General features: G+C 45.0%; 1 protein-coding gene and 1 long non-coding RNA gene across 5 annotated transcripts; one reads left to right on the top strand and one right to left on the bottom strand.

Annotated features, from left to right (window-relative positions):
- Positions 1 to 26033: 26033 nt before the first annotated feature.
- CAT (catalase) lies at positions 26034 to 69349 on the bottom strand. The gene is made up of 13 exons (XM_006259972.4): positions 69179 to 69349; positions 53989 to 54160; positions 51045 to 51155; positions 47777 to 47907; positions 46578 to 46682; positions 45670 to 45795; positions 40697 to 40888; positions 37483 to 37635; positions 32388 to 32526; positions 31195 to 31325; positions 28341 to 28448; positions 27617 to 27703; positions 26034 to 26875 (listed from the first exon to the last, which is right to left on the bottom strand). Exons 1-13 carry the CDS (start codon positions 69242 to 69244, stop codon positions 26810 to 26812), a joined length of 1587 nt encoding a protein of 528 aa, XP_006260034.1. The 5' UTR covers positions 69245 to 69349; the 3' UTR covers positions 26034 to 26809.
- Positions 69350 to 69351: 2 nt separating this feature from the next.
- Positions 69352 to 107326, top strand: LOC106739461 (uncharacterized). 4 transcript variants are annotated; one of them, XR_002086879.2, is made up of 4 exons: positions 69352 to 69439; positions 85338 to 85447; positions 99360 to 99485; positions 103232 to 107326. It is a non-coding gene; the product is annotated as an uncharacterized LOC106739461 (long non-coding RNA). The 4 variants fall into 4 exon arrangements; XR_002086880.2 differs by having other exon boundaries at positions 69376 to 69439; positions 85320 to 85438; XR_002086878.2 differs by having other exon boundaries at positions 69376 to 69439; positions 85320 to 85447.
- Positions 107327 to 113723: the final 6397 nt, after the last annotated feature.

The raw sequence follows: 113723 nt of genomic DNA, 5'->3' as shown, positions 1-113723 counted from the left end.
TGTACACACAGGAGCTGTATAGGCAACAGAGCTGGGGCGACAGGGGGCTCTGGGTTGTGAGTAAGGGGCACTGGCAGGGCTGTGGGACAGAGTGCTGCAGGTCAGAAGTGAGGGGCACTGCCAGGACTTGGGGGGCAGGACTGCAGGTCGGGAGTGAAGGGCACAGGCAGGGCTGGGGGGGCAGGGGGCTTAGGAGTGAGGGGCAGAGGCAGGGCACAGGCATATCACTGCCCCCCGTAATCATATACCCCTCCCCTTCTCCACACCCTACCCCCCCCCACCACCACCACCACCGGCTCCCTGCTCCTTCTCCCCAGCAGGTGTCCTCTTTTTTTTTTTTATCTTGGAAATATGGTAACCCTAGGAGGGGAAGGGAAGGGAGCCTGACAGGGCCATTCACACTGCTGCCACGGAGGGAAGGACCGGGCCCCCCCACAGCTCAGGGCCCTAGGCATGTGCCTAGTTTGCCTATGCATTAATCTAGCCCTGCCCCTGGAGCACGTCATAAGGGCCTTGTTACACGGTAATTTGTTATGGTTCCTGGAGCTCTTAACCCCCGGATTGTCTGCACATTGACACCTAAAACTAGTTTTAACCACTCGTTAGCTGATGCAAAGTTATGCCACTCCAGGCAGGGATTATCTCTGATCCCTGTTACCCAGCTCATCCTACATTGAGTTGTAGCCACTCTAGGCTACACCTTGGTGTAAATACTCCACCTGCCTCCCTTCCCCCACTAACCCAGATCAGGCTCACTGCTGCTCCCACCCTCCCCAGCACCCCAGACCCTTGCTCATGGCTCCCTTGCCTCCCCTTACCCCCCATGCTTCCTTGTGCATGCCCCACTGTCTGTCCTGGGGGAGCAGGCAGGGAGCGGTTAACCTGCCTGCCTGGCCATTGCCTCTGCTGCTGTCTGGGTTGAGCTCAGCCAGGAGAAGAGCAGCAGCCCAGCAGCAGTGGCAGTGGGGGCTGGGCAGGCAGGTTAACCTTTTCCTGCCTGCTCCCCTGGGACAGACAGCACAGGCAGCCACAATAAGTGGGGGGTGGGGACCAGGGAAGCCCCAGGGGTGAGGGGGAGGAATGGGGGGAACCCAAGGGGCAGAGGGGAACCCTGATGGACAGGGGGAGAGCCCCAGGAGTGGGGAAGATCTGGGGGAGCCCCAAGGGACAGGGGCAGGGGGGAAGCCTAGAATGGGAGGGTGGGGGGAATTCGTACCTTTTCAGTCCTCCAGGCCCCTGCTGGCCTGAAGAAGTGACTGCTTCAGACTGGAGTCAGCACTAACAAAAGTCATTTCTGCAACTCAGTATAATGTGTAACAAGGCCTTCACTCATTGATTCTTAACCAGAGGTTGCAGCACCCTGGGGTGCAAGGAGATCCTTTTAAGGGTGCTGTGTGGTGGCACATCATATTAGCACTGAAGTATGCAAGCACCTCGACATGGTTCACAAGAAAACCCCAGAGAATTCAAATGGGAATCTACAGTGTCAAAAACATTCTGACTCATTGTGGTCTGTCTTTCTTTGCAATTGAAAAATTGTTCTTTTATTTTTCTGTAGTCAAAATATGAATGAAAGCCAAGTGTTAGCACTTTCCGAGGAGTGCTTTGAGTCTAAGGAGGGGTGGCTTGAATCTAAAACGTTTGAGAACCACTGGTATAACTTGAGGCACCCTGCCATCTAGTGGAAGTCTTATCCAGGCTCCCCATTCAATGTATTGTAATGTACTGTGTAAGTTAATTGTGATATACATGTGTGACAGCAGGGGGCACTCCTCTCTGCTGTCTGAATAGCTAATGGCATGAACCTATAGCTCCCAAACATCCTGGGAGCTGAGAGACAAGGCTGAAAGCAGTATTTAAGAGACTGAAGGAGGCCGATTTTAAAAATTAAACCTGCCAAATGTCAGCTTTTCACAAGTGCTCCTGAAAGGTTCAGCCTCTCACAATGATATATATCATCCAAGTAAACCAGACAGGATGTCCCTTGTAGATCTGCTAATACGATATCCATCAGTCTCTGAAATGTACTAGGGGCATTCATAGGCCGAACAGCATAACGTTAAACTCAAAAAGTCCCTTCTTAATGCAAAAGGTAATCTTGGCTCTGGGTTCACTTCTACCTGCCAGTATCCACTAGCCAGATCAAAAGTGGAGAACTACTGGGCTTTGGCCAGGAGGTTGAGCATGTCATTAATCCATGCTGTTAGCAGTTCACATTCAGCCAGCAGAGAGTAGTGCTGTCACACTTGTATACTACAAGTAACTTACACAGCACATTACAATATGGAGAGAGCTAGACCCTTAAGAGTGGGATTCCCAATAGGTAGGGATCTCCAGAATTCACTCCGGAAGTGTGTGGTATGGAGGCTTTTTTAGTCTTGGAGTTTCCCCCATCCACTCCCTCCCGTTGATTGTTGGAGGGGCCCCATCACTTGCTGCTCACCGCCTGTGCTTGCTGCTCGTGCCTGGAACTGCAGCTGTGGTTTTTGCCTCCCAGCCATCAGGTGCAGGCAGTGAGCAGTGAGTGACAGGGCCCCTCCACTAATTAGTAGAATTGGGGCAGGCAAGGGAAACTCCAAAATTAAAGAAGCTGCCACACCATGCATTTCCGGCACGAATTCTGGAAATCCCTACCAATAGGCAGTAAGTTGATAGGACCTACCACAGTCTTTGGCTAGAAACTAGGTTCCCTAGTCTTAAGGAAAATTAGGTACCTAACTCCAGGCCAGACGAAGGCAACATCTTTTCTTGAAACCTCAGATATAAGAGTTCTTCTGGAATTAAACACATCAGTCTGCTATTTCTCTCTATTTGAGTACACTGATCTGGGATATCTGGGTTCAAGGCTGCATTCTGACTAATTTGGAAGATAGCCTATCTACCTCCCAGGAGAATGCCCTGACCACCACATTTGATACTTTATGGAGAGCCTTTCTCAGTATCTCCAGTTAAAGTGGTTCCACTTTACATAACTAAATATATGTTCACAAGGACTTGGACCTGAATCTCCTACATGCTTAACCACTGACTGCAGTGTCTCTCTCTCTTTTTCTGTTTTCCGTCTCCTCCTCTCTCTGGCCCAGCAGAAATGTAGGTATCTATAAGGTTAATTTCTGAGGCTCTCAGTGTGACACCCAAATATCCAACTTGGGCACCTATCCATAACGTGGCAGTTAGAGGCCTAAGGCTACAAACAGATGGTGCATTTGTCTCAGAATAAACCATTTTATCCTGGAACAAAGTGCAGTAATTCAGATGTCTATGTTCATTGTCCCAGGATAAATCCTAAAAACTTATTAACCTACATTTCTGCTGGGCCAGAGAGAGGAGGAGACGGAAAACAAAAAAAGAGAGAGATCTTCAAGGAATCCATTCCTAAGCACTTGAAGGAGAAGGTGGTGATTAGAAACAGTCAGCATGGATTCAGCAAGGGCAAGTCATGCCTGACCAACCTGATTGCCGTCTATGATGAGATGACTTGCTCTGTAGATTCAGGGAGACCAGTGGATGTGATATACAATAATAGCTCTGTTAACCAGCATCCCTTGGGAATGGGGGATGCCAGATAACAAAATATGCCGGTTAATTGAGCGGCCCAAACAGGAGTCCTTACTTATTCTGGCAGCTGCTTCTCCCGCTGCATCCGGGGCATCGCTGCCCCTCCTGCAGGCCCCATGAGACAGGAAGGCGGGCCCTGCACAGCCTGCTATGCCCCAAACCATGGGGGCTCAGAGAAACCGGAAGTGCCATGGTGGGCACTTCCGGTTTCACTTTACCTTACAAGCCAGCAAGCCGGTTAATATGTAGAAAACCCCCCAGTTTTTCCTTCATTTTTTTTTGTATTTAAAATGCATTCCCTCCCCTTCCCCAACCATTTCTGACCTTTTCTCTCCCTCTCTATTCCCTATAGATAAGTATAAGTAAGCTAAGATGTAGGAGAAGCTTTAAACATTTTTATTTTGGTAGCAAGTTTTTTGGTTTTGGATATCCACTGTTTTATATTGTATTATTATTAGGCTTGTATTGATTCTTACTGTTGTATATTGTATTATTATAATTTTCGTATTGACTTTTATTGTTTCATATGGATATTGTATGGTTTAGGCCTGTGTTTGTAAGTGAACCAAAGTCATGTCAAGTTTCCATTTTATATGTCAAGCCTCAATCTTCTGTCCTCTGCCTGGGCATCCCATGTTGCAACTGTATGAGTCACATACCCCTCCCATGTAAATTGGTTCCCGGATGAATGAGAATGATTAGGAATGATTGAAATACAATGGTAGCAGGCCTCTACTAAATGGCCTGTAATTACTGGGCCATCACCTCACATTGATTCATCCAGGAACCACGAACCTCACCCAGGAACAGAGACAAGACAAGCATTTGAAAGACAAAAGACCCTGTAGGAACAGCAACTCTCACCATTACAGACACCTGAAACTACACACCCCTGCATAGAGCACACATACCCAGTATGCCAGGGGCTGACCCTTGCCTGGGCATGCCTCCTGTCACTAGGGTCACACAAGGTCTGCCCCTATAAAAAGGGGCAGTGAAGACAGACCCAGTGAGATGCCCTCTCCATCTGGACCAGCACCATGCCACACCACCTATCTACCTAGAGGCCCTGCCGGTGACCCCCCTCTGGACAATATCTACTGGACAAGGACCCCCTTTCCAGCCTGGATAGGTAGATATTACCTACACACCTCCTCCTACAATTTGGACTCTCTCTCTCTCCTCCTGGACTTCAGTGGACTTCAACCCCTGCACCAAGCCTCTCTAATCCCTGCCTCCATTGTGTGGGTGGGTGGGTGCAAGGGAACCAATAAGACATTGTGTCACCATCTCCCCTGTTCAATAAAATCACTGTCATTTGCAACCCTGAGTTGGGTCATGTTTTACTGAATCCCAGCCCCTTCCCTATCTTGAATTCCAGCCTCATTTTCTCTCTCTCTCTCTCTCTCTCTTTCAGCTCCAGTCCCCACCCTCTCCACTAGTTTCCTGATCTCCTCCCAATTCCATCTCCCCTTTCCTGCCGCCTCTCAGCCTCCCCTGCTTCTACTGCCTTTTCCCTGTAACTTTCTGCTGCCTTTCTCTGCTTTCCTGCTGCCCTGCCGCCTGCTGCTTTTCCTGTGATTTTCTGCTGTCCGTCTTTCTGTTTTCAGGCTTCCCCTGCACCTTCTGTAATCCTCTTCCCACCCCCCCCCCCGCAGCTTCCCAGCTCCTCTTAGCTGTCCTGCAGTTTTCTCCAGCTTCCAGCACCTACTGCTGCTCCCTGCAATTTCTCAGAGCCATTCTCTGGCTCCCCACACCCAGAGCCCCTCTTTAACACCCACATTTTCCCTTAGTCCCATTTTCCCCTCTCCCCACCTACCTTTTCAGCTCCACTGTAGCTCTTGCTCCAGTCCCAGCTTCAGTTCTTCAGCCCAGGCCCGTGTAGTCTACCGGTTCTAATCCTGGTCCTGGTAACTTTAACTCCCTACACTTTTACTTTCTTACCTTAACCCTTCCCCAGGTATCCCAAGTATACCAAGCACATACATACATACATACACATTACAACACCCAACTTAGGAACTCACTTGTGTGTATGTGTAGGTGGGTGGTATGTGCGTGAATTACTGAATACACATATATAAATATCATTGTGTGTGTGGTATATAAATTAGTAATCCATGTATGTGTATTGTATGTGCAGGTATTGGTAACTGATTCTGTCTAAATTTGGTGTGTGTAGCGTGTTTGGGCTTAAACTGGTGATAGGTGTGCATGAACCTAGACTAGTTATTTTGAACATGTGTGTATCTGAGTTGCTTTTGTGTGTGTGTGTGTGTGTGTGTATAGACACACGTGCATACATACATATATATGGCATTGTGTGCATGATATACGAATTAGTGATCTGTGTCTAATTTTGGAGGTGTATAGTATATGTGCCTGAATTGGTAATAGGTATGCATGTGCCTATGCTGGTTTGAATGTGTTTGTGCCTGAGCTGGTAGTGTACGTGTGTATGCACCTAATTGGTTTGTGTGTTTGTATATGTGCAACTGTCTTATGCCCTCCTGTCTAACAGAGCAATATTGAGATCCTGAGAGTTGCCCTGAACCCTCAGGGCAACAAATACAGCATGCCCGCTTGTAAGGTGCCAGTTAACAGAGCTTTTACTGTACCTTGATTTTTGCAAGGCTTTTGATATGGTCTCTACAACTTTCTTGCAAGCAAGCTAGGGAAGTATGAGTTGGATGAATGGGCTGCAAGGTAGATAAAAAAAACTGGCTGAATCATCAGGCTCAGAGGGTAGCAGTCAATGGCTCAATGTTTGGTTGGCAGCCAGCATCAAGTGAAGTGCCCCAGGGGTCAGTCCTGTGGCCAGTTTTTCAATATTTTCATCAATGATCTGGAAGATGGGATACAGTGTACCCTCAACAAGTTTGCAGAAGGAAGTAGTAGGTATGCTGGAGGGCAGGGCTAGGATTCAGAGAGGCCTTGACAAATTGGCAGATTGGACCAAAAGCAATCTTATGAGGTTTGTAACAGGAGGGACGGCTGGGTCGCCGTGCTAGCCCTTGCCACCTCCTCTACTGTGCCAAGTTTCGGACTTGCACCCTCCTATTCTCGCCCGCCACGACTTTGCTGATAGGTGTTTTTGTAGGGAGGCTACCTCTCCTCCACTTGGCCACAGTTCTCCTGCTCCGGGTGTCCAGCGTGTCTAGGCCTTGCGAGCCTTCTCTATACGCCACCTTTCTCACTAGGGCCTTCTCTGTACGACTGCCCTTCTCACCGGGCTCTTCCCTCTGCAAGGCTGCCCTTCTCACCGGGCTCCTCCCTGCAGTGCTGCCCTCTCACTGGGCTCTTCTTTGGGGCTGGGGTCTGTACCACCGAACTCCGTGCCCTCCCTGGGGCTGGGGTCCTCAGTCTACCGTGAGTCCCCTATGAGGCCTCCTCCATCCCCTTATAGCCTCACCCAAACCGCCGGTGTAACATCAACACAAACTCAGTGTAATACATAACAACACAAACTCGAGCCTCCTGGCTATAACTCAAACATACGCCCTCTAGCTATAACAACATTGCTCCACTCAGGTCAAGCTGTACTTGCTATTAGGCTTCTCCTTGCATCCTAACTCTAGGAGCTCCTGCCCCTCTGGCTGCTGGCAGGGAACTGCCTCTCATCTCAGCTCTCCCCCTTCCTAAGAGCCAGGCCTTGCCCCTTATAGCCAGCTGATCGCTGGCAGGTGTGGGTCATTTGCTGCCTCCTGTTGCCCTGGCAACCCGCACCTGATGAGCTTTCCTGGCTCTCATAGTAGCAGGCACCTTAGTGTCCTGCTACAAGGTTCAATAAGGACAAGTTCAAAGTCCTGCACTTAGGACAGAACAGTCCCATGCACAGGTACAGCCTGGGGACCTACTGCCTAAGCAGCAGCTCTGCAGAAAAGGACCTGGAGGGTTTCAGTGGACAGTAAGCTGAATAACCAACAGTGTGCCCTTTTTTGCAAAGAAGGCTAATGGCATACTGAGCTGCATTAGTAGGAGTGTTGCCAGCAGATCAAGGGAAGTGATTATTTCCCTCTGTTCAGCACTGGTGAGGTAGCATCTGGAGTACTGTGTCTAGTTTTGGGCCCCCCACTACAGAAAGGATGCGGACAAATTGGAGAGAGCACAGTGGAGAGCAACAAAAATGGTGAGGAGGCTAGGGCACATGACTTATGAAGAGAGACTGAGGGAACTGGGCTTATTTAGTCTAGAGAAGAGAAGACTGAGAGGGGGTTTAATAGCAGCTTTTAACTACCGGAAGGGTGGCTTAAAAGAGGATGGAGCTAGACTGTTCTCAGTGGTGGCAGATGACAGAACAAGGAGCAATGGTCTCAAGTTGCAGCAAGGGAAGTTTAGATGAGATATTAGAAAGAACTTTCTCTCTAGGAGGGTCGTAAAACACTAGAACAGGAGGTTTTTAAGACCTGGCTACACAAAGCCTTGGCTGGGATGATCTAGTTGGGGATGGTCCTGCTTTGAGCGGGGGGTTCTCAACCCTAATTTTCTATGATATGTGTACACATAAATCCTGGGATATTTCTGTTCTAAGACAAACACAGGCTCAACTTGTCCAGGGACAGATACCATATCTGTTCCTAGCCTTAGTTTTTTTCTTGTTATAAGACTGGGTTATTAGACTGAATTACATTTTATCACAAATGTAAACATAGACATTCTGTATTATTCCACCAAGCCTCAAGGATATTTATAATCAGATGTCTCTGCAGACATCTAATTCATTCATTCATTCACCTTACCAGTTGGGTGGATGGCAAGTTCATGGAATGATTGATCTCCAATAGCACAGTTAAAAAGTTAGATTTTTCTTCTTTGCAAACATAAAATGTAGATCGTTGGTACATTCTATACACAATTGGAGATTAGAGGCAATTTTCTGACTATGAAAGGAACAGGCCAATTAGAGAGTTTGTGAAATCTCCATCCTCAAAATTTTCAAGAGCAGGTTATGCTTGACTGTGATAATTTAGTCAGGGATGTTCCTGCCTTGAGCAGGGATTGCATTAGATGATCTCCTAAAATTCCTTCTAGCCACACTTCCCTATTATCCCCCTACTCTCCCACTTCTCCAAATCAAACATCTGTTCAGTTCAGCTGCTCAAGTAACAGGAATAGAGGATATTTTCAGTCTCCACCTTTTATTCAGTCATGCAAAGCACTAGGCTGACCAGAATTTGCCCAGGTGTTTTCTATCAGGGCAGCAGGTGAAGTGGATGACAGTGCCACTACTGGTATGTATTTGCTTCAGACTTCAGTATAGCATAGAGAGATACTTGCACTAACTTGAAGCAGGTTAGTTCCTCATTAGGAACATTAGTCCATACTGAGTTCTGCATTGTTATAGCTAAACTGCATTTGCTACCCAGTAATATATCTTATTGAAAGCTAACCCTGATATCTCTGTTACCTCACAGTGGACATGTCTATATTAGATGCTATATTGCTATAGTGATGAGCTACGGTGACATAGCATCAGCAGGCACAAACCATGACACCCATGCTACTGCACAGTAGCAACGAGCTTGGTACTACTGTGCAGTAGAGTCAGAAATAACCCGTGTGCTACCAGGACTCTGCAGTAATGGTAGTTAACAGCTAAAGTAAGTACTAAATGACTATGCAGTAGCAACTGCACAGTTGGGGGCATGTGTAGATGTGCCCAGTCTGTAGTCATACCCTACAGCTTCTACCTAAGCTACAGTAGCATCCACACTGTCTATGCAGGCTATCTTTCAGGGCTTCTGGCCAGGGGCACTTGTCTATACAGACCCAGTGGGCGCACAACCACAATTTCCTCTTGGTGAAGCACCAGAAGTGCCAAACACCGGTCAACATCATGCAAAAAAAAATTATCTTCACACTCTTCATAGTTATGACTTAAAGCAGAAAAAAAGATCTGCTTCTCAGGCCTTTCACAAGCCCCGGTATTTGGTTCTAATACACTGTGGAATATATGGAAAAAATAGTTCTAGCTACACAAACCCCAAGTATTTTAACTCTATAACAACTATATTTTACAAGCTACAAAGCACAATTCCCTTGCTAAATTTCTTCCAGTAATAAAGGACTGATGTAACTGATGACACAGCATTAGGTCAACTTTGGAATTCTCCTCTGCATATATTTTAAATGATTAGAATATCCATGTTATGAGTTGTTTTACATTGTATTCATGACCTTTAAAAAAAAAAAAGAAACAAACAAACCACAGGCTCCAAAAACAGAGTTTTGGACCTTTTCCCATTTTCACAATGCTATAGCCGTTAACAAATTTGTTGATCACCTACAATACTGAAATCTGCCAGCAGGGGGTAGATGTGAGCTAATACAAAAAGATTCTGCTTACCAGCTCTCCTCTCAATGAAAAGATAATAACAGAAAGCTGAGTATTTTAGTTCAATGAGTCGGAATTCTTAGTGAAAACCTTTATTAAGGAAGAGCTTTTCTATATCACTTTCTGACTTATTTAAAGGTCACCAATTATAAGAAGATGTGAACAGAGTGGAATGTCAATTAAACCTAATCTGATTCTGTTCTGAAATTAGTTAAATTGATCTTCAAGTGTAGGGGGGGGGGAAATCTTCATATTTACATTCTGCGAGGAGGCATTTACATTATATTCAGAAGCATTTTTAGAGACATCTTGCTTTTCAGAGGTGCACATGAATCCCTGATAGTTGCTCACTGAAGCGATAATTCACAGGAATTGGTAGATAATCAGTTCTTAGATGAAACTGGCAGACATTAGCATATGAAAAGTTTATACAGTGCCTAATTCAAGCAGATCTTAATCCATGATAAAGACCCCCTCAGCTCTAGAACTAGTATATGGTTATATTAAAATTAAAATCATATCTATTTAACATTTTTAACCTTCCTATAAAGCATATTTTAATTTCAATCATGTAAAAAATTATGGCATTTATTAATGTCTAATCTCAACATGTGAGGATGTTTCAAAAACTTCACAGCAAAATGGCTGCCCACTCTGTATGTCAGCGACAAAGTGCAAAAGGACACGGCAGCTGGGAATGCTGATGGGTGGCACTGTCGAATGCGCCCATCTTTTCATGCTGAACACAGGTGTCTTGCTGGTGAACATGTAGACAACATGGTCACTCAGCTACCAGCTGTCTATGAATGGGTGGAGAAGTTAAAAAATGGTTGCACATCCATGAACCTCAGGCAGGATCCACCAGTGACAGCCAGGCAGCTTGTGATGTATGAGTGGCTGTCACAGTAACAAATAAGCTTCTTTGAGGACAATGTCAAGAAAGTTGTGACTTGCTTTGCAATACAGGTATTCTGGCAGGGCACTAATGTAGAGAAGTGATGTGGTCCAGTAAATGATCATCACACAATAAATGGTTCTATTTTGAAATTGGTGTTAGTTTCTGAAAACCTCATAGATAAAATATTCCAATAGCCCAGATAGTCTAAACTTTGTGCTCTCAGTCCTTACCATGCTCATACCTCTCTCCACTTCTCATGCTTCCACATTGACCCTGGAACAACTACGATCAAAATTTTCAAATAAAGGTACTTGAAGTTAGGCTTCCAGATCTATTTAGGCTTATCAATAAAAGCAGCTCTAAATTAATTACTTTAACAGGAGTACAGTATTTTTGAATACCTAATAACGAATTTAAGGGTCTAGTTTTTTAGCTCATGTTTTTTCCAGACAGTCTTTTGAAATGGTCTTTTCTTTGAAGCAGTAAAGAAAATGGCATCTTGGAAACTGGGAACCAAGTCTGCTATCACAAGTGTGAGAGAAAAGTTGAAGTGAAGAGGTTAAAAAGTCAAGACCCCATCAAAAAAAAAAAAAAAAAAGGATATATGCCCTGCCCAGTCTAGGCACAGGGGACAGCCTGTGCCATGGCACTTGGGGCCAGAACCACTGCCCCCATGTGGCCTGCTGTGCCTAGCTGTGGCTGCCATTGTCTCTGCTGCTGCTGCCAGACCTGGCTCCACTACCCGGGCACACGGGCCCATCCACCTCAGGGGCACTGGACGGAGCTGGTGGGTGAACAGAATCTCCATGAAGACTGGCCTGGGACCCCTGTGGGCAAGGCATGTTAGGCCGGGAAGATGGGATGGGGACAAGGGCAGGCAGGGAGCAGTGTTCGGGAGCAGTGTCCGGGAGCGGGATGGGTTGGCAGGCCAGGGCCAGGATCATGAAGAAGTGACAGAGTTGGGCCAGTACAGAGCTGTAATCTGCTCCCCAAACATCTCTGCAACAACTGCTAATTCCACAGGCAGCAGCCATCCCTGGCCTGTCCACAGAACCAGCTCCCATCACAGGAACATGCAGGGAGCCGATCACAGCTCTGCCCTGGACCCACCCCTTGCAGCCCTGCACTGCACCTGGTTCGCATTGGCTGCTCACAGCCTGGCAGCACAGGCCAGCCCCAACAGATCATAACTGGCCTGACCTGGGATGGAGGCAAAGCAGGTTAATAGAAGAGGGTGTGAATCCAGCCCTGTGAGAAGGAAAATGGGCGTGGGTGCAATACCCAGCATTGTTGTAGCTCTAATGTTTGCCAGAGAGTAGCCACCATAATGTCCCTGCCACTTCAGCTCAACAGATAAAGAGGTCATATGGACCTCCGAGCATTTAGAAGGTCAGGCTATGCTTCATTAGTGAAGACTTATTAAAGAGAGGAATCATAAATGCAAGGAGGTGTTTGATCATAGGTGCACTGTAGTCTGTGATATTTGAGGAACACAAATATTTGCCCGCGATATTTCACAGAATGAATGGGAGCTAAACTAAAGCAGATAGGACATGACCTAGAAGCTGGGGCAGCTGCTGTATTTTGTACTGTACAATGCAAGTGAAAGAAAAATATTTTCATGGCCAAAAGGTTGGTAGCCTGGGTTTCTGTCTTCTTTCTTTCTCATCCCTCTTCTCACCTCTAGTGCCTTCTTCCACAGTGGGGTCCTTCTCAAATTCCCCTGCTTGTGCTCCCACTCACTGACACTGGATCCCAAAGAAAAATGAGGTATTAATTCCCACATAAATCCAGTTCATCTCTTTTGTAGTGCATTTCTTTACTAAACCTGAGGCAGCTCTACACGTGCAATTAATGCACATGAATAAACCATTCCTGGGCATAGCATCTACACATGCCCCTAGGACAGGAGCAAATTGAGCCAGGGAGGAGCAGTTTAGGCCAAGGATGCTCCTGCTCTCCTCTGCCCCCCTGCACTAGCCAGGGGGAGCTCCAGGCTCTGGTCACAACTGTCTGGGTGCTAGCCCCAACGTGTAGAAGGCTGCCTTGTCTTTAGCCTCTGGCCACATGCTTCTGGGGCCACAAGCAGTCTGCAGCCTGCTGACAGCCTCCCAGGATGTTGTCTCAGGAGTTTTTCCCCCATGTGCCATGGACTCTCCTTGCCCTCCCTGCAGCCAGGGCACCATGCCTGCAAGGTGCTCACTGACCACCTCCTTCTCCTCTACCCCCCACAGTAGGGTGCCTGGGTGGCCATCCACAAACCCAGGGCCCACAGTGCAAGCCCAAGAACATGCACACTGCAGGCAGTTTGCAACAGACCCCTTCCTTCCCTACCTCCCAACAACAGACCCCCCACCTCAACCTCAAAACACACCACCAACAAAGCACCCTCATACCCATGAAATTATGGACAGTGTCTACTGATAAGTGTCAGGGAGGTGTGGGGGAACAGTGGGGAGGAGGTGCCTATGGCACAGGGCCCAGAGGAAGGTACCCAGCACCTGATTGCACTGGTTCCCCAGGTGCAGCTGAGAACCTGGTGCATGGCCCTAAGCTTCAATGGAGCTCCAAGCAAGCCTGAACTTCCCTGCAACATACCCCTCCAGGTGACAGTGTATCTCTGCCTACACAAGGAGTGCCTGGCCCTTGCAGCCAAGGAGATCACTGCTGCCATTGATGAGTTTCTTCACATGAGATGGGGTCCTGGCTGCCTAGCTGGGAGCCCACTGGGTACTCAATAAAGTCTTGAACCGCTTCCCACCTCCCTTCATGTTGACAGGGCAAGGTATATCTGTGAAGTTGTTTCTCTCAACTACAAAGTGAAACTGTATCATCTGTGAAATGGATCTAATTAGAGTGTCCCGGGAGAGAGTGGGAGGAAGGACCCCAAACCAAAAGGGAAGGTCCCTGAGAACAGAATACCCAGAAAAGAGAGGAAATAAACACAAAGTTAAAGCAAAGAAACTACTTACCGACAGCAGGAGCTGTGGAGCAGCTAGAACAGAGAAAGAAATCCGCACGGCTCATCAGCCGCGTCTTTATCCAGCTGAAGCCAGCTGATGACGTCACCGGCAATCACCGGCCAGCGGGGATAAAACCAGCTGCCGGTGGAAACAAGGGAGGAGGAGGAGCAGACCCGAGTAGGACACAACCACAGGGTGTCCCTCGGGAGGCTCTTGGAGAGGAAGGGCAACAGCCCGAAGAGTCAGAGGAGGCTCCAGGCACTGACCCTAGCAGCGGCTGTGAGGAACAGCTCGACAGAGAGAGAGACGAGTCAGAAGCAGCCTCTGCAGCCAACAAAGGTAGCAAAGGCAGAGGGAACAGAAAGGTGGATGCAGCAACTCACACCACAACAGGTGGGAATATCGGGGCCAGTGGGGAGGTGGAGGAATCCCCCGCTTTAGGAGAGTCCCAGCAGGAGCAGCATGAAGGGCTGCAAAGAGGCAGGATACCTATCCTGATTACAGGGAGTGACCAGGCGTACACAAAGGGGCCACAAGGCACCCGAATAGTGACGCCACAGGAGGGAGAGAAGAGGAGAAGGACTGTACGCCAGGAAGAGGCGGATAAAGCAGGAGAGATGACCCAAACAGGAGGACATGGGCATTTGGCCCTGCGTAGGGGTCCCCTCATAGAAAGGACTTAGGGAGCGAGGCACCTGGCACCCTGACGTAAGGGGCCAGGAAAGGGGCCACGCAGATTCCCCACAATAGAACAGAGTATTATTTTGTGTTTCTCTTTGGCATGTCCCCGTTTGAAGGTGTTGAGGGTCAGGGGAGATGATATGGTTAAGGTATCCGGTACAGGACCCGTAGGGGCAACCCATTTGGTTTAGGACCCTAGCGAAGTATCTTAAGCTAGAGGGTGCAGGCTTCACGACTGAGAACACCAACTGCAAACAAGCTGGGGCGGGTTGAGTGAAGCGGCTTTGAGAACTGGTACCAAAGATGAGGAGGGATTCGGAAGGCCTCCACAACCATGCAAGAGTGAGGGTGTTGCCAGGAAAACCCAGTGATCCATCAAGGTGGCGTGAGGTTGGGGTGTAGGGATAGCGGAGCCCCACAAGTGACCATTGGGCAGACCTCATGCCGCAGGAGGACCCCAAGTAGTCGCCCCATCACTGAGAAACATTCAAAGTCATGGCAGGCGAGATTGGGGAAGACCACTCAAGAAGCAAACATCTGCTCGGCGGTACTGGAGTCAGTAAGGCGTACACCACCAACTACTTGAACCAAAGCTGCACGTGACTGGGCATTCGAGGCCTGATGGTCACATATAGACTGACAAATATTACCCCGTATCATGTTGCATCTGAAGGTGTAACAGGGGGCCTTCTTGGGGCCCATCTACCAATGGCCCTGCCCACCTGTTCTGGGCCAACCGCCTGCCTTCTTTCCTGCCATGCCTTGTTGTTAATTAATTAACTATCTTAATTGGGCAGGAGGCTGCCCATTTTCTTGCCCCGATGCCAGGGGGTGCTATCTGCGGCTCCGTACCTTCCCTACACCGCAGCCCATGCCTCACAGATGGCATCCACAGTTGTTAACATCACCGGCCCCACTCTGGGCCCCGGAATCCTCCCAATCAGACCCCGTTTAGATTCCTCTCCTCAGGCAGCCTACTCCACCTTCATTTGGGGCTGCCTAGCTCCCTGATCTGTTCCCCATTACGGGTGTGGTCCCCCTGGGACCTTTGGCCACACTGGCCCTGGCCTCACCTCCAAGCCAGTCAGAACCCCAGGCCCTCAGCTCTGGGCATCCCTTCTGGTGGGCCGCTGGCACTTTGACCCTTCTGGTTCTGGCCCCAGCATTGACCAGTTGAGGGATTTCAAGTCAGGCTTATGAGTCTACAGTCCTCTGTCTCTTGGGTCTGCCTTTCTGACCCTTCTATGGGGTAACCCACCCAGTTGTGGGAGCTAGGGTTATTAAGGCACCTTGACCCACCTTTCACCAGGGTAGTAACTGGCCTGGCATTTCCTGGGGGCTCCTGTGCCACTGAAAGCCCCACCAGGCCACCCACTCCCAGCAGGGTGCAGTTTTAGGTCATGCCCAGGAGCCTCCTAGCCATCCCCTACACGACCTCCGTTACCTCCAGGGTGTTCCATGAAGCCTTGCAGCCAGGCAAAGTTGCTGCCTCCTCTGCCAGCAGCAAAATGCCCTGCTTATATAGGCAGCCCTGAATCTAAAATGGCTGCTGCAATCAGGCACCTGCTGGCTGTTTGGCTTAGGTCTTAAAGTGGAAGGCACAAACAGTGGCCTGCCACAGAAGGCTTCCTTCAGCTAATCACCCAGCAGTGGTTTTGTTTGTTTTCTTTTGTTTTTTGATCTGCAACATATATTTGCTTTACTGTACATTAACTATATGTGAGTGTATTGGGGCACACCAAGTTTCAGTATTTCAGTTGAAATAATTTTCAACACACATCTTAAGTACTTGCTTACATCTCAAATACAAACAAGTCAGGTTACCCAGATTCATTAAGGTTGAAACTTGTCACTTGGATGGGACATAATTATGTTACAACTGGGATAAAGTCCAAGGCTTTAACAATATTGCTGAATCATATGCACACCACACATTTATCCAGACTGCAGAAAGTTCTCCTATGTGTTGCTCTTGCAAATTAGCAAAGTCTTGTTTCCCATCCTTTGTTACAATTTTTGTATTGTTGTCTCATTACTTATTACACAGATAGTATTCTCAATCTATGAGCTTTTGTTGACTTATTTTTTTATAAACATCAAAATTATTTTTTTCCAATGCATCTCCTCCCTTGGTATGCACAGCTCTCTGGGGAAACATTTCTCGGTCCAAGTGAGCTATATCATCAGTGAAAGTAATGTCCTGAACAAGAAGAAAGCCCCTGAGTCTCACTGTCATGTTGTTGGGATTCCAAATGAAAAGAAGCTTAACTTACAGGGCCAACTACCAGGCTTCACAATGCAAACTGGTTGTGGGGCAGAGGAAACCAAAGGGCTGCAGCAGTAGAAATAATGAAACTTCTATATGCTGGTGATTAGCCATGCAATATAGCTTACTGAAAGCACATCCTATATCAGGGACAAAAATCACACAAGACATATACCAGTTATACACATTCTTGGACATCAATGATTGTGAAAACCAGCATTCAGTAAGAGACTAAAGAATAAGTCATAATTCAAGTGTTTGGCATCATCAGATTTTGAATATTTAAAGGATGAAATGTTCAGTTATGTTTGAACTTTCCAAAGGAGGTTGAGGAAAGTATTTAATTGGTTTTGAATCTCTTTGACTTCAGCTAAAGCAGTCATTGAAGTCAGCTGTTATCTTGTGCATGGACACCTTGTGGAAGCGTGACATGTGCTTTGCCAATAGGATACACAAATATTTGTGAAAGAGCTGTAGATATTTGCTTTTTGAATTCTATTCCTGGGTTGGGGAGCTGAGTGCTGATCTACCAGTTGCTGACAGACTAGCCAGAGATTTGGCAGTCGCTCTAAAGCAAAAAAAAATATTGTGGATTAGATTTCAAGATGCTGCATCTTCCCAGTTCTGCAGAAAGAAACTTCTGCAGCCTTTTTAGTTAGTGTATCTGTAAAAAGGGGAAGAGAGCTGCCTGATGTCTGAGACATTAGTCTGGAATAATTACTGTGATGAATGCAGACATATTAACAATACCCAGTAGAAGAAGCAAGCTCAGTTCCATGTTATCTGGGCTTCAGGTCCAGTGTTGATTCCCTTAAAAAAACAAAACAAAACCCCACACAAAACAAAACAAAAAAAAACCCCACACATTTTTGGGGGAAGGGGGAAAGCATCTCTCGTCCTTCAATTCCATGATATTCTAGCATGGATCTGGCAGGCGACAGGGATATAATGAGTCACTGTAATGCCAGGGGCATGAATCTTGGAAGATCTAAAAAATGAAACACCTATCTTACAAAGCATGATTACAATTTCTATCAGAATCTGCATGAAGCACAGGACTGGGGGAACGTACGGTAGTAGTCGATCTACAGCCACAAGACATCAGGCTGTGGAGCAATCCAGATCTAGAGCTGAATTTCAATGATTTTCCTACATGGAGTAAATAATATCAACCATGGTAATTGATTAATTTTCCTATTTTTGTCTGTCTACTTTGTATATTTTACAATACTTTGGGCTTAATCGTTTTCACAACTGCTTCTCTCTAGTCATCTTTTACTCTGGTTGAAGAAAAGGATATATAAATAAAATATATCCAAAAATGCTACTTCAAGAAAACCCTCAGAAACTAGATTTTTTTTTTTTTGACACATTAAAATTCAATTGGAAATGTTCAAGTCTTAAATGCAACACCTTCACCTTATATAGAAAAGTACTGACTTTTCCTGATGTGAATGGGAGTTAATCTGCCATTTTGGCTTGGATCACCAAAAGTCTACAGTAAACAAGAAGCATAGTTCAAGGGACTTTGGCCTTTAGACCGGATTACAGTTGCTTTAGACAAACAGAGATATGAAGTTACATAGCTCTAAGAACTGTGTTTAATTTTAAACAGAGCACTAGATTATGTGGTGCGTGTCTGTGTCCCACTGAATCTGTTATAGCCCTTCAGTTCTTTAAGACTGAGCGCTAGAGTTGAAACTTAGACTACACCTACCAGGTTGAAAACTTGAGAGAGAAAAACTTGCAGGGATGAGAAACCAACTAAAGTATCAACATAAAACAGAAACTCCCTAACCATACCCCAGTCCACCCAAATAGGAAAGTCTTACAGCACTTCTGAAAGATGTCCAGACTTGGGCTTCAGTGGGTCTCAGAAGAGAAGGAATTCCAGAGCTGGGAGCAATGCTGAGACCTTCCACATATTTTTGCCATATGCACGTGATGCACTGACAGTACTTGCAGGAGGTTGCTACAGTTGGCTGACATTAGGGATCCTGATGGGGCATAAGGGAAAAAGTATCTTATAGAAGTAGGGCCCTCATCATTTAGGGCTTTTAAGGTCAAAACCAGCACCTTGAATTTTGCCTGGAAAGCTATTGGGGCCAGTGCAGTCTCTGAAACACCAGAGCTGTGTTTCTGGTGATCCACACCAATCAGAAGTCAGGCCACTGTGTTCTGCATCAGCTGCAACTAGACAGTCTTCAAGGGCAGCCCCACGTAGAGTGCACTGCAACAGTCTAGCCTTCTGATTAAGAAGGCACAGATGATGGCAGCAAGATCTGAATCTGAAAGAGTTGCAGCCTTCACACCAAAGGGATTTGGTGAAAGGCACTCCAAGCCACCACTGCCACCTGAAGATCCAGGTGCAGCAAAGGATCAAGGACCCCAAGGCTGTGAATCTGAGAGACAAGGAGAAGATGAACCCCAGTGACATGAGCCTGCCCCACCCCACAAACCCCACAAGTCAAGTGGTCTGCCCACCACCCTCACCTCTGCTTTGTCTGGATTATGTTAAACTGGTAACATTTCAAAACAGAGGAATTAAAAAAAATCAAAATTGATACCCAAGTCAGTGGTTCTCCATTCTGGTTCCTCACTTTATAATCATTAACAAGTGTTTCCTTATTTAAAAACAAGGTTTTATAAACTTGTTAGCACTTTGACACTTGTTTTTTAAATAAAAGCTGTTAAGTTTGCATTGTAAAATCCCCTCTCCCATGCATCTACAAGCATGTTCAGACTTCCATTGTAATCTGTCATATACCTCAACTACAATTACTACTTTTTAATTTGGGATTACCCAATAGTACAAAAGAGATACGTGAAGCTTCCCTATCTTGCTCAGCTATGTGAGGATTCAAGGTACACATTGAGCTTGGGAATTGGACAGAAGATAAACAATTCAACCAAATGCTTGGTTCTTTATCAATGGCAAAAACAAGTGTTTTATTACCAGGGCTGAGACTTGAATTTATCATTTGTAGGCCAACAGTGAATGAGTAGAAGGACGTGTAGAAGAGCTTGCAAATAGGTGATTGTTTTTCCTTATGCAACCTCTCTGTTCATTTATAAGTTGATGATTAATACTGGCAACCAACTCCTACAACTCTTTTAACAGATGCTATGAATCTTGGCTGGGAAGCACACGACCAAGACCTTAGAATACATGGACTTTACTATGAATCAGAAGCAAATCTCCACACACTCTTGTCATGACTAGAACAGGGATATTTTTTAAAAACGTAGTAAACAATTTATTTATCAAAAAGGAAAGTTTCACAGGGAAACAAACTAGTCACATATTTGGGTTAACTTAAGTAAATAGTCTTGGAGAAAAAAAATAAAGACATTTTCAGAAGTCAAGATGCTTTGCTTTGATACTTTCTAAATCAGATTTTCCATTATTTTGTTTCAAAATTTAAAAACAAACTGCAAAATGCAGGTAAAGGGTTAAGAATTCTTGTAAAAAATGTTTCTCAATCCAAAATTAAATTTCTATTTTTCTTTTGTTTTATTTTTCTGAGAAAACATTCCTGTTTTAATTATGGAACATTTAAATTGAAGTTTGCATTTTTTCAGTTTGCACATGGAAAAAAAGAAAATTAAAATATATGCAAGTCTAATAACAGATCTGCTCAAACCTGCACTACTGGACACTAACCAGACTTCTGAGAGACTCCAAATACCAAATCCCTTAGGCCCTGCACGTGCTGGGACTTGGCAAAATTTCAGACTCTCAAGCCTCCACTTTAATTCTGCTACCTGAGTTCAGTGACATTCCCCAAGCCTTCCCAACAGATATTGCATATTCCCCCAGGCATGAGCCTTCTAGTTTACTTGTTCGCCCTTTACGAATGCATGCTAACAAAAATCGAATAGGCGTAGGCTTGGCAAAAGGCATCTAATGCAATTATTCTTTACTTAAGAGAAAATAGACAGTACAATTGATTTGGAAAACAAAATGCCCAGAACACTACAACCCTTCACATTAGTTCACTCATCTGAGTCCAGGTAGGCAGGCTCCCCTCACCACATCAGGTTTGGTCTGGGAAAAATGACCAAGCCCATAGTAGAGAAAGTCCTGTACTATTGCTTTTGGTTTGGTTTGAAGTTTTCCAGTCTCCTGTGTTATGTGCTTGATTTAATCAGCCACAAGAGGCTACCATACACCAGGGTGGACTGATTTAAACTAATCAACCAAATTAATTTAAACCAGCAAACTAGAAACCCAATTTAAATAATTGATTTTTATTAACTTTCCCATTGTATATTTTTCATTCATTGATATAATAATTAGAATATATTGATTTACAATGAAATACCATTTTTACAGGAGATATGGTACACGTTTCCTAGGTACAAAGCTAGATTCTTTTATTTTATGTTATATATAACAAACTAAATAATATACTAGATGTTATGCATCACATAAGCTAATTAATATATGATTCCTAAGTACTATGGTATAGTGTAAATAGATATAATGTTTATATATTATAGTATTAATAGCATATATAGATATCATAAGCTTGTAATACAATATATAAGTTATATAGTATCTATAGCTTAATATATTTGGATTGTTAGAAACCCTAGATTTTAGTATGCTATAAAAAGATGAAATATGTATCTTATTCACATAGATTAACCTTTTGCTCATATTTGTAATCAAGCTGCATTAAGAGCAACTTGCATGTAATTAAACACAGAAAACACTTTAATGTGCACTTTAAATTTATTAAAATATTTTCATACAGAAATTTTTTTAAAATCAAAGTGCACATTTTCAACTATCTAATTTATTAGACACTGGTATTAACCACTATCGAATTAGAAGTCTGAACAGTGGTTAGCAAATTAAATCAGTTATTTCAGATCACCCTGGGGAAAATTTCCTAAAATGCCTAGGTGAACATCATTTGAGCTTACTTACCTAATTCTCCTTAAAATGAGACCATGATTTTTTTTTGAAATTTTTGAAATTTTCAGGCCGTTTGCCTGAAAATAGGTTGTTTTGAAATTTTTTACTTCGTTTCTTTCAAGCTTTAGAACTCATGAATGTCATCCTCCTCCCCCATTTTATTCATAGATTGGAAAAGTAAAAAATAAGCTTTCCTGCTTTTTTAACTCCCAATCAATTTCTCAGCTTTGAATAAACCAGTCCAAATGAAGAAAATACTTTTACTGCACCTGCAGAAGAGGCTACTGATGGTAAAAACTGGTCCACTTGGTACCTCGAGGGACGTAGAAAAAACATTCAAAGTTGTGTCTATGACCGAATCGCTGATTCTCCAAGTCAGCATCGAATCTTCAGATTTGGATTCGGCCGAATTGAATCAGGACAGTGATCTGAATCAACGAATAGAATCACTGTCCCCCGATTCAGGCCAAATCCAAATCTGAATCAAATATGGCCCGTTTTGCACACCACTAATATCTTCTACATTTCTCTTTAGTCCAATATTGACTACTCTAAGTGTAAAGTTCCATCAATTTTGTCATGATTTTCTTCACAGATGGTTGTCAGAATAGGTCAGCTCTTAGTATAATAGCTCAAAGCAGTCAACTGCTGAATTCCATCATACACCTTGCAGGAGAATTAGCTTGGATCCCCCAGCTCTCTTCACTGAAGCTGTAGCAAACTGGCTGTTACAGAAATATTTGATGCATCCTTTAGTCAAAGATTTAAGTACTCCAGCAATTAGGAAAAAATGTTGGCATTTGCAAAATGAGCACTGTATCTGTAACATTCTATGTTTCAGCTTTGCTTTCTTATCTTCTAAGCTTCTTCTCATCTTGCTGATCCTTTGCATACAGTAGTATAAACCCCGTACCCCTGGCAGGGTCAAGCCCCTAACACATGAAATAGCATGCTGTATTTTTAAAGCTTGACTACCTCAAAAGTGAGATGTTTCCATCCTTATTCTTACATAGAAGAAAATCAGCCTTTTTAATAAAGGCTCATTGACTCAATATAATATTTTAATGGATACCTTAGTCTATGCTGTACTAAATGTATACTTTAGTCTTATGCTGTATTACATTCCAATTTCATTTTTAAATGGTTTATTCTTAAGAAGTAAAAATTAATTGCAACTTAAAACTTTAAAAATTTTAAAAATCTGATTTAAATTTCAAAAATCTGATTTTTTTTTGGATTAAAAAAAATCATTTTTTTCCCACCCTTCCAGATACCCCAATCAGGTAACACTCTGTCCTGCAATAAATCAGTTTTCCTGGAGAGAAGCCAGCCCACTCTCTAGAGCACATCTATTTTCAGTGGGAAATCACTTAGGTTAACATTGCTTTATTATCAGCTTTATCCCGGAACTTTGTGCTCAAACTGTTGGAACTCCAGTTCAACAAGTTCCAGTGGCCGATATCATAGTATACAGTAATGCCAACTCTCACAAAACAATCAGGAGACTCACAGTTCCCAAGTCAAATTAACTCTGACTTGCAATCTCAGGATAAAACCTTCAGATCTCGGGTTTTTTATTTCTGGTGCATGTAAAGAGCACCCAACTGGTAAGTCTGTGGAAGGGAAGGGGTGGGGAGACAGGGAAGGGGTAGGGGTAGCGGTAGGGGTGGGGCAGATCGAGGCTCCCATGGTGAGGGAAGGACCCGCAGGGGCAGGTCTTAGCACAAAGCCACAAGAGGCTCGTCCAAAGGCACAAGAGGAAGGGGCGCAGCTCCCTGCCACTGCATGCACTGCACACCCAGAGGAGGCATGGTGGGGGAACATGCCCCTCCAGGTTTGTGCATGGGCAGAGGTTGCACAGCTCCTGGGCAAAGGCAGCAGGCCACAGAGCCCCAGCCCACAGTGGGCAGCCTGCCTCTGCCCCACACATAAATCCAGGAAGCACGTGCCGTCCATGCCTCCCCCCCGGGGGTGTGCACAGGGACAAGGAGCCATCTATCCCTCCCCCATGCCTCTGGATGAGCCTCCTGCGGCTTTGCTACGTAACCTGCGACCCAACCCATCTGCCTCTTTGCCTGCGTCTGCCTCTGTGCCAGTCTGTCTCTCACTCTCAAGCCACAGCCTCCACATCCCTGCTGCTGCCCCTCACTCCTGACCCACAGTACCCCATATCCTGCCAGGGTGTTCAGGGCCCGCCCCTTCTGGGCTCCAACCCCCCCCACCACACACACACATACCCACAGCCCCCACACCTTCATAAATAGCCCCACACACAAAGACACACACACACTTCAAAAATAGCATCTCATGATTTACATTCGGATCTCGTGTTTTTTAAGTTTGTCTCATGATTTTTGACAGGGTGGGGTTGGCAATTCTGTAGTATAACAGGGAGGCTGGGGCTCCTGTTACTAGGGCGGAAAAAACAGTAGCAGACAATGTTGAGGTAGCCTAACAAGGGCTGGCTGCAAAAGAATAGGCAGCCAGAGGCCGGGGCCTGAGAGGGACTATTGCTGTGACATACCATAGGACAGAGCAACAGAGACCCGGGTCCAGGGGAGCTGGGGTAGCAGCAGCAAGCTACCCATTAGAATGAGAGAGAAGCAGCTGTGCCAGGGCTAGTCAGTCACCTGACTGTGAGTGGGCAGGGCCCGAGTGGTATATAAGCCTGGGTCTGGACCAAAAGCAAGCCAGATAGATCTGGAAGCCACAGAGGGAGGAGCCTTGCAGGGAAAGGTCTTAGCTGCAGCACAAACTGAAACCCTGATGCAGCTGGGAACTGGAAAGTCAGGCACTGAGGTCTGGCAGGGAGCTGGGACTCAGGGTGAAAATGACTTCTGTTACGCAGCCAGGAGGCTACAGATTTAGTTACAGCCAGGATGCTTAGGGTTTTGGTGCAGTTGAACTGGTGGCCTGGAAAGGGACTGAAGGGCAGGTCTGGAGGTCCCACTGGTGCCCGAGAGGCACATGGGGGTTTTGAGCCCTGCCAGAGGACAAGGGCTGGCTGCAAAAGAATAGGCAGCCAGGGGCCAAAAGCTGAGCAGGACTATTGCTGTGCTAGTTGAGAGAGAAGGGACAGCAGGGCTAGAGGAACCATGCTCAAAGAAAGGCATAGAATAGGGCCAAGGGCCTGCAGACCATAAAGGGGCTGAAACCATAAAGGGCTAAATCAGATTGCAGCCCTAGAAGGGCAGAGAGTTGGCCAGCAAGCCTGCAGCCCTAGAGGGGCAGAGATTAGGGCCAGAGGCCCACAGCCCAGAAAGGGGCAGGAGCTATAGAGGGCTCAACAACCTCAATATGTCCACCTCAGGCCTCAATAAAAACCTTGAGGCCTGAGGTGGACATATATTAGACTGGGGCTAAGCCCCCACTTAAATAATTAATTGGTACTACCTGTAAGACATGGGCATGGCTGTAAGGGAGGTTGGAGGCCACAAAACTAGCCCTTAAGGTGATTAGTGCCTGGGGGCATGACCAAGCCAGGGGGGCCATATTGGTGCCAGAGGACAAGACAGCAGGGTTCAGAAGGAACCCACATACTGAGTGCAGACAAGGGCTCACTCTGCGACACAAGGGTAGCCTCCCTTTTCACCAATCAACCAATTACATCAAGGCATAGTAGGCAAGGGAAAAGGAAGCAAATGCAAATTTCCTCAGGATTAGTAACGGTGCCATAGTACTCATGTAGACACCTGACTAGGAGCAAAATCTGTTCTCAGTCAGCCATCTACCAGGGGTGTGGGAGATAGCTCCCTGCCCTCAGGAGCTGCCTGCTGCCAGGGCAGGCTCTGCTGCAGCAGTCCAGGAGGGGACTTATATCTCCCTGCCCTGGCAGCAGGGAGCTCCAAGCCCCCAGCTCATGACTGGGGAGTGGAAGCTGGGAGATCCTTATCTCTCAACTCCCACACCACCATCATGATCGGGGAGTGGGAGACTGGGGTACCCTTATCTCCCTGCCTGAGCCCCACAATCACAGAGCCAGTGCTGGGAGCTCCCTGCTGGCAGGGGCTTGTTCCCTGCCCAGCTTCGCAAGCATGGAGCTGGGGGATGTGGAGAGGAAACAGGCTGGTGAGTCCAGGCCATTGCTAGGGAACTTGGCTGCAGGCTCCCAGCTGGCAGCTAGATTCCCATCTCCCGTGGAGCCAGCAGTGAACTTCTGTTTTGTCCAACCGAGGTAAAGTACCTCAGAATACTTTACAAAAAAATCGTTCTGGGTTACAGCTGGGAGCTGCACTTCTGTCTGCACCCACCAATAGCGGGTTAAATAGACACTTGACTGGGGTGGTTTATTCAAGGCAGGATCATCCCCAAGTAGACAGTTACACTAGATGACCATCTAAGTTCTCCTCTAGCCCTACTTTTTTTTAGGATTCTATGATTCTGTGGGATAAAAGCAGAACAAAATCATATTTCGTAAATGTAAGTAATTTTATTTGAAATTGTAAATATAATTAAAAGCAAAAATTCTTGCATGAAATATATCAATGTAACATTAATAAGCAAAAGAATATGTCTTTCAGCTTTGCTAATATTAATATTGTCTATACAGAATTCATATCCAGATGGAGTCATTCTAATTGCCTTCAATTATAGTTTATTGTAAGAAACTAGACTTGAGCTATAATGTTTGAAGCAACACAATTATTGTGCGTCTGTTGTTACAAACTTCCTTTATAATTTTGGAATTTACTTTCTGCTTTCCAGTGAACTGTCTGCAATGAACAAATACATACAGTGATTTTATTTATTTTTGAAGTACTGAATGATCTCATTCCATTAGCAAGAACAATCAACTTCACTATATTAATAATCAATTGTTTTATTATATATTCTTTTCAGTAATTTAGCTAGAAAAAAAAAGTTAGGGGCCTTGCAATCGAAAGCAGTTGAAACAGACTTGTGATTAAATGTTGAGTTCACTTTCTAGGAAAAGAAAAGCCTCAAATTAGAAAGGTTGCCTACCAACATTCATTAACAGTCTAGAGAAGTATTAGAAGGCACAAAGGTTATCAAGTTCCATTAATTTCTATTTCAATAAGTAAGTATATACAAACTGATTATTTATTGAGTCTCAAAAACAATTATATTTTGTGCGGACATTCGTTCATGTCTTCAACAGCTTACTCTCTCCAGTTGGATGGACATATAATCAATCTCTGGACGGACTGATTTCCAATAGCACAGTTCACAGGTTAGCTTTTTCCTTTGCAGACATGCGAGATGTAGCTTGTGTGTATGTTCTAATCACATCCTTAAAAAAAAAGTGTGAAATTAAGCTATAAAATAAATCATTTAAGACAAATCCTATAAGATACGTTTAATTTACCATCAAAATCCCTGGACCATAGACCCATCTATCCCAGAATGTAGTATATCTTATCCCAGTACACCAAATGCCCTCATGACAACTATGTGGATGAAATTAGGAAGAAACAAAAAAAAAAAGGCCGTGAAAAAATACACACTACACCAAAATGAACAATCACTAACAAAAAAAATAAATAAATAAAGGACAGAGACACTAGAACACCAGTAGAAAAATATTTTTCATGGGGGACGGGGAGGATGGGAGGAGGAGAATTACTCTCTGTTTCACCTCATAGTTCTGGTGCTCAAACTGAACATCAAGTGCCAGTGAATTAATATAGATAATGACTTTACGGTCCATTATATTCTACCTGATACTTGCTAAACTCTATACTTCACAGGTGATAACAACCCTCCTAAACAATCTTGCTCTTCCATCATCAGGTTCTTACTGCATCTCTCCTGCTGTTGGCTACCTTGTAATCTCTCTTATATTGTTTTTATTTAAAGAGCTTTGTACACGCTTTTGTTTCATCTGCTATTTAGCTCTGCTGTGTCTGCTTCTCTCCCTGAGGAAGGGTACTGTGATAACCAAAAACTTGCCTAGGTCTATGCCACCCATGTAGCTGGTCCTATAAAAAGGTATCATCCACAAGAATTCCTGTCTCCTGAATCTTTAACATACCGGATTCCCAGCTTCAGCATTGTACTTATCCAGGAGAGCTTGAACACGGGCACCATAATCAGGATGAACATCAGTGAAGTTCTTCACCTAAAAGAAGGCAGCAAATTAAGTCAGGAATAGACTTAAATTCATTTCTCATTTTCAGATAGTCTTTGTTCTTTTCTTGAACTCTACAGGCTGCAGTCAACATCCCATATGTAATAAGAAAGGTAAGCCACTGACCAAATAGCAGGAAAAAAATTTGAGGAGTTTTCAATCTGTAATTAGATCACATGGGGTCACCACAAATTAAGAAAGTTTTGTACAAGCGTCTCCCACTGAGAGAGGGTGAATTGGAGTCTTTTATCTCCTCTGCTTTATGTACACTAGGGAAAAAAGTTTCCATTGTTAGTTATCCATAACTGACACACCTAGGGCAAAGTAGGGATGCAGTTTAACACTTTATTTTGACATCTTTAAAATTCTATTAGCCCTCTCCACAATTCAGTAAGCACAAGCTGCTTTGCTGCTGGAGTAGAGTTTGTTAAAACTGCCAACTCACAAAGCTGAAAGCTTTCTATAACATAACTGAAAAGTTTTTATTATGTTTTGTATAATACAGAAAAAACATCCACTTATTCAAAAAACAAACAAACAAACAAACAAACAAACAACTTCCTGTTCTTTTTATTTCTACATTGACCATTACTATAACATTCAGGCTAACACCATTATATCTACTTACAGCTTTCTTCTGAATGAAAAGCTGAGTATCTTTAAGAGCACCAGCAATGTTCTCACAGAGCCTTTGGCGTTCATCTTCTTTCAGCACTTTGGTAAAGAACACTTTCACCTTATGAAGAAAGACAGAAGCTTATATGCAAGGAAAAACCAGTATTTAATCTAATGTATAAACAACTCCCCAGCAAATGCTGTTAAATTGCTAGAGCTCAGTCTTGCTATAATTACAAGATAGAAGAAAATACTGATTAGTCGTTCTTTCAGCACAATCAACCACTTCCTCCCATAGTACAAAACTCCTAAAGCTTTTATATGTGACAAGGGATAAAGCACGAGAATGATCTGCTACTGGTCAAAATCAGGTCCTTGCCACCAACTTTAAAGATGCAGCCATGCTTCTTCCTAGCACAGTGGCGCTCAAATCTTTTGGCCCCATGAGACAAATGAGTGGCCTGGGGCCAGACACATGCTAAAATCAGACAGTGTGCTGGGATGAGGTCCTGCACTACCTCCTCATACTAGGATACAGCCCCAAAAACTCAGATTGGGTCTTGGGGCCCTGTGCCACCTTGCACACCTGATCTACAACACAGGGCCAAGCTCTCTGGCCCACAGGACTCCCCACAGGTCCAGAGATTTGGTAGCAGGGGGGAGTGGTACCACCCCACTGCCCTAGGGGCCAAATGACAATGCTGTGGGGCTAGATCTGGCATGCAGGCTAGGGGTGACCACCCCCACCTCTCCTAACACCATGAACATTATTCTTTTGGGCCATCTGTCAAAAAGTTAAAATGTGAAATTCTATACACTTTTTGTAAGCATTGATTTCTAACTTCTACAGTTTCTAATATTAACATTTGATTCTTTCACAATCAAGACATACATCTGAATGCTAATCTATTTGTCTTCTCAAGCTAGTATTTCTTCTAAAAAACAACAACAAATAACCTGGTCTGAGTAAGACCAATTGGCAATACTATTCATTTCTAACCTAAAATAATTAATTCAGCATTTCTGATGTTCAATGCAGTTTGTCTGCTTACCCAATCAGTGATACAAGGAAGCAATCGCAAATTAAATCAAGCTTTATTCCAGATCTGTATATTAGTGGTCAGCGTTTGGACCTAAAAAATTATCATCTCTATTGCTAAGCGCAACGAAAACTTTCTTAAAAGTTCCAGTGAAATAACATTATACTAAGTAAAATGCAGCAATGATGAGTAAGGAGATAAATGTTATTCAAATGGCTGGAAGAAAGTGAGGACATGTGGTAAAATAAATTTAAAAGTAAAACTGTGTGCATTTGGTAATGCAATAAGACTAGATGTGCACCGATTATATTGGTCACATATTGGACTGGTACCAATAAAAGAAAAATTAATATTATTGGCTATTGGCTTTTTTGGCTGGCATAGCCAACTATTGACCCTGATAAATGCCACATGCATACACATAGCCGTATGCATGCATGTGGCCAGGAATGCAGCCAGGCAGCTTGGAGAGTAGCATCCTGCCATTAAGTCTGGGGGGGGGGAAGGGATGTAAGGGGGATGTATATTGAGGGAGTGGGGGGAGGGGCTGGCACAGGTGTTGCCTAGCCAGGGCAGTGAATGGGACTCTGGAGCCAGGAGTGGAATGGAGCCACGGGTGGCTTGTCCAGGGGGCACAGGGGAGTAGGGAAGGGGGACAGCTCCCTGACACTGCGCACACCTCTGGGGGAAGCAAGAGGGGGCATGTGCCCTCCTGGATTTGTGCACAGGGTGAGGGCAGGCTGCCCACTGTGGGCACTGGGCCAGGGGCTGCACCAGCCTCTTCTCAGCAGGGGGGCTGCGCCAGGGCTGGGCTCAGAGCAGGCTCACCTGCATGGGGCAGGCAGTGGTGGCAGCACTGGAGGGGGTGGCTATGGGGAGGCTAGAGGGAATTTTGGGGTGGTTATAGCTCTCTACATCCCCCACAGTGCTGACCTTGCTCGGGGCCCTCTGCTCTGCTGTCTTTCCCTTGGGAGCCCCACGCTGGCTGCGCATCCTTGAGTTGGGCAGTGGGGGTGTGGGGGGCGGAAGGGGGGTTGGGGGCTATAGCCACCCCATAATTCCCCATAACTCCCTGACAGCCACCCTTCCAGCACTGCTGCCACTGCCCACCCACCACAACTGAGTCTGCCCTGCTCCTACCCACTCCAAGCCCAGCCCTGTCCCAGGCCCCCTGCCAGGAAGAGTCTGGTGCAGCCCTCAGCACGAGCCCACACTGGGCAGCCCACCCTCACCCCATGCACAAATCCAGTGGGGGGTGCATTATCCCCATACCTCCCCTGAGGGTGCACACAGAAGCAGGGAGTTGCCCTCTGCCCGCATGTGCTCCCTGGATGAGCCGCTCATGGCTCCACCCTGCTCCCAACCCCAGGGTCCCATTCACCACCCTGGATGGGCAGCACCTGCCACAGCCCGTGTCCCATTCCCTTCCTCACCATGGGGGGGCATCAATCTACACCCCCCCAACCCTGCCCTACAGACTTACTAGCAGGATGCTGCTCTCCAAGCTGTCCAGCTGCATTCCTGTAAATCAGCTATCAGATTGGTATTGGCTGATATGGCCAAGTATCAGCCAATGGCTGTCCGTATCAGCCAAGAAAATTTTTATCAGTGCACCCCTAGTAATCACAGCTTTCACTATGCAGTTAAGATTAAAATCATCCACAAAAAAGAAAAGTATAAAGCCATTTTGATCCCTCATCAAAAATGGCCTTTATTTTAGACTAGCTGTTTCAAGGGAAAACCCATATTCGGTTTCTATAAGCACTTTATAAACTCAGTCATGTTCCAAAACAGGCAATGTAAACCAGCCCTTTTTACGAAACATACCTGAGAAACGTTGTCCTCATCTGCACTATTGAAGCGCTGTACGTCATTTGACACATGCATATGGCTCTCCTTCAAGTTGGGCTGATCTTCAGGGCCAGTAAAACTATTTGGATAATAATTGGGGGCACCACCTTTAAAAGCAAAGTCCAAAATATTACACCTTTCAGATTAGGTTAGAACTCAGGGAAATTACAAAGTAAACCTGCAGGACTGTTTCAAATAGACTTCTATAATCTCGTATCTACTTAGTATTCTTATATTTTCCCTCACTTTTTGTAAAGCAGTTGGCAATATTTTGCTACGTAACACTCTTCCAAGGACGAGGACTTTCTTGGAATTTCCTTTAACTTGAACATTTCATGTAATTCAATAAGCAACTGAAGTATGTTAAATATTACAATTTCTAATTATCATGCATAGCAAAATTACTATAAGTTTCTCTTAAAATTCAGTAAGGGTGTTGACAAGTTTGTAATAATTGCCAGCATCATTTTAATAAATCAATTTTGGATAAATATTGAGATCTGTCCCATCCAGTGAAGCAAACTTTCATCTTATATTAACAGAATGCAAATAAATTCTCTTAATATTGACAGACCGTTATGGATCCTTGACTGAAAACATAGTTAAATTATCCTCAAGAAGAAACTATTGTATCCCTCTGTTATTCATAAAAAAGTTAAGGTTATTACTAAGGAAACAAGGATACATCAAGTTAAATATTTTGAGGCTTATATTAAAAAGATACTGGACAAAATACATTATTGTATTCATTCTTAGAAAATACTTGCCAACTATTTTGTTGAAAATTAGCTGAATATACTTGCAAGACTAGAAAAGAGAGACTTGTATATGCATTATTTTTAGCCAGTAATTCTCAATCAGTGTGCCAGGAGATTTTGTTAATAGTGTACTGTAGGATACCACACCAGATTAGCGTTGTTAGATGTGCAAACACCTACATGATTCAGGAGATAGACCCAGAGATTTGAAATAGGAACCCAGAGGGTCAAGAACACTGTGACCTGTTGTGGTCTTTGAGTTCTTTGCAACAGAAGAATTGCTCAGTTATATTTCTGCAGTCAAAAAACGAGTGAAGCTATGTGTTAGCATTTTCTGAGGGGTGCCTCAAGTTTAACAAGGTTGAAAAACACTGGGCTAAGCATTATGTCCAGAAGCACTTTCAAAGATACCTTGGTTATCAGAGAAGCACATGGGTCCATCTCTCTGATAGTTAGCGACACGAGTTCTGAAGGGACAATTCACAGGTATTTGTAGGTAGTTGGGTCCTAGACGGTGGCGGTGAGTATCAGGATATGAGAAAAGACGACCCTAAAAATACGCTGACATTTAATATATTAAGTATGGTTTTTCCCTAGAAAATAGCTACCTTTCAAAACAATCAGTAAAAGGTATGTTTAATGCAGTTATGTGAAGAAATGTATTTTTTCCAACATGGAGATAATCACTTATAATCTTTAAACTCTCATAGAGATATAAATAGCTAACATTTTCAAGGATTATTTTTTAAATTCTGCTGTTAAAGTACAAATACCATTCTACCTGTTTTCATATTTACACAATGTGTAGTGGCTATATTTTTAAAAGTGACTTCAGATTAGAGATTGTTATAAATGTTTCATCTGTATACTCCTAGGCTAAAGGGAAGCCTACCTGCAATAATTTACCCTTCAATGAAACAAGGTATTGTAAGACAAAACAATGATACTATTTTTAAAAAGGGCAAAGGGGACTTTAAATAGATTTACCTGATCTATGCTAAATATTTAAGCTGTCTGCTCTATATATGAGCAGATGTTGTGCAGTGCCCTATCACTATCTATGCCATGGGTGTCAAAGATACAGCCCACAGTCTGTATCCTGACTATGGAGATACACATCATATGGCCTCCTGTGCAGGTTCCACCCAAGTGCCAGATCTAGTGCCCATTCAGTCTGGGATGCAAGCCACAGTTGGTTCAAGGCAGACACCACATGCAGCACAGGTCCCAGACCAGTTGAAGCAGGCACTGGATTTGGCATACAGGGGTGGACGGGGAGGGAATGCTCTGTAGCTCCCCTGCATACCGGAAGCAGCACCAGCTCCAGCCAGTCTGGGACCCACGCTACATGTGGCATCCACCCTAGACCAGATGGACTAGGAAACTGTGTGACGCTTATGTCCTAACCCAGCGCCACATGTGGCACAGTCCCAGATAGGCTACAGCAAGCACCACAGGAACTAGAACTAGATCCAGGATGCCAGTGGGGCAGTGTTGGGGGACAGACACTCCAGCTCTGTACTATTCACCAGGCCTGTGGATCAGTCCTGGGCCATTCATCTGGCCTGCAGGGTTTGACACCTCTGAGCTATGCAATGCACTGGAGACAGGGATCAGGACATAGTAATCTCTATCTCAGTCAGACTATGTCCAGGAATAATGAAAAGGTTACAGGAAATTGAACTGGGTTTAAAGGTCCAAAAAAATATCTGACAATCCTGCATGTGACTTTTCAAGCTCATTGATTCCTGCAAGTACAGAATCACACAGAAGTTGAAGCACTTAGTTTTGACCACTATTGGAACAGAAGCAGACACTGTTCTCCTTGAGAAAAAATAGGTTCCGAGTGAGAGTGCCCCATTTGCTGACCATCATTTGGACTACATATCATCCTTTCAGGGAACAAACTTCCTGCTCAGAAAATCTTTGTTTTAGGAGAATGTGATCCATTAAGAGTGATGTTATTCCAGATGCAAATGTTCCAGAGGTCTACTGCCCCTAAGCATAAGGGGTTGGATTTTGCCGTTTCTGTTGAGGTAAAACATTAGTGTCACATTATCTAACAACACTTGAGCTTTAAGACCTTTGGATTGCAGGTATAAAAGAATGGCTCTTAGCTCTCTGAATAAACATCCAGAAGCTGATTCTTTCCTGAACTTGTATTTATATACCATAATCTAAGGCAGACGTGTCAACTGGTGTCTTTGATGAAAACTGATGGACTGATAAGAGTTGAGAAGCATATCAGTGTACGGCTGATCTATACAACTTGAATCTATTTTGCATTACACTGCATATGAAGGCTGGCATGCAGAGGGACCTTTAAACCGGATACCCCGTCTCCTACAAAATGTCAGGGAAAATCCGACTTTTTGAATGAGCCTGAAGATTGCTATATAGGTTTAGAATGAACTGAAATATATCCTGAGGAAGGTGAAGCCACAGCTGACTGGATCCAATGGATGCTGTCCATTACTTGTTGGCAGAACTGACCTTGAAATCATCCAAATGTGAAAACACCTGAATCCCAAGTTGTCTGGGGTGTGGCTCACACCATACACTTTGTGTGTTTGAAGGACTGATGGGGCCACATGAGAAATAAAAGTGTTGGTAAATTTTTCCCCGACCACAAAATTTAAAATATTTTCCACGGCTTGGGTGGATAACCACATTAAAAAGGCATTTTGCAGCATACCAGTCACTGGCATTTATGTAAGGACTACTGCTGACAGGGACATCATCCTGAATTTTAGTTTTCTGGTAAAGGTGTTCAGCTTTTTCAGTCCAAGATAGGCCTTGGACCCCCTTTCTTTTGGGGTGTGAGGCTGTCTCAGGAACAGAAACCTAACCCCAGTTCTGTTAAAGGAACCTCTCCTACTGCTCTCACACCTAGAAGAAATTGTACCTCTCAAGGCTGTGCAATCTTATGGGGTGCATCTGCATGTGCACTTTACTGTAGAGTTGACTAATTAACTCCAATGTAAAGCATCAATGCCTACACGTATAATGAATTAGGGGGCATTAAATTAACTCTGCTGTAAGATATTACTATCCGAGACAGTGTTATCTTATGGCGGAGTCACTTACTGTGAAGAAAGCACATGTGGCTGGTGACTGAACTGCAGCAGTTTGAGCCCAGGCTGGCAGCAGGCTGGGGGCGGGGCAGTCAGCTACACAGCTCCACATTTTGGGCACTCTCATGTCCCAGCTAGTCCCTCTGCCACCCAAAACCCAGAGCTGACCTCTCAAACCTGCTGCCAGCCTGGGGCTGCTCTGTCCTAGGTCAAACTGCTGCAGTGAAGGCGCTGTGCCTGGCAGTAACCGACTCCAGAGTAAACTGCATCAGTTTATTGAGGTGCACTAATTGCATGTGTAGATGCTCCCGTGGGATACGAAACAAGACTAGAAAGGTGGGGGGTGATAAGGACTGGGATAATTTATCAGTAGTATTTAGAAAACATCAATCAGTTATGGGGTTTTTGGTTATAGTCGTATTGGTCTAAAAACGTAGGCAGGCAAGGTTCTTTGAGTAGATGTGATATCTGTTATAAGACCAACTGAGTAGTTGTAAAAAAGTTCTTAGCAAGCTTTCGAGCGCAGTCGCCCTTCTTCAGGCATAGGGAGTCTCTGCTGGCCTGAGACTCATAGGGAGCTGTTCTGAGACTCTGACCAGCAGAGACTCCCTATGCCTGAAGAAGGGTGACTGCGCCTGAAAGCTTGCTAAAAAATTTTTTCCATCAATTAGTTCTAGCATTTGAAACTCCACAGAAATGGAACTACCACGTTCTGAAGTCAGAAGCCAACTTTAAGCTCTAAAGAGCTGGCAATTTTAGGGACCTTTGATGAGAGACCAGAGAATGGAGCCTTTGAACCTGAAGGCATTACAGTTTTTTCAGAAGTCAAAATCTTCAGCAATGGAGCACATGAAGTAGGAATAGCTCTGGAAATGCTTTTACAGCAGAGGGGTTAATGTAATCTGTCCTGGGATAGCCTGGATCAAAGGATGGATCAACAGGCCTCTCCACAAGGCACAAAATCAGGCAGCACTCTTTAGACTTCTGATCCTATTACAAAAGGACCAGCAAACAGCATATTTATTCATCATGCCCTTTACTAATGCAAATGAGGCTGATAAGTATGATTACCTAATATTTTAGGCAGTTCTTAAACTGCCTATTTCATAATGAGGTAAAAACAGTTTCTAGCCAGAACAAATTAAACATTTTAAAACTACAATGCTGACTATACTAACAACTAACCACTTGTACAAGAAAGGGTGCTCTTAAGCAATAGGAAAAAGAAAAACAGTGATTAGGACGCCTAACTGGGAGCTCTGATTCAGAGCAACAGGCAGTGAGAAGGAACTGAGATGGAGTTGGAACACTACTGCCCTTGTTTGGAAGTATGAGGACAATGAAGATATATACTGCTGACCAGAAGACTCCAGTTAAAGTGCCCTGGGTGTGTATGCATGCCAAAAAGGAAAATGGGCACATACAAGGACTTGAAAAACAAAGAATTTACTTCTGCGTGGAAAAAAATTTTGAAATTTGCACTGGGATTCAAATCTATAACAGATTAAGGCCCAAATGGTCTCCTTAACTAGCAGGGGAAAAAAAAGAGAGATTAAAAATGCCTAGCATGAAGTTACTCTGTATCCAATGGAAAATCTTTTCAGTGATATAAACCATTCAGTATTGGCTGACCAAAGCTTATCAGTTAAATTCATTACCCTCTTATTTATCAAAGTCCATTAGTTTTGTGATCAGCTGAACTAGAAAAATAGGGACAAGTGTGAGTTTTATAAATCACTCTTAAGTGAGTAGTGAATGGTGGTCTCCAGACAAAGTAAAAACTTCCTAAAATTATGTTTTAGGAGAAAAATTCACACTTACAAACCAAGTGAGAGAAATGTACAAAGACAAATCTGAGCATTTTAAAGCTATTATTAAATTAATTATAAATAATAATATTTGAAAAAGCATAAATGTATGCATACATATTATTGTGGGAATTTTAAGTAGGTACTTCATACTATACATACACTAGACTTTAGATTCATAACAGATTTGGAGTCTCTTAATTCACATCAAGAAAAACTTTAAAAGGTGCACTTAACAGCACCTGAAAGACACCACTCACATCAGGCTTTTGTACACTATAACCACTCCAGTTTTTGTTGTAACTGGAGATGTTAATGATTAAATCGCTGACTTCCAAATGCTTGAGATAAATTAAATATTGAACAACTAGATAAACAAAAAAGAGGAGAGGGAGTTGAGAGCCTGAACAGAAATCTAATAGAAAATGTTTAATTTAGCAGGACTCATAAGAAATAAGAATTCCAAAACTGATACAGAATTCACAAATCCTACTAAACTGTTCCATGAAGGTAAATGTTGCCATAATACCAATCAAAATATTTTATTACAACAACACATGGAATGACATGAAATCTACTATAAAGAGGAAAGCTGTGTCGGTGTACTGTGAAACACAAGTTTACCTGTAACATTTTATCAGGGCTAGGCTCAATGCCAGGTGGCATGTTGCTTGGATCAAAAGCCAGTTGTTCAACTTCTGCAAAATAATTGACTGGATTCCTGTTTAAAACAAGCTTGCCCACAGGGATAAGAGGATATTCACTGTGGGGCCAAACCTAAAAAATAAAATATACATTATGATTACCATATATAGGTAACTAGGTTACACATCCTAACAAGAAAAGTACAAACAGATACAATTAATTATGTACACTCTGCAATGAAGTCATACATACACAGCTGAAGTCAATTTTACTTTGGAACTGAATGAATAGTACAAAAAAGTTACACCTTAAGAAATTAGTAAACATAGGATATTCCAATAACTCATTTACCATAGCATGATTATTAGGGGTGTGCGAAGCTTCAGTCTGCAATTCAGAGAAGATTCGGCCCAATTTCGAGGCCGAATCATCAAATCCAAATCAAATCAGGATAAGAAAAAAAATCCCTTTGAATTGATTCAGAGCCTCCGAATAGATTCAGAAAAGATTCGGAGATTCGGAAGGCAGTCTTTCAGGGGAACAGAAACCGAGAAGAGGGAAAGGGAGCGGGGGGGGGGGAAGACTGACATCTGCAGCTTGCCAGTGACTGTGATCTTTCCCTAAGTCCCCTTCCAATCACAGTGATCCGGGGGAAGCATGTAGAAACAGCATATAAGCCTCTGTCTGCAGCCTTTCTGTGCCTTTTGTGAGCTGTTTCTGCCTGAGTAACAGCATCTGAAAGGTCCTGGACTGGCTTGGCTTCCTACCTAATCAGTCTCCTGCTACTTTGTTCTTGGAAACGATTGGATAGATACAGCTTACTAACTAGAATCCCTCTACTTATCCCTATCCAATCCATTTCTATCAATTTATATTTATTCTTGCTTCCTCCCACCCACTTTTTAAAAAGAAAGCCTTGTTTTCCCTGGCAGTGAACCCCCTATACCTATCTCCTTGAAACTTGGCAGGCCTCACGTCCTCAGAAGGGGCTACCATCCCTGCAATTTTTATCCGAATCACCCAAAAAATGACAAACTTATAGGTATTTCAGTGATTCCCCATTATAACCTATGTCCAAATCTCTGAATCAGCGCCGAATCTTCCAAATCCAATTTGGTCAAATAGATTCAGGACAGTGATCCTGTGGCAGTGCAAGCTTTCGGGCACAAACACCCTTGTTCAGTCATTGGGGAGAGTCCCTCCAATGCCTGAACAAGGGTGTTTGTGCCCAAAAGCCTGCAAAGAACAATTTTCCCAACTATTTAGTTGGCTTAATAAAAGATATCAGATATACCCAAACCAGCCCAATTGCCGCACACATGTAGACTGTTATGCTTTAATGTGCAGTACCAGTGCTGCTGCTTCTCTCTGCTCCCTCCCCTAACCTCCCCAAGGCTGTGGCGTGGGCTCACCTTCCACCTAGTGGAGAGCTACACCAGAGCTGCAGCTTGAGAGGGGGGCAAATGGCAGCAGCACAGGTGCAGCTTCCTCACCAGCTGGAAGCTGTACTTGTGGCCCAGCTGGGTAGCAAGGGTTTGGGAGAACTGGTGGTGGCATGGGTGCAGCTTGCAGCTGCTTGGCCTCAGCATGGACATGGGGAAAGCTAACAGTCACTGATACACCACCAAAACTACTCTTCACACTAAAGCACACATATAGATGTGCCCACTGAGTTGCAGTCTCAGCTCCTCAAATTACTGAAATTTAATTCTCTGCACTTCATAGTCATCATTGTTGTGAAGAACCTCACGCCCCTGTTTGAGGATATTTTACAGACGGAGTAACTGATGTACCATACCATTTCTAACTCTGGGTTTCTAATATTGCTGAGTTGAGCCTTATCCAGATATAATCCCTCAAAGAGAACCTTCCAATCTATGTGCAAGACTATGTTGTCTGTAATTACCAGTTCTCAATTCCTTCAAAACCAGGATGAAAATGGAAGATTCAAAACTTCAAATATTCCTGTTACTTACCTATTAATTGTGTAACCTACTGGCATAGTGTGCATCACATCACCCTACAGCAGGGGCTGCCAAACTTTTCAGGCTGTGGGCCAGAACAACCCACTTCCAGCTGGTGAGGAAGCTGCATCTGTGCTGCTGCCATTTGCCCCCCTCTCAAGCTGCAGCTCTGGTGTAGCTCTCCACTAGCTGGAAGGTGAGCCCACGCCACAGCCTTGGGGAGGTTAGGGGAGGGAGCAGAGAGAAGCAGCAGTAGCACAAGTGTAGCTGGAAGTTGCCCGGCCCTGGTGCCATTCCTCACTGTTTAGCCCCAGCACGGGCACAGACACAAGTAAAGCCCTCTAGCTCCCTGGACTGGATCTGACCCATGGGCCACATGTTGCCAGCCCCTGTCCTAGTATACAATACCCATTTCCCAAAATTTGTTACTCCTTTAATTTTAGTGGTAGAAGTTTGGGCTACACATCTAAGTATCTCTACACTGAAAAAACAAAAGATACAACTCCAGCTTGTATAGACATACTCAACCTAGTTTAAAATAGATGGCCTTGTTACAGTACACCCAGCCACAGAAGCGTAGGACTTATTCTATGATATTTATCCATGGCCCTGAATGGGGTTTTTTTCAACCCATACTGAAATCTATGCTACTACACTATTATCAGTAGCAAAACTATCTAGTTCCAGAATATTAACTGCTCATTTCTGGACTTCAGTGCATACAGGACACTAAAAAACCTGGGCTTAACCTCTCCTCAGTTCCCAGTACTATTCCATTTTCTTAGATTTAGGAAACTGCATATAAAAAACACATTCAGGTGGCAATCCCAGCATTCAAGAGTTACAAAATACTACAATTAAGATCACCCATGCAACTTTATTCTGGTCACACTGCATAATATGCTTTTTCCTACATGATCATGTATTAGTTGTTCTTCAAGACACCTGTCTGATGCAGTGCACACAACAGAATGATAACAGAAAAGAAGTTAGATTCTTTTGCGTTTAAGGCACTCCACTGGAATTCAGACAGCAACGTTCTGTTGTTAGTTCTACTGCATATTTCTTATACGACCCTGAGTACTAATTATATTGTCAAGTGTAGGTACGTGATAAAAGGGAACACCTTCAAATATGGCATTTCCTAGCTTCCAAATATATGGGCTGCCAACTTTAACATGGTTTTTTTTGTACTGCATAGATTATACACACATTAGTATGAAGGTTACCTTGGTTACATCAAAAGGATTAAATGGGAACTTTTCTGCTTCTTCAAATGTCATAACCTGAATGTGAAAAGACCAAGATGGAAAGTTTCCTTTGGCAATGGCATTGTAAAGATCACGCAATCCATAGTCAGGATCAGTGGAAGCCAGCTGCTCTGCTTGTTTGACAGGAAGGTTTTTGATGCCCTGGTCAGTCTGAAAGTAAATCAACGAAGTGATATTCATTACAACAGAATTAAACAAGGCTAGCTATGGAATATTATAGATGTAAAAACTAATACTTTACTTTTGCTCACATAGCCCACCTTGGAATACAACTTTCACCCTGTTTTTGAAAAGGCGCAGGAAGTGGGGGTGGGGAAGGAAAAGCAGCAACTAGACAGCCAAGCCTGCTGCCTGCCCTGTGTGCCAGATGGGGCCTGCAGATCAACCTCGCCCAATCTGGCAAACTGGGTCTGTGGCTGTGCACTGGGTCCATGGCTCCATGTTGGGTCAGGCCAGACCAACCCCACTGGCTGGCTGATGTCAGCCTGGAAATTTGGTGGTAGGAGTAGCAGTGTTAACCGCCATGGGTCCCAGAGCTCCAGCAATTAACACTGCCATTCTCCCCCTGCAACCAAATTGCTGGACCTGTAGAGATCCCTATTTCTCACATATAATGCACATGCAAATTTCCACCAGCTGGTTTTGGGGGAAAAGGTGTGTGTTATACGGGAGAAACTAAGGTACCTTAAGAATTGTGCATAATGTTCCACCTTGGATCTGAATTCTAAAAGAAATAAATCACACATTCTACTAAATAGTATATTTTAATCACTGCCTTCTTTATTAGTTTGAGATCAGCAAAATAACAAACTATCTAACATTTTTCATTTGAGATTGCTTAATATTACTAATGTAGAATCATAGAAAATTAGGGCTGAAAGGGACCTCTTGAGGTCATCTAGTCCAACTCCATGCTCAAAGCAGGACTATCCCCAACTAGATCATCCCAGCCGAGGCTTTGTCTAACCGGGTCTTAAAAACATGCAAGGATGGAGAGTCCACAATCACATCTTTTCTATAGTGTTTTACTACCCTCCCAGAGAGAAAGTTCTTTCTAATATATCTCACCTAAACTTCCCTTGCTGCATCTTGAGACTGTTTCTCTTTATTCTGTCATCTGCCAACATGAAGAACAGTCTAGCTACTCCATCCTCTTTCAAACCACCCTTCAGGTAGTTAAAGGCTGCTATTAAATCCCCTCTCAGTCTTCTGTTCTCTAGACTAAAAAAGCCCAGTTCCCTCAGCCTCTCTTCATAAATCATGTGCCCTAGCCCCCTAACCATTTTTGTTGCCCTCCACTGAACTCTCTCCAATTTGTCCACATCCTTTCTGTAGTGGAGGTCCCAAAACTGAACACAGTACTCCAGTTATGGCCTCACCAGTGCCAAATAGAGGGGAATAATCACTTCCCTCGACCTGCTGGCAACACACCTACCAATGCAGCCCAGTATGCTGTTAGCCTTCTTGGCAACAAGGGCACAGTGTTGGCTCATATTCAGCTTATTGTCCACTGTAACCCCCCAGGTCCTTTTCTGCAAAGCTGCTGCCCAGCCAGTCAGCCCCCAGCCTGTGCTGGTGCATGGAACTGCTCCATCCTAAGTGCAGGACTCTGCACTTGTCCTTATTGAACTTCATGAGATTTTTTTTGGTCCAATTTGGCTCCAATTTGTCAAGGTCTCTCTGAACTCTAGCCCTACCCCCAAGCATATTTACTACTCCCCCCAACTCGCTGTCATCTGCAGACTTGCTGCGAGTGTACTCTATGCCATCTTCCAGGTTACTGATGCAGAGATTGAACAAAACCAGCCCCAGGACCGACACCTGAGGCAGTCTACTTGATACCAGCTGCCAACCAGACATCGAGCCATTGACTACTACCCTCTGAGCCTGATGATCCATCCAGTTTTCTATCCACTTTACAGTCCTTTCACCCAGCCCATACTTCCTTAGCTTGCCTGTGAGAATGCTGAGGGAGACCGTATCAAAAGCCTTGTTAAAATCAATCCATGTTTCAGGGGTGTAGGTTGTAGCTGTATTGGTCTAAGGACATAGGCAAACAAAGTTATTTGGGTAAATCTGATATCTTTCATTAGACCAACTCAAATAGCTGGAAAAATTCTTCTTAGCAAGCTTTCAGGCACAAATACCCTCATCGGCTGAGGAAGCATCTGAAGAATTGTGTTTGTGCCCGAAAGCTTGCCAAGAAGAATTTTTCCAACTATTTGAGTTGGTCTAACGAAAGATATCAGATTTACCCAAAGAACCTCATCTTGCTAAAAATCAAGGTATACCACGTCCTCTGGTCTCCCCACATCCACAGAGCCAGTCATCTCATCATAGGAGGTGATCAGGTTGGTCAGGCATGATTTGCCCTTAGTGAATCCATGATAACTGTTCCTAATCATCTTCTCCTCCAAGTACTGATGTCTGTACTGATACTAGTAAGAAGATGTGATATTTTGCCAAGGCTGTTTTAAGCCATTCCGCCAGCACAAAAAGGCCATGAATGAAGCAGGAGTCACTGAGTTTTCCTAAAAACTGCAGATGTTTACACCAGCCCACCAGCCTCCTTCATAGAATGAGTGAGTGAGTGTGTGTGTGTGTGTGTGCGCGCACGTGTGAGTCTTTGGTGCTGAAAAACTTGGATTTTAGGTATGTTTCTGAAGACTATTTTTAAATTTGGAAACGGCTCTCAGTGCTGAAGAACAGTCTTTTCGTTTCTTTGCATTTCAGAGCAGGGAAAGAAAGGCTCAGTTATCTCAAAGATAGAAGAGGTCCAAGGATTGTTTAGCCTCCTGGCTTAAGTGATCTTAGGAGGTAGACGTAGAGACTTTAGGAGTCAATACTAGCCAATTCAGCCTTATGGAATTCCAGCAATGAAACTCACACTTTTGCTGTACTAGATTCAGTACTAGGACAGCCTGAAAGCTTGCCTGACAGTCCTTATACAAAACTTAATTGTGAAAGTTCAACATGCCTCATAACCAGCCAGAGCACAGGGTTCCACAAAGCAAAAAAACCAAAAAACCCCTAGAAGTGAGCATCAGAACCAAGAAAAGTGCTGGTCAAAGGCTGCCCCTACTAAATCCCTCTCAGCTGAACCCTGCGCAGACTATGCAACTGTGTGCATCACACACGTTAAACCAAGGCGCCATAAAAATTCTAACATATTCAAAATTCATAATTCCAAAACTTCTTCACGGTGAGGGTGGCCCAAATTTGGAATGGGCTTCCAAGGGAGGTGGTACTCTCCCCTACCCTGGGAGTCTTTAAGAGAAGGCTGATTAGACATCTGGCTGGGGTCATCTGACCCCCGCACTCTTTCCTGCCCAGGCAGGGGGTCGGACTTGATCTGCTGATGTCCCTTCTGACCCTAGCATCTATATTTATCACGTAAAAAGAATGTTTAAGGCTTTAAAAAAATTATATGAACGGTATTTAGGAAAAATGTACAGCAGGGTTAAACATGTACAGAGCTAAGAGTTCCTGCACTGCACTGACTGGTGACAAGAAGGATGGCTGGAATTGTTCCCCCTTTGTAACATCTTGTGCCCACACCATTTAGTGTCAGTGGGGCAGAGCCAAAACTGGTCCAGTGAACCTAACTTTCTAGAACAGTGATCAGCACCACTTTCTGACAGCTGAGGTCTGAGATGGGCCAGCACTAGGACCCACTTCCATCATTTCTCCAGGTCACCCAGCTTCCTGGCTGTAGTGCAGCATGGACACGTGAATCTCCCCACTGCCAAAACTTCAGCTCTGTGGGCCAGATACAGCCTGCAGGCTGCTGACACTTTTGCTAGAAGGTTCTGAAAGCTCACTGTACAAGCACCATTTGAATCCTACAAAATGAAGGGTTAGGCAGGGTAGCATGTTAGGCTATAAACAGATATTACCAAATGAAAAAGATCAGAGGTAACAAGCTGTGTCCCAGCACAGCTGATCCACTTCATTGGGACACATAGACATCACTTGTTTTCCTGAAGACTCAGGTCCCTCCTGCTCCCAGCATTTCAGGGACCCAATCCTGCAGGAAAATTGCAAATAAGGAAACCCTGGGTTCCCCACTTGCAGATGTAAGCCCTGGAAACTGCCTGGCACCCTGGCAGGGGCTTCTCTGGGTGTGCATATTGTGCTGCTGCACCCTTACTTGGGGCAAACCTCTGCAAATGGGAGAAGTTGGGCAAGTGCTCCCGGGGCTTTGGAAGCCTAATCCTGCATGCCCTGGGAATAGGAATCCCAGGCGCATGCAGGATTGGGAACCTGAAGTCCCAAGAGCTGGGTGGCTAGAGAGCATGAGCAACTCCAAGCTACCTGCACTCTCTTGCCATAATACAAATGGAAGTCTACGGCAAAAGAATTATAGTTTTATACCATCTATGTCACAGTCACAAATTTGGAGCATTTGTGGCACAACAAGGGATGCAGATATCTGTTTGCTTGGCCTTTACTGCCTTAAAAGTGTTATGGTGACACAAAGGCAACATCTATTTCCAGCCTTAAAAACGAATTGATTCAAAGTATGAGCTTTCATTGGCAAGAACCAACTTTGTTAGATACCATGCAAAGACTAACATGGCAAATCACATCTGTTCCTTTAAAGGGGTAATATAATGAGGTCCTTGAAGAAAAAGGTGCCTGTAAATCAAAGGGAACCCCTTTGCGGATCTCACAATTGTTAAACATTTGCAATGGTTGTCCTTCAGATCTACAACAGACAGTCTCTCAGATCAAAATATATATTAATGCCCCTAAGACTTTTCCTGAATGAGAAATGCAAGAGTACATGATATTTCCACAATTTATTGATACTTGCATAAACATTCTGAAGAAACCGTTATAAAACATTTTGTCCTGTAGCATTCTTAGATATACATCGTTCTGGATAAGAGCTAAACTATAGACTAAGTAGTTGTATTTAAAACCAATACCTTAGCATGGAATTTGCAGTAAATTGCTCTTCCATTAGCATTAATCATTTTAAAAGTGTGAGACCCATATCCATTCATATGGCGAAATCCATCTGGAATACCACGATCGCTGAACAAGAAAGATACCTACAGAAAAGGTATAGTCAATATTAGAAAACTGTCCCAAGTAAGAATTAATGAATTTATAAAGCACTTTCACTCTTTATGAAATCAAACAGCATCAGTAGAAATGGTCTTCATGCTGCAAACCATAATAGGGGCCTGTGTATCAAGACCAGCTTTATTGATTTTTGAGCTTGAGTGTTTGAAGATTTCTAACACTCTAAGAACTCCTTTGATAACTGGGTCCTTCAAGGTGTCGCACATGGTGATGTACGAAATCTGCTTGAAGTAATGAATGAAGAAGTGTTACATTGCAATGGCTTTCTAATAGGGATAAGTTAGTTAGTCCTATTTCCTATTTAATTTTAGAGCAGAAGGTAGGGCAGGCTGGGACCTTAACTGGTTCAGAGAGGCAAGAGATTTCATAGGCAACAACCTACTTCGTCAGATGCTACTTTATTAATTTTAGAGAAAATGCAATGGCTTTTCTAGCAATCCATTTACTTTGAGCTTATAAAAATTATAAGTTTTATATCCTGAGCAAACTGCTTTTATTAAAGACAAGATACCACCATGTGCATCATTTAATAACTATGGAAAATGCCATTTGTCCTTGAATTAAGTGTGACTATATCCCCCAAAGACATGTTTTTCTTAAAGTTATTAAGCAAGGCTTTGCAACATTGGCTATATGGATACATTTTTTAAATGTTTACTTTTTATCAGTTTTCCAACTGTACAATTCACACTAATATATTAATATAATGTATTAATGCAAGAATAAATTGAGTTAAAAAAGGACCCACCTGGTGCAGGCTTTCAGGACGAAGGCTCCAGAAATCCCACATCATGTCTGGATCCCTCAAATGGGTCTGAGGGTTCCTCTTTTGACTATGAATAAAGGATGGAAACTAATTCAAAAAAAAAAAAAAAAGATGAAAACAATGGCACTGAAGCTTCTTTTGAAGTATGTCAATTCTTCAATTACTTTCAGCTGTTTTCTACAATTATTCTGAAAGTCCATTTGCAAATTCTTTAAGTGCATGTCAAGAAAATAGATTGCTATTCTATCTGAATATATGTCAGTCTCGGTAAGATGTGGCCTGTTTAATTTTTTAGTACATTTCAAACTGGGAGTTTGTAACCTACAGCCCATGAGCCAGATCGGGCCTGTGGAGTCTTTTGATCCAGCCCACAAGCAGCTGTGGCTCTGTTTAGTCTTACTGTGGTAAGATTATATTTAATTTGCCCCATGATATTGAAGAAAGAAACTAACAAAAATTAAAAAAAAATAAAACAAAACCACAGGGCACCTTCAAAATTAAACTGATAAAGATATTTACATGATCTCAACTCTGGACACCTATTTGCATGACAGACTATTATCAGTCTTTAACCCTGACTGAAACAGAGACAAATTAGGTAAGTAACTGAAATATCTTAAAGTAACTTGAAACAGCTAAGGCAAATATAGGCCTCTACTTTATTTGTCGTTACAGTATCAATTTAGCAAACCCACAAGCACTATCAAATCCACCACTTTACCATGTTAACAGAAATGGATGATGAGTGATAAGCAAGGTCTAAATTCCTGTTCTGATACTAAAAGCAAGTTATAATAACTTTTAAAAAGTGAACATCTTAGAAATAATCCTCAAGTTCAAAGACCCAAAACTGATTAAAATGATCACAAAAGGTAAAAACACAGCATATACCAACCTATGTAAAACACAGGTTTTTACAACCTATGCAAAAATGACACAGGTTTACTACTTATTCTGATTTTGGTTTGCTGTTCAATGCCACACAGCCATAAATTTGCTTTTAGAAACGTAACCATTTTCAATCAAAAACAACTGGAACTGAAAACTGAACAATAATTGAATGATGGGTAAAATACAATTAGTACTTTATGCTTCTCTATACCACTTCTTCACTATTGGCACTGACCCTAGTTTGCTTTCATCACTTTCTCAAACTGCTGCCACCCATAGTTTGCACTCACCAACATTGCATCTCGGACAAAGAAGATGGGAGTGTTGTTTCCTACTAGATCCCAGTTACCATCTTCTGTATAGAATTTCATTGCAAAGCCTCGAGGGTCACGAACTGTGTCTGCTGAACCCGATTCTCCAGCTAGAAGAAGCATTTTAATAACTTATATATAAATATCAAGATAGAAACGCATGTTCCCACAAGTCTAGCATTAGGATAATCAGAAAGGCAGGATATTACATTTACTATTTAAGTATTTTTATGCATTTATTATTTACAACCTGATCCACAATGGACAATTTTAGTATATTTTCAGCACCATTTCAAGCCTATTTGTGCTGGATCATGGACTGCTGGCACAAAGTAAACCCTGACACTGCAGTTCCATGGATAATTCTTATGGTACCAAATAACTTCCATTATTAAAAGACGATCTTTTAAAAGACCTGAACATCAGAACTGCTTTAAGTTCTGGACAGGATTTTCTCTGCTCAACAGAATGAATTAACGGCTGTCAACTTTGCAGCAAGATCTGCATTCCTGTTTACTTATCCTCTTAGGACAGTCTATCCATAGAATCACTCTGGTCAGCAGAGGTGAAGCGGGGGGTGGGGAGAAGGACAACTGGAAATCCAGCTACAAATCCATAAGCCTATGCTATCTGAATCTACCCAGGAGAGGAGCTGATCTAACTTATGCCAATAATACTAAGTCTCTAGAGATGTTAGGCTAATGAAGAACTTGTAGTGTAGTGTAGCTGGTAGTGCAACTCTGATCCAACTTCTCTCTCCCTTGGCACATTCCCAACAGGTGGGTAGTACTGGTAACAGATGCAACAGAGGCAATAGTTGGCAAGACATTCCCTTCTCCACCGGTATTCTCTGCTGGCAACTGCATGGTGATGGATCACACTGATGAAGCTGTGATCTTGTCTTTACATCAACAGACTATAAACAAACTCTGAACTAGTCCTCTATCACTGCTGCTCAGGTAAACTAGAATAAAAATGGAAAATTATGATCTGTTACTAGCAGTGAACTCAATAGTACAGAAACATTAACTGTTTCAGAGACAAACAGTTAACGATAAGTCACAGAATTGTTGATTTCAAAATGGTTAGTTATCTACTATAAAAGACTTATATAGTACTTCTCACAACGTATTCTCTGTAGTGGCCTCCTATTCAGGCAGCTGTAATAATCCATTTTGTGATGATGATCAGCTATTTCCAAAAGCTCTTTGTATCTTATCAAACTGTATATATCCTATTTCTTAAAATGAAGACCTGCAGCAGGACATGGAGAAGCTTGAGAGAGTCCAAAGGAGGTCTATGCATATAATTGGAGGTCTGGAGAACAGGCCATGAGGAGAGGCTGAGAGACATAGGACTGTTCAGCCTGGAGAAGAGAAGGTTTAGAGGGAACTTGGTGGCAGCCTATAAGTATATAAGGGGTGCACATCTGTGACAGCCAAAACCAGAGGGATTAATAAGCAATAAATATGTGCTTCTTGGAGGCATTTGGTATTTTGCCTAATAGGCAATATTAGCTAATATAAAGCTTGTAAGTTTGTAACCCGCAAATGTAACTTGTCTGTCATAAGTTTAACCAATATGATAAAACTAACTGTTTGTGGAACTGACTGGGCCCCAAAGGCAAAGGCGTAGCTGCAGATTAGGTGACCTAATGGTTTTTGCTCAGGGTTCAGCCTTGATGATAAAACTGGATCCAACCGCCTGGCACACCCAACACATTCCAGGAAAGCACGTCTCAAGAAAGCATATTCAGAAAAACCTTTAGTTTAGGTTTAGTAATGTTAATTTCAAACCTAAAAATGCTGCATTGTAATTTGCTTATTGGATAAACCTGAGCCTGGGTAGTAACCTTTTATGATCATTTTTAACACCTTTCAATCCCATAGGGTAACAGCTATAGTGCAAAATTGTGAGTGGCTCTAAAGCCAACAGATTAGCATAAGACTAGGTATAAAAAGCACGTGCATCAGGTGACCAGCAGGAAGGAGGAAACAGAACGGTCGTTGCTATTCCAAGCCCAGACTCCGGACTCCTGCTGTGAGTGAGGATCGGATCCTGATCAAACGATCTTCCCCAGTAATCCCTCCAACAGCGTCGATCAGGGACGCCTGACTTCACTGGAATCACTTGCCGTGCGCCTGGCATCGAGGGACTATCGATAAGTTGCCAACACGTCTGTCTATCTGTTGTTTTGAACAGCCCAGTGGCTGATACCCTCGCAGTGCCCAGTTGGCCTGCGACAGAACTGATTCATCTATCTGTTGTTATTATTTACCATTAGCTCTTTAATATTGCATTATCTGCTTATTGCATTTATCTTTGTTAACTGGTGTGTGTGTGTAAGCTATAATAAATTTGCCTTTGCTTCACTCCCAGCTCTGCCTCCTCGATCCTGAACCAAACAGCCCACTGGCGGATACAGTTGCAGCACCCAGTCAGCCTGCAACTAAATTGATACAGTCACAGTGCACAGCTGGCCTGTGATGCACATCAGGGTCTGGGGGAGCATCTGTTCACCAAGGCACCCCAGGGGAAGACAATTAATAACGGTCATAAATTGCTAGAGGATTGCTTCAGATGGGACACAAGGAAAAACTTCTTTACAGTTCAAGCGTCCAAGAGAAGGCTGAGAAGGGACCTGGTGGCCGTCTATAAACTTACCAGGGGAGACCAGTGGGGAATGGGAGAGACCCTGTCCCCCCCCAGCACCTCCCGGAGTAACAAGGAATAACGGCCATAAGTTATTTGAGAGTAGGTTCAGGCTGGACATTAGATGGCACTACTTCACAGTCAGGGTGGTTAGGACCTGGAACCAACTTCCAAGGGAAGTGGTGCTGGCTTCTACCTTGGGGGTCTTTAATAATAGGCTTGACCTAGCTGGGGTCATATGAGCCCAGTATTCTCTCCTGCCCAGGGCAGGGGGTCGGACTTGATGATCTACCTAGATTCATAGCTGTAGGGTCGGAAGGGACCTATGAACAGAACTGAGTTTTCCAGGGAAGACCACCCTTCATTTCATACTTCTACATCTGAGAAAAAAAATGTCTATAGTAGGCTGCAGTTCAGGTAAGTGGTAGCTGCTAAACATTACTCAGGGTTTTAGAATTTTAAAGGAATGAAAAAGATCAGAGAGATTACTTGGCAGAGGACCGAGTCAAAAGTACATGATAAATTTGTCACATGGTTCTACAATTTATTAAATGGAAATCAGATACTCAAAAACACACTAATTACACAGTCTTACCAACAGTAGAGAAACGAATAGCAAGTGGAGTTCTTTTTCCAATGTGCTCAAACACCTTCGCCTTACAATATTTGGTAATATCATGAGTCACCTCAAAATAGCCAAAGGCACCTGTGGGAGAGGAAAAAAAGCTTTTATACGTGACTGGATGAATAGCGTTGAATAAACAAAGGGATCAAATGCCTTTGCCAATATCAAATGCCACTGCCAAAGTGGGAGCTGAAGAAAGAGAGCTGAGGAGAAGGCTAATTCTAGCAGCTGAAAAGATCTTTTTATGATCTCCTTTTCTACCTTGAGTCACCACTACCATGTCTTCAACTCAGCCTTTGGCTACTAGATATTCAGCTTCTTTTGCAGTATTCCTTCACTCTACCACTCCAACTTATGATGTGATTTTTTTTTTCCATTTCAACTGGGCTAAGTTCTGGCACTACACTTTCTAATTAGATTACTGCACAATCCTCAAACAAACAGTGGTTTCTAAAGCTCGGATGCAATGTAGATATGGCATACCCCTAACTTAATGTACCTTTGTCTACAGGAGTTCACTGGAGCATGACAGTGCTGGGGGTGGGGGTGGGGGAGACACATGGACTCACACACATTGAGGACCCCATGCTACTGTGAGCAACAGATTTCTGAGAATTTATCCCAAGACCACAACTGGTCACCACGGGGCTATCAAGAATCCTTAATGCTTAAAATGAGCTGGAACATAATATCTCAAGTTGGTTTAGTATTCAAGAGGACTGATATGTTCTGGGTACTGTTTGGATATGTGGCATTTTCTAATGTACTTTTTGAATATGTGACCCAATTTGAATGTGGCATTTTAGTTTTACATTTGCTATTTGTATGCTTTCTGAGAAAGACAATTAAGACATTTGTATAGTGCTTTGTAGCTTGCGTAGATCTTTGACACAACTTTGTAGGTCTGACAAGAAACAGCTGATGGGAAAGGTAGGGAAAATATTCCAAGGCATAGGTAGATAGCTGGAACATAGATGTATAAATGTATCAAGGCCCACTTGAAACACTAATGTGATAGATGTGATCTTTTCTTCAGGATGTGGGACATGCTATGTAGTAAGCTAAGTATGATTAAAGTTTCACTTTTCTTGCTTCTCCTCCCTATTTCTTAACTTGAATTAAGTCCTCTATTCAAGAGTGGTATGGACTTCTGCCATGGGAAGGGCAAAGCCTTGATTTACAAAGAAACATAGCCTGTAGCTATCTGTTTCAGTAATACCGCACGCTTATTTACTAGGCTCATGTCTTCATAATTTCTTACGAAGCAAGGAAAAAGAATGACTGAAACTAGGAAGCAGAAATGTTGAAAGCAAAAACACTTCAAAGGAAATTTCTTTTTAAGAGGTCTTAATTACAAACCCATGATTAATCTGACTTGGTGGAGTTTTTCTTGGGGTTTAAATGATGTTTCTGTTCTTCTTTATGCTATGTAGTCTGTCTAATGCTCTTTTTTTTTTTTAAACTTACAGATCTATGAAGAGCAGGAATTATAAATTAAAGTGGTTTTATTATTAAATGCTTTCTACATAATACATTGCAGCTGTAAGTAATATCAGGTAGTTGGCAACTATGTTCCTAAGGAGACTGACAGCTGTGTAAGTGGTGTTAAAAATAATGCATGTAACTTTAGTTTAATTTTTTCCCCAGTTATGTCAAACTTGCTCACCTACACATGGGACACAGGCTAGCAAAAATTCAATGAAGGTTTTGGTCCACAAAGCACAAAAAAGCTTCATTAAAAATACCCTAGAGATCCACATTTTAATTGCCATGTCATAATGCCAGACAAAAATTTTAATTGCCAGACAAAAATTCATATACTCCAACATCAAATGCATGCCTTCCAACAAATCAAGATGTGAAATGCATTTGATTTGAAATAGAACTTAATCATATAAGATGCAATTTATCCAGCATGGTTACAGAATAGCCTACACTATTTTTAAAATGTGGCATTTTCTATTTTATTACATGTAGCAAATACAATAAAGCAATTTTTTTCCTCTCAGTAGCTAAACATTCCCAGTAGCACTACAGGCCCTTCTAACTTGCATAGGAGCTTCTTTGGATGCCCTTCCCAAGATTTCACCTATTTCTCTTCTTCCACTTGACTACTGTCCATTTAAAAATACACCTAACTTCTGCTTGGTATAAATAGAGCACCTTTTGCCCTTCTCCATGATGCAATAGCTAGTTTACCTGTCTGTCAAGTGGGAAGAATGGTGTTGTTTTCATTTCCCCCTAAACCAGGGATTCTCTCTCTCACCTTATAAAAATGTTTTGGCCCAACTCCAATTACTACTATGCCTGTCAGCCTCTAGATGGAAGTCTAATCTATCAAGGTACAGAAGAACTGCAGACTCTTGCAGGCATGCTATACATAGCATGAGGGGCCATCCTGAATTGGCAAAGGACAGATCTCTTCCTATATGTAAGGTATAAAAATAACTACAGAAATATACATGATTAAGTTTTCCTCTGAAGTATACCATGGAATAAATTATTTAAAATATTAATCAAGTTGTGTATATAAACTATATTTCCTCTGGAACTTTTTAAAAATTGATGGTTACATATCCTTAGGGCTGCTCTGTATGACACAAACTACAAAGTTATATTACCAGATTTATAAGGTAGATAGACTCTAACTCAGCGTTCATATCTGTAATTAAATTATGTCAAAACAAAATTAAGTGTCATCAACACTTCGTTTTACATATTTGACTAGGAATATTTCTCTCAAAATTTTCTACCACATTTCTGTAACTTTTGCTCTTAAAGATGGGAGAAGGAGACATGAAGCTCAAACATTGTCACCATTTGCTTACAGGGATGCTTCATTACAGACTTAAGTAATTTGTTTTCTCTAGTTGATTAATACAAATAAAGAAAAAAAAGTGTGTGTTAAACCCACCTGCTCCTTTTGCATGCACAACTCTTTCAGGAATCCTTTCTCTGTCGAAATGAGCCATCTCATCAGTGAAAACCACATCTTGAACCAGAAGAGGTCCCCTTGGTCCTGCTGTCATTAGGTTAAGTTTATCCCCTACTGGGATCCCAGCACCAGTGGTCAAAGCATCTGGCTTCTAAATGAAAACAAAAGAAAAGACCATCAAATTACGGTGATGAAGATAGACGCTTCAAAAGCCTTAAACAGTTAACCAAATAATATGATTTAGTATATAATAAAAGATATGCCGGATTAATCAGAGACATCTAGAGTAACATGCCTCCTGAACCTGAAGCAACTGTATCACAGTAGATTACTTCATCAGAAAGGTTATTGTGGAGGGGGGAGAGAATGATCAACTTTCAAAATGTGTGCTAATATTTAAGACTAACCATAGTATTTTAAACAGGGTGGATTTCATTTTAAATCACAATTTAAACATTGTTTTCTACAAAAAAGTGCATTCTTGTCGTTTGATATCCTTCATTCATTTAACTTCTTCAAACTGCACTTTCAGAGAAAGCTAAGGACTTGACTGTGTACACAAACTTGCAGAGACCATAGGGCTGATGGGTAGGTAAATCAGGTCTGTTATCTCTCATCTCCATATACTGCTGTGAACAAGGATGTTATCTCTGGAGAGAAATCAACCGTTTGAGAACTAAAACAAAACTTCACAGAGATGCTTAATGGGATCTTCTAGACCAACAGTCTCTAACCTTTTAAAGTCAGAGATCACATTTGGAATTTAAAAGGATCCCAAGATCTAACCTGTGCCACCACCCCCTGCCCAGCTGGTAACTGTGTGCAGAGGGGGCAGATCGAGATAGAGGGAGAAAAAAATTATCTGGAGGCAAACCTCCCCAGCAGGTAAGTCTGTGGGGGAAGGGGTTGTGTAGCCCCTCCAACCCCACTTTCAGCACCACCACAGCCCCAGTACAACCCCAGGTTCTGTCGGGAACAGCCCAGCCCCAGCCAACAGCTGCAGCCCACCCCACCCAACACCGGGGGCACATGCCCCCCCCCATACCCCTCCAGGGTGTGTGCCCCTTGAGGAGCCACTCACATCTCTGTCCCGCCCTGCCCCTGCTCCCTCTCACCACTGCTGAAGCCACTCACGCTGCCCTGTGTTTGACAGGACACGTGCCCCCTGATCTGTGTCCGGCAGAGGCAGCTCCCACTGTGGGCTGGGCTTTGCGCCCTAAGCCCCGCTGCAGCCTGCCTGGGAGCGGCTGGACACATGCACACTCAGCACCCCCCAGCCCAGGATTGAGTGCAAGAGGCTGTGAGATCCACTGGTTGATCCCAATTGACCGGTTGGTGACCACTGTTCTAGACTGAGCGCTGAGTCCCATTGGGTAGAGTGGTTTTCTTTAATCTTTACTAAACTATAAAGGAACCTCTGGGAATCCCATATGATTGGGCCCCTAATATAGTCCATGGCCTCTTGTGACCTATTTATAAAACTTTTCTAAAAAGGTTACATGAATATATCATCTCAAATAGTATATAATTAGAAGTTATAATCTCTATAGTATATACAGTAATAAGAAGTTATAATCTCTGTCTTTGAGCTTTAACATATCTTAAATTAAAACTAGTTTATATAGGTTTACTTTTTCCAAGAAAAGCATCCTAACCAAAAAAAAGAAAAAAATCCAATTTCAATAAAAAGTCCATTTTTTTGTTTTGTTTTGTTTTTTTGGGGGGGGGGTTGTTTTTTAAGATTCATTGACTTTTATCCACCCTGATTTTAGAAAAATATAGACTGGACTTAGTAACTGAAAGTTCTAGCATTCAGAGGCAGGTAAATTATTAAGCTCTCTCAACTGCCTAATGTCATCCAACTTGGAAACACCTACAGTCTATTTTGCTTAAATGCTTAGCTGTAGACCTCCGATTCTCAAAAAGGGTTTTCTGGCACACTTGGAAGTGCTGCAACATAGGCGTTGGTCTCATGACAGGAGTGGCCAGTTAACTGCCCCATGCACCTCCTGCATTAAGGCACTAATCACCAAGGCAGGCAGGAGCTGGCTAGTACTGTAGCTCTACCCAGTCTATCCCCCACCACTGTGACTGGGAAGGGCTACACAACACAGACAGCCCCCATCTGCTTTAGGCTGATCAGAGCCCTAATGCAACAACACCATGCGCACATGCCACAACTCTTCCTGAGCTGGCTTGCACTAGGCGCATGGGGCACTTTTACCAGGGGGTAAAAGGCAGCTGAAAAGCACTGAGACAAGTTTAGAAAGCACCGACAGCAGCAATGGATGCCTTCGGGGATCACAGGGGATGCCACCCCATTCAAAAGTGGTGAAGGCATGCTCTGACACTGAAAAGGTTGAAAACCATTGCTTTAGACTTAAAAATGCCAGGGATTTCTCTGGAGCATATCTGAACTCAATGTAAATAATGCTCATTAAGTCCACAGTGCTCCTAGTTTTATGGTATTAGCAGTACTGAAACTCAGAAGTTCCTCACTTTCAAATTTCAGAGCAGCCCTTTGACAGCTTCTGTCTCTTCACTGTTTCTGGTGCAGTTAAATAGAGTATAAATATATGTTGCAAAGCAGACACCTATAGTTAATATGAAGTTTTAAAGTCTTTGAATAAATATTTTTCTCCCCCGAGTCATGAATAAGCAATATGCTAGAATTTTAAATACTAAAAAATTATTACTAAGATGCCTCTTGAAAAGAGAAAGAGATACTTGCATACGAGAATAACAATTCTTCCAGTAGGTTATATCAGTGGTTCTCAACCTTATAGACTCAAAGCAGCTCTCTAAATTCAGCATCACCTTGGTTGAGAATCACTTAGCTAAAAAGATGCACCAGTACATTGGTCCCATATTGTATCGGCACATAAGGAAAATTGACATTGTTGGCAATTGACGTTTTTTGACTGATGTGGCCAATAATGTCACTGATAAATGCCCATGCACGCGTGCAGCCACAGCACAGCACGCAGGCAGCCAGGAGTGCAGCCCAGCAGCATTGAGAGCATTGTCCGGCTGGTAAGTCTGTTGTGGGAGAAGGGACAGGAAGGGGGGCTGGGGGGAAGGGTTATAACGGGGGCAGATCAAGGCCTCTTAGGTAAGGGAGGGAGTAGGAGTGGGGCTGGGGCAGGCGCTGCCCCACTGAGGCAGGGCATGGGACAGAGCCACAAGGAGCTCATCCAGGGCAGTCGAGGGGGGGCGGTGGCTCCCACCGCTGCACGTACCCCAGGAGAGCATGGGGGGGGGAGCATGTTCCCCCCGGATCTGTGCGTGGGGTGAGGGTGGGACAGGGCTGCACAGAGCTTTGCTTGGCAGGGGGGCTGGGCCAGGCTGTGCTTGGGGTGGGTGGCGGCGGCACTGCTATGGCAAATTTTGGAATAGTTGAAGCCCACCCCATGGTTCCCCAATGCTGCACCACCTGCCCTGAGCACAATCCCAGCCCAACTCCCCACCTGGAAGACCCTGGCACCAGCCCCGGCCCCAGCCCACAGCAGCAACCTCCCCTTGCCCCATGCACAGATCTGGAGGCACATGCTCCCCATGCCTTCCTGAGGTGTGCATAGCAGCAGGAGCTGCCCCCTCCCCACTCACCCCCCAGACAAGCCATAGCTCCGTCCTGCACTCTGCCCTGGCTGGGTAGCACCTGCCCCTGCTCCAGCCCCACCCCGACCCTCATCACAGGGGTCTCCATCAGTCCCCTGCGTGCCCCTTCCCTTCCTCCATGCCCTTTTCCCCACAACAGGCTTACCAGCCGGATGCTGCTCTCCAAGCTGCTGGGCTGAATATCAGCAATCAGATCAGTAATTGGCTGATATGACTTGTTAAGAAACAAAGTCGGCCATCGATATCTGCCCAAAAAGTCTCTAATGGTGCACCCCTACTGAGTGAGGATCTGGCCTGCCAGACAATTTCATCCAGTCCACGGGCAGGTGCCCACCAATTAACTGTATCCCACCCAGCCTGCAACTGCCCCTGCTGCGCTCACATGAGTCCCAAGCTCTGCCCACTCCCACCAGGGCAGTATACTGTGCTTCAACACTCATGGGAGGGACAGCCTCGGCCCTAGCCAGCACACAGCACCCAGGTGGGGCCGCTGCTACTACCAGAACTGCTCAGCTGCCCCAGCTCCTCCTTCTGCCCCTGCTGCAGCACTCTGGATAGCAGGTAGGAAGCACTGGGGGGCAGGTAGAAGCTGCAGCTGAGTAGGAAGTTAGAGTTCAGGGCCTATGCCCAGAGAGATGGCAGGAGTGCGGTGGAGCCCAGGTCAGCCCAGTTCCATCACGCTGGGCTCCCCATGGCTCACATGCAGCTCCCAGGACTCATGTGCCACCAGGGGGAAGCCCTGCACAATGAAGCCAGGCTGGCTCCACTCCCTGCTTCCTGATGGAGACCCAGATGCTGCACATATCAACAAGGAGCAGGGCCAGGCTGCTGGCTCCATCACGCAGGGCTCCCCTCTTGTGGCACATGGCTCTGGCTGGGTCCCGGGAGCTGCACATGAGATGTGGGGAGTCCCGCACAATGGAGGTGGGCCAGCCTGGCCCTGCTTCATGCTGCCACATGCCATTCCTGGAGGAAGCGCTGTCAGGGGGCTCCACCTGCAAGGGTCATGAGTGCTCCAAGGGCCTGCCACTTGCTGCTGCTGTCACCAGTGGTGGGGACCACACCACCCCTCACACCCTGGCCACACACCTCCACACCCTGCCCCAGACACACAGCCACACCCCTCTAGAAACCCCACACCCACCCTACCACACACACTACACAAGAGTAAGACTTTATTTTTGAGCTATTATGCAATCACCTCTATATACAGTACACAAACACATGTAAAGCAGGACAAAAATATTTTTGAAGTAAAATTTAAATGCGTTATGTTTGATTTTTAGCATATGATTTGGGTTTTTTCTGGTTCCAAGATGACAACCCTCCCCTTTGTGAAAGGAGTACTTCTGAGGGCAAGGGGAGGGACTTCTGGTGGCAAAGGTCACAGGTTAGGGACGGGACTTCCAGTCCCAAGATGGTGACCAGGGAGCAGGGCACCTGTCAAGGGGTGGGGCTACCCTTGCGGCCCTCAACAGCTGACCAAAACTCATTAAGTGGCCCTCCAACTGAAATAACTGCCCACCCCTGATCTAGCTGTTGTCAGGTGAGGGCAGCAGGGGCGGGACCTCACCCCACCAGACCTCACTCTTTCCTCCATCTGCCCTTCCCCACCCTCATTTCATAGATTTCATAGACATTAGGGCCAGAAGGGACCTCGGAAGATCATCGAGTCCAGCCCCCTGCCCAAAGGGCAGGAAGTCAGCTGGGGTCATAGGATCCCAGCAAGATAAGCATCCAGTTTGCTCTTGCAGGTGTTCAATGTAGGCTCTTGAACCACCTCCAGTGAACCACCAAGTTCATTCTTGGTGCCTGAGGGGTAAAGAACAATTCCCACTGCTAAGGCTGCTCCTCTGGGGTCATGCACACCAGCAACTGAAGTCAACTTCCCTCTTAGACCCTCCTTTTGGTCCTAAGAACATGAGGGGTGCTGGGGGAGACAAGCTGGGCTGAAAAATACAGCTCTGTGGCCCCGTATCGGCCCACGTGCCTTCCACTGGCAGCAGAGGATGCTGCTTGGAGCATGGGCACGGGCAGCAAGGGAGCTGACAGGGGCAGAAGGGGGAAACCAGGAGTCCCAAAAGGAGTAGCTAGAGGTGCCATTTATCCACAAGACACCAGGGTAGGTGTGAGGCACCAAACCAGGGGGGAGTGATGAGCATTTACCTCTTTGTACAGAGGCCAGGTGCCATAGTATCCTTAAAAAGGATCTCCAGTATCTCAGGGTACCACAGCATCCCAGCTGAGAATCATTGGCTATACTTTTCAGAGAATTAACTCCAAGCCAAAATCTACTCTTCTTCCCCCTCCTCCTCTTCCTCCCCAACCACAAAAATTAAATAGTTCAGGAACCGCCAGTTAGGAAAAAGCCAGGAACTGAAGCGCCATCTGTCTCAGTAATGCCAACAATTCTGGATCAATTAAAAAAATTATCTAAATCTGATGTATTATGCTTAAGTTTGAAAGTAGAGAAAGCTTTTCAAATATCCAAGCAAAAAAATATACTATGACCTACATTTATTCAAATGTTTCTATAAAAATGGGTGGAGTCCATTAAATGTTATCAAAGGCTCCAAGTTACAAATTGCCTAAATTCCCACATAAATAATGAAAGCCCTGCCATTCCAATTAACTCTTGAGCTCAGGCCTTGCAAACATGGTACAGCAAGTCACCTTATATAAGAACCACAGCCTTAATACAGAGCGGGAGAGGATTCTGCCATAAGCAGGTGGTTGGACTAGATAAGGTCTCTTCCAGCTGTGTTTTCATATGATCGCATGATGAGCCAAGGGCTTGCACTCTTGGATTATGTTTTGCTATCGTAATATAGCTGCTCGACACAATAATCAGCAAAAAATTTAAACACACAAATTGAGCAATACATCTTTCATCATACTAAACTAGAACTATTTAACTGTATACAGTAACAGTGTACCAAGACTGCTCGGTAGAAAAGATACATAAATCTAGTTTAAATAATCTATTTAACTATAAATCTACATGTTTTAATAGGCACAACCAATGAGAATGCACCTTTGCTTTAGTAAATAAATTTAGTACAAACAGAATTCTCAATTAAAATTACTTGAATCAGGGTGCCCAACTTCTAAGTGGTCCCCCAGCTGCATGAACCCCCTGCAGCCCAGTGCCAGTGCTTCTGCACCAAGCATGTTCCCTCCCCCCACCTCCATTGCACCACGCCTGTTGCCCCCAGCCACAGGCTCCTTTGGTGCAGTGGGACACGCCATGCCACCCACAGGAAGGGGGAGAAGGAGGGAGCAGCAGCAGAGTATCAATGGGCAGAATGAAACCGGATTCAATTCAACAAAGACAAATGCAAGGTACTCCAGCTAGGGAGGAGGAATCCCCAGCACACCTATAGGTTGGGGGATGACCTCCTCAGAAGTTCAGCGGCTAAAAGGGATCTTGGAGTCATAGTTGACTCCAAGATGAACATGAGCCGGCAGTGTAACGAAGCCATCAACAAAGCCAACCGCACCTTATCGTGCATTAGCAGATGCATGACCAACAGATCGAGGGAAGTGATGCTTCCCCTCTATGCAGCATTGGTCAGGCTGCAGTTGGAGTACTGTGTCCAGTTTTGGGCACTGCACTTCAAGAGGGATGCGGAGAATCTGGAGAGGGTCCAGAGGAGGGCCACTCGTATGATTAGTGGCCTTCGTGCAAGACCCTATGAGGGAAGGTTTAGGGATCTGGATCTCTTCGGCCTTCACAAGAGACATCCGAGGGGAGACCTTGTAGCAGCCTATAAGTTTATCAAGGGAAGATAACAGAGTTGGAGATGTGCTATTGACCAGGGCACCCCCTAGGAGTAACTAGGAATAATGGGTACAAACTAGTAGAGAGTAGATTCAGGCTAGGCATTAGAACTAAAGTTTTCACAGTAAGGGTATCCAGAATCTGGAATGGGCTGCCAAGATAGGTGGTACTATCACCTAACTTGGAGGTCTTCAAGAGGAGGCTAGATAGGCACCTGGCTGGGGTCATCTGACCTCGGTCCTCTTTCCTGCGTGGGGCAGGGGGTCAGACACAATAATCCTTCGGTGTCCCTTTCGACTCTACAATCTATGAATCTATGAGTAGGTGCCTGGACCAGGAGCCTGGTTAACCTCTCAGGGGCTGCTACTTGGAAAAACTCATTTAAATCCATTTTTCCATCTAAAGACTTAAGTGACTTCATGTTCTCAAACACACCTTTCCTATGTTCTCAAAACAGGCTGAAATGGTTGGTCTATGGGAGTGAATGGGTAGTTAAATTTAAACATTTATTGGAGCAAGTGCAATTATTTGCCTCTCTTTCTTGTATAAGAAGATACACAAAGACCACTTTTCATTAGATCCATCTGTAAACACCAAAACAACAGCCACAATGCTCCATTAAAAATTTCAAAGCCCCTTAAGCAGTCACAACTCCACCCACTTGAGCACACAAACCTCTTGCATAACTGCACACAAGATTTTCTCCTCTCCATTGCTCTGCAGACCACTTCAGATGGTAATAATAGTTGCAGAACTTGTTGCAAATTTTTCAGGACAGTGACACTTCTAATCTGAGAGCTTTTTGATGACCAGACTAATGGGTAAATATTATAACACTCACTTACAATAATTCTAATATTTCCTTACCTTCAAAATACAGTCCTTCCACGTAAGCCAGGTAACAGGACAGCATGAATAGCTCCTTGACAGGATTTTGTTGGGTATGTTTTACAGGGACGTTAATTTCTCTAAGTGAAAAAGTCTGTATATGAATCATCTTAGAGATCCTTCAGGTAAATGTTATATTACAAGCTATTTTAATAAACAGGTTTTCTTCTTTAATAGACTGCATAGATATTCTGATAAAATGGCATTTGCCTGCAGGATAGTTAAGTTCTTAGTTATCTAGAGTCAACTTGCAGATATGAAAAATCTAACTTATCTGGAAAATCATCACTATACTTGTTCATGCAAGAAAATCTTTCCCTACCCCCAATATTTTCTCCATGGATCAAAGGCTGACACCCTTTCTTTAGTTCTAAGCAGGACACCTCTTATACAATACAAACACTTATTTAGGCTTTCCCAAAACTGTCCTCTCCTGTAGTATTAGAGATCTGCAGATCTTTCTGCTTCCCTCTGATGTTTGCTGTCTGCAGATATTTAGCAATAAGTCTTCAGCCTTCATGTAACAGAAGAGGCACAACCAGACTTGTCAAGTCATTGGAAGGGTGGAGGTGACCTAAGCTACAAAGAGCATGCTAATGTTCATTTATTATTTTTATTTGTCTAAACTCTGAGCCAAAAGGGCAGCTCTCCAAAACTCTAGATTTTTAATATTTGAATTTATAAGCTGTTCAAAAAAACAGAACAAGGTGTTCAGAGGAAATACTCTTCTTTCTACACCACATTTTATTACACATACTGGTCTGCTCACTCGTAACACAGCTGAAGCAGATTTCTCCAACCATGCTGAGATACATTGATAGAGGTATGCTAGTGTTTGACTCACTCTGCCACCTACGACATTGCATTGGTGGCTCAAGTTCATTCTGTGATCTGTCATGACGCCCAGGTCTCTTTCAGTTGCGGTGCTGGCAACTATAGCACTGTGTACGCTTTTGTTACTGTGGATTAGGGCAGCCTAATGTGCATTTATTTAGTACCTCTGGGCATGGGCAACTGGTGCCACCTTAGTCAGGGCAGGCATGTGCTCCCCCCGCGACCAGTCAGCAAACGGGGGGGGGGGGGGGGGGAGGAAGTGACAGGGGTCCCCCCCCCAGTGCAGCCGATCACTGCGGCCACTTCTGGGAGTGCCACAGCGCTCCCACTCTCCGGCTAGTGCTTGCAGGGGGTGTTACTGGCGTTCCTGCCTGCCCCCCCCGCCCATCACCTAAGCAGCAAGCATGGCCAGCCAGGGGGTACACTGGCACTCTCAGGAGGTGCACGCGCACCCCCTACACATCGCCATTGCCTCTGGATGCCTGTACACAAACATGGAGGTTGCCCTGACATGCTGTAATTACAGTGCATGTAATTACTGTGCTCCAGCAGCTTCCCATGCTTCATGTATCAGCATTGAACAAGCTTTAGTTCAAGCACTCCTGCTGCCATTTTTAAGCACGGGGACACTAGTACAGGAAATGCTGCTGCTGCACTTTTAATTAAAGGAGCCCTCGGAGCCACTCTAAAGTGCAGCATCACTCACTTCCAAAATGTGTGTAAAAGTGCCCTCAAATTAGAGGCACTAAATGTAATATGCACAAGTATATTAATGAACATGTAAATGCATTCTATAAGTATTTAATTCTTGCCAAGGAAATTTGCCTCACTGTGCTTGAACATTTCAGGTCTCCTGACATACTTTATTAATAACTACATTTTTTTAATGTTATAGTCCTGATTCTGTCATTCTGTGCAGGTAAAATTTCCATCCAAAGATCATGGGAACCTATGCTGTGTAGGACTAGCCCCAAGGGTTTTTTCAAATATAAAGTCACAAGACTGGAGAAAAACAATGATTCATACCTATGTTTAATTCTCGTTCTGAATGAGACAAACTGAAGTGAGCAACGCAATACCTTTTCATCCTTCAAAAATACATTAACAGTCAAATGAAAGATAGTATTTGATAACATACATTCACATTTTGAATAAAGACCATACTTCTTTACAAGTTCTTATTACTTTATCTTTTTCCAGAGTGATCTTTTGTGGAGACTTCCATGGGTCATGATATTAAATTAATTCTCTTTTATTAACAGCATTATGATTCTGTGAAACAGATAGAGAAGGAATATAGCTGTAAACTAAAAGTTCATGAGGACTGCTGGTCCAGACACCTCTTGATTTCTAGCTCGCCTTTATTCTTTGGGAACAACATGAGTCTGGTGTTTGCACATCATATTCACACATGGAACAGGATTCTTTGGTCATCATTTGAAAGGTTCGGGGGATGCAGTGTAGAACTGTGATAAAACAAAGCATTCAAATAATTTTGCCAGGGATGGCTCTCAAAAATTGGGCTGGACAATCTAATTTTGATACGGTAACATCTAGTCATTTCCTAGTCCAAGATGGATATGAATCTTTAAGTTACCTCTAACAGACTCTGTTAGAATATTACCTAGTAGTCCATAAAATTTTCTGAAGCTATTTACTTTGACATTTGTTAACATGGACACCAGATTTCAACTTGTGGTGTTCTAATACAGTGTTTCTCAACCTTTTAAAAAGTAAGTACCCCCTAAGTTCTGAAAATTTTAATAAGTAAGCCAACACTCAATTTTCCAGAGGATTTTATATTTACAGACTAACATGTGCCATATGTTGGAAGAAGGGCTGTGTATATAAGGCCGTGATATGGCAAATGTCTGATCTAGTGTGGGTAGAATTGCCACCTTTTATACCAGGGGTGCACAACTCGAGTATGTACCTGGGCTAGAGGCAATGTTGGCCAAAGCTAGGAGAGCTGAACCCTGTGCTGTGCTTTATGCAGCGTGCCAAATTATTACTGGGGAACTTAAAGTGCCACACAGTGCACGGCATACCAAATTTTTTGCCAGTTTTGAGAGAAGGAAGGGGCAAGAGAGAGAGACAGAGGAAGAGGGCGAGAGCACCCCATCGCTGTTTCAGACCAAGGCCATTCCCCACGCCCCACACCACTTCAGGACGGGGACGGAGCCGCCAGTCCACTCTGGCTCCAGTCCCCAGTCCTATGGCAGTGCTCTGCTGTGTGAGGCGAGCACTAAGCAGCTAGCACTCCACACCTCCGCCACCCCTGCGCTCCGTCCCCTCCATCATGGTGGCGCTCCAATCCCTGTTATCCCCCTCTGCCTCCCCCTGCCCTGCTCTGACACCTCAGTCCCCGCTGTCATGGCAGCACTCCGCTATGCATCTCTCTGTCCAGAACACTCTGATTGGCTGCCAAGGTAACCAATCAGACTGTGAATAAAGCGTTATGGACAGACAGACTAAGGCTTTTATAATATTAGAATTAAAAAACAGTAAGGTACAGCATAGCCAGCCCCAAAATGAACAAGGCTCCTACTGCTTTCCATAAATCCTCAAAAGGCCTGTAGCTTTCATGACTGTGACGAAAGTAGTGAGTCTGACCAACACCAGCCTGCCACTGTTTTACAAAGCCTATGTGAGAGATGGAAAAACATGGGAAAGAGAGAGCAATGAAGAACTTTATTTTTCTTTTTAAAATATATTTGCTACCCAGTTACAAACAGTTAGTGAAGGTCTTTTTATCTAATGTGATAAGAAAAAGAACATCAGTTTCAAAATTCCATAGTGATAAACTGTGGGGAGTGGTAGAAGGAGGAAGAAATATGAAAATATATGAAGGAAACAAAAACAAATTATTTTTTTCTTAAACCATGTTCCCTTTATTGCTACAACTAAAATAAATGAAACTTCATTTCTGTGCGATTGTGTTTTATTGTTTATGCTTTTGCAGTACTTCGTGAGTACCCAGTTTCATAGCCCCCTGACCCCATTCCCCCCCGTCTGTCAGTCTGGTTCCCCTTGATGAAACGTACCTAGGATGCCAAGGTACCTTGTATGTCAGGCACCCCGGGATGCCACAAAATCTTGGGTGCCACAAGATGTGAGGACATAAGGGCAAGCTCAGGCTCATCCTTGCCTGGCAACTGCCCTGCCTCCACTTCCTTGCCCATCAGCAAGGAAGTAAACACTCCTAGAGTAGAGGTGCACTGATGTGTTGGTCCGATATCGGATCGGCACCGATTTTAAAGAAAATTTACTGCATCAGAAATTGGCCTGATTTGGCTGATTAAATGCCCATGCATGTGCACAGCCGTAGCACTGTATGTAGGCAGCGAGGAGCACAGCTTGGCAGCTTGAAGAGTTGCGTGCAGCTGGTAAGTCTGTTGTGGTGGAAGAGGAAGGGGGAGGGAAGGGATGTGGAGGGGGCAGGTCAAGGCCCCTGTGGTGAGGGAGGGAAGGCATGGGTGGGACGTGTGCCCCAAGATCTCTGAGGTGGGGTAGGGTGGGCTGCAGCTGTGGGCTGGGACTACACCAGGCTCTTCCCAGTGCGTGAGATGGGGGTTGGGCCGGGACTGCGCTCAAGGCGGGCAGCAGCAGTGCTCAGAGGAGGGCAATGGGGGGACTACAGAGAATTTTGAGGTGGCTGCATCCCCCACCCCAATAACTCCTCTCCCAGCACCACCTCAACCTGCCCAGAGCAAAGCCCCAGCCCAGCCCCCACCAGGAAGAGCCTGGCACCACCCTGACCCCAGCCCGCAGCTGCAGCCACCCCATGCAGATCCAAGGCACATGTTCCCCATGCCCCCCCCAGGATGCATGCAGCGGGGGAAGCCACTTCCCCTCTCCATGTCCTCGAGACAAGCTGCAGATCCATCCCACGCCCTGCCCAGCCCAGGGCAGTGCCTGCCCCAACCCCCACACCACTCCTCCCTCACTGTGGGGGCCTTCATCTGACCCCCCCAACATCCCTTCCCTCCCCTTCCACCACAACAGACTTACCAGTTGCACACAGCTCTTCAAGCCAGGCTGCATATCAGAAATCGGATCAGTATCAGCCTCCTTAAAAATTGGCTATCGGTATCAGCCCCCAAAATCCCTAAAAATTAGTTTTTGAAATGTGGTGCTACTGAATACACACAAGTTATGGAGGAGTGCTTCGAGTCTGAGTGGTGCCTTGAGTCAAACAAGGGGTGCCTCAACTTTAAACAGGTTGAAAACCACTGCTGTATGCAATCAGCACAAAGAACAGAAAAACAGAAAGAAACGTAGACAAACTATTTAATAAACTACGCTAAGTTTTAGGATAGGGCACTTGAAAAGGACAGTCTGAACAAACTTTGAGCAGTTTTCCTGTTTGATCAAGTGACTGTTTTAAAAAAGTGCTGAGACAGCAATTCCTTCAGATTGAGAGTTTCTGAAGTGCATACAACATTTCTTGACTTGTAGAAGAGTTAATGCTGATTCAACAGCCTGCAGGACTAAGCCTTTTAAATCTGTAAGTTTGTCTTTCTTCTTTGTTTACCATGAAGAATTAACACTGTAACAAAGTCCAGGAGGACACTGCAGTTGTCAAAACCACCCAGGAAAAAGAAGTTATCTAGATTGAAGAGCCTTGAATACTTTTTGAGTTGTACTAGTGCCTTGCACAGGCTTTTTTTAAAATGTCCCTCCTCCGATTTCCACTGCACTTCTTCATACCCCCGATGTGTCCGCATGACAACCAAGATAAACGCAATACCTACAATCTGTTCTGTAGCAAACACTACTCCAAATACCAAAAATCCATGTTGTGATGTGTACTAATCATTTTGTGAAAGCCCAACTCAACTCTTATTGATCCGTCTCCTATTAGAACCTCAGTTTTCTACAACAGTTCTTAAATTTAACTTCATTCAGACACTGGGGACCAACCCACCTATCAAGTCAGTGCTATTTAGTTTAAAGGATAGTAAATGCTTAGATTCATTAGCAGCTGGATACTGCCTTAGCACTTCGCTCCAACTCCCCAGCCTCACAAAACACCACACCGGGGAAAAAAAGCAAAACCTCTGCTTTAATTTGATGCCTGCCTGGGAGGTAAGTGACAGAAGCACTGCAGGGCGCCATTGCTTGAGCAAACCCATTGTCCGTACAGGACTTTAAGCACTATTAGAAGGTGTTATCAGCACTATGACTGTCACAGGATCATAGAAAGCGAGGGCTGGAAGGGTCCTTGGGAGAGCATCTAGTCCAGCGTTTCTCAACCCGTGAGTCACGACTCAAAAGTGGCTCACACCAATATAGAAAGAGTCCCAAACTTTAGAAACGAATTCTCCTTTCTAGGAGAAAAACGTGGGAAACACGGGATTTCCCTTGCAGGCTGGCAGAGTTGCAGCCTGCCAGGGGCTGCTTGAGGCTCCCCCTACCCCACACACTGTGAGGCTGGGGCCAGCAGGGCAGCAGCGAGGGACCAGGAGCTGTTTTCGACTTAAACTATTTACTGGGTCAGGACTGGCCGTGGATGTTTACAAACCGGGCCTGGTAAAAACAAGAAAAGGCGAGAACCGCTGATCTAGTCCAACCCCCTGCTCAAAGCAAGGCCAGCCCGGCCGGGGCCCCTTGGCTACAGCCTGCAAGGAGCCGGCGACGCCCCCCCCCCCCCCCCCCCCGGGCAACGCCTCCAGGGGGCGCCCAGCGTCCTGGCCCCGCCCCCCGCGACTCCCCTTGGCCGCTTCCATCTCACATTGGCCGCTGCCATGTCGCCGACCCCCCCCACAAGGTTGCAGCTCTCAGCGGCCGCCGCCCCCCGCGAAACGTTCCATCTCACACTCCAGCCGCTGCCATGTCGCGGCCGCCCCCCTTGGACGGCACCATCTCACAGCGGCCGCTGCCATGTCGCCGACCCCGCCCCCCCGGAAGGTTCCATCTCACAATAGCCGCTGCCATGTCGCTGCCCCCCCACCTAGCACAGGTGGTTGCGCCTCGCGCGGTCCGTTAAGACGGCAACGGCCGCGGCGAAAGATGGGGGTGGGGGTGCGGTAGGGTGCCCCGTGCTACCTGCGAGCCACGCTGGTCCTTCCACTGCTTAAGCTGCTGCGAGGCGTGGTCCGAGCTGCCGGCCATGTTGCGGGCTCCAAGACCCCCGAGCGGGCTGGAGGAGGCGAGGCGCTACGAGCAAGCCAGCTGTCGCCTGTGAAGCGCGGAGCGGAACGGAGCACAGCTCAGAACAGCACCGACTCCTCGCCTGCGTACGACAGGCAGGGATAAGATCACCGCCGCGGGCGGCTACTACTGTCACCCGGAGCGGGCCCCTCATTGGTCAGTAGCTTCGCCACCTCGGGCTCTGATTGGGTGTGGCGCGCGCCAATTAGCGAGAAGGAACCGCCTCTCCAGGGAGCGGGGTGGGGGGGCAGGTCTGGCAGTGTCTGTGCTCGCCAGGGGGGGAGGCGTAGCCTGCCTCACTACTTGATCGCCTTCCTGACGGCTGAGCTTTTGCAGGGGTTGAGCACAGCGGAGACCCTGGGCAAGCTGTAGAGCCTCCAAGAGCTCTTGTCGGGAGGGGAAACCCTGGTATCCCCCTTGCCAAGTGCAGCGTTTGGGAGTTGAGAATTGCTTCTGCTCTTCTACTTTCATGGTGCCCGAGTGAGAGGCGGTGGAAATTGCCTCCTGCCGCCCACAGACCCCTGGCAGGAGGAGTTGGGTTCCAGCACTTTGGTTGGCAAGTCGTATTTTTAGTAGCATTGCTTGTTTCCTGCCTTATCTTGAAGGGGGAAAGGTTAAACCGCCGTCTGGCCTGTGTCCACAGTCTCGTGATCGCTTCAGTTTCCACTGGGACCCGTGGACCTTTTGCCCAGCAGGCCACATCTCTCTTTCTTGTGTTAGCTGAAAATGGGAGGACTTTTTAACCCCACACAGGTCTGGCCCTGAGATTACTCCATTAGTTGGAGTAACTACCGTGTCTTTCCAGCACCCCCTCCCCCACTTTTTTTCCACTGCTGGGTTTTGGAGTAGCTTTTGCTGGATGGTGTTGCTCTAAAGCACTGGTTCTCAACCTTTTTTGTGCCAGGACCCATTTGTAAACGTCCATGGCCAGTCCTGACCCAGTAAATAGTTTAAGTAGAAAACAGTGCCCCCAACCCTGCAGGTGCTCCTAATTCCCAACCCACAGCCCCCACATCCCCAGCCCTGTGGATGCCCTTCACTCCTGACCCACTGCCCTCAGGTCACAGCCTCCCAGTGTGTGGGGTGGGCACATGCTCCCCCAGATTTGTGCACCCATAGCAGGCACAGGGCTGCAGCCTGGCTGGACTGACATGGACAGGAGCCACCTCCATGGCCCAGCAGGCAGGACCTGGCACAGGAGGATGGAGCAGAGCGGCAAGACTCCTTACCTGCCACCCCACCTCCTCTTCTGGGTAGAGGCATGGCATAAGGGGAAGGGACAGCAGTGCCTGAACCAAGGCGGGGAGTTGCTGTCCATTCTGCTGACTGCCGCACATGCAAGTGGCGCCTGATCGCCCTCTTTCCAGGGGAAACCTGCCATTTCCCACATTTTTCTCTTTTAAAAGATAATCTATTTTTCAAGTCAGTTCATAACCCTTTTATATATTTCTGCGACCCACTTTTGGGTCACAACCCACAGGATGAGAAATGCTGCTCTAAAGGCAGAGGGACAAGCTACAGTTCTAATTGCTGTTGTTTTTGCAGCAGTAAACCTACTACCCTAGGACAGGGGTGGGCAAAATACGGCCTGCAGGCCAGATGCGACCCACCAGCCCATTCTACCTGGCCCGCGGGGCCTCTAAAAATTTTAGAAAATTAATTTTTATCTGCCCCTGGCAGATAAGTGGCAGACAGTGGCAGCAGGACCCAACAGGAGCCTGTGGTAGAGCAGCAAGGCGAGCCTGGCTCCACCTTGCCTCTCTCACCCTCAGCCCCAAACCCTGAAGCCTGGAGTGGCTACCTGCCCTCATCTGAGTAGAAAGTAAGGCAATATTGGATGGAGTGGGGGGAACTGCTGGAACAGCCCAGGGGCCAGCCCCTGGTGCATCCCAGGCCAGGCTGGAAGCAGCGGGGCGGAGGGAAGTTGCTGCAGCTGGCGGGGAGGGCTTGGAAGTAGTGGGGGCTGCGGGGCATGGCAGGAGCACACGCCACTCAGCCACTGCTTTTTGCCAGTGCTGACACAGCTGGGCCCATCTCATTCTGAGTGGCAAAGCAGCGGCTGGGCTGGATTTGCCACATGCTGCTCAGGAGTGGTCGGGACAGGACCAGCTGGGTCGGCACCAGCGAGAAGCAGCGGCTGAGCCACATGCCGCTTGGGGACTGCCCAAGCTCAGCCATGGCTTCCCCTCCCCAGCAAAGCCACGGCTTCTATTTACCTCTGCTGGCCAGTCCCAAGTGGCACGCAGCTCAGCCGCCACTTCTCCTCTTCAGTGCTGACTCAGCCAGGCCTGTTGCATCTCAAGCGGCACGCAGGGAAGCAATGGCTGTGCCGGCTTTGCTGCATGCCACTCAGGACCAGACAGGCCCCACCGGGTCAGCACCGGCAAGGAGAAGCAGCAGCTGAGCCACGTGCCACTTCCTTGCACCGCTTGAGACAGGTTGGCACCAGAAGGGCAAAAAGCCGTGGCTGAGCCTGTGCCAAGCAGCATGCTAGGAAGTGGCACACAGCTCAACTGGCTCAGCCACCGCTTTTCCTCGCCAGTGGTGACCTGGCTGGGCCCGTCCCGTCCTGAGCAGCACGCAGAAAAGCCGGCCTAGCCACTGCTTCCCTGCATGCTGCTTGGAATGCGACAGGCCCGGCCCAGGCAGCACCAGCAAGGGGAAGCGGCAGCTGGGCTGTGTGCCGCTTGGGACTGGACAGGCCAGGCCAGCAGAGGTAAGTGCACAGCTTTGCGCAGCTGTTCCCAGAGCCCCAGGGGCTCCTGCCGTGACCCGGCCAGGCCAGGCTCCACTTTGGGTGCCGCTGGCAGCCCAAATGTGGCCCTATCTGCAGAGCTCTGAGGCAGTCCCCACTCCCCTCCTAGCCCCACCTCTCCTCCAGCTGCCACCTTCCCAAGGGCTTCCCCGTACACCTGCTTCTCTCCATGCCTCTCTCCCTTTCCCTCTCCCTCCTTCCTTCCCTCTCTCTTCCTTCACTCTCTTCCCTCTATTTTTTTCTTCCCTCTGTCTTCTCTCTATGAAGTTTTATTTATGGTCACTAGGTTTAGAATTTTTAGAAAACCTGGTATTTACCATACAACAGAAACATTTATGATTATTAACTATATTAATATGCAGTGTATCCTGCCACATAACCCCTGCCCCAGTTTTCTTTTTTTGGCATTTCAGCACTCCAGAGCCTTACAAGGGGGTCTTGGCACTCCAGCCAAAAAACATTGCCTACCCCTGACATAGATCATGTGACAGAGAATAACTTCCAGTTCCAAGGCCCTACTACCCCCTCCCAAAAGGAGTACTTCTGGGGGCAAAGGGAGGGATGTCCAGTGGCAAAGGATAGAGTTAGGGAGCAGGACTTCCAGCCACAAGATGGCGACCAGGGAGCAGGACAACTGTCAAGGAGCGGGGCTACCCATGCAGCCCTTGACAGCTCACCAAAATTCATGAACTGGCCCTCCACCTGAAATAATTGCCCACTCCTGCCCTCGGAACATAATGACCCAGGAGGCTCAATCCAATCCCCTGCTATCACAGGCAGCCACTCCCTATGATCCTTTTCATGTACTGGTCAGACCATTTTAAAAACATAAAAGCTTCCAAAAAAACCTGAAACTCGCATGTTCCAACATTCATTTCACCACCCTTACTAGAACTGTGCTTTTCTGATAGAACCCTAATCATTTCCAGGCCATACTTATTCAGCGTCAGTCCATTCTCTTTGGTAACATCTGGGGATTATATAATCATATGCAGTTTACCATATGTAGTACTATATTATGATTGTACTCTTGTAGAGGCCTTGACCAACTTTGTTCCTGGGGCAGGCCTAGTGAACTGAAAGTGCTGAACTACTAAGACAGACAAGGTTCTTTGTGTGAATCTGATATCTTTTATTAGACCAACTTAAATAGCTGGAAAACAATTTTTTAGCAAGCTTTCAGGTTTAAAAGCCCTTCATCAGGCTGAGGAAGTCTCTGCACTTGGTGTGTGCTCTTCCTGAATGAAATGAATAGTAAAAAGGCTAGGCTGGTCTACATGCAAGATAGGCAATCAGTGAAGATGTAAATTGAGGAGTCAGTGGGTGACAGACAGGCTGGGTTGGGGTGGAGAAGGGGGGTGAATGTAGCAGTTAAATAGTGGAGAGGTACCTTGGGAGTCAGATGTCAGGCAGCTTATAATGTGTCATAAATCCAATGTCTATATTTAGTCCATGATTTTTAGGTTGATGAAGTGAAGTTCATAGGTTCATCTCTGAGAAGTGTTTTGTAAGTTATCTTTGAGGATTAGAACTGAGAGACTGGAGAGAGAGTGGTTTTCTTGTGAGAAATGTGCCCCCACTGGTAATTGGGTATTATTGTCTTCGATAGATTTCCGGTGTGCATTCATTCTGGTGCGCAGTTGTTGTTTGTTCTCTTGTACATATTTTCCATCAGGGCACTTGGTACACTGTATGAGATATATTACATTTCTGGAGGTGTAGCTGTAAGACCCAGGAATGGTGATGGGTCTGTTGTGGGGTGTAGTAATTGTGGGGTGGTGGCAGGTTTTGCATTTCTTGTCATGGCATGGACTGGATCTATTCGGTATGTTCTGGGCCTAGGGAAGTCTGCTTCTGGTGATGAGTTTAGCGAGGTTTGGTGCTTGTTTGAAGGCTAGGATGGGTGGTTCTGGGAAGATCTCTTTAAGAATAGGGTCTTCTTCTAGTATGGTTTGCAATTGTTTGAGGACTTTCTGTATGGGTTTGAGGGAGGGGTAATATGTCATAACCAGCGGCGTGCGATTCATGGGGGGGGTTTCTTCTGTACTGCAGCAATTCTTCATGTGATATCCGGTGGCTCTTTCAAATGTGCGATCTATCTCTCTGGAGGAGTCTCCTTGTTGGGTGAAAGCCTTTTTAAGATTGGCAAGGTGGCAATCCTGGGTGTTCTCCTCAGTGTAAATTCAGTGGTATCTGATATATTGATGACATCTTTACCATTTGGACTGAAAACCTTCAATCTCTGATTGAGTTCCATCAGAAATTCAACAATCATCATCCCTCCATCTGACTATCTCTTGAATACTCCAGCACCAACATCTCCTTTTTAGACACAATAATCAGTATCCAGCATGGTAAAATACAGACCAAGTTATACAAAAAACACACAGACCAACATACATATCAGCACAGAACCAGCAATCACCTCAAACACACCAAGAAAGCTGTGATATACAGCCAAGCCCTCAGATACAGAAACATTATTAAGTACCATAGATGGATGAGGAAACTAATCCTGCCTAAGTAGCTACAATTAAAGGTAATGCCAAAGATAAGAAGTTTCTGCTATTAGATTTGTCAGAGTATTGTTTAAGTGGATTGGTCTGCCACCAACAAAATAAGTCCTGCCTACTAATTTCCTTTCAGGTGACCCCAGTGAGAGTTGATTCAGCTCAGTGTAGTACTGAATGGCTCAGAGTGCACCTGAGCACCACTCCAGTGCCACTCCCAGGTTCTCCCAAGATAATGGGAACATAGATTAGTGATTCTCAATTAGTGTGGTGCAGCACCTATTTAAGGGTGATTCACAAATTAAACCTAGAGATTTCAAATAAGAATCTATACTGTCAAAAACATTCTGACGTGTGTCCTCTTTCTGTCTTTGCAACAGAAGTGCTCTATTTTTTCATTGTCAAGAAATGAGTAAAAGCTGAGACCTGGTATTTTCTGAGACGTGCCTTAAATCTAAAACGTTGAGAACCACAATTGTAGATATGCCCATTAAAAACCATTACAATGACCACTTAAAAAGTAGTTCGAGCTGTTTTTTTTCCAAGATCACAAAACAAAGGGACTTCCTGAATGTTCCAGCGTAGTAACATTCCATATAAAACTTAACCCTTGAGCCCTCACTTTCAGAATGGATTTGGATAAATATTCCACTCCTGTGCTCTGGAACTCCAAAGGAAAAGTGGGAAACTTTTGCCTTTGACTTTCTTATACTCTTTTCCTTTCTGTTGTTGTGGTGGATGTTTAGTGCTATACCAATCAAGTATATTTGGATTGTTCAAATCATCTTCTAGTCATCTAAGGAATTAATTGGAAAGGGGGTCAATTTAACAACATACTATTAAGTGACAAATAACGAATGGAGTCCCTCCTTTGAGCAACTGTAGCCATCATGGTGCATTCCAGCAGGGGAGTAATGCATCCATCTGGAGGGGACAGTGGCATGGTCACATACATCCTCCTTCCACATCATAGGTAACATGCTGAGAGCTCCAGTTCCCCTAGCCCCAGAGTCCTGGTTCCCAAGCAGTGTCCAAAGCAGAGCTGGTGAGGCAGCAAGCGGGGCAGCAAGCAGGGAACAGGTAAAGAAGCCCAGCACCCTGTACTACAGTAGCCCTGGCTGGAGTGGAGCAGGAGGAACTCTGGGTCTTCCCCTCAACCCCGGGTCAGCTGGGGACAATGGTGGCAGTGGGTCTCCCTTTCTGCACCCAGAGGCAAACCCTGCTGGAGAAGGGGAGGGGATTGATGGTGTCTGTGCTGGAGGGGAGAGACTGCCAAGAGTTGGAGGGGGAGGGAATTGTACCTGCTTTGGGGATTCAAAATGTCATCAACAGCTGCTCTCATGGCACGATCTGTCCGTAGGCACAGCTGGGCTGTAATTACCCCTGCAGAACCGTGGCTTCTCCCACGCCCCCTTTTTTCATATTCCTGGATCCACCAATGATTTCCAGTCACTATAAAAAGATGATCCCTTCTAAGGACTCATCAAGAAGAAGAAAAAAAAATGAGGAAATAGAACAATATGCAAATTATTTAAAAATCAATTTTATTTACTTGTAAGCAGCAGAATGAAAGTGTGTCTGTAAGACGGACTGAACTGTTACCTGTCAGGTCTGTCTTCCTGAGGGAGGCCTGGCACCCAGATTGCTGGACTTACAAAGGACTTTTTCTATTCCCCCCCTCCCCTTCCCTCCCCCCCCAACACATACCTCATCTAACCAGAACTAAGCAGAAGAAAAGTTTAATAGGCATCTGAGAGCTTTCTCTTCCTTTTTCTTTGTTCTCTTTTTTCTCTTTTCTTTCTTATCAGACTAAGCTCCTTCAGAAAGGTCCCTCTTTCATAGAACCTCCTGTAACTTTTAAGTTAAGAACTGTGCTGGAATAAATTTAGGACCGTGCCATAAAGAGTTAAGAGTTGTACTTTAGAACTAAGATTTTAGAGTAATACTCTGCCGGCATGAGATCTGAGTGACTGTAAAAGAGGCTTTTTGATAGTAATCATTAGTGTGATAAGGGAAATGGAGATGTCTGGAAACCCCCCCCCCCCCCCCCCGCTTAGCTGCTCGCCTGAGGCAGGAGAAACCCTGCAGGTTAGAGAGATGGGTAATGAAGAAGGGAAAATGCCCCTGGGAAAGAGGGTGCTTCAAGGGGGAGAATCTCCTGACTGAGGCAGGTTTGAGTTTTGAACAGTATTGCACCACTCTTAAGGCACGTAGTAGTGCAAAAGATGCAGCTGCTGCCTGGGCAGTGTTTTATGCATGTTTGGAACTGATTGAAATGTTAAAGGGGAAGCAGGAGCTGGAGCTGGAGCTTGAAAAAGAACAGTTACAATAGCGTTTGAAAGACTGAGATAAATGGGTGTGACTTTATAGCAGAAAAGCTTAATCTTGTAACAGAACTGAGAGTGAGAGCCTCTGGGGCCTGTGAATAGGCTAGAAGCAATACAATGCATGTTGGAAACATGTCCCTGTGGAAGACAAGATGATTGAGAAGCTGGGCATGGTGATGGAAGAAAAGAGAGAGGTTGGAGCAAAGGGCAGATTGTTATGGAAAGGATCATGGCTATCCAACTTCTAAGCCCCAGAAGGCCACACACCCTAAGGACTGCTTGGATGTGGGAGGCAGCAGGCTTGCCAGGACACCTAGCTGTGTGAAGTCTGTCGTCCCCCCCCCCGGTCCCTATATGCCAGGGGTGGACAAAATGCAGCCTGGGAGCCGGATGCAGCCTGCCAGGCCATTCTATCTGGCCCACCGGGCCCCTAAAATTTTTAGAAAATTAATATTTATCTGCCCTGGGCTGCCTGTTATGTGGCCCTTGATGGCTTGCCAGAACTCAGTAAGCAGCCCTCTGCCCAAAATAATTGCCCACCCCTGCCATACACCCACATGGATATCTCCCATTGCTGCACCAGGCACCCCACTCTCTGTTGCATTGCTCAGGCTTGAGAGTGTGACACCCTCACCTGCTGCAGTGCACAGGCACATGAGTGTAATTCCCCTCTCCTCACTGCAACAATCAAACACACAAGCACAATTCCCCCACCCTGTTGCAATGTGGGCCCTCATGGGCACCTGTCCTACCACTGCTGAGGATGCTCCTGCCCCACTGTTACACCAGGTGGGCATTATCCCGTACGCGTGGCTCTGTTCCCCTCGCTCTCCCACACACAGCCCCAAACCCATCCTCAGAGCTCTGTGCCACTCTCCATAAGCGCCCCACTTCCTGGACCAGAGGCAAAAAGCAGCCACCAGAGGATGTGAAACCTAGACTCTGGCTGCTGTTACAGCCAAAGTGATGGGGGCAGCAGCAGAGCAGGAACCCAGGGGCTGCAAATTAACCCCTCGCAGGCCACCTTCAGTCCACAAACTGCCAATTGGACAGTCCTGGTGTAAAACTGGGAACATATTAATAAATTCCAATTTGATGCAGTTGTGGCTGGAAAGTCAATGGAAAAACTCAGAGAGGCTAAATATCAAATCTACAAGAAAGAGATATTACTTTTGTAATTTCATTTTGCATGGATTTAAAGAAGGGAAATCATTATGTGTTAGAGGCCATAGAGGAATATAACCATAATGGGCATGATAGTCTAGGAGTCTTTTCTTTAAAATGTACAAGTTTTTAAAGTATCTATTTTCCAAGTGAGCATTTCAGAAGCTATTTGAGTTTTAAAAGTAAATACCTGATTCTTTGGTGATAGCAGTACATTGTAATGTAAAATAAAGGAAGTTTCCTACAAAGAGATAGTTGAGGAGTTTAGCTAAACATAGTTGAAAAAATCTTTTTCCTATTTACTACTGGCAAAAAATACTCATTTATATATTTCTGCTTCATATATTGACATGAATATGAACTGATTTTTGCAGATTCCAAAAGCAAACACATTCAAGTCAAAACACATTTAGTAATTATAACTTTATGAGAAAAAAGTATTCCATGGGTTTCCCGATGTCTCTTCTCAGTTTGCCTGTTTAGATTACAAGTTTCTGCAGCAAAGTATCATCACATCAAACCTCTTCTCCCTCAGAATATTAGCTAGTGGCCTGTATTTGGTCAGTTTTCACTCCCAGGCCTCAGCAAAAACCTGCTACCGGTCCTCGAACAGGATGGTCCCATTGATCATCAGGACCCTTTGGTTGTCTTTGTTCATTCCACAGGGGTAGCGTGGTTCACAGCTATTGGTTTGAATGTTGCTGAGATGGCTTTCATCAGCCAGTCCTGGATGACGTTGTGAAAGAGTTATCACACTCTCTCATGGGGCAGGGCTTTACTCTCATATTCACACCCCTGGCACCTCTTGTCTTGGTTTCTGTAGCATATGGTACCATTGAGAAGGAGGCAGTTGAGATGGGCACAATGGATGAAGCACCAGTCTGAAAAGCATGTGAAGTTCCCATGAGGCATAAAGTGGTCACTGGTCTCCCACTTCAAGGTGGCCTTGAAGACTTTGCCCTGGTTAGGTTTCACCTTCAGGTTACCAGTGTATTTGGCCCGCACAGCATCCTTCAGGAACTTCTCCAGGAAGGTCCTGATGCAGAGGGATGATGGTGATGCGGTTGGGTCTAGGAGAGCAAGACCCCCAGTTCCTGACACTCCTTGTACCATGTCCAGTAGGAGCTAATGTGCTTCCCAAAATGCTGCATGGCATTGCATGCTCAGCACCACAGCAAGGCAAAGTCTATACTATCTCTCCCAAACTTGCCTTCTATCAATCTGCTCAGGATGTTGGATGGTACCTGGCAATATTCTTCTTGGTAGTCTTAGGGCACTGGTGGCATCAGGGCAGGTCAGGAGACAGAAAGCATGGGTCACTACTGCAGCGTTGCAGAGGTCTTCTACACAAGGGATGTTAGCATGTCTCTGCTGATAGGAAATATGTAGGATCTTATTGCTGGTCTGTAGCAGCAGGTGTATCCATTTCCTGAAGAGCCACTTGATTTCAGCATCCGTTTTCTTGCAGAGGTATTCTGGGGACTGCTGAGCTTCTCAAGATGAACAAAATGTGGCGGATGAAGAAGGTGTTCAGGGCATCTATCTTCTGCCAGGGCAACAGCAGAGGGGAATCTAGCTTGTAGGCATCCTGCACAATCCCATGGATGGTCTCTTCTGGTGTCTGTCTTGGTGGCCGGTGGGCATGCCCAGGTTGGGGTAGCTCCTGCTCTCCTTCAGATGTCTCATGAACTTGCCTGGATCTTGACAGTGATGGCTGGGACAGTGCCACTGATGTGCAGGGTGTCACACTTGGTAGCATTGAAGAAGAGCCCCATCCACCCAGCTGCCTTGGAGCTGTTGTCTAGCATCTTCTGGAATTGTTCAGGCTCACTAGTAAGGAGGACTAGGTTTTTTATGTAGGCGGGGATGTTCATCTTGCATCCATAGAGGTTGATCCCTCCTGGGCCCTCTGCCACTACTCAGAGGAGTGGCGCTATAGCCCAGTTAAAGACAGTCATGTTGAGTGGGCAGCCTTGCCTCACCTCAGTCTGGATTGGAATGTCCTGGGTTTTACCCTCCGATGACCAGTGGTGGTAGTGAAGCCATCATAGAGCTCCTGGATGCATTGGATGGCTTGATCCAGCAACTCAAGCTCTTGGAAAGAGTTGGGGGCATGAGCCAAACATTGGAGAGGTCCAGCCACGTTACCACACACTGGCATCTTGCCCTCCTGGTGTCATCCAGGATCATCTGCAGCATGAAGTTGTGTTTATAGCAGCCCTTGTTGAAGAAAGCCTTTCTGGGTCAGGCTGATAAGGCCACCTTCACTACCCAGTCCGTGATCTGGGCTGCAAAGCAGCTGACCTGTAGCTTGTACCTGGTGGAGGAAAGGGTGATGCGTCTTTAGTTGTTCAGGTTATGCTTCCTTTTCTTGTGGATGAGCATAGTCATGGCTGTCTTCCAGGAGGTGGGCATGCAGCAGAACTCCTTGTACTGGTTGAAGAACAGCAACATGAGCATGAGGTATGACACAGGCTTCTCTAAGATATCCATAGGCCACAGAATGGGGTGGGCCACCCGGGTCATGGCCTTACCAACTTTTAGCACATTCATTTAGCTAGCTATGCAGTTAAAAAAAATAGCTATACTTTTTTAACCGGAATGACAATTGCATATTTTGGGGTTATATATATTAACATGCTAAAAGTTGCTGGATCCTCTTCCTGGATTGCTCTGCCTTCCCATGCTAGGATTTTGGGGCTTCTGTGGCAGAGGTGGTTGGGTTGTTTGTTGAGCTGCTGCATCCTTGAGGTTGCCTGACTGAGCAACAGCTGACAGCTCTTCAGTTACTCTGTTTATCAAAGCTTTGAAGGTCTAGAAAGCAGTGGACTTGCTGAGCCCCTCCATCTAGATCACCTTCCAGGGTGTGGTGGGTCTTTGCAGTGGCTTGAGCAATTTGGCTGCTCAAGGGGAGCCTGGGAAGCTGGGTTGGTGGCAGCAGGAGCCTCTGGAGTTCCTGGGGTATTCCTGAAGGCAGGGCTGCAGTAGCTTCTTGTGTCTGGGGGAGGAACACGGGGTGGAGGTCTGCATGGAATCATGACCAGAGCAGCTGGCCTTGCTTCATTAGGCTCCTTTGTCCTGGGCTGGTTCTGAGTAGTGGGCATGGCTGGAGCAACTGGTTGTGATGTGATGGGCTCCTTCATTGCAGGGTGGCTCTGGCACAATCAGGAGGGATTTCAGCAGTTTCAGTGCTTCTGCATGCATTGCAGAAGGCACAAAGGAATAACAGACACTTCTTGTGCATGCACTGGAAGTGCTACTGGAAGTCATTGGTGAGGCAGGCAGAGAGCAGACCTGATCTGAGCCAGAAAGGCTGAGAAGTAAATGTTTCAAAACTTCAATGTTTTTGAAGTTCAGTGTCCTTTAGAATGGTTTCCATGTTACCTTTCAGAGGAAGACACTGTTCCCCCACCTCACCATCCCTTTTGCTGTATCTAGCTATCCTTAATTAATTTTTTACTTGCCTTTGGCTGTCTGATCTCCAGCCTCATGGAAAACCCTGAAAAAACAGCAAGAATCTATATCAGATTATTATTTTGTGGCATAATGCACTTTACATGATGCTTCTTGCCAGACTTCGCATCTGCCCTCTCTAGGGTTGATCTGGTACAGATATACAGACACTTACTTCATAGTTCCACCTCCTATACTGGCTTCCCTGAGCTGATGAACTAGAAATAAGTGTCAGGCCACAGGAAGCTCCCACAGTCTAGATGTATCCAACCCTTTTCATAAAAGCCAGCCAGGAAATCACTTTGTTTGTGATACTAGGAAGAAGTCAGAGCATCTCTTCCTATGAAAATTGAGGGTGATCAGCCAACGTGTTCCAATGCAATCTATTTCCAACTAGTAAATATAACCCTTAGTTTATACATGACAAATTGCTTCAACTAAAAACCAGCCAACCTCCTCAGGTTTATGTTTTTATTTGGGGATAATGCAACGTCTTGTTTGCCTGGGTAAATCTGCTATAAGTGAAGTAACCTAACTTCAAACAATCCAAAATTAATCAACTTTATTTACCTGAGAAGGCTGAATCTCTGTAGGTGCATGTCTTTTTCAAACATAATCCAAACCGCACTCCACCCTTAAATTAAGCTTCTTAATTTAATTAATGTGAGATTAATTATTAAGAATATTAAGCGTTCATAGCACAATGATGAGAGCAGTCACCTGGAAGGAAGGAGCCTTGATCTCCAGTTCTGCTTCTAACAATGCTTATATATTTTACATTGATCAATCACTGCATAAAGTTCCTAAAAAAAATGCTAGGCTGCCAAATCACATGGACAATAAGCTGAATATGAGCCATCAGTGTACCTTTGTTGTGAAGAAGGCTAATGGTATACTGGGCTTTATTAGCAGAATTGTTGCCAGCAGATCAAGGGAATTGATTATTCTCCTCTACTCAGCACTGTTGAGGCCACATCTGGAGTACTGTGTTCAGTTTTGGGTCCCCCACTACAGAAACAATGTGGACAAATTGGAGAGAGTCCAGCGAAGGGCAACAAAAATGGTTTAGGGGGCTGGAGCACATGACTTCTGAGAAGTGGCTGAGGAAACTGGGCTTATTTAGTCTGGAGAAGAGAAGACTGAGGGAATTTAATATCAGCCTTCAACTACCTGAAGCGGGGTTCAAAAGAGGATGGAGTTAGACTGTTCTCAGTGGTGGCAGATGACAAAACAAGGAGCAACGGTCTCAAGTTGCAGCATGGGAAGTTTACATTAGGTATTAGGAAAAACTCTCTCACTAGGAGGGTAGTGAAGCACTGGAGCAAGTGTGTGGAATCTCCATCCTTGGAGGTTTTTAAGACCCGGCTAGACAAAGCCTTGACTGGGATGATCTAGTTGGGGCTGGTTCTGCTTTGCGCACGGGGTTGGATTAGATGACTTCCTGGGGTCTCTTTCAACCCTAATTTTCTGTTTCTATGATTGTATGATCATGTCTCCTCTTACTTTCTAGCCCCATGAATTTTTCTTTCTTTACTGCAGAGCTGCATGACTTCAACAAGAGGGATATGGAATAATCCTAGCCTAGTCTTGCCAGTAGGCCAGTGTTAATGAATGTGTGTAAGTGCCCACTAATGGGAGGAAATGAGGAGGCAGCACAAGAACCTTCAAATATACAGCCATTTTTCAGAGCTGGCTTTAAATAAGAAGTGACATGAAAGACTGTACCCTAGCAGGAAACATAATTTACTGATATTGCAAACACAAATGGTATGAAATATAAAGAATGAATACTTCTCTCTCAGTTGTAAAGAAAAATAATGGCAAAGAACCTTAAATGTTTTGATGATGTAGCTCATGATTATACAACATTTTGAACATATAAATCAATAGTAAGAATGGATGAAGGGGGGGAGGTTGTTTTGGCAGTGTTTATTGCTCATTCAATATCAGTTTCACACTTGAGGCATTTCTGGCTATGAAACTTGTGAAGCATGATTTATTAAGTGAGAAGATATCTTTTATTGGACATATTTTACAGCTGGGAGGAGCACATCTCTCCAAACTATAAAGCTAGTCCAATAGAAGATATTACCTTACCTCACAGATCTTGCTTCTCACATATTCCCTGGATCACCATAGCTATATCACCACCATGGGAAACTCCTAGCAGCCAGGATGTCAGTAAAAGCCAAAGAAACAAACACAATCTGGAGGACCAGAGAGATCCAGCAAAGGTCAGAGGCTGTAGCATAGCCTAGAGGTCACAAAAACGTTCTGAATGATAGCTTCTGTTTCTGGTATGTTAATTCAGACCTTCACAGAATAGTTATAATCATAGTTTATGGACAGTCAAACAGAAGTCCATAAGTATATTCTCAAAAGCTTGAGATAACAAAAATACTGAAATCAACAATATTCTACTGTGGATCCAAAACTACTGCTCTTCCACTTAGTTGTATCATATAACAACAGTTCTTGCATGAGTTTCTAGTGCAAATCAGCACCCCCAGACCCCTTTCTACCCCTTTTGCAAGACAATTTTGGTACTCACCAACAGCAGACAGTACACACAAGCACATGATGGCAGCTACAGAAACGTGTCGCAGACAATGACTGAAGAGAACAGATCCACACAGGAGACTATATTTTGGTGCATGTCAGTCCCACAATGCACCACACAAAGCAGCTGACTGCAGGCTTGCACCACACTGATCACATAAGAGTGAATTTACCTTGCATATAATTAATTTTTCATATAAAAAGGGTCATCACATAAGAGCGAATTTGCACATACAGAACCCACATAAAGTGAGGGAAACCTGTGCACACAGAAGATAGTTTAAGAGGAATATAGAATGCCTTTCATACCACTGTAATAGAAGAGAACAAGAAGTAGAATACTTTTAATCTGCATGCAAACAGAGATAAGAAAAAGGGTTTATATTATTGTAGGTCAAAATGATAGAAGAGAGGAGCTATCATGTAAGTAGCAAGGTAAAATCCTACGCACTGGAAGGAAATCCTGTTAGCACCCAGATGCACACTCACTTCCAAGCACATGCAGAAAAGTATGATATGTCAAATTGAAATGTACAAGTAGATAAAAATCAAGGTCAAGGCTGTGCTTCATTAGAGGCTGGGGATGAACATATACAAGCTACCTCTGAAGGGCTGATATTAAGCCATTATATGTGAGGTGTGAATTGAGGACTGATGGAATGCAAAATGGGAAACAATCATGTGTCTATATATAGATGTGGATGATTCTGGTAACAGGATACAAATAAATAAGATGTCATATGTTAGGAAATGTATTGGTCAGTAATTTGTCTTATTATTGCTGTGGTTTAGTTAGAAAATTTAAATGACAAAAATTACAACCTGCTATGTAAAACAAAATACATGGGGTGGGGAAAAAAAGTCTATGTGATCGGATGGGACTGCTTGGAGCCTGGTCCAATAAGGGTGAAAGTGCAAGAGGCAAAAGAGGCTTTAGGCCTTACTGCCAGACAGCAGACCTGCTGTTGAGTTCTTTGAATCTATAAGCCAGGTCAGCAAGGTGCAAAGTGATAAAGGGAAAAGAAAATGTGGGAAGCTAGAACAAAAGTGATGTAAAAAATGAGGAGCACCGGTTCCTATTTCAAATAATTCATTGTGTTTTTTATGTCTTTTCCTATTCTGGCTTGGTGTTACTCTCAAGGCAGGTCTCTTGTTTAAGTTGCTTGGGAGTGAGTTTTATCCATTCAGAGATGGGAGAAAGAAACGCACTGTTTTTCTGGGGGGTCTTGCTTATTCTTCCTGCTTTGTTTTCCTCTCCTGCACTTCAGATTTGTTTAATTTCTCAGGAGCGTATAAGATTTGATGATCCTAAAGCAGCTATATATCTACAGACAAACCAAACAAACTTTAACGAGAAAGTTACTAGCCATGGATGGTGAGTGCCAAGGTAGGCAAGGTAAGAAATTATTTTTTTCTTAAAATTAATTCATTCAGAGGCATGCATTTCACAAAAGGAAAATTGCACCTGACAACCATTTAGGTGATTTCAGAGAAATTTAGTTTGGAGATTAAGAGGAACTTTCTGACTATGAGGGTGGTCAGGCATTGTAATAGGCTAACTAAAGAATCCATGGAATTCCCATCCTTCGAAGTTTTCAAGAACAGGTTAGACATCTCTGGCTGGGTTAGTTTAGTCAGGGGTGATTCTGCCTTGAGCTAGAGATTAGACTAGATGACCTCATGAGATCCCTTCCAGGCCTACTTTCATGTGATCCTATGACAATGACAATGCAGAAGTTGTGCTACATATATATTATTATGTCTTTGCATGATACTTGGTGCTTTGGATATCTAAGTTTTACATTTCTGATGGAAAACAACATCAGAAAACAACTTCTTTATGGCAGACATTGTAAAATGTTTGTTATACTCATGTTGTCCTTTGACTCCTGAGGATTTATTAGCCAGAGTTCCAATAAACTAAAATTTATAGACCATCTTCGTGAATTCACTGCAACATTTCCAGCAATATATAAAGCATTTGATAGTAGTTATCAATATGCATATTTCATAGATTTCATAGACATTAGGGCTGGAAGGGACCTCGGAAGATCATCGAGTCCAGCCCCCTGCCCAAGGGGCAGGAAGTCAACTGGGGTCATAGGATCCCAGCAAGATAAGCATCCAAATTTCTCTTGAAGGAGTTCAGTGTGGGTGCTTGAACCGCCTCCAGCGGCAGGCTATTCCAGACCTTGCGGGCTCGGACAGTAAAGAAATTATTCCTTATGTCCAGCCTGAAACGGTCTTGCTGGAGTTTATAACCATTTGACCTTGTCATCCCTTGGGGCGCTCTGGTGAACAATCATTCCCTCAGATCCTGGTGAACACCCCTGAATAACTTATAGGTGGCCATCAGATCGCCCCTGAGCCGGCACTTTTCCAGGCTAAAGAGCCCCATAGCTCTCAGCCTGTCGTCATAAGGTCTGTTTTCCTGACCTCTGAACATGCGTGTGACTCTTCTCTGGACTCTCTCAAGCTTATTCACATCCTTTTTGAATTGTGGAGCCCAAAACTGGACACAATACTCCAGCTATGGCCTCGCCAAGGCCAAGTACAACCGAAGAATGACGTCCCGGGATTTACTTGAGAAGCATCAATGGATGCAAGCTAGCATTTTGCTTGCTTTACTAGCTGCAGCATCACATTGAAGGCTCATGTTCATCTTGTGGTCAATCATGACCCCCAAGTCCTTTTCATCTGGAGTGACAGCCAACGTAGCACTGCTGAGTCTATAAGGATGCTGCAGGCTTTTCCTCCCAAGGTGGAGAACCTTGCATTTTTTGGTGTTAAACACCATCAGGTTCTCATCCACCCATTTGCTGAGCCTGTCCACGTCAGCCTGGATTGCCCTCCTGTCCTTAGGTGTGGACGCTTTACCCCAGAGTTTGGTATCATTGGCGAACTTGGCCAGTCTGCTTCTGACTCCAATGTCCACATCTTTAATGAAGATGTTGAACAATACAGGTTCAAGGACAGAGCCTTGGGGGACCCCACTGGTCACAGGGCATCATGACGATTGACTTCCGTCAACCACCACCCTCTGGGTCCGATCACGGAGCCAATTCCCCAGCCAGCAGATCGTGGTGGACCCAAGGCCACAGTTGGCCAGTTTTGCCAAGAGGTGATCATGGAATACGAGATGGAAGGCTTTTTTGAAGTTAAGATATATGACATCAATCTCCTCTCCCTTGTCCAGGTAATAGGTCACCTGGTCATAGAAGAAAATGAGATTGGTCAAGCAAGATCTACCCGCAACAAAACCATGCTGGGTATCCCTCAGGATATTGCCATCAGCTAGTCTGTTAAGGATGACCTCCTTAATAATCTTTTCCAAGACCTTGCCCAGGATAGAGGTCAGGCTGATGGGCCTGTAGTTTGCCGGATCCACTTTCCTCCCTTTCTGGAAGATAGGCACCACATTGGCCTTCTTCCAGTCTTCGGGTACTTCACCAGAGTGCCAGGAGTTCTCGAAGATCCATGCCAGGGGCTGGGCTATGATGCTAGCCAGCTCCCTGAGTACCCCAGGGTGTAAATTGTCAGGGCCGGCTGACTTGAAGGTATCCAGCCTCTCAAGGTGTTCCTTCACGAGGTCAGCATTGATGGAGGGCAGGGAATCTTCCTCACCCGGGCCTCCCTGTCCCATAATGGACATGGGTGTCCTGTGGGACTGATGAAAAACCAATGCAAAGTACCCATTTAATAGGTTGGCTGTTTCTTGGGCATCGGTTGACAGTTGTACCATCTAGTTTAGCAGAGGTCCAATGTTGCCCTTGCTTTTCCTCTGGCTCCCCACATATCTGAAAAAGGACTTTTTATTGTCTTTGATACATGTAGCTAGCTGGATTTCCATCACAGCCTTGGCTTTCCTGGTTCACTCCCTGCAGGACCGGACCAGTGCAGAATATTCCTCCTTGGAGGTGGATATTCATAGATTCATAGATTCATAGATGTTAGGGTCAGAAGGGACCTCAATAGATCATCGAGTCCGACCCCCTGCATAGGCAGGAAAGAGTGCTGGGTCTAGATGACCCCAGCTAGATGCTTATGTAACCTCCTCTTGAAGACCCCCAGGGTAGGGGAGAGCACCACCTCCCTTGGGAGCCCGTTCCAGACCTTGGCCACTCGAACTGTGAAGAAGTTCTTCCTAATGTCCAATCTAAATCTGCTCTCTGCTAGCTTGTGGCCATTATTTCTTGTAACCCCCGGGGGCGCCTTGGTGAATAAATACTCACCAATTCCCTTCTGTGCCCCTGTGATGAACTTATAGGCAGCCACAAGGTCGCCTCTCAACCTTCTCTTGCGGAGGCTGAAAAGGTCCAGTTTCTCTAATCTCTCCTCGTAGGGCTTGGTCTGCAGGCCCTTAACCATACGAGTGGCCCTTCTCTGGACCCTCTCCAGGTTATCCGCATCCCTCTTGAATTGCGGCGCCCAGAATTGCACGCAGTACTCCAACTGCAGTCTGACCAGCGCCCGATAGAGGGGAAGTATCACCTCCTTGGACCTATTCATCATGCATCTGCTGATGCATGATAAAGTGCCATTGGCTTTTTTGATGGCTTCGTCACACTGCCGACTCATGTTCATCTTGGAGTCCACTAGGACTCCAAGATCCCTTTCCACCTCTGTGCCACCCAGCAGGTCATTCCCTAGGCTGTAGGTGTGCTGGACATTTTTCCTCCCTAGGTGCAGCACTTTGCATTTCTCCTTCTTGAACTGCATTCTGTTGTTTTCTGCCCACTTGTCCAACCTGTCCAGGTCTGCTTGCAGCTGTTCCCTGCCCACCGGCGTGTCCACTTCTCCCCATAGCTTTGTGTCATCTGCAAACTTGGACAGAGTACATTTCACTCCCTCGTCCAAGTCGCTGATGAAGACATTAAAGAGTATCCAAGGACCGAGCCCTGCGGGACCCCACTGCCCACATCCTTCCAGGTCGAAACCGACCCATCCACCACGACTCTCTGGGTGCGACCCTCTAGCCAATTCGCCACCCACCGGACTGTGTAGTCATCCAAGTCACAGCCGCTTAACTTGTTCACCAGTATGGGGTGGGATACCATATTGAAGGCCTTCCTGAAATCTAAGTATACGACATCCACCCCTTCTCCTGTGTCCAGGCATTTCATAACCTGGTCATAAAAAGAGACTAGATTGGTCAGGCACGATCTGCCTGCCACGAACCCGTGCTGGTTTCCCCTCAGCATAATTTGTCCTGCCGGGCTCTCGCAAATGTGAGCCTTGATAATTTTTTCAAAGATTTTGCTGAGGATGGAGGTGCGACTGACTGGCCTATAGTTGCCCAGGTCCTCCTTCCTCCCCTTCTTGAAAATGGGGACCACATTGGCCCTTTTCCAGTCCTCCGGGACTTGGCCCGTGCACCACGAGCGTTCAAATATTCCCGCCAGTGGCTCTGCAATGATGTCGGCCAGTGCCTTCAGCACCCTCAGATGGAGCTCATCCAGGCCTGCTGACTTAAAGGCATCCAGTTCTTCCAAGTGACTCTGCACCATCTCAGGGTCTACGCATGGAAGTCTGGCGCCTTGCTGCTGCCTCTCTACAACCCCAGTTAGAGACTTGTCATGCCCCTCGCTTAGGAACACTGAGGCAAAGAACTCGTTGAGGAGTTCAGCCTTGTCCCCCCTGTCCGTCACCAATTGTTTCTGCCCATTTAGCAGGGGTCCTATTCCTCCCTGGGCCTTCCTTTTACTCCCTATATATCTAAAAAACAATTTCTTGTTGTCCTTTACTTGGGATGACATCCTCAGCTCCATGGTAGCTTTGGCCCGTCTAACTGCCTCCCTACAAGCATGAACAGAGGAGGTATACTCCTCTTTGGTGATCTCTCCCTGTTTCCACTTTTTATGTGCTCCCCTTTTGGCCCTTAGGCTGCCCTGGATTTTTGTGGTCAGCCAGGGAAGCCTTCTGGCCCCTTTCCCTCTTTTACCTCACACGGGGATCGTCTCGCTTTGTGCCTGAAGGATCGTTTCCTTAAGGCACAGCCACCCTTCTTGGGCTCCCATCACTTCAAAACTCCTACTCTGCAGTGCGTCCTTGAACTAATCGCCTGAGTTCATTTAAATCAGCTTTCCTAAAGTCTAGCACTTTCACCCTACTAGTTACCTTACCCACTCGACATCTTATGGTGAATACTATTATTAGGTGATCACTATCCCCCAGATGGCTACCGATCTGTAGGTCCCCTACCATGTCGTCCCCCGTTGCCAATACCAGATCCAGTATGGCATTCCCCCTAGTGGGACCGTGTACCTCCTGAGTCAGGTGGAGGTCCTGTACACAGGTTAGAAACCTGCGTGAGCGGTGGGACTTTGCTGTCTGTGTCTCCCAGCAGATGTCCAGGTAGTTTAGGTCCCTCATGACTACCGCCTCTTTAGCTTTTATGGTCTCCGAGAGCTGCCTCAGGAGCCCCGAATCTATTTCTTCCCCTTGATGTGGGGGTCTGTAGCAGACCCCTACCACCAAATCCCTTTCTCCTTGCCCCCCATGTAGCCTAACCCACAATCCTTCTACTTCCTCAACCTTGGATTCTGTCTCGATGAGGGTCGATGTATATTGCTCACTAACATAGAGCACAACCCCTCCCCCTTTTTTCCCCCACCCTGTCCTTTCTGTACAATTCTTAAACTAAATGTTGCCTTGTGAAATTTTGCAGCTTTGTTCTAGGAATAATGGTGTTTTTTCCATTGTAGGGAAAAGATAACCTTAATTATGATATGAAAGACAAAAAATTTAAAATTAGCCCATTTTATGTATCATCTGTATAAATAACGATATACATCTATGTCCTAGTTTTGATAAAACACTTACTTTCATCTTCTCTGGTGTTCTAAATCCATTAAGACACATGTTCTCTAAACAAAGAGATAATCCAGTAACTAATAAATCATATAAACCTTGAGAAATCCAGATACTTAGTACTTTCTGGTGTAAATGCAGTTAATGATTATTCTTTAAAATTAGTTTTACTTATCATTGATATGGTGGCATCAGTATTTGATGCATCATGCAAGAGATGGATCCAGAGCAGGTGCAATGGCATTGTTGTACCCACCTTTAGTACCATGCTGTGGAGCAGCAACCTGGGGCTTATTTTAGGTCTCTGAAGAAGATACGAATCTTCTCTACTTTCAGCACTTCCTCCCTTACCCTTCATGCTCAGTAGTACCTCCCCTCCCCTCCCATTCCACAAACTGTAGCTGCATTGTCCATGGATAACCCAGGGATATGGGAGCTGCAGAGCCACTCTTACCATTCTCCAGCCAGGCTGTGCAGGGAGCCAGGCTCAGCCAGGGGCAGTGGCAGCAATGTCAGTAGTGGGGGCAGGGTGGGTTTCCCGTCCCTGCCTGCCCCTCCTTCCCCAGTGTTCCTCACCATCCCAGGAACAGGCTCAGAGAGGGGGAACCCACCTGCCATTGTCCCTGGATGAACCCGGCTCCTCACACAACTCCAGCTGGGATAATGTTGGCAGCAGGCAGGTTTTCCCGTCCTGTGTAAACCAAAGGCATAAGGAGAGATGGCAAGAGGTGAAAGGGGTGGGGAAGTGTAATTACACACAGAGCATAATGAAGGGGGCGCCAAGAGCAGGGAGAGGGAGAAGATGCTTACTTGATTAGGGGCTTTAAAAAGTCCAAGATGGCTTTAAGTACATTTCTTAGCCAAACTCCTTTAGCCTCACAGGGTGTGTCCAGATGAGTGTGCCCATGACTCTTGCAGCATCTCAAACCCCTTTGAGACACTGCAAGACACATGTGCGGACCAAAAAAAAATTCCCTGCACTGCAGGTTTGCAGCGCAGCAATGTTAGATACCTGGATATCAAGGTGTCAAAAAAAACCACCCGAGCGAAAAAAGTGGGGCAGGGAACCAGACCAAGGTAACTGAAGGCTTGGTCCTCCAGAGAGATGCTCTGGAGGCCAGCCAGAACATCTCTATGGCTGGCCCTTGATCGGGTGCTGAAGCATGCTGCCTGCCTGTGTGGGGCAAGCAACAGTGCAGGCTGCAGGGACCTGGATCCAGCTTCATGCCAGGTAAGCAGGGAGTTGGGGGAGCTGGAGTAGGAGACCATGGGGGGCCCCCCACCTGGCCCTATCCTCCTGCTTGCTCCCCCCTCGTTTCTTCAGTTCCCCAATTGCTTCCACAGCTCTCCCGTTTCCCTTGCTCCCTGATTGTTTCTCCTGCTCTCCCCTCATTTTTCCTGCTCCCCCCAGCTCTCCCCTCATTTCCTCTGCTCTCCGATCACTTCCCCTGCTCTCCCCTTGTTGCCCCTGCTCTCCCCAGCACTATCATTTCCCCTGCTCTCCCCAGTTGTCCCCTCATTTTCCCTGCTCTCCCCTTGTTTCCCCTGCTCTCCTCAGATCCCTGATCACTTCCCCACCTAGCCCCACTCCCTCCCTCCCTCCCCACCACACGGCCCAACCTTACCAGCAGCAGCAATGATGATTGGAGCGCTTGGAGCCTCATGGCGCAGAGCAGCGGGGGGCACTGGGGATTGGCCCTGGCCACCTGGCACCCACACTGCTGCTGCTGTATCGCGCAGGTGTGGCTTGGCTTGGCACTGCATGACACCAAGCACTATCTGGCAGCTCTGGCTGTTACCTAGGCCTGGCACTGCTCCATCCCAGTGGCCCTGAGCTGCCTGACAGCCGGCGGCACCCTGCACTCACTCTGCATGGCGGGGCTGTGCCATGAAGTTCCAGCAGCCCTGACAGCCTCTGCTGCAGCCGGTGAGTGCAGGGATGCTGGGGCTGGGCAGGGCAGCGACTGAGGGCTGGGACTGGGCGAGGAAATGATCGGGGGGGCTGGGGGAGGGAGCAGGGGCTGGGGCCAGATGGGGGCACGTAGGCCTTGTGGGGGAGGGGGAGATAGCCCCTTCAGGAAGCATGTGGGCCCTGTTGGGGGGCTGTGGGCACGTGTTGGGGGACTTTGGCTCTGTTGGGGGGCTATAGCCTACCAGTGCCTCTATTGTCATAATAAAATAGATTCTAAATATCTATACACTTTGGCATTTACTTTTGGCTTTTTTGTCATAGAAAAATCAGAGCTGGCCCTACACCCTTCGCTCACCGGGATGTGCAGTGCTGAACAGCACTGATATGCCAGTGCCCTGCCCCTGCCCTTGCCCCTCACTCTCAATCCACAGCCTGCCCCTCACCCAAGGCCCCTCACTCCTGACCTACCCAAGGGACAGCCATAGAGATGCTCTGGCTGGCTACCAGTGTATCTCTTTGGAGGACCCAAACCTCCGGCTGCCTCAGGACACGGTCCTGGACCATGCCCTGCCCTGCTTTTTTTCTGTGGATTTTTGTTTTTTGATACCTGGATATCCAGGTATCAAATTTTGAACGCCCGCTGCAAATATGCAGCGTAGGGAACATTATTTGTTCCCAGCTTGCCTGTTGTCGTGTCTCAAACTGCTTTGAGACGCAACAAGAGGCCGTGCAGGCTCATCTTGACATGCCCACATAGGCCATCAGACTATCCAAGGTAGGCACTAGTTCCCATACAAATATTAACATTAGTTATTTTTGTTTTGTGACCTGTTTTTTCCACCTCACATTCAGCAGGCCTATACCAAAGTTTCCATTAGATAGGTCTTTCTACCTTCATATAAAATTTCAATTGTTTTCCATTTAAGGCAAACTTGTGTGGGTGCACATGTAGCATATTATCAAGCCATATTTCACCACTATTGCTCTAATACATGTTGTTTATATTAACTGTGTCTTGTTACCAGCATCTGCATCTATATATATGTGTGTGTATGCGTGTGTGTGTGTGGTATATAACACAGACAGACACACCCAGCATTAGAAAAATCCTCCAGAATATTTAATTGTCTACCTAGGATAAAGTGTTCGTGAATGTTCATGTCTATAAATACTTCACACGCAACAGTCAGCAAAGTGACGTTAGCATGGTTAACTCATATGACTCTCATACTATGATACTGAGCAACTTAGAATTGCATACATATTATATCATGCAACCAAGCTATCTTCAGTTTATTTATTATTGACATCATTATTGGTACCTTAATCACTGAAATTTATGAATTTTCTTCAATACCAGGTCCATACTATTAATAATGGTCTATAAATATGTGTTGATGCACATAGTTATGCAAGTATTTTCAAGAACACCTAACATTCATAATGTTTTGTGATCCACATAATTGACTTGATTTTCCAAACCTGCAGAGTATCCAACACCTTCCACATAGTTTAATATTTTTTGAGTTAGAAAAATCAGATTGCTTTTTGGGAAATCTAAATAAGAACTTAGGAGCCAGCCTTTTTGTATTCCAGTTGTGCCTCGAAGCACCATCTAAGAGCATAGAATCAGTTACAAGGCCCTTGTCCTGAATTTTCTTCTTCAAAAGATCAAGAGTAGTAGAAGAGACTGGAAAATATAAGTGTAGATAGTGTAAGAGCCAGGTGGCATGGGTGTTCAGTGGGCAAGGACTTTGGTCACACCACACAGTGGCTGGGTGATGCATGGCTTTGGCAGCAGGGGAGTGGGGAGGCGCCATCCATGCTGACCCTGGGTAGCAGTGAGAAGCAGCAGCGAGGGCCAGGTCCTTGTGCTATACAAATTGCCAATTGCTCAAATCACGAGTGAGACCTTATGAGGGAAGAGAAGGCAAGATGCCGCATTTATTGATTAAGTGCTTAATGCACACACACACCACATTCATACCCCAATTTCTGTTCTGCACTGGTATACATTACCAGTCTTATCAGTGCTCGGTTCAACTTAGTGGCCAGCTAAGTTGATCATGAGTAGGAGATGGGCTCCTGCTGGTCCATCTTGTTTGACGAACCGATGCTCCAGGATGACATGCAGAACAAGACCAAAAATTGATACGTCTTACCCCATCTTTTACGGCCTTGTCAACTCACCCAGTCCTCTGGGCTTTTGCTGGGTTATCACTGTGTTCTTTCTTGAAGGTCAATTGCCATTGTTCTCTCACTATTCTGGGGTGAATTTTTCTTGTTTGGTCTTTTATCTGTCTTCATTCTTCAGCCAGTCGCCAGGTGATGTTTTCCTTTTCCACAAACACACTCTCACCCATACAGCATACAAAAGAGTAAAAGGTTGAGCACTTATGTCATGCTACAGAACAATACAAAATGGAGTTTCTTAAGGCAATGCAAAACTCAAGAAAATACATAAAATTAAAAGCAATAGGCAAAAAGTCTATTTTAATAACACTTGTACTGGCCCACCCTAAATCCAAGTCAGATCATTGGGGTTTGCAGCTGCAAAAAAGTGCCAACAGCAAAAGTTACCATCGGCCTGAGTTCACATGTGAAATCCATGTTAATCATGGTCTCTTAGATCCTAGTCCAATGTCTTAATTATAAAACCATTTTCCCCATTTATCTATTTTATACATCTTAGCCTTACTCTGTTGGCTTAGAATTGTGTGTCCTTCTATGACCAGGTGGCATATCACTTGGACAAAAGAGAAGAGATTGATGTCATATATCTTGACTTTAAAAAAGCCTTTGATTTGGTGTCCCATGATTTCCTCATGGAAAAATTGGCCAACTGCAGCCTCGGCTACATCACAGTCTGATAGCTGGTGAATTGGCTCCAAGGTCAGACCCAGAGAGCAATAATCGATGGAAGTAAATCATCATGGTGCTCCACAACCAATGGGGTCCCCCAAGGCTTTGTCCTTGGACTTATACTTTTTAACATCTTTATTAACAGTGTGGACATTGGTGTCAGAAGCAGACTGGCCAAGTTCACCAGTGACACCAAACTTTGGGATAAAGCGTCCACTCCTCAGGATAGGCTGGTGATCCAGGCCAACCTTGACAGGCTCAGAAAATGGGTGGATGAAAACCTGATGACATTCAATACTGAAAAATGCAAGGTACTCCACCTAGGGAAAAAAACCCCGCATCACACTTATAGGCTTGGCAGTGCTACACTTGCTAGCACCAAAGCCGAAAGGGACTTTGGGGTCATGATTGACCACAAGATAAACATAAGCCACCAATGCGATGTTGCAGCCGGTAAAGCGAGCAAAACTCTGGCTTGCATCCATAGATGCTTCTCAAGCAAATCTCAGGATGTCATCCTCCCGCTGTACTTGACCTTGGTGAGACCGCAGCTGGAGTACTGCATCCAATTCTGGGCTCCACAATTTAAAAAGGATGTGGGAAAGCTTGAGAGAGTCCAGAGGAGAGCCATGCACATGATCAGAGGGCACGAGAACAGGCCCTATGATGAGAGGCTGAGAGCCATGGGACTCTTCAGCCGGGAAAAGTGCAGGCTCAGGGGTGACCTAGTGACTGCCTATAAGTTTATAAGGGTTTTACATCAGGATCTGGGGGAACAACTATTCACCAGAGCGCCCCAAGTGATGACAAGGTCAGGCGGTCATAAACTCCTCCAAGACCATTTCAGGCTGAACATAAGGAAAAACTTCTTTACTATCCAAGTCCCCAAGGCCTGGAATAGATTGCCTCCAGAGGTGGTGCAAGCACCTACTCTGGACTCTTAAGAAACATTTGGACACCTATCTTGCTGGGATCCTTTGACCCTAGCTGACTTCCTGCCCCTGGGGCAGGGGGCTGGACTCGATGATCTTCCGAGGTCCCTTCCAGCCCTAATGTCTATGAAATCTATGAAATGATACTTAAAAGTTTGTTGTTTGGAAATTGGATTATAGGTATACATATATGGGTTAAAATGGTTCAGGATGGGCAGGAGGGGTTAACTGATTTCTAAGACTCTGAGTCACACAGTCACATAGTCACACAGCCTTGAAAGCAGACAGGCTGTCTAACACAACAAGGCCAACAAGGACACATAGTCTGGAAAACAGTCTGGAAACTAGGGGCATGTACCATACTGTCCCATAACATCAAATAAAGGGGTACCAGCTAACAAGGCCTCAAAGCAGGGGGGGAGGTCTGAGTCCTGGTTTTCCGGGAACAGACCAAATTAGAGAAAGGCCCAGAAAGTTACGTGAATGTGTGACCACACAGAGAGACCAACCAGTGATAGACACAGATCAAAAGTCATCATGAGTCATCAGGAGGGATGGAGAATACAAAAACAGAGACTTCAAAGTAACAAAGGGTTCCTCCCCATCCTCCTCCCTGAGAGGGTCCCTGTCCCCATCCCCATCCTCCAGGAAGGGTCCCCGAGGCCACCATGGACAAAAGACACATCACCAGCCCATCTTATCTGCCCACTGGACGGGGGTGTGGGCCTTGGCATCTCACCTCCAGGTTGCTGCCATTCTAACATCTGACACGTTAGAATAAGCCTCAAAGTGAAGCCTGCACCCTGGCCCCACCCCATTCCTCCAAAACAAGGCATCTGGGTCCTAAATCCAAATCCAACAACTCCACAGGGAAGTTATGAAAGAGTAAAACACTGTGTTTTTCCAGAGATAAGAAATGCAGAATGCTAACAATTATTCAGAAAGCAACACAGCTGATTGGTAGGAAGTATATATCTTAGTGTGCCATCTGATGTGTTATTTGTGGCATCCTAATGACAAGGCTCTTGTTTTACCTTAATTCTGCAACTAAATCAGTTTCAAATGATGCCATCTATGCAATGTCAACTATTATTTGGTGAAGTTATATCCTACTATAAGCACATCTGGCACTTATTTTTTTTATTAGTTTTAACTACACTCACCTTCCTCATATGACTTATCCTTTGTTGTGAAGTGGAAAATACCAAGTGCTTCAGCAAAAAATGGTATCAGGTTATAAGGTAATAAGACAATATGTTTTACTACAGTAACTTTGTAAGTGTTGCAGTTGGTATTTTAGCAAAAAGTTTAAAGTAAACAAAATTCCAAGCAAAACCACTAATAAGTCCTGGAATTTAACTTAAGTAAGAAGTCACAACAGGAAACAGCTTGCCAGAAGGTTTTAACCTAAGGTTTAATTAGTAATAGACTATTAGTAAACAGGCACAATGGTATACAGGGTGTATATGTGCATGCTATATCCTTAGTTGCATTGAAAATTATTAATAAGTTATGTAACCTTATGTAATTTGGTTATGAAAACATAGCAATATATAAACTGTAAAAAAAACTTTAGAGGTAAAACAATGGTGGGCTTTGCTAGTGCAACCATGAAATAAGGAAAGAAAAGCAGAAAAATAATGAGAGGACTTTCTGGGCAAGTGAGGAAAGATATAAGAAATCCTGACTCTTAGACTGTAAATGGACATTACGTTTTGCCTGGGTTTCATCCTGCACTTAACTGCATATTTACAGTCATACCTTTCCACTGTCCCAGGTCAACTCCCATTGAAGAATGCCAGATAAAATGTTCAATTACTTTTTTCCCGTGACATCATGGATGCATCTGTGCCATTATTGTAGGCTATAAGTCATAGTTGGCCTAACCCTTGATTGCTCTCCACATTGACTTGTGGGACACTTATGCTTACCATCTATGTGGTCAAGGTCAACATCAGAACTGGTTGTGAATGCCACTCATCCCATGAGGACATCCTGAGCTCAAGCCATGACCTCACCGATTACTCCCACCACTGTCTGCCAGTGTAGCACCAACTGAAACTGAGATGAAATAGTTGACCTGATAATGGGGAGGGGGAAAACTAGAAGGCATCCAGAGGGGGAAAACCAGAAGGCACTCTGTTCCAGCCACTGCAACCAAGCAGTGGATTGCCATGAAAATGGCAGCCCATGGGCACAAGCACAATTGGCATTAGTGCCACTCAAAATACAAGATGCTGAGATAGTGGTTCATGAAGGCCTATGATGCCAACCATGTGTCCAATGTACACGGGGATGTGCGCATACAATGAGGAGCTGTCCTCCATGGTAAATGACATGGTGTATGCCAGCACATGGAGAGCATGATGCTCATCTTCCAGAACACAGATATAAACATGGATAACACCATCACTGTGAGTCTCACTCAGCCATATACCCCCATGGTGACCTTAGAGATGACCATGGAATTGAGCCAGGTTAAGAACTCTCTGCCTCTCCAGGAGAGTGGCATGGACATGGAGATAGACTCTGAGTTGGACAGTGACCAGCCCCAGTTCTCTGGGTGTCTCCAGTCTGCAACTTCCCCACCACCCCTAATAACAAAGGGTTTGCAGCCCAAGCTCTCCAGTGCTGCCTGCATTGCTTCTCATGATGTTGACCTTGTCCCAGCCCCATGGACACAATCAGTATAAGGGAACATACAGAAGCCCTTCCCTGTCTTCACATGGTAAGTTTTCTTGTGCCAAGGTGGGAAGCCCAAGCCTTTGCTTTTGTTTACCTCTATACCACAGGTATCAAGCAAGAGTACAGGAGGTTGGCAAGGGGCTGAAAACACTACCAGCATGTGTTCCTGGGAAGGGAGCGGGAACGCCAGACTGAGCCTCATAGCAATCTAGTGTCCACACCCTCATTCCATGGTGAGTGTGGGTGCATGCAGACCACCTTGGTTCAACTGAGCAATTAAGCCCTGTCATTTTCTTATGGAGGTTAGTCCATAACAGAGATCATTCTGTCTTTCTGTGCTGTGGGTTCCTCTCCTTTCACCGTCAGTTGTGGAGCAGTTATGGTAATAGCCTGATTGACACATTGTGTATCAGATATGTGCTGTACACTCAGCACTGGAGCAAGAGCTACTGATATCCCTCTCCCCATCTGCCTTCCCCTCCTGCACCTAGCTGCATGCCAAGATCTTGAGATAAGGCACTGGGCATTGTGCTAAGGACCACAGCTGCTTGTCCAACCTCCCTCCTCCTCCACCTGCGCTTTTAATAACCAGTGCAGTGTGTACAATCAAGTCCTGGGATTGTTGAGGCCTGGCTACCCCACTAGCACCGCCCCACTTCTTCTCATCTGCATCACCATGTGGAAGTGTATTCTATGTCTTTCACTACATGGCACTGCTTTGCCCCTTCTGCAAAAACCTGATGGCATTCAATGTAGAGAAGTGCAGGGTGCTCCACCATGGGAGGAAAAACCAGCATCATACTTATAGGCTTGGCAGTGCTAAGCTCGCTAGCACCACAATCAAAAGAGACTTGGGGGTCTTGATTGACCACAAGACGAACATGAGACACCAATGTGATGCCACAGCCACCAAAGCAAACCAAACTCTGGCATGCATCCACTGATGCCTCTGAAGCAAAACCAGGGATGTCATCCTCCCACTTTAGTCAGCTTTAGTGAGGCCGCAACTGGAGTACTGTATCCAGTTTTGGGTCCCCCACTTCAGGAGAGACATGGATAAGCTTGAGAGAGTGCAAAGGAGTGCAAATACCCACATGATCAAAGGCCAAGAGAGCAAGCCTTATGAGCAGAGGCTGACAGACATGAGACTCTTCAGCCTGGAGAAGAGAAGGCTTGGGAGGGCTTGGGAGGACTTGGTGGCAGCCTATAAGTATATAAGGGGTGCACCAGGATCTGGGAGAACAGTTGTTCACCAGGGCTTCCCAAGGGATAACGAGGTCTAATGACCACTGTCTCTAGTGGGTTATGGAATAGAGAAAATCCCACACAATTTACTGATTCGTTTTGATGCACTGGCTGGGGGAGTAGTTAACTGATTGCACGATTTCACAATGATTACACACTTAATTTATACAACACAATTTTATTTTAAAACTCTTTGCTACGTATATAACACTGCTTAGCTTTAAGAAACACCACAAACATTAAAAACACAATAATTACATATATCAGAAACAATGCTCCGAATGCACTTCCTTCCCAAACAATACTATAAGAATTAGTGTTACAAAAACAACTACAATTACAACTAAAAGTTAAATTTGAATCAATACTATTATTTTCATAATATACTTACAATCCTAGAATTCCAAGAAGCCAAATACCAAAATATGGTTTCATTCCTCAGTAGTACAATTTAATGGGTTGGCCTCAGTAGTACGGTTCAATTAAATGGGCTCAGCAATACAATTCAATAGGCTGGCTTCAGCAGTGATAGGACTAAGTCCCCTTCCTTCAGTCCCTTTCAGGTGCTCCGCGGCTTCAGCGTGAACTAAGAGATTCGTGTTCACGGAGAGGGTAGTTTCAGGTGATCAGTCTGAACCAGGCTATACTTGCGATTTTTCCTTCGTTGTTCTACAAGTATAGTCACCTCCAAATTGGGACAGCAAGTTACCGTTTTTATTGAGCGAGCTGCCGTCAGTGGGCTCCTCCTACTCAATATATCATTGCTCCAAAATTTGGGCTCGGATCTTACTCAACAGATTCTTTTACCTTTGTTGAGCATTTTAAATTACCTTTGGGAAACTTCCATATCACTGCAAATGCCCTTTTCTTACCAACCTGGTCAAAAGGCCTCAGGGTTTGAGCTCTTGGAATTCAGGATATTTGCTCTCTTTGTAAAAGATTTCTAAAAGATGAAATTTAAATTAAGACTTTAAGCAAAGTCAGGATCTTTTGCACGTAGTCCCAAAACAATGAACTAGATAAGGAGATAAATCTTATCTTCTTCCTGAAACTGGCTAGTGGGCAACCTTTACAAACATTCAAACTATTTCATTCAATATGACAACCACAAACTTTTCGAAGTCCAATTTAGACTGGACATAAGGAAAAACTTCTTGACAGTCCGAGTGTCCAGGATTTGGAACAGACTCCCCTGAGGGGTGGTGTAAGCACTTACTCTGGACTCATTCAAAATTCATTTGGATGCTTATCTTACAGCAGACTTCCTACCTATGGCAGGGGGGCTGGACTCGATGATCTCATGCAGTGGCAATGCATAGGGGGTGCACGGGCAGACTGCACCACACACGGGTGTGATAGGCACTGCATGTGTGGTAGGCTCTGACATGGATGACTGGTGCTGCCTTAGGGAGGGTACGTGCCCCCCCAGCAATGGGGGGATTCCCCCATGGCTAGTCTCACTGATGGGGGGGTCCCCTCTCGGCCGATCGCTATAGCCAGGATCGTGAGCTGGCCGATCGCTGTGGCTGCTCAGGGGGTGCACCCCCTGCATCCCCTATGCATCGCCACTGGGCTCTGAAAGACCACCTTGTGTGACTTTTCATAGATTTCATAGATATTAGGGGCTGGAAGGGACCTCGTGAGATCATGGGCGACTAGTGCTGCCTTAGTCGTGTGGGGCACATGCCTCCCCTGCGACCAGTCCCAACAACCAGTGGGGGGAGGTCCCCCCCCCCCCCCGTGACCAATCCTGCAGACTGGGGGGAGGAGATTGATCCTGTGACAGCTGATCACTGCGGTCCATTGCTGTGATTGTTGCAGCCACTTTTGGGAATGGCTGTGGCCACTTCAGGAAGCAAGCGCCGGCCAATCGTTGCAGCTGCTCTGAGAAGCAGCCGCTCCCAGAAAGTGCTGCAGCAATTGGCCAGCACTTGCAGGGGGAGCATCAGCACACCAGGCTGCCCCCCCCTGCCCATTGCCTTAGCAGCGAGCGCAGCCAATCGGGGTGCACCGGCACTCTCGGGGTGCCCAGCTCCGGCCCCGGTCCTCACTGTTATGGCGACACTCCACCGTGTGGGGCAGGGTGAGGCCAGTGCTGCACAGCCAGTACACTGCGCCCCCGCCACCTCTGTCATGGTGGCGCTCTGGTCCCCATTGTCCCCCTCTGCCTCCAAGGAGCAGGGCAGGGGGGGCAAGGCCACCCCTGCTCCGGCCCTTCAGTCCCCACTGTCATGGCAGCACTCTGCCATGTATCTCTGTCTGTCCAGAGCACTCTGATTGGCTGCTGAGGCAACCAGAGTGCGAATAAAGCATTAGAGACAGACAGACTAAGGCTTTTATAATATTAGAATATATATACATGTATTAATATGAATAAAGAGAGGGAAAAGTAGAGGAGCAAAGGAACCCTTAGAAAGGACCTGCAGCTGGCATGATCCCATCTTCTCCCATGTTGGTCCTCCCCAGAGAGTGCAGAAGTGGAAACTTGTGGTCTACTTTAATGGGCAGCCTAGGCACCGGGATTTTGTGTATAAACAACAAAAGGTTGGGCTGTAGACCTGTCACCTGCTTCCTTTAATCGGTAGCCAACCCACAAATATGCCTGTAATTCAGGTAATGAGACTTTGCACTTAGTAGCAAAAGAAATAATTCCAATTAACAATGTTTATCATACTCCTGGCATGCCTAGCCATAACTATGTGAGTTGATTGATTTCTTTCTTCCTTTTTTCCAGGTTCCTGTGTATACGATGGCTTTTCTGTTCCCTTGGCCTCTGTCTACTCCATTCCCTACTAAAGAAGTATAAAAGAACTATCCAGATTTTTTGCTGAATGTACTCCTACAATTATGATTGGGCAGCCTCGCTGATGTGAACACTAATGTTTCCGACATGGTTGCGTTATTAAAAAACCTGCTGAATGACTGTTTTTTGGGGTAATGAATCATATTTGCTGTAATCAGGTCAACCAAGAATTTCACAATGAGATTGTACAGCATGCACAGCACCTAAGAGAAGCAGCAATGTTTACGGGTTAGGGTAAAAGACACAGACAAATAGCTTTGATAGCCTACATACGTATGTTGGCCTACATATGTAGCCAAGCTAACAGGTCACGATTTTCAATCCTGCATGCTTAGAGTTAGGTCCATATTTAGGCACCTAAACAAAAAATGCTTGATATTTTTTCAATGACAATACATTTGTGATAGATATTAAGTTGTAGAAGGATGGAAACCATAAAAACTGTTCTACTGTGGTGTGATAAATGCTGCAGGTGCATGGGATCGTCATAGACTACTGCTGTGCTGTGTAACTGGTGGCCCATAGGCTGAATGTGGCTCCCAATGGGTTAGAGTGCCAGTCTCCCTTTTGCTCTCCAGTTGCTGTGGCTGGAGTCCTCCTTTGGCTTCCACTATGTGTCCCCGCCCCTGTGGGGAGCCTGTGAGGCTGACAGAGCTTGTGGCTAGGGAGGTCAGAGGGAGCTTGTACCCCATGAATGCAGAGGCGCCACTGCAGTGCAAGGCAGGGGGGCAGGCAGCACATCTGCATGGTGCAGGGTGTGGGGCATGTGGCTTAGCTCACCTGGCCCAGTGGGAGGCCATGTGGCTTGGGAGGCTCACCATACTGGGGATGTGTGCATGGCTCATGAAGCTTGTGCAGTGCATGGAGGTGAGGTAGTGTGGCTAAGGGAGTGCATGTGGTGCATCAGGGATTGATGCGATACAGCATGGGTGGGAGCTATACAGTGCTGTGAGCAGCCCCCATAGCATGTGGCTGGGGGGCCTACGGGCCCCTGACCACTCAGAAATTGGGCAGACCTGAACTAGTGTATCAACAGGCAATTTATGTGTCTTGTTTTCCTAACTCCCTGGGCACTGGGCAGGTTTCTTATGGAATCCCTGAGAGAAGTTAATTAATACAGATTCCCAATACAGATTGTATTTTTCAGGTTTGTCCCATGTGGAAAATATGACTAACTCACCTGGTTCAAGAGACCTAGCAAAGAAAGGCGTTCACCCTGTATAAAGTGACCTACAGATATGAGAGGAGGTCAAGCTCATGGGAAGAAAGAACTGACAAATTACATACAGTATTAGCCAAGATCCAACACTGATGATAGATAAACCCTAGTAAATTCAGTATGCATGTAGACTGTTTACTGTTGTTTTCTCTATAATGCATTTGTCCTAAAATAAAATGTCCTGTGCTTTGTCACAGCCAGGTGGTTGACACTGTCTTTGGCCCAAAGTGACAACATATTTGCAGGTGCTGAACTAACTCAAAACTAGTGGGTTAATAGGAGTGAATTATGAGAGGTCTATAGCCCTAAAGTAGCATTCTGGAGGAAGATGTACATACTCCGCTCCTATCACACCAAGAGATTTGAGGCCTGGGAGCACCCCTGGGATGGTTCCAAAGAGTCTCAGACCCTCAGATTTTAATATTTTTGTCATCTGTAGATTCTTCTATTTTTTATCATTATGATAAACTGCCATTCCCAATACATCTGTCCAACAATAGGATGCAAAACTAGACTTGAGTCTATACACCATCTGCTTACATGTCTTAATTTTGACAGTAAAAGGAAATAACATAAATGCATGACTGCTATTATTAGGGTGCTTATTATATTCAAACAAGAGATGTAGTCACAGCTGAATGTAGAGATGTTGATGCCCTATTAGCTGAATCTAAAGCAGCTTCTTCTAGCCTTCAGTAATGGCTCATCACAGCACCTCCCATATGAGCAGCAGCTTGCTAATACCCTCCATTCACAGCTGTCCTGTGTAATGGCAGCATGTGGCCTGTTGTTCCAGTCATCTTGATTAAGGCAGCTTTTCAGACCGACTAGCTAGAGGCTTTGGTATGTTGCATTATTTTGTCTAAGTGGCTTCTACAACTTCTGGGCAACTTGTTATTTCTGTTAATGTGAAATAAAGTTTCTGGATAAATCCCTTTGTGTTTTAACTGTGAACTGATTCACAGAAAGTAAACAACAAAGGTCTATTTACTTATTATAAATTGTTTTGACTTTGTGACAGCCAAGGCCCTATGTTTTCATGAGGAAACAAGATCTAACATTTGTCACATTTGAAAGGCTCCCGCTTTCTTTGGTGCTCCAGTGCAGGCTGGCAAACCTGCTGCAGGTTCAGGTAATATAAAATTATGGAAGATTTTATTTAGCGGAATATGAAAACACTGTGATAACTCCAATATTCCCTGTAGTATTTAATTTGGCTTCAGTTCATTTTACACTTCTCAAAAACTTTCAGTCTTCACTGTGCTGAAAATCTGTCTTGTAGAAGTTATCAGAGAAGATTGATATATTTTAGCATTTGGTTAAAGGGGCGCCTTGGTATTTGGCAAGACATGGGTGGTTTGGAATTGGGGAAAACCATCCTCTGGAAGTTTTGCTAAAAGAATTAGAAATGACATAGTTATTAATTTTGATTTTTAAATTTATGGCCATTAGAATATTTTTAGGCTTTGTACAGACAACAGGGAAGCTTAAAATAGGAGACCAGTGGTTAATGTGTAGATAACTTTATTTATGGGCTTAGAAATATTAGTTTTTAAAAACCCCCACAAATGATTAGTCAGTGCACAGGCACCTAATTATAGCTAATAACACATAATAACATGTGAGAGCTCACACAGTGATCCTCCAACCAGCACTGAGTCAATGCCTATGGACTACTTCCACAATGGGATTGTCACAGTAGCCATATTATATGTAATTAGTAGCAATTATAAGCACTGTAGATATCTCCCATGTCCTAAATACTATTATTCTAGCCTCTCTAGGTATTTTCAATAGTAATTCCACTCAGCACTCTCTGTGACTTTATGTGGAATTACATTCTGAAAGAGAAGGTTAAGGTTGTGTCATTTCGTGTCAGGCACATAAAAATTAGAAAATGCCAATATTGAGAAGAAGATAACTTGTGCAATTTTAAGTCAAATGCCTCGCTCTTTATAATACAGTTCTAAATAATGCTATTATATACACTTTTTCACAGCTCCAGTCCATGTGTGATTTTTTTCCCCACATTGTACTTGCTCATTATCCCTACCTCCACACAGAGTGCATGAGAGAGAAGCTCTGAGTTACCCACACTGATGCTTCAACAGCAGCTTGAAGGAATATTGCAAGAAATGTCCTGGCTAGCTGCTGCAACTCTAAGATAGAGGGTGCTCAGTGCAGAAAGAGTCTTTAGCAAATTCAGGTGCCAAAATATACCTCTGAGAATGTGAACACTTTTGCAGAGGCCTGTAATTTGGGTAAACCTTTGTAGGGACCACAAATGGTACATTCAACATATTTGCTAAATTTCAAGTTACTACCTCAAGGCACTGCTTTGTAACAAAATGGGGAATTCTTTTTAATATAGGCAAAACAATGTATTCTCTTTAAACTCTTTCCTGAAAATGGCTAAATTAGCTTAATTAAAATTCCCCCTTCCCCTGGTCTCCATCCCTCTAAAAAGATGTCAGAAACTGGAAAGTGGCATGGAAACCTAAAATGTTTAGCAGATTTCTAAGTAGTTTAAGTCACTGTTTTGTACTGAAAAGTGTAAGACACTGTTTACTATAAGAATTCCTATCTGCTCTCCCTAAAACAAAAACAAAAAAAAGGATTTTTACCAAAGCTGATACTTGTAATGACATGTCACCCTCACTGTGCTTGTACCTCTTTTTATTCACCAGTCCTGAGCATTTATTTGTATGACTGAAGTTTTTTTGTACTATTCAAATTATTATAATAAATGGAATTAGTAAAACTCTGTTTCTGTTTGTGCATGAACAGCAAACGGGAAAATGACTAAATTGTATTGGTTTGTTCTTCATAATTCAGTCATTTCTACTTCAGTCTAGTTATTTTATTAGTGTTTTTGTTAACTGTGTGAAACTGGTATTTTTTGTTTGTATCTATTTACTGTTGCTTCTTTTTAAATCCTTCTGGGAATCTAGAAATTGAACTACCCAGTTGGTGAAATCTGTCTTGAAATTCACATCTGGATTTCAACCCACTCTAAAGATTCTGAAGTATTTGGGCTAAAGGGTTTTTGACTATTAACTTAGTAAGTTATCTCATGATGTCCACAAACCACTCATTTTTTAGTGTATGTCACTTTAGTTTTGCCATGTTGTTGGGCCCTCTATCTTATAATCTTGGCAAAGCTACATACAAGTCTTTTTTTGGCTAAACCATGGAGCTTATTTTCATGTTTTTGTAAAAAGCATTGGCTAATACTACTTCTGCATAAGAGAGTCCTCTCCTACATTATTATGTTCTGTTTACATCCAGTATTGGTGACATGCTCTATATGTGTCTACCATCCTGTCAGTGCTGTGGGAAGCAGGAAAAGGATTTTATAATTTTTGACACATCCCTCATCCACTGTTCCTCATCCACTGTTTTGTTATAGCTTTGCCTCCATGCATCCATGGCTTTCCTGTTGAAAGACATGTGAGCAGAGACTCTGGTCTAAAGCAATTCAATACTGCGACCAGAATTCATTTTTAAGTATTGAAGGTTAGTGCTAGCATGGTTAGTAAAACTGACTGTTGACCAGGTGGGGATCCCATGTCACAACACCAGTTGACATCTCATTTTACATAAACTGCTGTAACCTGAGGTGAGCATTGGAAATTGTGGAAGAAGGCCTGGCTGTAGTTCACTGTGCTTGCGATGAGGCTGGGCTTTTCAAATGGAGATATCTGTTGGGTACAAATCATGTATATCCTTGTCTTGCAGTAGCAAAGAATGTAGTGACATTTACATTCACTATATGGCTCTTCACAATGAAAAAGATCCAGTAGAATCCTGCTAATTCACATAACTGGGAACAAGCTTAAATGAAAAGTGTAAGGGTAATGCATGAGAAAATGTTCTTCGTTCATTTATTTTTTCAGGTGCAGTTTAAAACCAGTGACAATATTTCATAGTCTACTAGCTACTGTGCTGAAATATACTGTGTTTAAAAAATAATTCTTATTGTGAAAATTCTTCACAGCATCTGCTGTTATTTGTTTGAAAGATAGGAGAACACAACTGGTACATAGATCATAAAGCCTGCAGTTCACTAAAGTGCAAATTGAAGAGGTTCTAATCCATACAGGAAAAACGATGCAGAAAAATATAAATAATTTTACATAACATAAATCAAAAGCTGTTGTGGCCAATCTGATATATGTGAATAGGCACACTGTGGTAATGGCATATTAGAGTTTTATACTTATTTTGCTCACCTTTGTGAGCCCTTCTCTGTATCAATAGGGAATACCAGTAACACAAAGTGTGGTGCTTTTGCATGCTGCTATGAGAAATATCTGATCAGTATCCAGTTCACTGTTTTCTAAGGATATTATTTCCATCTGCAGTATGATAGTTTATTATATCAAGTGGCTTACCAGTGTTACTTCATGCTTTAGTATGTATGGTCTTTTCATACTGATATGATATTAATCTATTATTTCATTAGACATAATATTGTCTAATGTTTTGGGGAGTCATCCACAGATGCAAGTAGGTTAGTGGGTTAATATATGTCTGGGGTGCTAGACTGTACAAAGAAATCCAGAATAGAAAAGCTTAGGAACCTAAGCCAAGTTTCTTTTTATGCAAGCAAAGTTATCTAATGGAGTTCAGAAGCACCTAGAACCTCATTAGATTTTCAGGAAAACAACCTGGGAATGTATAAAAGGAAAAGGAAATTGTAGAAGGGAGTATTGGGGTTATGAATGATTACCAGGGATCCTGGTTTTCCCTGATAAAAAAATTCAAATTCTCTGATAAAACCCCCACAATCCATGATTAAAATTAAAGGCCCCCGGACAGCCCCCTGGCCCTGCTGGTGCCCCTCACCCCTCCTCCCAACCCTGCTGGTGCCCCTCACCCCCAGCCCTGCCAGAGGGACCTGCAGCTGCCAGGGCTATGGGGCCAGGGACCTGGGTCCATAGCCCCCTACCCCCAACAGAAGGCAGCGGCTGCTGCAGCAGAGCTGAGCCCAGCTCCCCCTGCTGCCTGCCTGCTGTGTGCTCAGGCCAGGGGAGAGAGTGGTAGGCAGATCCCTACAGCTGCACACGCTCCTGGGGGTGGACAAGGGGGCGGGGGGGCCTGTGCCCCCCAGATCTGTGTGCAGGGTGGGGGTAGGTACATGCTGAGGGCTCAGGCCCCCACCCTGCTGCAATCTCCCAGGGCCTCCACAGTTTGGCAGGAGCAACCCGGTACTGCAGAGAACAGTGGGGCCACACATGGATCGCATTGATGCTGCAAGCTCCCCGCTGCTCTGGCAATGTGTCCCCTGTGCACGGTTGCAATGAGGGGCACAACTGCGCGCCACCACCCCCACTGCAGTCCCATGTCCAGGGAATGCGTTGCCAGGGCAGGGAGGAGCTTACAGTGGCAAACAGCTTTCCTGTGCAACCCCACTCTGCCCTCCAGTGTTGGGTCACACCCGCTGGGCTGCAGAGGCCCTGGGAGAGGGCAGCACAGTGGGAGCCAGAGCCGATAGAGGGCAGCCTGCCCCCCCTGCCCTATGCACAGATCTGGGGGCACAGGTGTCCCCCCCGCCCCTTGGTGGCAGGGAGCCGGCCTCACCCCCACCACCTGGACAAGCTGTCCATGGCCCCTTCCCACTTCCTGCCAGGAGCCTGTGGCCATGCATTGCAGCCCCAACGCCCCATGCACTGCCCGGGTGGGCAGCAGCCCCAACACTGCCCAACTCCCTGCCTCCCTTCCTAAGGGGGCCCCAATTCCAGCCCCCCCAACTTACCTCCTGGACCTGTTCTCCAGGCTGCCTGGTGGCCATGTCCATGTACATGAACACGACACCCCCTGCCTGATAACCCTTCTCCCGCTCCCTCCCTGCAGGTTGGGACTCTGCCAGCCTGCAGAGGGATCGTTCCAAAACTGCAAAATCCATGGGTTTCTCCTCTAAAATGAGAAATCTGCATTTTACTATGGTAAGGAGAGACACCTGCGTTTTACTCTGTTTTTTCTGTGGGAAATGGAAAACCCAGATCCCAGGTGATTAGTCAGATGGAAGGTAGCTCAGTAGACAAAGAGGCTTGAGTTGTTGCTGAGTTGAGGTGCTCCCTGCCCTCCCCATCTTCCCATTCTTTCCTGCAAATTTCTTTGTAAGTTTTTGGATTTTTTTCTCTCCTGAAGAAAGGAGAAAGCTAAAACCCTTTGAGTTGGAAAAATGTTGATTCACTGACATTAAAACATTTTACAAGAACATCCTTGAACCTCACTCATCCACCGTTCAAATGAGCATTGTAACTAATGGGCTATGGATTCAGCCTCTGTCTCTGTAAATAATTATATCAGAAAGTGGAAGACTTCTAGCTAGAGAGATCACAACTCACCCACACCTATTCCAACTAGAGAGAGCAACAACTCACCAACACCTGTTCCAGATTGGCCAACAGCCCAATGATTAGGGCATTTATCTGGCATGTAGAAAACTCTAGGTCAAATCTCTGCTCTGTTGAGGGCAAATGAGAACCCTGAATCTAGGACTACCCCATTCCAAACAAGCGCTGTAATCACTAGTGTGTCCTTAGATCTCTTGTTTTCCTTCTTTTTCAAAGAGAAAGAAATGTTTTAACTTTGTCCCAATGTAAAACAAGAACATATTGGAAATTTCAGGTTTTCGCAGTTCAAAAAAGCAGTCCCCTTCCTGTCTCTCTGTCATTCATAGCCATCAATTCAAAAGTTGTAAACACCATTACATATTTTTTTTCATCATTGGCCAGACTCAGGAAGTATGACACACACCCATCATGTTCTATATACATAATTTGTTCTAGTTATTGCTTCACATGGGAGGTGTTTATATATTAAAAGCATAGCTGGTGAATGGCTACTGCAGTAAATTCAGTTTTGCCATAAGGATTATCATAAACATGACAGCACATTGTATCCTGAGGCTTCAATGTGTTTAGGAGTAATAGCAGGAGTGTAATATAGGACTCCCGGATGTTGTGGTGCAGACCATTGCAAATGTCCCTGAAAAATCTTCTATACATGTAACTAACCATAAATTAATATACTGGTATACATCTGTACCCAGATTTAAAAAAGAAGAGCTGATAACCACTTATGAATGTTGTTGTAGTTACTTCTTGTACCCATTGTGGTAACAGAGAGGCTGTCATCATATTGTGTTACTATGTAAGAAAGACAATGCCAGCACCAAATACTGTATAATTTTTGGCTTATGCCAGGAGAAAATATGAGAAGAAAAAGTGGTGTACCACTGACCAAGTTACATTACTTACATCTGACATAGAAAATCAATTTGAAATAAGGCAGAAAACATATGCAGTCTTTATTGACCTTACAGCTGCCTATGATGCTGTATGGCACCAAGGCCTCAAATATAAACTGCACTCTATGATACCCAACTACAAGCTACACGCTTTCATCATGAACATCATCTCCAGTGGATCATTTAAACTCACCACTAGCCAAGGAGAAATAAACAGAGTACACACTCTGAAGAATGGAGTCCCTCAAGGGTCAGTGCTAGCACCAGTACTTTTCAATGTATATACCTCAGACTTCCCACATACATCTAAGCAATACATGTATGCTGACAATGTTGCCTTAGTAGCCCAAGGAACTGATATGACATGACAGAATTGGAAAAAATCCTGAGTACTAACATGGAACTCTTCACTATCTCTGCAAGGGGCACTTAAAGTTGAGCATCAATAAATCAGTATCATCACTCTTCCACTTGGAGAACTGTCAAGCCAAGAGCACACTAAATATGAGAGTAGGCAACCACGTCCTTCCCCATGAGCATACCCCAACCTACCTAGGACTAACACTAGACAGTTCCCTTACCTATAAACATCACATTCAGAAGGTCAGCAGTAAAGTCTCTGTATGGGTAGCTGCCTTAAGATGTTTAGCTTGCATGACATGGAGTGCCAATTTCAAAGTGCTCAAAACCACCACGCTCACAATGATATATGCCCTAGCAGAATACTGTGTTTCTGTATGGTCCACAAGTCACCACACTAAAAAACTCAACACTGTACTTAATAGTGTGCTGAGACTTATAACAGACTACACAACTTGCACACACAGGGCATGCCTACACATGCATTTAAGTGCAACTAAATTTAATGTGCATTAAACTAATGCACATGAAGTGATTCTTGGCAGGTGTCTACACATACAGAGACTAGGCACTAAAGTTAGTCCCAAGTCCCTGCAGCCCTGCCATGTGCCCCTGTGGCCTTTGGGGGAGCTTCAGCATCCGACCACATGGCTGCCATCTGGGAAACTCTGATCCTTGGCCAGCCCCTTCCCTGCCCAGGAGCCCCAGCAGCTGGCCCCAGCAGGACCCGCCTCCCACCCAGGCTCCAGGACAGCCATGCTCACTCAGCAGGACTCCAGGGGCCTGGCTGCAGGAGGTCCTGCCTGACCACCTCCTCCTGCGCTCCTCATTCCAGCCCACCTGCCCAATTGCCCACACACTCCCCACCCCCAACACCACTCTCAGGACATACACATGCTTGAAACAGAAAAACTTCATTATCCTCTCAACACCTGCCCCCGTCCCTCCCCCCTCAACAAACAAAACCACCTCCACCACCCTCCCCACCCACCAACAGTAAAAAACCCACTTACAAGTGGGAAACTATATACGAGGGTAAAACTATATACAATACTTTTCTAGCCCTGAGTGGAAGGGGGGGGTTAGGGGGCAGGGCCCCAGGGCAGATGCCCAGCACCCCACCCCTGGGTCAAGCTGAACAGACTAAGGTCTGTATATGGATGCTTCAAAACAACATTTTACAAAATGAACATCTTGGACAGCCCCCTGTGAGAAAGCAGTGTCCAAAAAAAGCACTGCACTTAATCAAAAGCTGCAATCTTTACAAATACCCAGATGAGGCTTTCATTATGGGGCAGATAGAATCTGCACATTGAACAATAATACTAGACAGTGGCTCATAGATTTAGAAATTGATATCTGATGCCACACGAAAACAACAACATAAGAAGAAAACAAGCAAATGTTGGAAAGGACAACATGTCAGGGAACAGGAAAATATGAGCATCAGTTTTAGTAAATAAACAGCAAGTCCAAATCATTCTCTTAGGTCTTAAATGGGATTTAGGTGGAATTTGGATGCCTAAGGCCCCTGACACACATTACATTTAAGACATGATTAGCAGGTTAATCGTGCCTTAAATAAT

The sequence above is a fragment of the Alligator mississippiensis genome, chromosome 2 (assembly GCF_030867095.1).
Source record: "Alligator mississippiensis isolate rAllMis1 chromosome 2, rAllMis1, whole genome shotgun sequence".
In the NCBI taxonomy this organism is placed as follows: domain Eukaryota; kingdom Metazoa; phylum Chordata; order Crocodylia; family Alligatoridae; genus Alligator; species Alligator mississippiensis.
Note: the sequence above shows the minus strand (reverse complement) of the source record. Positions and strands in the feature narration are given on the sequence as shown.

Coding starts and splice junctions, on each gene's coding strand:
- CAT (XM_006259972.4), bottom strand. CDS start 69,244: ATGGCCGGCAGCTCGGACCACGCCTCGCAGCAGCTTAAGCAGTGGAAG. Junction 45,796..46,577: donor GTCCTGAAAGCCTGCACCAG/GTGGGTCCTTTT, acceptor CCTTTTCTGTAG/GTATCTTTCTTGTTCAGCGA. Junction 40,889..45,669: donor ACTGCAAATTCCATGCTAAG/GTATTGGTTTTA, acceptor ATTTACTTTCAG/ACTGACCAGGGCATCAAAAA.